The sequence below is a fragment of the Rattus rattus genome, chromosome 14 (assembly GCF_011064425.1).
Source record: "Rattus rattus isolate New Zealand chromosome 14, Rrattus_CSIRO_v1, whole genome shotgun sequence".
Classification (NCBI taxonomy): Eukaryota; Metazoa; Chordata; class Mammalia; order Rodentia; family Muridae; genus Rattus; species Rattus rattus.
In genome coordinates, this window is record NC_046167.1 from 52,566,617 (window position 1) to 52,710,154 (window position 143,538).

The 143,538-nt window shown below is 44.6% G+C and overlaps 5 protein-coding genes and 2 long non-coding RNA genes across 7 annotated transcripts; 3 read left to right on the forward strand and 4 right to left on the reverse strand.

The window, feature by feature from the left end:
- Positions 1-575: 575 nt before the first annotated feature.
- Positions 576-10,345, reverse strand: LOC116883310. The gene is made up of 3 exons (XR_004385744.1): positions 10,046-10,345; positions 3,577-3,579; positions 576-586 (listed from the first exon to the last, which is right to left on the reverse strand). It is a non-coding gene; the product is annotated as an uncharacterized LOC116883310 (long non-coding RNA).
- Positions 10,346-15,220: 4,875 nt separating this feature from the next.
- On the forward strand, positions 15,221-41,881 carry Ripk1 (receptor interacting serine/threonine kinase 1). The gene is made up of 10 exons (XM_032884363.1): positions 15,221-15,440; positions 16,131-16,287; positions 18,969-19,106; positions 20,858-21,086; positions 22,529-22,678; positions 26,960-27,036; positions 33,426-33,516; positions 34,457-34,999; positions 36,874-37,014; positions 39,378-41,881. The coding sequence occupies exons 1-10, from the start codon at positions 15,277-15,279 to the stop codon at positions 39,662-39,664; spliced, it is 1,977 nt and encodes a 658-aa protein (XP_032740254.1). The 5' UTR covers positions 15,221-15,276; the 3' UTR covers positions 39,665-41,881.
- Positions 41,882-44,163: 2,282 nt separating this feature from the next.
- Positions 44,164-79,435, forward strand: Bphl (biphenyl hydrolase like). Its single transcript, XM_032885307.1, has 7 exons — positions 44,164-44,327; positions 51,301-51,404; positions 53,692-53,858; positions 57,110-57,263; positions 67,589-67,720; positions 70,700-70,823; positions 78,887-79,435. The coding sequence occupies exons 1-7, from the start codon at positions 44,221-44,223 to the stop codon at positions 78,972-78,974; spliced, it is 876 nt and encodes a 291-aa protein (XP_032741198.1). The 5' UTR covers positions 44,164-44,220; the 3' UTR covers positions 78,975-79,435.
- Positions 79,436-79,497: 62 nt separating this feature from the next.
- Tubb2a (tubulin beta 2A class IIa) lies at positions 79,498-83,170 on the reverse strand. The gene is made up of 4 exons (XM_032885306.1): positions 83,011-83,170; positions 81,651-81,759; positions 81,292-81,402; positions 79,498-80,749 (listed from the first exon to the last, which is right to left on the reverse strand). The coding sequence occupies exons 1-4, from the start codon at positions 83,065-83,067 to the stop codon at positions 79,689-79,691; spliced, it is 1,338 nt and encodes a 445-aa protein (XP_032741197.1). The 5' UTR covers positions 83,068-83,170; the 3' UTR covers positions 79,498-79,688.
- A 10,003-nt stretch (positions 83,171-93,173) lies between these two features.
- LOC116883226 (tubulin beta-4B chain-like) lies at positions 93,174-93,794 on the reverse strand (the record flags this gene model as incomplete). The annotated part of the gene is made up of 2 exons (XM_032884240.1): positions 93,174-93,424; positions 93,671-93,794. Coding segments are annotated over 2 exons (375 nt in total), but the record flags the coding sequence as incomplete, so codon positions are not given.
- A 34,549-nt stretch (positions 93,795-128,343) lies between these two features.
- On the reverse strand, positions 128,344-131,497 carry LOC116883169 (tubulin beta-2B chain). Its single transcript, XM_032884206.1, has 4 exons — positions 131,226-131,497; positions 130,319-130,427; positions 129,974-130,084; positions 128,344-129,653 (listed from the first exon to the last, which is right to left on the reverse strand). The coding sequence occupies exons 1-4, from the start codon at positions 131,280-131,282 to the stop codon at positions 128,593-128,595; spliced, it is 1,338 nt and encodes a 445-aa protein (XP_032740097.1). The 5' UTR covers positions 131,283-131,497; the 3' UTR covers positions 128,344-128,592.
- Positions 131,498-131,591: 94 nt separating this feature from the next.
- LOC116883170 lies at positions 131,592-133,570 on the forward strand. The gene is made up of 2 exons (XR_004385731.1): positions 131,592-131,766; positions 132,463-133,570. It is a non-coding gene; the product is annotated as an uncharacterized LOC116883170 (long non-coding RNA).
- Positions 133,571-143,538: the final 9,968 nt, after the last annotated feature.

Genomic DNA, 143,538 nt, shown 5'->3' on the forward strand with positions numbered 1-143,538 from the left:
GCATATACCTCCAAGGGGAAGGCAGTTTGATTATTGGCCCATTGCCCTTGTCCAGTTAACATGTCAAATGTCCAGGCAGGTTGTCCTGTTGCTGCATTTGCAGCGTTTGTGCTTGGCAAGCATCTGCACACAATGCCTTCCACTCAATATACTGTCCCATGCTAAGGAGACAGGCCTTTGTCACAGATTGCCAGTCTGCTGGAGTCATGGCAATGTTTGCTAGTCTTTCACCTGTGACATGGTAAAATTAGCAGTAACCCCATAGGCACGAACAGACTCTGCCAGTTCCTTAACTTGCTTTGTGCTCTATGGGCTGATGAGAACTAAGCCATCAGTCCTCAAACACAGGAAACATTTGCCTAAGTGTCGCTGTGTTTCAGGTGGACAGAAAGAGTACTCACACTTCCCCTATATAGAGCCGGGGGTGGAGGCCACTGAGGCATTAATAACTTTGGTTTCTTCACAGTGGCTTCCACCCAGGCCCATATCTTTCTTCCTCATATCTGGCTGCCTCTTCCTCTAATTCCTCCTCCCTCTGACTCTGACAACTCTTGCTCAGAGTCACTACCAGTCAGTTCTAAGGCTTCTAATTCTTTTAATGGATACAAGTATCCTCTCCGGATGACTTGTACTCGTCCTCCGGGCATACCTATTTTTTTCCTCCAATGCATTTCTTCCGCCTTTTGTATCTCTTTTTCACTTTTTTGTTTTAGTAACCTTTTTTTTGCGCTCCTAATTTCTCACTCTGCTCCGCTTTCTGACATGCTCTTTGAATGTTCTGTCCTGCCTTGACTGTGTCCTCACATTTTTTAACACAACTAGTAAGAAGACAACAGTCACTATAAAAACGAGCAACAATCCCTCCATGGCAAAGACTAATCCAAAGGGGCATGCCTCTCAGAGCTTGTCTTTAATTTACCTTCTAGTTCTGAATCCTCTTCAGCACACTGAAGGGTCCCCCTCGCACCCATGCGATGTTGGTCTGCTCGGTTTGCACCACTTGTCGCCCAATGTCCCGCTACCAGCAAGAACGATGGCACGGCATGGGTAACAGGATTCTTCAAGTAACAAGCCCTTTTACTGCTTACGTGCCTTCTTAGTGTTACAGCTCTTCTTACAGCTCTTCTTAGTGTTACAGCTCTTCTTAGTGTTACAGCTCTTCTGAACAGGGACCCCGAGCAGCAAAATCGCTCGGCTTATAGACAACAGTATGCTAATTATCTCTCAGGGATTGGTGGGGCTTGGATCACCCCACTACTTGTCCTCCAATGAAAGGCGGAGAATGAATCACCTCATTAGCATATTAACGGTCAACTGACACCTGGTGCATAAACCGCACATGTGCAGTACCGCTGTTCACCACTAGAGGGAGCCCTAGCAGTGGAACAAGCCTGCACATGCGCAGTAAGTCATTTATATCCAGGCAAAGCTGGATGTCGGCGCCATCTTTGTTTTGCCGCGCCGCTCCGCTCTCTACAAGACGATGTTTTGATTCTTAACATCTATGCCTCAAATACAAGGGCACCTACATTTGAAAAAAAGAAACGTTACCAAAACTTAAATCACATATTGACCCTCACACACTGATAGCAGAGTACTTTAATAACCCACTCTCAACACCAGAGAGTTCATCCAGATAAAAATCTAAACAGAGACATAGTGAACTAAATAGATATTATAAGCCATATGGACCTAACAGATATCTATAGAACATTGCATCCAAACATAAAGAATATACATTCTTAGCACCTCACAGAACTTTCTCCAAAATCAATCATGTATTCAGTCACAAAACAAGCTTCAGCAGATACAAGAAAACTGAAATATCCCCCTGCATCCTATCAAACCATCACTGGATTAAAACACACAAGAGAAAGGCCAAAAGTCATGGAAACTGAACAACTCTCTACTCAATGACTATCGGACCAAGACAGAAATAAGAAAGAAATTAAAGACTTCCTAGAATTCAATGAAAATGAATGTGCAACAAACTTATGGGAAACAATGAAAATAGTGCTAAGAGGAAAATTCATAGCACTAAGTACCCACACAAAGAAATTGGAGAGATCTCATACTAGCAACTTAAAAGAACACCTGAAAGCTCTAGAACAAAAAGAAGCAAGTGCACCCAAGAGGAGTAGATGGCAGAAAATAATCAAACTGAGTGCTGAAATCAATAAAATAGAAACAAAGAGAATACGTTCTTTGAGAAAATCAACCAGTTAGACAAACCATTATCCAAACTATTAAAAGACAGAGAAAGACTATCCAAACTAACAAAATCAGAAATAAAAGGGAGGACAGAAGAGATACTGAAAAAATCCAAAGAACCAGTTAAGTCATGCTTTAAAAACCTATAGTCCACAAAATTAGAAAACCTAAAAGAAATAGTTTTCTCAATAGACATCACAAACAACTTAAATATATAACCCATAAGGAAATAGAAGCAGTCATTAAAAGTCTTCCAACCAAAAAAAGCACAGGGCCAGACAGTTTTTGTGGAAAATTCTACCAGACTTTCAAAGAAGAGTTAACACAAATACTCCTCAAATTATTCCACAAAATAAAAACAGAAATAACATTGACAAATTCATTTTATGATGTCACAGTCACCCTGATACACAAACCAAAGATTCAATATATAAAGAGAATTACAGATCAATTTCCCTCATGAACATTAATATGAAAATACTCAAAATACTTGCAGACTGAATCTAAGAACACATCAAAGGACCATCCCCCATGATCAAGTAGGCTTGGTAATGTACGGATGTACAAAAAAATATCAGTCAGTTTGTAATCCAATATATAACAAAACTGAAAGAAAAAATCACACGATCATCTCATTTGATGCTGAAAAAGCCTTTGACAAAATACAACACCCCTTCATGATAAAAGTCTTGGAGAGATTTTAGACAGATGGGGCATACTTCAACATAATAAAAGCAATTTACAGAAAGCCTATAGCCAATGTCAAATTAAATGGAAACTCAAAAGCAAATTCCACTACAATCAGGAACAAGACAATGCTATCTACTCTCTCCATATCTATTCAATATACTACTTGAAGTTCTAGCTAAACAACTGAAGGGGATTAAGGGGATACAAGTAGAAAAAGAAGTTAAATTATTTGCAAATGATATAATAAGTGATACCTAAAATTTTACCAGGGGACTCCTACAACTGATAAGCACTGTGGTGGTTTGAATAGGTATGGGCCCCATATACTCATGTGTTTGAATATCTAATAATGCCATAGGGAGTGGCACTATTAAGAGTGAGGTAACCCAGACTCCCAAAACATGGTTTGTACTCTCTTATAAGTGACTATTAGGGGGCTAGGGAGATGACTCAGAGGTTAGGAGCAGGGGTTGGGGATTTAGCTCAGTGGTAGAGCGCTTGCCTAGGAAGCACAAGTGGTAGAGCGCTTGCCTAGGAAGCGCAAGGCCCTGGGTTTGGTCCCCAGCTCCGGGGGGGAAAAAAAAAAAAAAAAAAAAGAACCAGAGGTTAGGAGCACTGACTGCTCTTTCAGAGGTCTTGAGTTCAATTCCCAGCAACCACATGGTGGCTCACAACCATCTGTAATGGGATCTGATGCCTTCTTCTGGTATGTCTGATGACAGCTATAGTGTACTCATATAATAAGTAAATAAATATTTTTTAAAGAAATAAGTGAATATTAGCTGTTAAGTAAAAAATAATCATGATACAACCCACAGACCCAGTGAGGATAAGTAACAAGGAATGGGGGAGGGGCATGGATCTCCCTGGGAAAGGGAAATAGAATAATTTTGTGGTGGACTGTAGCAGGTCGGTATAGGAACAGAAGAGATCAAATAGAAGAGAGAGGGGCAGAGGGAGAGAGTACAGGGAGAGATGACTGGAACTGGAGACATTTCCATTTGTGCAATGAACACTTTCTAGAACCTATGAGGATGATTCTATTAAGAACTCCTAGTAATGGAGGATGTGGAGCCTGAACTAGCAAACTTCAGTAACCAGGCAAGGCATCTAGTGGTGGGCCTGGGACATCAACCCACCCAGAAAACCTTCAACCCACAACCTACCTATCTGGCCTGCAAGAACTGTCAGAGCTTGTGAGAGTGACCAGCAATTACTGGTCTACCTTGAGGCCCATGCCATAAGAGGAAGCCCATACCCATACTGCTAGATCATCAGGAAGCTGCTCAGAGACCTAGTGTAGAACCAAACATGACTGGGAAAAAAAGTCAATGAAATGATTCCTAATGATGTTCTGCTAAATTCATAGACTGATACCTAGCCAAGTTGTCATTAGAGAAGCTTTCCCAGTTAGCTAATGGGAGCAGTTGTAGAGACCCAGGAAGCCCACAGAAATGTGTGTGTGTGTGTGTGTGTGTGTGTGTGTGTGTGTGTGTGTGTGTGTGTGTGTCGAGGACACCAGGAAAACATGGTCCACAGAATCAACTAAGCATGATTCATAGGGGCTCACAGAGATTGAAGTGGCAATCACAGAGCCAGCATGGGTCTGCATTAGGTCTTATGCAACCTATTATGGTTGTTTAGCTTAGGGTTTTTATGGTACTCCTAACAATGGAGAGTAAGGGAGTGTCCCTGGCTTTTTTGCCTGCTCTGGGGACCCTTGCTGAGTTAACTCATCCAGTCTCAATATGAGTTTGTACCTAGTCTTGTTGCATCTTGTTATGCAGTGTTTTGCTGATATCCCTTGGAGGCCTGTTCTTTTCTGAAGGGAAATGAAGGAGCAGTACATCTAGGGGAGAGGGGAGATGTGTATGTTTGTACAGGTGTGGAGGGATGGGAAGCTATGATCGTGATATATAATGAAAGCAATAAAAAATGTTTGTTTTGATGAGAAAAAATTATATTGATGTTCCTGAGTTGACTGTAGTTTTGCTTTGCATCCTTGTCTAATTTTCATATGAAGAGCATTCTAAAAGAGTAGGTTGGAGAGTCTAGTCTGTTGTTTTTCTACAAATAAACCTGAATTAGAAATAAACCTTGATTAAGAATTAATCATTTGTTCCTTGAATTTTTTTCAATCATCAGTTATGGTTTTGAATAAAAATGGCCCCCACAGGCCCATTGGGGGTGGTACTATTAGGAGGTATGGACTTGTCTAAGAAAATGTGGCATTGTTGGAGGAAGTATGTCTCTGGAGGTAAGCTTCGATGTTTTAGAAGCTCAAGCCAGGCCCGGTCTCTCTTTCTGCTACCTGCTAATCCAGATAAAGAATTCTCAGCTACCTCTCCAGCACCACATCTGCATGTGTACTGCTATACCTCCCACCATGACGATAATGAACTAAACCTCTGATCTGTAAGTCAGCCCCAGTTAAACACTTCCTTAGATGAGTTGCCATCATTATGATATCTCTTCATAGCAATACCCCTAATACATCAATAAAAGTAACAAATGCAGCCAACAAAAACTGAAACCTTGAAGACATAAAACTTTTTAATTAATAAAAGTCTGAACCAAATCTTCCTCCTTTTCTCTGTGTTCTTTCTTCCAATCTTGGCTCCAGGCAGGGTACACTTGTGGAAGCAAGTGGCAGTAGGCAACACAAGCCTCAGCTTTCTGCAGAAGACTGGAAATACAAGTCCCCTAGAAGCAAAAATTACTGGATAGACCACCAGGAGGAGGAAAAATTAACAGAGGAAGGCAGTACTATAAGGTTTATAAGGTTGAAATCATTTCAGAGTCTCATTTCTGACCCTAACCAGCATGCCAAAGATACTGAGAACTAAAAAAATAGTCTTTGGGCTACTTAATATACACATGGAACTAAGATCAGACTGCCTATCTGCATAATGTAACTTGTGGTCTGACCCTCTCTGTGTTGGTATCTGGATAAAATAAAACTGGGGATTGCTGTCTATATGCAAATGAGGGTAGGCACAAGATAAGGTGAGAGCTTGTGATTGGGCAGTAGAAAAGGAAGGCAGGCTGAGAATTTTAGAGTAAAGAAAGACAGAGGAAGGGAAGAAAAGTAGGAGACAAGATGGAACCTATAGGAGAGGAAGGGGAGCCAGAACCACACAGTCCTGGGAGCCATAAGTCTTGGGGATTTCTTAGATGATTAAATAGTAAGTAGGGTGTGTTTGCCCCATCTAGGTGTGTAGCTTGTGTTTATATCAATGGAGTTTGTGTGGGCATTTTGTGGGTTGAAAATTTACTAATATAAATCTGACTGATAAATCACAAGCCTCTAGAGTTTTGATTTTACTGAGTTACAGAGATTTGTGACAGCTAACCACAGGAGGTGGGTGACTGGGAATGTGAGCAGCATCCACAGCAAGAAAACCTCGAGATGGGCTGTCACTACATGGGGTTAGCCATGGAGGCAGCGAGACCACTAAGGCCAGAGAGTAGCCGGCGATAATGTGGGATGGTGCCTTTTTATATTTCATGCAACATAAAACTAACAGCATTCTTCATAGATATTGACTGGCACACAGCCTTGCATAACATGATTGTCAAAAATCCTTAACACAATACAAAATTATTTGGCATTCAAGGCACCAGTAAGTCTCAACTTGCATGGGAAGAAAAAAATGCTAACCCAGATATTAGGTAGGCATTACTCATCTCTGAACAATAGTTTTGGGTCTTCTTTCCTAATATTTATACAGAAGAGCATACTCACATGGCAGACTTTAAAACAAAAATTTCACATTCATTGTAGCAGTTATAAAAGTAATATAGAATATCCTTGTCCTTACAAGATGTGATTTAGGCAGTGACTTAAAAAAAATGATGATCATGAAGCATAAGAGAAAGAATATAACAAGTACGGCAAAATGGTCACAATTCTGAGCTGCAGAGCAGGGTATTCGCTGTACTGTTTCTGCAACTTATGTTTAAGTTCAACCGTTTTCAGACCCACTGATTTTACCTTGACATTTAACAAAGGATGGCACGTGTTATGTATATTTGCATTTCATGTGTTGGACATTATGGAAAATGCTAATTACACTAGCAGAAAGATCTATGGTAACCAGAGACTGGGAGGAGACACCATAAAATTGTGGAGAACTTCCTAAGGCTGCTAGAGGGTTTCTGAATCATGTTTATCGTGGCAGGTACACTACCACATCTATTTGTCAAAACAGCAAGCAAAACACTTTAAATTGGTGAGTTCTAGATATGTAATGCATGCTTTGTAGTGGGTTGAACTGTGTCCTACCAAAAAGATATCTATACATTCTAACCTCCGATACCTGAGAAACTGACTATCTTTGCAAAGAGGATCTTTACAGGGGTCATTAAGAGACTATCCTGGACTTATGGTGACTCTAAATTCAATGACTGATATCATTCTACCAGGATATAGAAGATTTGAGGAGGAGGGGAGATCCAGAAGAAAATGGCCATCCGGGGAAGAACCAAATGAAATGCTTGAAACCTTAGATAGTACAGATCTAACACTCTCTGTCTCTGTCTCTCTCTCTCTCTGTCTCTCTCTCTGTGTGTGTGTGTGTCTGTCTGTCTCTGTCTCTCTGTGTGTGTGTGTGTGTGTGTGTGTGTGTGTGTGTGTGTGTGTGTGTGTGTGTGTGTGTGCCTATCTGTCTATCTGTCTCTGTCTCCCTGTCTCTGTCCCGTTAACTTGGTTAACTTGTAATTTAAGTTAGGCCTAGTAAGATGTTAACAGCAATAAAAACTAGCAATGCACTGTAAAGGCACACTATTAGTTTCCCTATCCTGAGGTATCAAGTCTAAGAATGAGCCATTACCAGCAATATAGGTTCCCCTAAAAAAATATCTACTCCTATCTTTCTATCTTCCTTTCTAACTTTTTGGCTCTGCCTCTCTGGAGTACCCAGACGGGACATGCCATGACAGGTAAACATGGGACTATAGTCAGATCAAATAGTTTCAGGGTGCAAAAAAAGAAAAGTCTCCTATGCTTTACTGATATATCCCCCTTCCTTGCAAACCCATGGCAACCACTGGCCGATGTAGAATCTTCATAACTTTCCCTCATTGAAGATGTCATCTTTGAAATCATACATTGTAACATAGTTTTTTTAAGATTGATTTTTATTACTTAGAAATACATAAAAACACACCAAATTCTTTTTTTTTAATTCTGTAATTCATTTTAGTGCCAAGTAGTAGTCCATTGTGGTAGATTTACTAGAGCTTTTGAAAGGTAACTCATTTGCTTTCAAGTTTTGGCAATTATGAAAAGCTGCTGCAAAAATTCAAACACAGTAATGGGAGAGATGGCTTAGTGGTTGTTCTTGCAGAGGACCAGGGTCTCAGCACTCACGTGGTGACTCACAACTATCCATACCTCCAATTCCAGGAGATCTGATGCCCTCCTCTGACCTCCATAAGCACCAAGCATGCAAGTGGTACACAAACATGCACCCAAAACACTCATACATAGAAAATAAACACTTAAATGTTTCAAATACAGGAGCCAGAAATATGAGTCAGCTGTTAAAAGCACATACTGATCTTACAAAGGACCTAAGTTTGGTTCCTAGACTCACGCCAGACAGCTCACCTGTAACTCTAACTTCTGGGGACCTGATGCCTTTTTGTGGCCTCTGGGAGAATCTACACTCAAAAATAAAACAAAAAATTAAAGAAAAACAATGCTCAGGGTTTCAGAAAAGTGCTTGCCATGGCAACATATGAATCTGAGTTCAATCCCCAGCACCCTTGCAAAAACAAAAACAAACAAACAAAAAACTGGCTATGGCGACATTCCTGGAGCTGAAGACAGGCACGCTCTTGCAGTTTACTGGGCAGATTGCTTAGTCCACTCCACAAGCTAAAGTCAAAAGTAAGACAATGTATGGAAAAGAAAAAGGTGCATTGTAAGGAGCTTCTGGAGGTGGGCTTCTGGTCTCCACATTATGTGCAGTTTTACACACACACACACACACACACACACACACACACACACACACGCACTTCACCCCCAAAATAACTCAAAACAAACAAAAAACCCAACTTAAGTACATGTGTTTATACAGTAGATGTATGTTTATTTGGGTACATACCTGTATGTGAAACTACTAAATCATATAGTAACCATAAAGGTTTTGCATTATTTGCAAGAATATAAGCGATTTTCAGTTATTGTATGCCTTCATTAACATCTGTGAATGTTTGGAATTTGAAGGCATGTTATGTGTATTTGACATCAAAGTTGAGTTCCCCTAGTGTCCTAGGACCTTGAGCATCTCTTTTTTTTTTTTTTTTTTCAGAGCTGGGGACCGAACCCAGGGCCTTGCGCTTGCTAGACAAGTGCTCTACCACTGAGCTAAATGCCCAACCCCCTTGAGCATCTTCTTAATGCTTATTTTCATGGTGAGGTATCTGGTAAAATGGCTGTTAAGTTTCTTAAAGTGGTGGTCATGTGTAGGGTTTAGGAAGTCTCCTTAATCGTATCTTTTGTGATCCTCTCCCTCTCTTGACCTTTTTTTTTTTTTTTTTTTTTTTTTGACAATAAGTGATCGTTGTATTACCGTGCAACTTTCTTAGTGACACCTGTAGTAACACTTATTTTTTTTGCTTGGGATTTCAATTACCATTTTAGAGAGCTACAAATTAATCACGTTTCTTCCGAGAGCTACAAATTAATCACGTTTCTTCCTCGACAGCCTGCCGTGACAAATAAATGATAATTTGCCAGGGGTTCTGTCACCGCTGAACCCACAAAGCTCGCAAACGCCACTGTCGCACGCAGTGCTTGAGCGGCCAAGCGGTCTCTGCCCTGACATACAGCGGTTATGACCGCCTCTTTTTTTTTTTTTTTTAAGGGATCTCTCATAACTAGTTGTGGCGGCAAAGCAAAACTACCATTCATTTTCCTAGCTGATTTCCGGGATCATCGTGCTGCAAACCTGGCTTTCTCGGTAGAGCTCAATGCCCAGCTGGGAGGCTGGCGCTCGCCGGGGCACACCGCCCCGGGGCGTGAGCAGAGGCGGAGACAAGGGCGGTCGCAGCCTAGCACCTCCCCAGTAGACCTTAGACGAGTAGGAGCGGCCCCCAGAGCGGCCTCCGGAGCGCGGGTGTCGGTGCCGCTCACCTCCCGTGAGTCCAGCCGCTGTGCGAACCGGCTGAGGAGCGAGGTGGACGCGGTGGGAGGCGGTAAGGAGCCTGGGCGTGGCTGGACGCCACTTCAGCACCAAGCTCCGTCCGGTCCTAGTCAGGGCCCAGGTTCGTCTCCGCCCGGCAGCCACAGCGAGGAGCAGCTCCTGACGTCCACCGCCGGTCCTTCCTCACCTGGGCCGGAGTACTTGACCGCGGAAAAGCCTCTGAGGTAAGTCAGAGCCGGGCCCCGGGCCGCCGCTAGTTTCCTCAACAGCTGGATTCCCGGAAGGGGCGGGGGCCGCGCGATTTCTGCGCGTGGACCGGGGGGCGGGGCTCGTTGTTTCCGGAAGCCGGGTGATGGGCGGGACTTCAAGCGTACCCGGAAATCGGAAAGCGCGGGACTTGCTGTCATCTAGCGGGAGGATGGACTCTTGAGGTAGTTTTAGCTCAAGTCGCGACAGAGAAGGTGGACATCTGCGCCGCGACCACGGTTACAGATCTCTCTTATTATTTATTATTATTATTTTGGTAGGGATGACGGCTTATTGAAGCGTTAGTGCCCAAACTAGGTTACCTAAATGTAATCTATCAACCCTGGACCTACCAACTCTTTAAAAGGGTCTATTACTGTTGTACTTGGGGCAGCAGAAGGTTGCAAAGCAGTCAGTAGCTTTCATCTTTATCTTTGAAGCGAGCTGAAAAAGGAGTGATCCACAACCTCGACGAGAGACTAGTATCAAACATCCAAGGCTTCTCTGGTCCTCAGTAGCATTTGCTTTTGTATTGCTGCAGACACTCTCTGACTTGTGAAAAAGATAGGCCGCATTCTCCTCACCTAAACATTGGACAGAGCCTTCTGAGATTGGATGGTGCAGTCCAGGGTGACTCATTCATTGTCTCTTGCAGATCGTTTGATTTCCTTGCTCTTTTATTTTGTGCAAGGAGTTGAAGCTGTTTTAAGAAATGCCACAAAAGACCTTTGGAAAGGTATTCTTAACACATGAAGACTCAGTGTCAGAGTGAACGTTGGGATGGAATAACTTAGTCGTGTAATTTTGTAACCACTGGAAAGGCCTGTTAGAAAGGTGAACCATCACAGCTGCATTGTATACAGAAATATACTAGCCTTATTTTAAGTAAAATTTGGGATGTTTTGTTTGTGTTACTGACAAAACAGTAGTAACAATTCTTAACTTTAATTTTCATTTTTCTCTTTCTTTGCTATTTTGCACATAATGTTAAGCTTTCAGGATTGTATTAAGAAATATGCCCAAGGTAACAACTTACAAATTGGGCACTGTAGAAGTAATATTACTTCTTAGTGTGTGACTCCTTAATATCTTCAGTAGGATCTGGAGATTGAATCAAAAATAGCTTCCCACACTTTGGTTGGATATTATTCTGGCAGATGTATCTTACTATATAGACATGGATGTAATACTTACTTTTTAAAAACATAGTTTTCCTTAGTTTTTAAAATTTAGTCAGTACACCCCCATATTTTTTAATGTAGAATATTAATTTAATCTGGGTAAGTCTGTATGATTTTGTTAGTTTGTTTATTGTTTTCGAGACAGAGTGCCTTTGTGTAGCCCTTACTATCCTGAAGCTAGTTACATAGAAGACCAGGCTGGCCTTGAATTCCCAGAGATCCACCTGCCTCAGCCTTCCTCGTGTTTGGCTTGAAGGCCTGTGTCACTAAGCATAGCTTTGTCTCAGACTCGAATCCTCAGAATACACAGCCATTGAGTTAAGGTGTAATTCTTTCAAAACGTAATTTTGTTATGAATGTAATTTGTGTTTATTATAGGAAATGTAATAAAAAATGTAAAGAACCAGGAATGGTAATTGCAGCTGTAATTCCAACACTGAAGCAAGAGGATCACAAATCTCAAGCCAGCCTAGGCACACACAAGACCCTGACTTAACAAAAGTATACAGAAGAAAGGAACAATTTGCCCTACAATGTAAAATCAATGTTAGTGAATTTTTGGTGTCTTTCTCTATCTTGTTTTTTTATTGCCATATAATCTATTTTATAGTTTATAATCTGTTTTATTATATCCTTTATTATTTAACAACTAAATAGTTCTTCTTTTAGAATTTTTTTTACCACTTAACAATTGTTTACCATGTGTTTGGTTCTGCCAGGCACTGAGGACAGTGGCTAAACAGGTTTTTTGGTTTTGATTGGTTATGTTGGTGATGGTGGTTTTGTTGTTTGTTGTTGTTTTGTTTTTGTTTTTTGCCTCTGTACAGTTCATTAGAAACAATTTTAAAATATCTATTTGAGGAGAGACGTGCAAGCTCTGTAAACATCTCATAATAGGAAGACTTAAGATGGAACCCAGGAAATGAAAGTACTCAAACCAGAAACTTCTAGTCTTCCTGATTGGGGGTTTAAAAGAATGTGGCTGGAGAGGGAGGGGTATATCTGAGATGAGGAAGACTGGGCAGGACTTCTTGCCCCAGAACATGTATAGGAAAGGAGGAATCGGGCCTGGAACACCTAGTAATGTTAACACCTTCTGTCTCCACACTTGTCCATTCTCAGTCTCATAGATTGTCTGTAGGGACCTGCTGGGTAGTCTCAATTCAGTCTTTAAGTGCTAATTTAACATGTAAGCAAGTAGGACTCTGGAGCTGTTTTCCACTTCATTTCCTTGGGGATGGCAGAGCCCCCAGGGACAGCCTCTACTTCAATGGGAGATGATCATTGTAGGTATACCCCTTGTCATTATCCCTCCTTTTGGAAGTGTTTTGTACACTTAGAAATGCACCTGTGTACACAGACCCACTGTAGATTCTCAGAGTCCTGGTGTTATAAACCTAACAACAGGACTTACCGTAGCTATAACTATGAAGCAGGCAAATGTATTTTCACGTTACTTTCTCATAAAATTCCTTGCCAGTCCCAAGATGGGCTGTTATTTCCTTTCACAGATGAGGAAATAGAGGCTTAAGTAAGTTCCTTAAAGTCACGAGGCAAATGAATTAAGAGTTCATACTCTCCAGAGGAAGATCCTTGCTCTGCACTCCCTTAATGGTTCCTGCTAGCACACTTCTAGTGCCTTCCTTACTCCTCAGCCTTCACTCCTTCATCTGGGCCACCTCCTCTCTTTGCCCCTGCCCCACTCCTAGTCATCTTCCTTAGCAATGCCTGAAAATGGAGAAGATCATTTGATGTGCCCCTCTGATATCAGCTGTGCTGTTATGCTGGTGTCCTCTAGGAAGCCTCTATAGAGTGTAGAAGATTCACATACCCAAGCATTCTGCCACAAGCCACTAGACAAGATTATAGGCACCCTACCTTTGCTTGTGAGTTATTGTCTATTCCTTGAATAACTCTAAGATAAAGTGTCTGCAACTTGTAGACCTAGATGTTTCTAATTAAAGAAAACTTGTCACCTAAATTATCCAAAACCTTTGACACAGTGTTAGGAGGATTCCCAAAACCAGGCCTGATAAATAGTGCTGCCTCTGTACTTCTTAATACTATTAAATGTCTTAGGTTTTCAGCCAGAGCGAAGCACACTGGGGCCATGTCTTCCACTGTGAACAGAGAGTTTCCTTTGGGGATGACAGAGCTCTCAGGAAGAGCCTTTACTTCATGGGAGATGACTATCATAGTTTCACCCCTTTTAAAGCTATCACCTCAGACATGTTCTTCATATACTTCTTAGGTCTTCTGGATTTTCTCTTTGGTCATTTCTTCACCTTTTAGGTACTCATTAAAATGTATTGAAACCCGTAAGCTACTGTTTCCTTGTGTTTTACCTTCCTTCCTTTGAAGTTTTCTGTCTTCTTTTCACAGCATTCAGAGTGGGAATAAACTTGGCTTGCGTTGAATGGACACTGTTTATAGTGAGTAACCTCCTATGTATGGGTGACCAAGATGTTGAATTCAGCTGTGACATTCATCCTAGCACTGTGGCTGCCCTCTACCTTCCCACCAGGGCACTCTCCTTCAAGTTCTCCTCCTGAAGAACACTGAATGTCACTCCACAGAGATAGGCAGATCTCATGAGTCATCACATCTTTTTCATGTCTTTTTCACGTCTTACTGTTCAGCATTATTCTTTTTATATTCTTCTAGTCCCTAACTTCACTCATAATTACTTGTGTCATATATATTTCCTAATATTATTCAATATTCTAATTACCTGATGTTCTTACCCTGTGCTTACTACTGCTGTCTATTATATACATATAGTCTAGCTCATAAGGAATGTTTTATTTTGTTATTTATACTTTTGGAAGGGGAACTTATGTCTAACATGCCTCCAAGTTGTTTTGTTGGTTTTAACATTATAATCTAAGAATATCATCAGACTATGACCTCTTTCTACATAAGCATTCTTAGTTTGGGGAAATCACTCCTGCCCTAGAGAGAATGTCCAGGATCCTCTAAAGACAAAGCCCAAATTTATTTGAAGATGGCTCAGGTTATGAATTCACAGAGAATCTTTTTTAACCTCATTCCTAGTCCTAGACACATGTATTTATTGGTAGCGATGGCTTTTCTTTTTCCCAGTCCATCTTTCTACTGAGAAGCTGAGGAGGTCCAAACTATGAGGAGGGCCTCACTCCAACCCTCTTGTATTGCAGACCACCTCCACTCCTAACCTAGAGCTACAATAGTAAAATTGCCACCATATGAGTCATTACCCCTATCCAGTGCTCAGTCTACTTTTTGTCTGTAGAATTTTTCCTTTCCACTGTACCAAACTATGAATTTCGGTGGATGCTCAAGCCATGTTAGCTAATATACGTAGCTTCCTGACAAAATGTTATCATTTTTTTCTAGTGTTCCATGATGCCAGAAATGAAGCATCCACTGGAATAAAAAAATCAGTCTTCTATATCTCTTGGCTGAACAACTCATGTCACAGATTATACTTTTCCTCAAGAAAAACAAAGGCACTCCACATATGTGGTCCTTTGGGAGTTGAGGAGTTCTGAAACAGGACTCACTGTATTGTTCTAACTGGTCTGGGACTCACTGTGGAGTACAAGCTAGCCTCAGACCTTCAATCCTCCTGACTCAGCCTCCTGGGCAATAGGATTCCAGGCATGTACCACTATCCCTGACAACATGCAGTATTTTTGGTTTTGGTTTTCTAAATCGTGGTCTTTTTGCCCTGAAATATCCTCTCTGATTGCTTTATAGGACACAGCCCTAAGCAAGAACCAAAGGTGGTGGGTTGGAGATTCTGAGCATTCAAGATGCAGCCAGACATGTCCTTGGACAATATTAAAATGGCATCCGATGACCTGCTGGAGAGGAAAGACCTAGACAGCGGAGGCTTCGGGAAGGTGTCCTTGTGTTTCCACAGAACCCATGGATTTGTCATCCTGAAAAAAGTATACACGGGACCCAACCGTGCTGAGTGAGTCAGGAGCAGAAATGGGTTTCTGACTGCAGAAGGTAGTGGCTAAACACATAAAGTTTTAAATGAGGCTGACCCGCGGGGAGACTTGGCTCACTGACTGGATGAAGGGTGCCCATAACTCTTATTATTATGTTGGATGAGGACTTTGGAGTTAATTAAAAAGATACTAGTGCTTGATGGGAATGTATGGGAAAGGCATCCCTGAAGACAGGAAGCTGGATAATAAGGGAGGCCATGAGAAGAAAGCAGAGCCGTGGATACAGACACTGAAGCCTGAAGTACAAAAAGAGGCCAGTCCCATCATGGGAAATCCCAGCCACCCTGTGAGAGGCTGTAAAGGTGGAGGGCTTCTCTCCTCCTCAGGCTGGTTTGAGAGGGATGCCTGTCTTATTGTGTTTCCCAGTTCAGTCTCCATCAGGCCAGACCAGCGCTGAATTTTTCATTAATTGATTTGCTGCCATGAGTGCCTGGCTTCCAGTTCCTAAGACAAGGCAGGAGGGAGGGGTTTAGATGAAGAGAAGCCTCTCTGCCCCCCTAGGACCTGTCTGCCTGGAGGAGACCGGAACAGACCTGATTGTGACAAATGTTTGCAACATGGTCGCACTGCAGGGACACTGGAGCTTCTTCAGCACCTGGGTAGAAGGGTTTGCCCTGCCCTGCTCAGCCTAGCTGCTCTCCTGCCCACAGGTACAATGAAGCTCTCTTGGAAGAGGGGAAGATGATGCACAGACTGAGACACGAACGAGTGGTGAAGCTACTAGGCATCATCATAGAGGAGGGGAATTACTCGCTGGTGATGGAGTACATGGAGCAGGGCAACCTGATGCACGTGCTGAAGACCAAGGTAGGTGGCACCTAAGGCAGTCAGTGCTGAAGTGTCAAGTGCTAGCTGCTCTTGGGGTTTCGTTTGTAGCTTTCCGGTTGGAAATTTGGGTTTATGGTTTGGATATCTTTGCTCGCTCGCTTGCTCGCTTGCTTTCTGGCATGCTTTCTTTCCTTACTTTCGTTTGTTTTTGTTTTTTGTTGGAGTTTTTGTTATTGTTGATTTCTGCAACTCGATATATAGACCACAGGCTGGCCTTGAACTCACAGAAATCCGCCTACCTCTGCCTCCTCAATGCTAGGATTAAAGGTGTTTGCCACCACGGTTGGCTTCATTTGGATTTCTGTGCCTCTTCCAGCCTTGGGGATCGTCTCCCCGACTCAGGCCCCATTTATGTCTGTATGACCACTTGAGGTTCCCTCTTTGCTGACCCACCTAGTCTTTCTCCAGTCCACAGTTGGCAGACGGACCTTCTTCCAGTAACACCCGGTCTGACAGAGATGTGTGTAAATGATAACAAATTTGAGTTCCTTGATGAAAATGTCTGTGTTGCAGATGACAGGTAGTAATTTACAAAAGCACGTGCACTGTCACTGACTATAAGAGAAAGAGGGGTATTCGCAATTGTAATCTTAGACCATTTAAGAAGTTGCTCTAGATTAAATCTAGAATATAAACCTCAGCAATATAAAATTTAAAATCAGGGAGAAGAGGAATTACGAAAACTGGGTAATTGTTTGAAGTTCCTGTATGGATTAGGATCTGAGTCTTGTGCTAGTTCTTCAGGAGCCCATAGCTGATACAACACCAGCAAGTACAAGACGCAGAAGAAGCAATGGAGCATCTGATGTTATGGTGTCTGATAGGCACACAGTTGCCTGCTGCAGAACACGGGCGAGGTGCCCCGCCCAATCTGAGCTAGGTGGGACAGGATTCCCGAAGGACAAGTTGAAGCACATAACTAAGGAGCAAACGTTCCAGGCACAGAGATGACATGTGGGAAGGAATTAGGGGATGACAGTTTGTAGAACTGCCAGTCACCAACTTTCGCCAGAGCACAGATTGCATGTAAGGGACAGAAACATTTAGCTGCCTTTGTACCAAATATTTCCCCTCCCTCCATCTCCCCACACCTGACAAATGTCAAATCAGCAGATCTCTCAGAAACGCGAACATGGTGGGAAGGATAAAAGATGATACACATGACATTGTAAGCATGTGTATCATTGTAAGGTAAGATTAGCCATGGGACAGAAGTAGGCATTTAGATCCAGAGATGAGTCATCTGTGAGGAAAGGCTTCAGTGGGTCAGCCAATAATAACCTTCAAAAGATAAGGACAAGAAGAGTCAAGGACCCAAGAGAACCAGGAAGAGGTTAGGTAGGGAACAATCATACCTCCTAATAAGACTTTCCTGAACATATATAGATGAAGACAGGAACAGTCTCTGCTGCTATTTTTAATTAATCAATTAATTTTTGCAAGCAAGGGCAATGAGAATGCTGCTCTCAAACGTTTAGATCCTTTTGCCTCAGCCTCCTTAGTATCTGGGACGACAGGTGTGTACCACCAGATCCAGCCTTCTGCTCTCTTTTATACTGTGGAAGTCAAGCGCTGATGCTGTGGTTCAGTTTCAGCGTGGATAAATATGGTGTGAAGGCTGTGGTTTGGTATGACTTGGGAATCTAAGCTCCACCCCCTTAACCTTTTCACCTGTAAACCATTAACAGACACTTAAAAGTTTTTAAGAGTCATTCATTCTGTAAGCTGGTCTTAGTATTGAGAAAAACTGAAATGATACTACTAAAACAGAAACATGCATTTCTTAAATAATATATTGAGGTTGATATAATTAGAGTATAATTTTAAGAGTGACCTAAGATTCTACAAAGATCTGCCAGGTCACCACATAAATACTACATGGTATTATGCACGTGGCCGAGATGCTTATGTGGTAGTTGGCACTGTTAACATGCTTCCCCGAATTCCATTTCTCTCTGTGCCATTTCACATTCCCATTTCCCTGATGTTGTTATTCCTATGTAAATGCCAGTGTCATTTCACAACAGTATGCCGTGGAAATGTTTGTAGGTTTACTGTTTATTCAGATATTCTAAACATTACCTTAGCTATACGGAGGCAATCTTTGGAATAGCAGGAGAATTGGAAGTAATAGTAACAAAAATAATAAATGTCATTGTTTAAAGGGATTTGGCTTCATGGTTTTTTAAACATGAGTTTTTATTACATAATGTACTAAATTATGTCATAGAATACCAAGTAGTCCCAGGTTATTCTATTATAAAGTATTTACTTATTTTTTTAAATATATTTCATCATTTTCTCCTTCCCTTTCCTCCCTCCAACACCTCCCATGTACCCCTCTCCACCCTCTCAATTGCTTTCTCTCAAATTCATGGCTTCTTCTTATGGTATTTTTATATGCATGTAGATTGGCACAGAATTTATTTCTATTTTTTCACTAAACAAAATATAGCAGTAGCTATCCTGTAGGCCCTGGGGTAGGGTCTTTCTTGAAGGAGCTTGTTTCCCAGGGACAGCAGTGCTATGGACCACATGGTGGGAGGAACCTGCTAACACTAACCTTGGGCCCTCATCCCATCGGCATGGATGGAGAAGTTGTTCTTGCCTGTTAGATTACCTCTCCATTACTTCATAGACCTAATGTGTCATTTCATTAGGAAAGTGTCCCACTTTCTGTGAAAGGAAGGATAATCGTGGAGATCATAGAAGGCATGCACTACTTACATGACGAAGGTGTGATACACAAGGACCTGAAGCCTGAAAATATCCTCGTTGACCGTGACTTTCACATTAAGGTAATCCACAGTCTGTACACGTTGAGAAGGCTGAGTGATTGTAGTCTGATTTTCCACTAGAAACCCATTGCTATAGTTGATCATGATAAAAGAGGACCTAGCTCAGCACGGAGCACGGTGCTGCTTGCAAGGCTAGCATGGTACAAGGTGTGGGCTTGACTGGATCGAAGGATACTGTGATGGAAAAGATCTCATCCCTGGTTCCTGGGTTTTGTTTCCCTCTGATTAGATTTGGAAACACTCAAGGGTTGCTGCCTTCCCTGTGGAATGGGCTATCTGCTCATCATCTTTCCCAGGAAATCTTGTGACTGAGACTTCTCCACCCTGGAGAGAAAGGGAGTATAGAAGTGTGTGGAGAGTATTCTTAAAATTCAGAAAAGGCTTAAAAGCAGTAGTAAATCAACCATTTTGGCCTCAGAATCCTCCACTTTGTGGAGCAAGGGGCATAGTTCAGTGGAGAAAACTAGTCTCGCACATCTTTGGTCCTAGACTCAGTCCTGGCTCTCCAAGACAAAGACTTCTGCTTTGACATCCCGTTTATGTCTATTTTCATTTAAGGAGTCAATTTACTTTTGAAAATTCTTTTTATCATAGCAGAGGTAATAAGGAAAATGCAGCCTATTCAGGAGCTACATGTAACTGAGGGAGCAACAGCACACATAATTCGTCTTGGTAGCTAGAATCCAAGCTGGAGACCTAAAGGGGGGCCAGGTAGCTCAGGGCCAGAGTTCTGGGTTTCATCCCCACACCTACACCAACAAGAAACAAAAAGATCCTGAAAACATTTAGCACTGGGGAAGAACCAGGACCTGCCTACAAGATCCGCATCAGACGCCATTCGAGTCTCAGACGTCTTTCATTCTTTCAATTAAGAACTTACCCTTTGTGTTCTGGGTTAAAATCTGTGCATTTCAGGTAGGCACATGCTCTATCTAGCTCCTCCCTAAATGCTTCTTAGAGGCAGAAGAGGACCACCTCCTTGGATTGCCCCGTAACTGTCCTCCTCTGCCATTTCCCCTTGCCACTTTATTCTTTGCTGCGTCTGACTTGGTTATCTTTTTCTCTGCCTTTATGTGTTTCGATTTCCTTCTCTCCATCCTGTCTTCTCTTAGGTGCAAACTGCCAACACAAAACAAGTAGCAGCAACAGTCCCACCCTCAGGGTGGCTTTGGGATGCTCAGAGAAACAACCACGGTCCTCTGGATGTTATTGGGCAAATGAAAGGTGTGGTAACCAGTCTCTGTCTTCCCCAGAAAAGACCAAAACAAAAACAAATATGCAAAGTAAATGAGAAATTAGCACAAACACAGTTTTGTTGTCTTGCCCCAGTGTTATTGGTTAAGAATTGAGATGCCAAGGCCCCAGCACGATAGCTCAGCTAGTAAAGATGCTTTGCTGCTGGGCGTGAAGACCCAAGTTCAATCCCAGTATGGAGCGAAAGGACTTCTGCAAGTTGTCTTCTGACTCACACACACATCTTGAAATATGTGCCCCCTCAAAATAAATAAAAATAAATAAACAAATAAATGTTTAAAAGAAACTTTAAAAAATAATTGATATGCTAGCATTTTACATGAACATTCTGAGAGTCTATTGAGAGGTAACTATTCTAGATAGGCCCATGCAGCAACTGAAAAATTGATTGTGCCACACATGTACTGGATAAGCCCCAGACTTGAATTCATGAAAATCCAGTTTGATTTACTCATAAGCCTTCATGATAAGTTCCGTTGGCCCCTCTTCTCTTCCAGATAGCCGATCTTGGTGTGGCTTCCTTTAAGACATGGAGCAAACTGACTAAGGAGGAACACAACAAGCAGAGGGAAGCCAGCAGCATCACCAAGAAGAACGGAGGCACCCTCTACTACATGGCACCGGAACACCTGACTGACATCAACGCAAAGCCCACAGAGAAGTCAGATGTGTACAGCTTCGGCATTGTGCTTTGGGCAATATTTGCTAATAAGGAGCCCTATGAGAGTAAGACATGTATAGTCATGGGATTTTGATAGTAGTGAAAACCGTTAGATGAGGGTTGGTGAGAAGGCTCAGTGAGTAAAGGCATTTACCACTGACCCTGACAACCTAAGTTCAGTCCAAATTCCAGGACTTATGTGGAGAAGGAGGGAACTGACTTCTGAAAATTGATCTCTGACTTCTCTGTACATGCACTGTAGCATGCAGATATATCTCCTCTCTCTCTCTCTCTCTCTCTCTCTCTCTCTATCTCTCTCTCTCTCTCTCTCCCCTCTATTCTCTTTTCTTTCTGTCTCTTGATGTACACAAACACTCCCACACTAAACTTTTTAAATATCATTTTTAAACATAAACTGATGCCCTTTAGTTAATTCTGTTAAAATCTATAATTGTTCATTTAATTGCTTTCTGTAGTGTCATAAAAGCCAATCCCATATCTAATTTATTCACTGCTATTTATTTAGCAGATACACACACATACCCACCACAGGGTGGGAAGCGCCAGCCTGAAATATTAGGTACTGAGGAGACCTTTGTTGGATTAGTCATCCCAGTTTAGGATGGGGTGAGTAGACTCCTTTATAATATAGCTCAGCTTGGGAGTTGCTATAAAACTCCAGTATTCTTCCTGGAGTGGGGACGGCCATACTTTGATTTATTTGTGAACGAGCCTTTTTCATTGCTTACTGTGGGCAGTTCAGTCAGCTGGGATGTAAAGGAAACTAAGTCGTTGTTTGTACAGGGAAAAAGTCATCCTTCCATGTGTGTAAAGGAATGACTGCCTTCTATGACTTCTTCATGATTACCAGCACCAGTAGATCAGGGATCGTCATCTCTTTGCTGGTGACTCTTAAACCTTAGTGTCTGACCATGGCCAAGACATCCACAGACCTGTCAGACCCAGCAAGTATACCACAGGAACCTCCAAAGTAGCATCCCCCGAAAAAGTTGCCAAGTTTATCAGCACAGTACAGGTTGCTTACCACCCACACTGAATGGCACAGTAAGCAACTTTAACTGTTCTCATCATGATTGTTTTTACCAAAACCCCTCAGTCTTGATTCTAGAGTATCGGTTATCATGTATATTTTTAAGTCACTCTCATTAATCTGAGCTTCTTAAAGCCCTGGCCATCCTGTATTTGCCTCTGTATTGAACTATGAAGAATGCTATGACTTTACCCATTTATTCTGTTTGTTCTGTGAAAAGGTAGCTTTGTTCTGATTTTTTGTCTTTCTTCTGCAAAGTCAAAACATCATCCTATCATTCTGTAGTAGACTACATCAGCTCCTTGCTACAAGGTTGCTACTTTATGGAATGAGACAGCCATGGAAAAAGCATACCCTAGGTAGAGACAAAATATCAGTATTATCCAGGTCCTGTCATCTTCCTGCTTGAGAGCAGAGTGGGACTGAGCCCTAACTGAAGTTCACCCCTCTTTGCAGATGTCATCTGTACTGAGCAGTTCTTGGTCTGCATAAACTCTGGGAACAGGCCAAATGTGGAGGACATCCTTGAGTTCTGTCCAAGGGAGATCATCAGCCTCATGGAGCGGTGTTGGCAGACCAACCCAGAAGACAGGCCAACATTTTTTGGTAAGAATGGGTTGTATGCCTATTTCGGCTGCATCTGACAGGATGGCACTCTTCAGCAAGGTGACACTGGTAATTTAGTTTCTTTTCCTGTTGCTGAGACAAAGAGGACAAAGCAACTCGAGGAAAAGGTTTATTTTGGCTCAGTTCAAGGGTACAGTCTACCATGGCATGGTGGGAGGTCACAGTAGCTGGAGCCCGAGGCGGCTGGCCACATTGCATCTACGGTCACAAAGGAGGCAGACATAGATGCTGGAGTCATTTGCTCTCTCCTTTTATCCAGTGCAAGGTCCCAGCCCATGGGATGCTGCTGCCCACATTCAGGGTGGGCTTTCCCTGCTTCACACCCCCACAGACACATCTAGAAGTTGGTAAGAGAGTCAGCCATCACTTAGGAACATACTTTGAGTACCACTTCACCTGTGGCTTCAAACTGACTGGAAAGATTTCAAACATCTTGTCAATGAAAAGGTCTACCCTTCCACAAAGCATGGGCTTCTTCATTTCCTTCTTTAGTTTGGGGAATTAGCGTTGTTATTGTAGCACATATGCTTGCCATTTTAGCTCTTGTAAGGATACTGTCTAGTGGTATGAAGTCCGTTCCATTTTCAACAATACCTACCACTATCCATCTCCAAGATCCCTCAGCCTGGAGCACAACCCTGTACTCAGGAAGTGTTAACTCCACTTCCCCTTTCCTCTCTCCCCTCTCCAGCCTTAACAGTCACTATTCTATTGACTCTGGCTGCACCAAGTATCTCATGTAAGCAAAAATTGCACAATACTTCTATTTTGTATCTGTTGTATTTTACCAGCTGTCTTTAAGGTCCATCCATGTGACAGAATGTGTCAAAATGTACTTTTTATTGCAGAAAAATACTCTACTCTGTAGATAGACAGTTTGTGTGTGTGTGTGTTCGTCTGTTGGTAAGCACTTGGCCTAACTATTTCTAGCTTCTTTCCCTTATGCCTCCTTAGTTGGCATCCTACTGGCAGCCTTAGAAATGAACTCTGGCATATAGGCTGGCCCTACAGTTGAGGAAAAGGAAGGAGACACGAGCATTTGGCCCATCCCCTAGACTACCTAGGAGTGTGCAGTAGGCCAAAGGAGAAAAGCGGAGATACAGTAGGAGCTACTCGGGAGTGTACATAGCACCATATTGTTGTATTTCTGTGAGAAAACAGAACTGGAGTTCCAGCCATTCCACCTTGTAAGCCAAGCTGACCTCACATTTACAGAAATACCATGCCTCTGCCTTCTGGTTGCTGTGATTACAGGAATGCGCTGCCATGCATGACTAGACACACCTCTTACAGGTCCCACATCTCCTGACAGTGTTGTCAACTGAGAACCAAGCCATACATTGAAGGTTGTTCAAGATTCAAACTGCAGCATTTTCTTGTAGGTTCTTAAACTTGTTCTAGAGTTCTATCTTGAGTCATCTGTAGTGGTTTTTTCCATGGTTTTCAAGCACATTCAAGGCATTATCCATATGTCATTTTATCGCATGGCTTATTTTTCCAGTTTGCCATTTTATCACCCTGACTGAAGTATGTAAGCCTTTCCTTTCTCCTCACACATTTCTCCTTACACATGGAGGGTGCATCAGACCATGCTGCAGCTTTGCTTCTATCTTCATAATCTTCATAAAATCTCTAAAAGAAAGCCCTTGGCTTTTATTTACCCATTGTTTTGATTGTCATGTGTCATTTTTCTGATACTACATATATTTACACTTCTGACACCATGCAGGCTATCATGAGATTCCACATTTAAGAACTTATCACCCACATTGTACACATAGCATACCTAGGTGTCTTACTCAGGGTTTCTATTCCTGCACAAACATCATGACCAAGAAACAAGTTGGAGAGGAAAGGGTTTATTCATCTCACACTTCTACCTGTTCAAGACCAAAGGAAGTCAGGACTGGAACTCCCACAGGGCAGGAAGCAGGAGCTGATGCAGAGGCCATGGAGAGATTTTACTTACTGTCTCTCTTCCCCTGGCTTGCTCACTTGCTTTCCTATAGAACCCAGGACCACCAGCCCAGGGATGGTACCACCCACAAGGGGCCCTCCCCCACTGATCACTAATTGAGAAAATGCCTCACAGCTGGGTCTCATGGAGGCGTTTTCTCTGCGATAACTCCAGCTTGTGTTAAGTTGACACACAAAACCAGCCAGTACGCCAGGCTTCTGCCCAGCATATCCCATCTCAGGTTTGGTAATAGGCAGGCTATTCTGGCTCAGGAAATAGTACACTTAAGTATAACTCCATGTTGTAGGATATTAAACTCAGAAACAGCCAGATGAAAGAGGTGTTCGGGTAGGGATTGCTGTGCCTCCAGACCCTTTGCAGGCAATGCCTGCCTCTCAGCACTTTTTTCTTCACTAACCTAGAATGTCTTTGGACCCCACCATTTATGAGTTTATGTAGGAGTTTTTCTGTGTGGGCACAGTTAAGCAAATCACTGGTCATTAGTGACTGAACTTAATCTCCAGTTTCTCTCCCGAGGCATCACACTGTGGTAACCAGCATTCCAGCTCCAATCAGTGGCATGGCTTTTCTAATGATCGTCCTTTGTGCTAAGGCTGTTACTCCCCTTGCTTCTGCCCCAACGACACCTTTATTTCATTAGGAGACTCAGGGATTTTTAAGAGCTACCTGTAGTATTGTAAGAGCTTGTTACCAGCTTCAGGCAGGAAAGTTCTGGCTTCCTCTTTGATGATCTCTTATATCATCCTGGCAGGGATTGACAAGCCTCTCACCAGTTTGGAGGTTGTCTTAATTACTATTCTGTTGCTGTGATAAGACACCAGAACCAAGACAATTTATAGAAGAGTTTATTGGGGTTTACAGCTGCAGAGGGCTGGGACTACCATGACAAGGAGCACGACTGCAAGCAGGCAGGCATGGTGCTCACATCTTGAGACACAACCATAAAGCAGAGATAGTTAACTGAGGATGTCTTGGGCTTTTGAAACCTCAGAAGCCTTCACCGAATGACACACCTCCTCCAACAAGGCCACACCTACTAATCCTTCCCAAACAGTCCCACCGACTGAGGACCAAGCATTCAAATATATCAACCTATGGGGACCATTCTCATTCAAACTATCACAGAAGTCTAGGCTGTCCATTGAGTTTGTGGGAATAGGGTAAAATCATGGTTGTTTTCTGTGGCATTAGCTGGTTAGTAGATTGATCATTGATCAAACGTTTTGTGTGCTAGTAGGCTGCTGTTGCATGCTTAGTTCTTTGGTAGAAAAGAAAGCTCTTGTTGTTGTTTTGTTACTGCTATTGTGAGTGCCTGGTGATATTTCTGGATTGATAGCTTTTCAGCTTTAACCGTGGGATGTATGAGTGAGGCACAGTGAACTTAGTGCCATGTGTTTTTACAGACCCTGAGGTTCAAGCCACTTTGTCTACCTTTCTTTCTCCCAAATTATACATGTTTGTTTTATATATACTATCTAGGATGTTTTATTAAACTTAGATGGAAGAATAAGGGAAAATATTGCTAACCTATCCTCCTAGAACTGAAGATTTCCTGTTTTGTTTTGTTTTGTTTTGTTAAGATCAGGCCTCACTCAGTAAAGGGCAGGCTACCTTGGAACTCATCCCCGAACTTGTGTCAGACTCTCTTTCTCAGCCTGGGGTTACATGCATAATTTACCATATCTAGCACCACCCCCACCTCCATTCTAGTAGCTCTAGCTTCTTAGTGCCAGAGATAGAAAATGTGCAGTTCAGTCATCTTTATTAACTTGGAAATTACCTCACACTATCAGGACTATGCTGTGGCCAGAGTAAGGCATACTGTTCTGCTGAAGTCAGGGACTGAAAGTGTCTACCTGGCATTGAGCTCTGGTCTCTTCATCAAACTTAATGTCATTGCTTTGTCTACATACTATGATAAGTGACTTAAAAATAATAGATTATTAATATTTGATACTTTAATTAAGAAATTTGGGGAGCTGGTGAGTTGGCCTTGTTGGTAAACTGTCTGGCAAGCAGGAGGACCTGAATTTAATCAGGTTCCCATTGAGAAGCCAGTTGTGGTGATAAGTTCTTGTAATTCCAGTGCTGGGGAGGCAGACACTCATTTCCTGGCAGACTAGCCTTGGCAGGGTCTAGACCAGCAAGAGACCCTGTCTCAAAAAGCAGGGTGGATGGCAGCTAAGGGACAGCTAATGCTGTCTTTGGGCCTACATACACACTCACACACATGAAAACATGCACAAAAGATAAAAAAGTTAAAGGACTGTTTTTTCATACAGGCATTGAAGAAGAATTTAAGCCTTTTTACTTAAGTCAATTTGAAGAATATGTAGAAGAGGATGTGGCAAGTTTAAAGGTGAGTGATCGGACAAGTGCCCAGAACAGCAGCATACCAAAATGCACTGTCAGTCATCAAAGCTAGCAGATTTGAAATGAGCTAGCTTGGTGAGCACGAAACAAAGTTAGCAAGTATATGAAGTATCATGTTGTCTCATTTCTCCATGCACAAAAGGAGAGGGAAATATATAAAACAATACAAACAAGAAAAAGAAAAACAAAAGACACCCAGCATCACTTGAAGAGACTGAATTGTACAAGTGGGTCAGTCATTCTGAGGAATTTATAAAATACTTCGTGGGGATACGACTCAGTGATAGATTATGCACGAGGCTTTGAGTTCTGTTTCCAGCACCACAAAACAAGCAAATAACTACACATACTCTGTGTGTGTGTGTGTGTGTGTGTGTGTGTGTATACGCATGAGCCCAAATAGAAAGAGAAGAAATATGTCTATTAAGATAGTCAAAGGACTATACATGGACTGACCCTGGACTCTGACCTCATAGGTAGCAATGAATAGCTAACAAAAGAACCAGTGGAAGGGGAAGCCCTTGGTCCTGCCAAGACTGAACCCCCAGTGAACGTGATTGTTGGGGAGCGGACAGTAATGGGGGGAGGATGGGAAGAGGAACACCCATATAGAGGGGGAGGGGGAGGGGTTAGGGGGATGTTGGCCCAGAAACCGGAAAAGGAAATGACAATCAAAATGTAAATAAGAAATACTCAAGTTAATAAAGATAAAAAAAAAGATAGTCAAAGGAATATGAAAATAAAAACACTAATCCACAAGTTAATGCTGAGAGGGAAGTCATAGAGAAGCAAGCAGATACTGCTAGAGAACAGTCATTTGAGAACCAAACACATGCTTTCAAGCAAAGCTGGTTTCTCAATGTACTTTGTGTTGTGGTAAAAATAAAAAAGGGACGGAACTGGTTCCTGTGTGTAGTTCCGGCTCCAGCAGGCCATTGGAACTAGTGCTAATTTATCTCAGCGGCTCCACGCTGCCCCCAAGTACTCTTTGACCCAGGCAGGTCGCTGCCATGCCAGTTTCATACAGAGACCTACTATCTCTCGGTTCTCTTCCTGTGGACTCTTCACATTTCTAGCATCCACCCCCTGGTCCCAGTGGCAGCTACCCTCTCATAACTCTCTGCCGCTGCTCTGTTCACATTCCCAACATCTGCTGCCTAATAGTTATGGTCTAAACTCCCAACAAACCATTAAAATTAAGACTCAACACACTCAACCCAACAATCAGATTTATATGTTAAATTCTCAATCCACAATTCATCCGTACAATAAACTCACAACCAATTGATGAGGATATAAACCACCCACCTTGATAAGATAAATTTGCCTACAGAAATCCATCATCCTTCGCTGTCTCCATCTTGATTCTCCTTCTCTCCCACCTTACAAGAACTTTGTCCCTGCCTTATTTTTTTTACTGTCCAATCATGGCCTTGACCTAACTTATGCCAGCCCTCACCTGTATATAGACATCAACCTACACTTCATACTAAGCTCTGAGTCAAGTCAACAGCATTTAAGACTGAAGTGGAGAATTTGCTTTTGGAGTCTGAGAGGTATATCAAAGTGCAGTTTCCACCCACCAGCTCTCCCTCTCCCTCTCCCTCTCCCTCTCCCTCTCCTTCCCCCTCCCCCTCCCCCTCTCCCTCTCCCTCCCCCTTCCTCCCCCTCTCCCTCTCCTTCCTTCCTTCCCTCCTTAGTTGTCACTATGCCACCATAACTGTCTCAGGATTACACACACATAGATGTGAAAGGTAAACTCCAATAAATAAGCAATGGGAGCAAACTGATTTCCAAGTAAGTAGGCAGGTAGATAGAGAAACTAGTTAGAGTTTCCAGACTTCAGAGGGATACTTACACTATAAAAGAGACATACAATAATCGAGGTAGACATCAAGTGGAGAAAAGCATTGCCATAAGCAGGAATAATAATAATAATAATAATAATAATAATAATAATAATAATAATAACAATAAGCTTGATAATGAAAAAAAGGTTCAGTTCACAGAAAGATACAGTAGCTTTCAATGTGGACATACCCATGGTAATATTTTCTTAAACATACACATCAAAAAATGATAGAACTCAGAGAAAAATAGACAAATCCTAACCTTGCTAAGTAATACATCCATCTTTAATTGATACAGCAAACAGATCCAAACAATCAGTAAGGAGTTTGACTGTTTGAAACACATTTTTAATACAAGACCTAATACAAACATATAAATCTTTTTATCAAATAACCTCTAAACAACTGCTGTCTTAGCAGTTACAACTGCTGTCTTATTTTCTTTCTATGATAAAATACTCTGACAAAGGCAACTGAAAGGGAAAAGGGTTTATTTGGCCCACAATTCCAGGTTCAGTCAATTATTACAAGGTCAAGGTAGCAGGAACTTAAAGCAGCTAGTCACATTATAATCCACAGTCAAGAGCAAAAAACAATTAATTCATGTACCCATGTTAACACTCTGCTTGTTTTTCTCCACTCTATAATTCTCTCTGCCAAAGGAGTGGTGCCACCACACACAGTGGGCTTGTCATCAGAGTAATCAAAATAATCCCCCACAGACTTGTCCACAGGCCAATCTAATGTAGACAGTGCCCTACTGAGACTCTCTTCCTAGCTGACTCTAGAGTAGACAGTTAAAATTAACCATCACATTTTCCTTCGAATAGTAACCATCACACCTACTGTCAATAGTTTTAAAAAGCACAGAATGTTTTTAAGATGAACATATATAAACATTTGAAAAGTAACTGAAGAGGTGGATCAGTGATTTAGAACCCTTACTGTTTCTCCCCAAAGACTGAGGAGCACAGAACCCAGAGGAATCTTACAAGTCAGAAAGACAAGCTACTGCCTCAAATCATGGACAGAAGCAAGACATAGAAACACACACTCAGCAGGCTCAAATACATCTCTATGAGTTTGGGGCTAGCCAAATCTATACAGTGGACTCTGTTTCAAAAACAACAACAGAAAAGAAAAAACAAAAACAAAAACAAAAATGCACAGACAAAGTACTGAAGTCAACAGATCACCAAAGAGAATGCTCAAGCAGCCAGCAGCTACATCAGAAAAGTATATAACCCTACCAGTAATCTGGGAAATGCAAAATAAAACCAGAGCAGGTGATACAGCGTGTCCATAGATGGGCAAACATGTAGAAACTTTTTACAAAGACCTGAAAGAACACTAAATAAATGCTGGGGTGCTTGTGGGATGAGGGAAGCAGATAGTCCACTAGAGATGTAGCTTTCCTAGTGCCACTGCTGTAGAGACACAATCCTAATGACAAATCCCTCCATGTCCTTTAGACAATGCAACAAACTTAAGTTGGCATGGGGGAAAGAGAAAGGAACAAACAAGCATACCACTCTAGGCAGCAGATGATGTAGCTAAAACAATGTTTTTAAACAAGAATCATCATCATAATAGGAAGAAATACCATATCACTGACCAGCAAATCTCTGAACTGTATCTGTCCTCACAGAAAAACAAATTGAATCACTTACAGTTTTTCACCTCTAAGATTACCATTTTCGAATGTCTGATAATAGTGTTGGTAAAATTGCAGAACAGTAGACATCCCAATTGGTGAAGTTTCTTGGAAGGTAAATTACCAGTAAGGCATTGTAGAAGCCTATCCTCACATATGTGTTCAAAGCATTATGAAACTGCCCGTGCAGGGACACTTAGAGCCTTAGGAGCCCATCCTAGCATACACATGCAAACTTGAACTATCAAAAGTTGCTTATACCTTAGTTAACAAGTAAAAAAATGGCAACAATGTGAACGTCTTAAATAGACCCCAAATCATGATGTGATGACTCAGCAGGGTCTTCAAGACTTGATAATAAGAAGGAAAAGTCACACAACAGCACTGTTGCTATTCCCTTCTTATTAAAAATGGTGTGTGTGTGTGTGTGTGTGTGTGTGTGTGTGTGTGTGTGTGTGAGAGAGAGAGAGAGAGAGAGAGGCGCCAGTGCCTAGAGGGAGGAAAGGGCTGTGCCTCCCACTCTGAATGAAATTCTCCGCAAAGAACAGGGTAGAGGTTCGGAGGGAACAGCACACAGAGGTGGTTCTGCATGTTCTGCATTGTGGGAATTTTCAAGACTCTTACTTAAATACGTTGTGTATTGAAAAATAACTATAAAAATCACTTTCACAAAATGTTTAAAAAATGCACGAAAATTCTAGGCATGGTAACACATGGTGACATTCTTTAATCCCAGCACTTGGGGCAAGTAGATATCTGTAAGTTCAAGGTCAGCCTGATCTATATAACTGAGTTCCAAAACAACATAGGGCTACAGAGTGAGACCCTGACTTATACAAAACAATACTTAAACCTAAATTTCATGATAATTAAAAACAATATATAAAATTCTACAAGATGTAGACATACAATATGCTGTGGCATTCCTTTCCAAATAATGCATTTATTCAGGAAATGATTTTGAACCACTTACTAATATTAATATTCTGCTAAGAAGAAAATACAAATGTGAATAGAAAAAAAACTTGGAGGAAAGTTATAAAAATGTTATATCTTTGGTAGGCTTTAAAAATATAATTTTCTACATTTCATATTTTCTTCAACAAAAAATATTATTTATATGAAGAGGAAAATTATCTCTCTCATCACCTTCCCCTAATCCTGAGGATTGATCTTAGGACCTTGTGCACCCTAGGCAAGGACAAATACATGTAAAATGGACTTTCTAGCCATGTGAAGTATATCACCACTTTCCATTTTTAGAGTTTTATCGTCACGAACTTACTAAATAGTAAGTCCCTACTTCTCCCTCTCCTAGTCTCTGGTGGTCTTTATTTTCTGTCTCTGAATTTCCCTGTTCTAGGTAGCCCACAGGAAATAAAGCCATACAGTGTTTTTCCATTGTGGAAGCGTTTTGTTTACCATGTCATTTATTTTGTTGCTGAATAATATTCCACTGGGTGGATAGTTCCACACTTGTCTGTGACCCTTCTCTTGGTGGATGTCAGGGCTATTTCTCCCTTTGAGCTACTGTTGAACGGTGCCGTGGAAACACTGGTGTACAGGTTTTGGGGCCTAGTGTGTGCTTCCACTTCTTTGTGCTATTTACTTAGGAATGGAATGGGCAGACCGTGCAGACATCCTGTTTTAGTTTTAGGAGCCTTTAAACTATTTTCCAGGGCATCAGAACCACTCACATTCTTTACCAGCATCTACAGGAGTTCAGTTTATCCCCACCATCGTGTTGTTTTGATGTTATGGTCGTCCTCTTTGTGTTCTGTTTGAGCCATTCTGTTCAACGTGAAGCGGCATTTCCTGGCGGATGAGCGTCTCTCCTGGGCTGCTGCTAGTTCCCATTATATATATATATATCTTCTTTGGAGAAACACTACTTCAATTTTTCCACTTTGGGGGTATTTGTATGTTTTCGTTTTGACAGTGTCAAACCAATAGCTAAAGCCTATCTCCAATTCATGGTTCACCTGACTCTGCCCCATGTGCTGGGCTTACAGATGTGTCCCACCCCTGGGCCTGGCTACCAGGACCTTGTATGTGCTGGGCAGTCTTCTACCATCAGGTTATATCTGCAGCCCTCCCTTTGCGAGTGTCTAAATTGGTTATTGGTAGGGTATGGATGGTGGTGGTAGTTGTTGTTGCTATCGTTGTTGAGCTGGAGAAGTTTTTTGTATATTCTGAATATTCTTCTCTTATCAAATATATATAATTTACAAATATTTTCCTACCCTGTGGATTGCCTTTTCACTCTTTTGATAGTTCCTTCTGATGCACACGCTTTAATTTTGATGTGACACATATTTGACTTGATTGCATGAGATCTGAAAGCATTAGCTGTGCTTTCGGTGTCATTGTCAGGAAATTGTTGCCAGGACCAGCGCCATGACTAATTTCTCCTGTACTTTCTTCTTAGAGTATTATACTTGGAGCCCTTAAATTTGAGTTATTGATATATTTTGAGTTAATTTTTACATATGATAAGGGCCATCTTAATTTTTTACATGTGGATGTCCAGTTTTCCCCTCACTGAATGTTCCAAGCTACCCTGGTCAAACATCAGTTAGCCATGTAATGGGGGTGGAGAGTAATTCTAAGCTACCTTTCCTGCACCTTTTATCTGTGTTTCTGTTTTATGTAAGTATCTGATTTTGCTAGCTTTGTGGTAACTTTTGAAATCAGGAAATATAAGTCCTCCAACTATGTGAATTTTTGGTTTATCTCTTGGGAAAATGTTTAGTTTACGGGAAAATGTTACTGATTATTAAATTTGTATGAAATGTCTTGATGGTGTGAAGAGATGGATTCTTTTCAGAATAATTTTCTACTGGTTACTAAAGTGTGTCTTCTCATTTATAGAAAGAATATCCAAGTCAAAGCCCAGTTTTGAAGAGAATGTTTTCTCTGCAGCATGACTGTGTGCCCTTACCTCCAAGCAGGTCAAATTCAGGTAACGAACCTATTCATTCATTTGCATACTCACTCATTCACTTTACCCTTAAAATACTTCTGAAAACCAGAAGAAAAATAAGATCAAACAACTGACTTAATAGAATGTATGTGTCCTCTAGAATCTAGTCACGTATCTTAGAAATACTTTTTAACTATATGCTCACCAAAATCATAGTGTCCTGACACAAGTGATCTGATGTATTTCACAGAAAGACAATGACAATTCAGGAGGAAGTCAGGGACACATGTGGATGCATCGTCCTTGAGACCAGAGTACTGCAGAAAAGTTGGTCTCAGATTCACACAGGGGTGCTTTTTTATTAGGTCAAAAGGGAAGACAATATGAGATACCAAGGTCACTGCCATCTCATCTCATCTGGAGCAAATTACCAAACCCCATCCAGTCCTGCACACTCCACAAGCCGTGTGTGTGTGTGTGTGTGTGTGTGTGTGTGTGTGTGTGTGTGTGTGTGTGTGTGTGTCTGAGTCTGTGTACCATATATGTACAGTGCCCATGGCAGCCAAAAGAGGGCATCAGATCTGGAACTTTAGTTACAGGTTGTTGTGAACCGCCCTAAGTCCTCAGCAAGAATAAGAGTGCCCTGAATTGTTGAGCCATTTCTCCAGGATGTGCACAGGACACAGCTACTGCTGTTTTAGACTCCACAGGGTTTCAAGGTGATAGTCACCATCTCATTCCAATGAAAGTCCCCTTCTGCCTCAGCCGTCCCTGCAACACTCTCTCTTTTGTTGCTTGTGATAATTTTCCTGTGTACTTCCTTGACAGCCAGGGTTCCTGCTGCTCACATACTAAACTTAAAGGAACGGAACTATGATATGCTTTTCCTGATTCTTTTTCAGTATGTCACTCAAGGACAGGTTCACAAGTACTCAAGTGTTATTTACTTTTTACACTGATCATTTCTTCTCTGCTACAGAACAACCCGGTTCGCTGCACAGTTCCCAGGGACTCCCGGTGGGACCTGTGGAGGAGTCCTGGTTTTCTTCCTCCCCAGAGTACCCACAGGAAGAGAATGAGCGCAGTGTGCAGGCTAAACTGCAAGAAGAAGCCAGCTATCATGCTTTTGGAATATTTGCAGAAAAACAGACAAAATCACAGCCAAGGCCGAATGAGGCTTACAACAGAGAGGAGGAAAGGAAGCGAAGGGTCTCCCATGACCCCTTTGCACAGCAGAGAGTTCATGAGAATGTTAAGAGTGCAGGAGCAAAAGGTCTTCCTTATCCCAGCACAACCAGTCATGGAAATGCAGCGCACCAGCTGTCAGGGCCAGCCAGCCAAACCAAAGTGCCACTTTGGAACAACGGAGTATATAATCATCATGGGTTTGGAGCTACAGGTACAGGAGTTTGGTATGGGCCAAGTATAAGCCAACCATATAATGCTTATAAAACTCCAGTGCCTGAGACCAACCTACCAGGAAGCATACCCACCATGCCATACATCTCCTTGGCACCACCAGGTAAATGAATTTTTTAATAATCCCCATCTTGTCCTTTTTTTTACCCTTAAGAATGAAGCACCACTAGCACTGATTCTAAGTTATTGATGGGAACAAAGGGTATGTTACTTAGAGCCTGTAGCTGGCTGCTACAGCCTTACACGTTGAAACGGTCTCCATCAAACCAGTCTGTGTGTAATTGTGTTTATGTGTTTACCTGTGACTCATCATGGACGTCTCCAAGTGGATTATAGATCCTTATACCTGATAGGCATCTTTCTTTAGCCTGCATGAGATACTAATCTCAAGAGACCCAGCCACTCCAATAAATGGGAAATATTTTCTTAAATTCTTTTATTTTGCTTCTTGTCTTCTGAGGCTAAGAAAGAAGTCTTAGGTATTTTTGTTTCATATTTAGATATAAACTACAATTTGTGGTAAGAAAGGTGTTTTTCAGCTTCCATAGCTCTCTCTGGTAAGATCCAAGCTAGTTGATGTAGTTTCTAATATTTTAGCATTGAAAAGACTTAGTATTTGTCATTATTACCAAATAATCGTTCCCATGCTGCCTTCACTTAACCAGATGTCATCAGTAGCCCTTCACTTATCCAGATGTTAGCAGTAACTGTACTGTGTCCTAGGCATCCTGGAACTAGAATAGGTAGAAAAAGCTTTGAGAACCACAGAACTTTCTGAATTGGCTGTGTAGCTCAATGGTACAGAGCTGGCCTAGCATGCATGAGGCCCTGTGGTCCTTGATACAAAACAAGCACACAAAAGACCAGTTTCTGTCAAAATGGCCAATTCCCCAAAGTCCCCTGCCTTTTCTGTAGGTTTTCCTGTAAGTTCTGTGGAAAGCACATTGGTGGACTAGGTATTGAGTAGGATCTATAACCATACATATCAGACACACTTTTGTTCCCTTTGCATTTTCACCTAAAATGTTCTGTGTCGCCATTATGTTTTATTCACTCACAATTAATTCAATAAAAATCCCTAGAGTGCTTCCTGCTTTGTACCATGATGCTGGAGAGCTGTAACATGAGCAAACAGTCTGAGCTTCTTTCCTCGTGGAGCTCGAATCTGAGTAGGTGGAAAGCATTCATAACCAACATCTAACATGCCGTTTTCTGGTCCTGTCTCCATATGAGTAGCCCTGTCTTACTAGTTTGCTGCAGGAGTCCTTTCTCTCCCTTTAGGCCCCAGTCCTGCCAAGAAGAGATCCCCTTAATGATGCTGAGTCTTTGCCAGCAGTAGGGGATCTCAGTTCACAGTCAGTCATGGAATTACCAAGGCGTAAGGAGGATCTCATAGACCACCCACTTAGTAGATGAACAGATTGTATTTCTCACTGCAGCATGATTCTTTTCCTTGCTTCTGTGACCCAGTATAAGTAACAAATGTGAGCTTTCTAACACCACTGCCATCGAAGGAGGATGGGTTACCAGTAAGTGGGAAAGGAGAATAAAGTAGCACTTGAGTTGCTATCTGTTGTTTTGAGTGATACTACTGTAAACACAGATGTAGAAAGATCTTTAGGCAGTCTGTCTGTCTGTCTCTGTGTCTCTCTACATGTGTATATGTGTACAGACATACCTAGAATGGGATTACCAAACTATGGTCGTTCTATCTTTAATTTCTAAGAAACCCAATACTGTCATCCATGTTGGTTATATCATTTTCATTCCCAACAACGTATAGACCCTTCACATTCCCACATTCTTGCCAACACTGATGTCTTTTGTTAATGGTTGTGAAGTCAAGAAGCCACATTATAAAGAAGTGACTGTTAAGGGTATCAGGATAAGCAGTTGAGCATCTGTAATAAAGCCCCATACCTTTACACGCCATGCTTTCAATCCCATGCACTTACCTATGTCTCTTTTTCCATTCAGATGACTCCATAAGATGTACTATATACAATAGTTCTCGTGTTCAGATTGGAAACTACAACTATATGGATCTTGGACTGAGTTCACAACCACCAACCAACACTTGCAAAGTAGAGTCAACTTCCAGGCACCAAGCCATCTTTGGTAAAATTCTTAAGGACCAATACTGGGCTAAGGTGTAGCTATGGTACACTGCCTGCCTAGCATGCATGAAGCCTTGAATTCAGTCCTTAGCACTGAAGGGAATATTTTTTTAAAGGGTGTAGTATCTTATGACTTGGACATCTCTTGACCATTTTTAAATTCTTGAGAGGAACATGATAGAATCTTAGGGTTTCTTTTAACATTCTCTCTGAGTTATCCTGTTTTCTCCTTAATGTTATTTTAGATTTATATGTTATTTGTATGACTGTTTTGTCTTCACATACTACATGCATGCCTGGTGCCTACAGAGGTCAGAAGAGGGTGTCAGATCCTTTGGAACTGGAGTTATGAACAGTTGTGAGCTCTGTGAATGCCAGGAACTGACCCAAGCAAGAACAAGGGCTCTTAACTGCTGAGCCATCTACTCCAGCCCCTACCCAGTAGTTTCTAACTCCTTTGTAATCTAATTGGTAGTAGTGCTATAAAGCTTAAACTAGTCAAAGAGTTAAAAACATAGGCCACTGCCTGTGAATGTTAAATTTATCATCCATGATCCTGTTCAGACTTAGGGAAATCGCTCCCTTGACCCTACAGCAAAGGGATTCTATAAAGTCTGTACAGGAGACCATGCCCTCCATAGCACTCTGTAATCAAAACGAGTGCTCAGAAGTGTCCACAGCTCTCTCCATGTGTGGTAATGTATGCCTATAGTCCATCACTAGGGCGGTTAAAGTGGGAAGATGGTGAGTCCCAGGCCACCCTGGCCATAGCAAGACCCTGTCTCAGAAAGAAACCAGAACTCAACTTTTTGATTTCCTTAGGGGTTGCTATTTTTTTCTATGAAGGGGTGCTTAATAGGCAAGGCACTGATGGCCCTGAGGTCTGTCTGTCATTGGAGTGCAGAAGCAGTCACAGGTAGTTTGCACAAGGATGAAGACAGATACGGTTCCTGAAACTATTTACAAAAAAACAGAAGCCAGACTGGGCCCACAGGCCACATGAATCCCTGTACTACTCTATTGAGGAGTGACCTTTAAAATGCCTGAGAGAGGGGTTCTCAGCTTTTGAGGAACCGAAGTTTCCTTTGTGACTCTACTGACACCAGGGCTCTACAGAGACAGTTACCTTAGGCGGTTCTTAGTCTGCTGCCATAGTTGTCAGACTCTGCACTGTGGTACTCAAGAAACAATGGGAGCTGAGGGAGGAACAAGGTGGGGCTTCCCTTAGGTTCAGCCGCCTGAGGTGCATGAGGTCCAAAGACTTATGGTGACTTTTTTTTTCTTTTTTTGTGAGATGCTCTTGCTCTCTTTCTCTCTTTCCCCTCTTCCCTCCCTCTTTCCCTCTCTCTCTGTCTCATCTATCTATCTATCATCTATCTATCTATCTATCTATCTATCTATCTATCTATCTTCTTCTCTACCACCACGTGTGTGTGTGTGTGTGTGTGTGTGTGTGTGTGTGTGTGTGTATCTATGTATCTGTGTATCTCTGTTTCTATGTATCTACACACAGAGAGACACATATAGCTCTGGTTGCCCTGGGTCTTGTTCTGTAGATCAGACTGGCCTTGAACTCACATAAATCCACCTGCTTCTGTCTCCCAAGTGCTAGGATTAAAGGCATGTGCCACCACACTGGGCTATTTCTTATCTTCATGTGTTCCCTTTATGTGTTATTTTTTTGTGACCATCTAAGGTGATGGAGCTAATGGCAAGAGAAAGGTCATATATATAAAAAATGAAAGGTCTTTGATTTGATAGACAAAGAAAACCTTGAAAAGTTCATATTCCTCATTGACTGAGAGATAAGGGAAGACATAATAATTAAATGAAGGTTACACTTGGTCTCATCAGTGTCCTTGTTAAGAGAAAAGTGAACTGTCTAAAAATGGGTGGTCCTGGACTACACCACATATAAGTTGACAGTTTCCCTGCCCCCACCACTGCCCATTATGCCCAGTTAGTCTAACTAGAAGAGTCTAACTCCCAAGTGGAGTTGAATAGAGCATCTAGCCATGTAGAGCATGTGCTCATGAGCCTGAGTTATGGCTCAGGAAGGTGCACATCTGCCGAGAAGGAAGCAGCACCTTATTTTAACTCATGTAAAGACTCGTATTGGCTGATGGTAGGTCAAGTATTGTCCAACAAATCAATGACAGTTGTTATCACCAGGCATAGTGGTGCACACTATAATCCTAGTCCCAGGGAGACAAAGGGGCTACAGAGCAAGATTATCTTTTAAAAAGTTTCCTTTCTATGTCTTCATATTTTCTTTTTACTTTTCTGGACCCTTTCATCAACACAGGACACTAGACTGGTTGAATGGGCTGCAGCCTGATGCTTCTTCTCTTTTCTATTTAATAGCTAACACCACTAGCCTGACTGATAAACACCTGAACCCCATCAGGGAAAACATGGGAAAGCAGTGGAAAAACTGTGCCCGAAAGCTGGGCTTCACTGAGTCTCAGATCGACGAAATCGACCATGACTATGAAAGAGATGGACTGAAAGAGAAAGTTTACCAAATGCTTCAGAAGTGGCTGATGCGGGAAGGCACCAAGGGAGCCACGGTGGGAAAGCTGGCCCAGGCTCTTCACCAGTGTTGCAGGACAGACCTGCTGAACCAGCTGATTCAGGCCAGCCAGAGTTAGGCCTGGGCAGGCTCTGGCAGTGGAAACCTAACTGTTCATCTGGTGCACAAACCCCTCTTGCCCCCTAGCCTTCAGTACAAGCTCTGCATCTGAGCGCACAGTGTGAATGGGAAGAGAGATCTGAAGCCCACAGCGATTCTTCTGAAAGTACAAGCATGCAGACTGCTGAGCGGTCCAGGACCAGTAAGAGATAAAAATAAAAAGAATGGTCTATTGGGTTTTGAAAGGGAGAGGAGATGTTGGGGGAGAAAGACGGTCTTCGTTGCGCTTGTGTCATAGTCTCCACTTAGGTGTTTTTCTCAGTTTCCCGTGCTTTCAGTGGGTAAGGGGGAGACAAACAAGCAAAAAACATTTAAAGGATGTAAAATCAGCTAGCTTCCCACTTCATGTACTGCGAGTACAGTAAAGTTCTGCTCCAATGTCTTATATGAGGCACAACTCTTCTAAAAATCATAAAAATCATGCTGTTAATTTTAGCATCCAATGCTGTACTGTCACCTTAAGCTTTAAGAATCATGTCCAATTCTAGTCTATGAAATTGTCAATTAATGAGGAATTTTTAAGGAGTGCTAAAGAGAAAAAAGTCCAGGGCAGCGAGAGATCTTCAGGTACCGGCGGTCATCACAGAACTGCCGCCGTTTGTGACTACTGTAAAAAAGCGACTTTACGTTTCTAAAGTTCTCCTACCGTTCTCGTGCTTCATGCAGTTTCCCAGCCTGTGCACCCCACAGAGGGAACAGATGTGCAGGAAACACTGATCAGGAAATACCATCTCTTCCTTCCTGGATATGACTGGCACCGTAGCACTGCTCACTGCTCAATAAACTCTCTCGGCAGTTTACTCCAGTGTACTGTAGAAATACGTTTCTTCCGTGAGCCACGAATTAAAACGGACAGCTTCACGGTCTGCTTCCTGTGCCTTTGGGAAGCCCATATGCAACCTAAAAGTGAGTGAAGAAGCTGGGGTAGAAGACCGAAGCCACTTAAGCCCAAGTGCAGTCACTGCTGGCACCTGCTGGTCACAGCCCGTGCAGTGAATCCCCTCCAACTTCAGCAGATAGAGCACTGCCAGGATGAGCTGCAAAGCCGCTTTGGCCTTGTTGGCCATTCTGGCACTAGTTGGCACTTCATCCTCCTTGTTGGGCTATCCTGTACTTGGTACAGGACACTTGGGAGCATTCCTGGCCTCTGTCCACAAGATGCCAAAAGTACAAGTCAACCACACCCTACAGGTGTGACAAAAATAACTAGACATTGCTACATGTTCTTGGGAGGGACTCCCCTGAAACGTTATACCCCATCCCACCAGACAAGGTTTCTCGGTTCTAGCTGTCCTGGAACTCACTCTGTAGACCAGGTTGGTTTCCAACTCAGAGATCCACCTGCCTCTGCCTCTTGAGTTCTGGGATTAAAGGCCTGTGCTGCCGCCACCCACCCAGCTTTCCGCTGTAAGTTTGTATGACTTAGTTCTCCTGTCACACGGGCCAGGGTCATTTTTAACTGCATAGAACATACACAGTGGAAGAGAATTGGAATAGGGAAAGTTCCAGGCTTTCCTGAAGGAGCCTGAGTAGTCTTTAAATGTTTTCCTCTTAACCTCTGTTCTAATGCTGTTTTAAGAAGATGGAACTAAGAATACTTTCTGTGAAGTTTTAAGGGGAAAAAAGTAGCCATGGAGGCCAGAGCTGGTTTTGGAATTGCAGTAGCAATCGGGGTCCTAACAATAAAATCACGTCTGTGGTGTTCAGACAGGGAAGTGTGTTGGTGTCTCCTGTGCATTCCCCCTTTGCTGAAGATAGGTGCTTCAGGTCCAGGCCCAGACTGAGCACAGACTTTCAGATCTTTTCCATACTCATCACTGACAGCCTGTGTGAGTTGAAGGATGGCCAGCAGATGAAGCCATGTACTCTCACGGTGTGCTGGCCAGCCCCTTGTACAAGATCTGGACCCATGTCACAAAGCCAGTCATTGACAGGGACCTTTAAGTACTCCCATTTGCATCCACTACCATGATAACTGGTGACTTTGTACTCAGTGGTACCTGCCCCAAACAAGTCCCCCTGGGAGCCCAGCATGGAGTCAGAACACCTCTTTAAAGCCACTTCCTAAGCTGTGTCTGAGGTACAATATATATGTATGTATGTATATATGTATATGTATATACATATATATTTGTACTTTAAATACAGGCTATTGAATAAAGTTTGTAAGAATATACTGCCTGTGTTGGTGTCTCCTGTGCATTCCCCCTTTGCTTGTCTGTTGCTAACAGAAGAGTGCTGATGGGGAAAAGGTGTCCCATGTAGCACATTCTGTCCCCAAGAGGCCAGCACCACCGCAGTCCTTCCACGTGGCTCAGAGGCCTTTCAGCTCTGCTCTCAGTGCCACCCTGAAAAGAGCCACGTTTACCTCTGAGGGTTTCAGGCCAAGCCACACTCCACTACTATACCTGCTCAGAAACCAGACAAGCAAGGGAGCCAGAGCAGAAAACTGGGGGAGACTCCACAGTTGCTCCCGAGCACGGGTTTTCTGCTCTCTGTGCTTGTGATCCTGCCTTTCTTCAGTTGTGCGGTTACTGTGTAAGAATGAGAAAAGGAACTCTACCTCAAAAACGTCTAGACCATTTATCACAATGTATTTTTTTTTCTTTGCTTTTTAAAGAGTTGTTTGCAAAGAGATGCAACCTCTTCTAACAGGAAAAAATATTTTCAACCATTTCACTTGGAGTTAACGAAGGTTCACACATGAACAACATACCCACTCAGCGGCCCTTTTATTTTTATTTGTGTGCACATGTGCTTTTTTGAACTTTAATGTAGAGGTCAGAGGTCAACTGATGGGAGTCAGTTCTCTCTACAAGTGGGGCTTAATGACCTTAATAATGAGACCAACGGCATAGATTTTATTCCTTTAGATCACTTCTTAGGAGAATCTTCCACCTTGTTCCTTACCACATTTTCCAAAATGTCATATTTACATTCAGTGACAATTCCAGTAGTGTGTCAACTCTTGTCCACACGTCCGGATGCTCCCTTGTCAGTACTTCCTCTGCTGTATTTTGCTGTATTCCCAGCACTTGGGAGGCTGACACAGGAGGATCAAGCATCCAAGGCTAGCTTCACCTTAAGCTTGTCTATGGTATAAGCAATACATAAAGATGTCTAAAGGGTTAACATCCAGTTTGTGGCTAGAAGTGAGCAACTTAATCTGATAATGTTTCATAACTGCTGACATAATATTACCAAAAAGGGGCCACTGAAGGTGAGGAAGGGGAAGTGGGGAAGAAATCAAGGTTCCCTTCATGGTTTTATCACTTCAAACGGGGGTTAAAATGGAGAAGGAGAGGCTCAATGACATTTACAAACAGGTAAACAGGTGGTTATAAAGAACTAAGAGCTAGTGTTAGTGCAGTGAAAGGTATGGTGTGTTCATACAGCATTAGGAAACTAAGCCGACTGGCATGCCCCTCCGCAGCTGGGTGAGCCAAGTCTTTCCAACTTCCCTTCCCACTGTTTCCTCATCTACAGTTTGGGGTTAAGGGGGATGGATGGAGAAAGGGCATTTACTAACTAAAAATAAAGTGAAGCACTTTAAGGTGCCTGGCACAAAAATGATGGTAGTTTTTGGTACGAAGCATTGAAAGCTCTTCCCCCTATTACTGGAATCGGTCATTGGTGGGTGATTGGATCACGAGGGCTCCAGTCTAATCAATGAAATAATCCATTGATGGATTCATAGTTTGATGGAAGATTATAGATAGGGGCCTGACTACAAGAAGCAGATCATTGGGTGCATATCTTTGAACAATTTCTTCCTTTGAACAGTTCCTTCATCTCTCTCAGCCTCTGTTAAGCAAGCGCTCTGGCCTCTGTTCCCACCAAGTGCTGCCTTGTCCCAGACCCAAAGCAATGGATCCAGATGACCTTGGACTGAAAACTCTGAAACCATGAATCTTTCCTCCTTTTAAATTGTTCTCAAATGTCTGTCACAGTGATGCATAGAGCTAACACATCAAGATGTATGAATGATGAGTTCTTAAGACTTATATAATAAATGTTGACATAGGTGACCTAAAGGCTTGCTACTGTTATGCTTAGCACCAGGGAATAGGGTTAGATATGTGGGAAGTGGGATGTAGTCAAGTGTGGTGACACAGGCCAGAAGTCTGGAGATCAGGAGCTCACGGTCAACATCAGCTAGTTATAGGCCAGCTTGAGCTTTCCTTTCTCAGCAGAGGCAGGAAACAATGATGGTCTGTTGTGCACCTGTGTGTTTCTCAGAGGCTCTGTCTAGATACCCAGCAGATGACAGGAGCAGGTGGCCTCGTCTCCCCATAGCCTTGGACTCCATAGCAATTGCAAGCTACTGGACTGTCCACTCTGAGAGAGCTAAGACTAGAAGGACACGCTCTGTTTCTGTCCTGACAGGGCAGGCCTGACAGGGGGCAGAACGGGCAGGGCAAGGCGGGCCAGGGGCGGGGCTTCCAGCTTAGCACTTCAAGGGTGGCATCCAGCTGGGCGCACGCGCATTCTGCTAAGGCTGTGCGACTTGGAGCTATGGCGACCGCAGCAGTCCACCCAGCAGCCCTGCGGTTACGGTTGCTCCTCTCACCCCTGAAATCTCGGATCTGCGTACCCCAGGCCGAGCATGCAGCCACCTTCGGGTAATGGCGCGAAAGGGCCAGCGCGGTCCACTGTCCGGGGAGGGATACCGACGCCTGGCGTTGTCGGCCCTTCCTTGCTCAGACCCACGTCCAGATCCCGCAGAACTGGTGCGCGAGCACTTTGGTGCCTGGGGTTAGGTTCAAAGGTGCTGGGTTGTGGTCCAGCTTCCTCAGTGCAGAGGGAAGAACTGGGGCAGGGGTGGGGGGGTGGGGGGACGGCACATGTTTGCTGGTGTTAGCCAGTTACTGGGAACAGTAAATATTCCTGCCTCATCAGAAATCTGCCTAACCTGCTTCAGTGGCAGGTAGGGCCCAAGTTTCCTGAGTCCTTTTTCTTGATAAACTCAAACTTCAGTGTGTAAGACAATCTGCTTGGAAACCTGTGTAAATTCAAAGTCCCAGGTCCCCCTGCCAGAGGGTCTATTGTGTGTGTGTGCATGGTAATGACCAGGACACTGAATCTTCCTTTCCATTTCCCACCACGCTCCACTCCAGCGCTTTGCTAAAATAATAAGATTCATGGAGACCTACTGTCTTGAAAATGGTTGCTCAGCCTCAAGAGAATGTGAGCAGAAAATGTGGATAGGGCAGCCCGAAGTTGTGCACATCCCCACCATATACACATGAAGACACAAGCACTGGCCGTGTGCAGTTTACTATTGGTGGGCCATTGACAATAGTAACTGGCATTTAGAACTCTACTACATGTGAGGTGGGAACCAGTCGTTGGAGCATATAATCTGGAAGTAGAAAGAAAAGGGAAGCCACCCAATTTGTTAAACGTTAGTAGCAAGATTGTGTAGCTTTTGGTCTTTGTATCCAATTCAGATTTCTTCTCTCATGTGACTTTAAAAGCTTTGTAAATATACAGGTGGAAAAACATGTCAATAACTATGGTTGTATAAATTGCCAGCGAATAGTAGGCATTTTATCCAGTTTCCTGATTGCAAGAAGGGCTTGAATGAGGGCACTAGGGTTGTGTTAATGTCATACTGGGTGACTTAATGGTTGTTGAGAGTCCCACTCACTTCCCTGCACTGTAGACCACTCTTCCTGGAAGATCTCCGAACGTTTGTTTCTCTGAGTCTTGCCCTGCTGTTTTAGAAACACACACGGCCTGTAATCTGAGAAACCACTCTGGCTGGTTAAGCCTGAAGCCAGGCCGCAGCCCCACGCAGCCACTCTGAACAGTCCCTGGAAAACCTCTTCACAGCCAGTGTCCAGCCTGAAGCTAGCTGAGTTAGTTGTGTGCCACAGAGTGTCTTGTAAATCTGATGCTTGGAACTTTGACCTTTTTCTTACTTCATGATCTCTGTGATCTGTCGAAAAGTTGTCTTTTCTCTGGGGAGTTTTATGTCAGTTCTGATATTAATAATTTACTAAATCTGACAGTCTAAAGACAGAACTTTCTGAGTTAACCCAAGGAGGCCCCGCCAGAGAATCAGGTCCATTCCTTTCCCTTACCCCTGCCTCCACCCCCTACTTGGCAATGAGACTGAATGCCTCCCCAGCACGTTTGCTCTGTTGAGGACTCAGTTCTGACAGGAGATTAAAGAGAAATCATGGCCTTTTGAATTCGCATAGTTTAAGTAACTGGATTATTGACCCTTCCTGGCTGTGTGACTGTAGACTAGTTACTCAACCTCTCTGGGTTTCTGGTTTGCAATGTTTGTATTTGAAACAATGATTGTGAAAGACCTGAAACAGAATAAAAATAAATAATTAACAAGGACAATTAATGATATCGTTAGCACTTTGAATGAAAAAAATAAGAAAGAAAGGAAAGAACATGACCACCCCTAGGTATGGTGGAGGAGAAAGTTTATTATAGATAAAAGGTAGAGCATAGCCAGAAGTAGACACAATTGGGAGAATCCAGAGTCTGAGGTGAGGTAGAGAGCGGGGAGGGGAGGGGAAGGAAGAGAGGAGAACCAACTACAGCAGCCAGAAGGCCAAAGGTACAAAAAAGGGGCGGGTACCCAAAAATGTCTGGATTATATAAGAAAGAGCCTCTGGGGGAAAGAGCAGTTTAGCTCCTAGGCTGGAGCATTCAGGATAGAGGGCAGGGGATGACAGCCACACCCTGTAACGGATAGGGATGAGTAATGCTGGGAGAACCTGGAGGCTAGGTCCACTTTGATATGTTAAATAAACACCTTAGCCATTTGCCCAGGTTTGAAACTTAACATACATAAATAATAGGTCAGTATATAAAACGTCATCAAACTTTGTGTAATCGAGTAGTGGCAGCATCGGATACTGTGACTCTCGGTTATTTATAAGAAAGAAGAGTGTAAGCAGTAAGGACTTTCAAAGTGCAGCTGTATCTTACTAAGCAATTCCTACTTTCACCTGTAAGCGAGGTGCTCACTTAGGCTTTCTATTGCTTCAACGACCAAAATACAAATAGGGGAGGAAAGGGTTTATTCAGCTTATGCTTCCACGTCATAGTAAGTCATCAAAGACAGTCAGGACAGGAACTCAAGCAGGGCAGGAACCTGGAAGCAGGAGCTGATACAGAGGCCATGGAGGGATACTGCTTACTTGTTTGCTCCCCATGGCTTGCTCAGCCTGTATTATTACAGAATCCAGGTCACCAGCCCAGAGATGGCACCTACCTTGGGCTGTGCCCTCCTCCATCAATCACTAATTAAGAAAATGCCTTACAGCTGGATCTGATGGAGACAGTTTCTCAATTAAGGTCCCCTCCTTTCTGAGAACTCTAGCTTGTGTGTCAAGGTAACATGAGACTGGCCAGCACAGTGCTGAAGCCAAGACTCCAGGTCAGACCCTCGGATGCTCATCTTGGGCTGGGGTATCCAATCCTGTGATGATCAAATTAGCTTTCCCACCAACTTGGGGCCTCTCTGTGGTAATGTTAGGTTAACTACTCAGAAATGAAAGGTAGGTAAAGTACTTACGAGAGTGCAGACACATGGTAGTAAGTACTTGACTTGGTTTACCTATGTGCTCAATCCCTTATGTTCTAGCCTTCCTTCACAATCACCTCTCTTTGTTTGAGGGGAGTAGGACCCCCCCCCACCCCATACCATATAAAACATCACAGGTCTCGCCGCCCAGGGAAAGGAGTCAGGGACAACAGGAGACAGGAAGGTACACTTTGAAGGCCTCTTAAGAGCGATTCTCCTGTTGTTCTCTAAGAAATTAGCTCAATCTTGCTGGCCTGCCGGACTCTCCTGAGGAAATTTAAAAGATACAGTTGCCTACTTCCTGTTCAGATTGTGGTGTAGTGTGCAGCCTGGGCTCATGGATTTTGAAGGCTGGCCAGTGATTTGAATTCAAATTTTGAGCCCTGCTGCAGTAACAGGAGAAAAGAGATGTTGGTGCTGGTAGGCTGAACTCGCTGTGTTGTACCCACGACCCAGGGTCTACATCATCTCCATCTTTACGGGAAAGGCCCCACACATGCACACAAAGAACTGGTGGTGGGTGCTATCTGCCCATCTCCTGCTAGCCTTCAGGCTTCAGGAGGACATGCCTTTAGTGTCCTGTAAAGTGTGACTTTTGGAGCAGCTACAGGGCTGTGCCCAGAGTTTCTGAGTATCTCTCCAGATTGTCCTAGTCATGGGTGTTTCTAAAACACAACACAATCTCATAAACATACCCGTTTCAGACCTTATAATTAGAAGACAGGTTGTTGGGGGGATGGGAGAGAAGGGGTGAAAAAGAATATTTGACTCCCAAGTAAACAGGGGGGAGTACATTATTCTTTAAGTTTTCTGAGGGTTTCCACCCTTATTCATCCTACCTGAGAGTTTGAGAAATCCATTACTGAGTGTGGTTCCAAAAGTAAGCAAGCGTTAGGGCCCTTGAAGGCCGGGGCTGCATGCCTGACCCTTCCCACGTACTTAGCTGTTTATAAAAGGTCTGACCACAATCAAGGAGACCTCCTAACAAACCAGAGTCAGTACTTTGGGCTTGACATTACCCCAAATGATTTACTGTATATTTCTAGAGAAATAAGCCAGTTTTCAGCCACTCTGTGATTAAACACAAACCTTTCTTCATGTTGGAAATGAATAATTTATTAATATCTAATAATTTTGTTTGTAAATAATTCTCTGCCTCCTCCCCAGCCTTGGAGAGTAGAAGCGGTGCTTGACTGGATGGGCTGGGGTAGTGCTCATTCCCCTAGTATGGCAGCCTAGGACAATGAAGCACCAGGGACCAATTCCACTTACGGCAGAACCCCACGTCATCCAGTCCCTACCCCTGTCCCTCTGTCCTCTCACTTTGCTTGTGAGCATGAGGTGTGGTCTCCCAGCAATGCTCTCCTGTGGTGCTCTTAGGTAGACTTTTTAATCTTCTTTGGTGTTTCGTCACAAAAGACACTTTTCTCTCCTCTCAGTCACTGTTACCCAACCTGACATGACCTTTCTTGTCCTCTCCACCAAAGCCAGTTCCAAGCCTTTGCATATCCTTGCTTGTCACAGAGTTTCTAGTAAGCTTAACTCTGGCTACCTGATGTCCCTAGAGTCCTGTTAGGTGGTGATAATTTAGAAAGAAATCTGGAATGGGAAACCAAACCTTAGATCCAGCCAGATGCAGGGAGAAGTTAGATTTTGTTGTTGTTGTTGTTGTTGCTGCTGCTACTGCTGCTGCTGTTTTTAACCAAAGAGGCTTGGATGTGATCAAAGGAGCTGCAGGAAAGATGCCTTTGTGAACCAGTGCTCCAGGGAGACACAGTGGCGCTCAGGGCTCTGGCAGCAACACCAGTCCCCAAAAGCCACTGACTGTGTGCACTGAGGACAGTGGGGTGGGGGGTTGCCTTTGTACAGACACCCATAGCGCAATATGGCTTTGACAAGCATGTTCTTGGTACTGCAGGCAAGGGAGCCCCTAAAAGAGCTCCTGTGCATGGGGAACAATAAAAGGGGGGGATGGTACTTTGTGCTTCACTGCTAACATGAGCCCAATAAACATTAGTCGGCTGCTTCATTTAATATCAGAAACAAGAAACAGAGAAAGGAAATTTTATCTGGCCCAGGTGCCTGCAGCGTAAGTCAGCCCTCCCTGAGCAAATCCTCCCTGTCTTTGTCTTCTCTCCTGCTGGGCCAGGAGTGAACTGTGCTGAATGAAGTGAGTCTGTTGGTAGACTGCATGTTTTCCACTTCTGTCTTGATTCTAAGATGCTTAAAGCCGTCCTAACAATAAAACTCAATTCTCCAGACGAGTGGGGTGTTAACAGAAACAAATTGGCATCATTGGCTTTGTTATTGCCCCTCTGATGTTTGTGTAGATGAGCTTATTTTAGGCCTTCTTATTTCCCAATTTTGTCATTTAGTTTTCAGAAGAACATTTATATGCTCATATTAGATGTGCCAATGTTCAACACACATTCCCACTTGCTCACATTCTTTTTTTTTTCTGACACAGGGTATCTCAGTGTAACCCTGGCTATCATATAGCTTACTCAGTAGACCAGGCTGACCTTACACTCCGAGATTTGCCTGTCTTTGCCTCTCTAATGCTGGGATCAAAAGCATTCTTCACCATACATTCTGTCTTAGGGTTTCATTGTTGTGAGGAGACCTAGGCAACTCTAGGACATTTAATTGGGGCTGGCTTACAGTTTCAGAGTTCCAAGCCATTATTGTCATGGTGGGAAGCATGGCAGTATCCGGGCCTCCAAGCCCACCCCCACACTGAGACACATCCTCCAACAAGGCCACACCTCCCAATAGTGCCACTCCCTGGGCCAAGCATATTCAAACCACCATACATCCTTTACTGATTTTGTTGATATTGCTTAAGACCATCTCCCTACATATCCTAGACTGACTTTGAACTTGTGTAATCCTCCTCCCTCTACCTTCCAAGTGCTGGAATTTCATGTGTGCCACTGTTAGGGTTTGTCTATGCTCAGCCCAGGGAGTGGCACTATTAGGAGCCGTGGCCATGTTGGAGTGGGTGCATCACTGTGGGAGTGGGCTTTAAGAGCCTCATCCTAGCTGCCTGTAAGTCAGTATTCTGCTAGCAGCCTTCAGATGAAGATGTAGAACTCTCAGCTCCTCCTGCACCATGCCTGCCTGGATGCTGCCATGCTCCCGCCTCGATGATAATGGACTGAACCTCTGAACCTGTAAGACAGCCTCAATTAAATGTTGTCCTTATAACGGTTGCCTTGGTCATGGTGCCTGTTCACAGCAGTAAAACCCTAACTAAGATAGCCACTATGTTCCGCTTGTGTTGTTTATTGCTTGAACTTAGTGAGTCATATAAAACCAGCACAGGGAACACAAAAACCTTGTTTTTTCAAAAATGCCACATTTTGACCAAGGACAGAGATGGGGTGAGGTATATAGAAGGAAAAACAAGTCAGTGGTTGGCTTAAATTTACTGCCAATCCACAAGAAGAGCAATTCCTCTGTCCTGGCATGCCCCCTCCCCATATCCTTTTTGTCAACTCCCTCCATCAGGGGAATGGCCAGGAAGGTCGTAAGGTCAAGAAGTGAAGCAAAGGCCTTGGACAAATGTGGCTCTCCCAGCCTGCCTTCTAGTACAACCCAGGTCCACCTGATTAAGAGTGGCACCACCTGCAGTGGGCTGGGCCCTCCCACATCAGTCATGATTGTGTAAAATTGCCCCATAGACTAGCCTCTGGGCCAATCTAATGGAGTTGTTTTCTCAATTGAAGTTCCTTTTTCTAAGATGACCCAGGCTTGTGTCAAGTTGATCAGGAAAAAATAAAAAAAATCTAACTAGGTCAGAGGGCGAGCTTCTGGGTGCCGCAGTGAGTCAAGACAGGAAGACACTGTCCAGATTTTCAGATTTGCAGTCTCTTATGAAGACACAACCTGGGTCAGAAAACTGAGGTACACACCAAAGCAGAGATGTGTGCCCGAGTGGGTACTGGTGCTAACTCATGCACAAAACCTGATATCTGTCATATTAAATACACCAGTTTGGCATGATAAATAAGTCTTCCTCTGGGAATTCCTTTCTCTTCCAGCATTGCAGTAACTTCTGCCAAGGCGGCTGTGAATGGCATCCACCTGCATTACCAGCGAGTAGGAGAAGGGGAGCATGCAGTCCTCCTACTTCCTGGGATGTTGGGTATGTATGCACTTTGATGGAACACTTCTGCAGGCTGTAGATTCCCGCGATGGACCTCAATGCTCAATGCCAAGCATTGATCATTCATGTTAGCGCTTGCTAAAAACTCTCAAGGAATATTTGCCTCCTCAAAGTGGAGTGATCTAGAAAAGTAAATAGGTTTCTCTTGTATTAATTTGGTTTTGTTTTTACCCATTTCTTCCCCTATTTAAAATGAAAATGGTTTCCTTTTATTTGGGATGGCTGCAGGGGTCAAGGAAACAGGGGTCCAAAGAAGGAGCAAATGATACAGATAGTAAGGTGGTGACTAGCTATTCTAGTTGTTTTCCCTGGTATCCAGGGCTTTCTGGAATGTGAGACCTACATTACTAAACACAGTCAGGAGGCATCTGGACTAGGTGCATTGGATTTGTTTAATAAAATAGTGGGTGGGGGCAGGGTGTTAAAAGATTCTCTTTTCCTAACAGGGTCTTACTTTATAGCTCACACTTGCCTTAGCCCCATAAATACTAAGATGGCAGGTTTGTTCCACCATTCCGAGCCAATTTCAAGTCTTTTTCAAACCCAAACTCGGATGAGCACATCACTGTCTGCAGTGTGTAGAGCATAGGGGAGCCCCCTGAATCTCAGTCTTACTTCATGAGCAGTCCGGGTTTAGAGGTTCCAGAGGGAGTGAGCAGTGATTTGGGGTTTTTTGTTGTTGTTGTTGTTGTCGTTTTTTGTTTGTTGTTGTTTTTGTTTTCTTTTAGGGTTGCTCCTTTCTTTCTTCCTTCATTCTTTCCTTCCTTTCTTTTTTTCTTTCTTTTTTGGTATTTCTGTAATCCCATTATAGACTTATTGTGACTTGCCTCTTTCTCCTAAAGGTCACATACTGAAAAATTTCAGCTACTTTTGGTCCCGCTCTCCAGGACCCTGATCCAATACCACTGTAGCACGTGAGAGTCTTGGGACACTTAACACCCTTTTCTTAAGCTTCAGTAATCAAGGAGATATTTACTCCAAAAGCTGATGTCCAGTAAATCATCAGCAAAAAACAATTTAGCATGTTATGGGTGTTTTTTAAATTATTTTAACACTGGAGTCATTAACTATACAAAGCATTCACCACTATAAATTTTTTTCATTTCTGTAAAGTATTATCATGATTCTAAAGCTTTTTAAAATGGAACAGGGGAGTCTTTCTCCTACCTTGTCCCCTAGTTTCCCATGGGTCCCCCAGAAGCATGCACTGATAATGATGTCTATTCTCTATACTTGTTTAAGGTTGTAGTACTCTTGGCCCTAGTTTCCGTGTGCATGCCCAGTGTCAGAAAGCAAACGTTTCCTCATTTGTGAAACTGTTATTTCAGCTAGACCTCAACACCCCTCCAATCCCTTACTTCTTGCCCCTCCTTTAGGATGGTTCTAGTTAAGGGGCCTACAAGAAGCTCCTGTGAGAGCTAAGGGACATACAAGAAGCTCCTATGCTGTAGACAAGGGCTGGAAATCATTGGTCTGCTTTTCTTTTGCCATGGGTTTTTGAATGATTTGTGTGATGGACCTAGTAAGTGAGCTTGGCTGTCTGTGACCCTTGTGTATTTGTGGCCCAAGTTCTGAGTGCTCTTAGTACGTGACCTTACACACACACACACACACACACACACACACACACACACACTAAATGTGAGCATACCACACCTCCTGTGGCTGACATAGTGGGGATTAACGGGGCCATCACAGGCTCCTTTGTGCCAGTTTGATAAAATACAATTTGATTTCTTAAATACACATGTTTCCGGGCTTTGATTTTACTTCTACTTAACTCTTAAGAGGCATTCATATTAGCTTAATGAAAAACTTCTGGAATATGAGACTTCTATCTGGGTGCCATTGGGATCTCCATCATTTTAAGTTATCTTTCTTAGAGAGATACTACCAGAAACTATCAGGTTTGAAAGTTTATTTCAATAAGATTTAGTTAATTCTTCCTAAGGACGGGTAGGAAAACTAAACTGTCAAAAGCTCTACAAAAATACTGGTCCCAAGCCTCGTTCTGGGCCTATCTATAGCTTCCTCAAAAATCACCACTAGGGGGAGACCGGCGGCAGGTCCTAACTCCATCAGCAGTGGAAATGCGCCTCTGGGCGGAGCCATTGCTAGACAACTCCCTGCCCCCAGCAGGAGTTTTTCTGGTTAACTTTGAAGAGCACCAGGAACTGTATTTTGAGATTGTTACTGCTTCTGTTTTGCTCTGGTGTTGGCTACGCTGAGAACATTCAGTGGAACGTAACCCAGTGGGTGTTTTCAGGAAGCGGAAAGACCGATTTTGCACCTCAGCTTCAGAGCCTAAATAAGAAGCGCTTCACATTGGTGGCCTGGGATCCTCGAGGATACGGAGAGTCCAGACCCCCAGATCGAGATTTCCCACGGGACTTTTTTGAGAGGGATGCAAAGGATGCTGTTGACTTGATGAAGGTGAGACCCAGAGAAATGCCGGAGTGGGAGTTAAGACAACTGGGCCCATCTTTATTTGTCCTAATTCTCTGTGTTCTTTCTTTTTACAAAGGCAATACCATGTGAGTCTTAGATAAGGAAGAACTAAAGGACCAAGTAGAAACAGAGCCCAGCTATCTAACGATGCTACTACCAAGACACCATGGTTCTGCCTTTCCCACCAGTCTCCTGGCATACGAGACAGGTTTTCATTGTATAGTCTTAGCAGGCCTTGAGATCTCAACCCTTCTGCTTCAGCCTCTTGACATACTGGGACTGCAGGCCTATAACACCACACACAGCAGAATACACAGCTTTATGCAGATGAAACTGGAGTCCTAAGCCAGAGGCTCAACTCCCTGGCTTCCACCCAAAACAGCGACAAGAAGGGCTGGTGAAGAGACAGGAAAGCATTTTGAACACAATTGAGATTTGGAGAAGGTGGAAAGTAAGCCCTTTGGTCCGTCTCTCTGGGTACCGACATGAGCTTTAGGTTTAGGGAGAGCAGGAATTGGAGCGGTGGCAAGAAGTCTGCATAGGTAAGCAGTCCTGGTCAAGGTGTGGTCTGGTGTTATCTCAGTTCTGGTTCTGCAAGGTAGCCTGAGGAAGTCATGACTCCCCATGCTCAGGAGTCATCTCTCGGGGTGATTTGTCTGTAAGGCTCTGCCGTTCCTGCAATCCAAGCTGACTTCAGGCTTAGAACAGTATGCACAAGTCTGGAGCAGGACATCAATGACGGCAACAGTAAGATGCCACCGATGCTCTTATGCTTGTGCCTTCAGCCTTGAGGGGGTTGTCCTAGTAGGGTTACCATTGTTATGATGAAACACCATGACCAAAGCAACAGGGGAAGGAAAGAGTTTATTTGGCTTACACTTCTACATCACTGGAAGTCAGGACAGGAACTCAAGCAGCACAGAAATCTAGAAGCAGAAGCTGATTGCAGAGGCCATGGAGGGGTGCTGCTTACTGGCTTGCTCCTCGAGGCTTGCTTAGCCTGTCTTCTTTTAAAACCTCCAGCCTAGGAATAGCACCACCCACAATGGACTAGGCCCTCCTTACCAATCACTGATTAGAAACGGCCTTATAGGTTGCCTACAGCTCTATATTATGGAGGCATTTTCTCCACTGAAGATGCCCCCTCTCTGTTGACTTTAGCTTGTACCAAGGTGACATAAAACTAGCAAGTACAGCAGTCAAGATTGCTAGGTACCACCAGTCTTTAGGCAGACGTCCCTTGAATGCTTAACCTGGCTACATGCAGAGTTGAGCAGGAATCCAACCCAAAGTAAAAAAGAAGATACAAAAGCTACAAAGTGGAGATGGAGAGATCCAGCATTTATCCTGCCTTTCACTATCGTTTAGGCCCAGGTAAGGAGTCAGCGCTCTCCAGCAAACACAGTATTTTATTTGGTAATTTTGGGTTTTCTGAGGCAGGATCTTGCTGTGTAGCCCCGGCTAGCCTCAAACTCACCGCACAGCAGGGTAGCCTCTGTATCCTAAGTGCTGGGCTTACAGGCGTGTAGTGCTGAAGGTCTCACACCGTACCTCACATCCGTCCAGTTTGCTGTTTCCTTCCAGATGAACATGCTCACTGCTACTGGCCCTTCTCCATGCTCTGGCTCTCTGTGGCTTCTCTTATCCATGGCCAACTGTGGCCTGAAAAATTCCAGAAATAGTTCATTCGTAATTTGTAATGTTTTATAATTTAAATTACGTTTACTTTTAGCTTATACATTAAAATATTACCAAAAAAATCGTACATGCCACAACGATTAAGTAAGGTTCCAGTATATATCTACAGTGCATGATGTTCAAACCAGGTTAAACACGTCTGTCTCATCAGCCATTGTTGCTCAGTTGCTTTGCACCTTGTCTTTTGAAACAAAGCCACTCATTGGCCTGAGGGTCCCCAAGTAGGCTAGGCTGGATGGCCAGCAAGCCCCAGAGATCCTCCTGTCTTCATGGCCTCAAAGCTGGGATTGCAAGCATGTGCCACTGTGTCTAGCTTTTTACATGCGTCTTGGGAGAGAACTCAGATCCTCATGCATGTACCACAAGCACTTTGCCAACACCACTATCTCCCCACCCCGCCCCCAACATTTATCATTTCCTTATGAGAAACGCTTTCAAAATAGTTCCTTCTGTCTTTCTGAAATGCAAGTTCATTAATGTTATGTGTAACACTCCATTGTGAGTTTCAAATCCCATGATATTCTGAGTGGTCCAGTGAAGTGTGATGCTGCCCACCTAAATTTTTAGGTATCCCCTGCCCAAGGTATCCGCTCTATACTGATGTATACTATCTTGGTACCGTCTGTGTTACAAGGCATCCCTGGTGAGGTATGGCTATATGTAGATCATATAACCCAGCAGGGTCAAGAGATCCGCTGTGCCTCACTGGATATATCCACTGGTCTATTCCACTCATCATCTACAAGTAAATGATTAACTTAATCTTGCGCTACATTTCACTATAATTCGCTCACAGACATTTGTCACTTTGGTGATTATGGGCAATGTTGTATATATCCCGGGTCTGTCTCCCGGTCAGTGAATCCAGGGGGCAGTGTGCTAGGCTATAGAAAACACAGACCCTCATTCTGCATATTAATATCACATGATTATCCAGAGAACGTATGTACCTGTGGGATGCCACCAGCAAGTATCCCGACTAACGTTGGTTAGTTCCTTAACTTTAATCTTTCCAGACACTCTCTTTTACTTTGAGAAGCCTCTTCTCTATGCTTTGTCATCTTTCTCTGCTGAGCACATTTTTGGAGTCCTGGCTGATTCATCCAAGGACAGACCCGTCTTTGCTATGACACCATGGCCCCTCTTGTCTCCAGCCAGCTCTTCCCATCACTGCAGCTGTGACTTCACCAGATGCCCTGATGTGTTTTCTCTTAAGATCCTCTCCAATCTACATAATCGCCCCCCCCCCGAGCCCTGCTCAGGTGCACGCACACACACAGTGCTTGCCTTACCCGAATAACATAGATGATGGCTCCTGATTGAGTACCTGGACATTTTATCCGAGTGAAAGATATGATTCCTGCATAAGTCAAACTAATACCATGTATTCAAGGTCCTGGGACACTTGCAGTGTAGCAAGGCTAATTGATGCCTGGTCTCCAAGTGGCAGACTTACAGAGCGCTGATCACCACCACCCAGGCTCTTTGAGCAGAGTGGAGTGGTAACCGTGCCATGCATTCTGCTCTGTCACCCACAGGTGCTGCAGTTCAAGCAGGTCTCCCTCCTAGGCTGGAGTGATGGCGGCATAACCGCGCTCATTGCTGCTGCAAAGTACCCATCTTATATCCGCAAGATGGTGATCTGGGGAGCCAACGCCTACGTCACTGAGGAAGACAGCAGGATTTACCAGGGTAAGTGCTGCCAGCCATGGGCACAGCCATGATGATCCCCCTTGCTCCCTCCTTGTCTCTTGTTTTGATGCGTACTGACTGGCAAGTCACATCTCATCCACTTGCAATTCTCAGCTGTAGGGTCAAAAGAAGAGTGAGTTTTCAGAAAAGCCACCTATTTGAACCAACCTAGAAATGGACAGTTTTCTAGTTCCAGAAGTGAAACTTGGATGACTCGAGCCAAAGCTCTGAAACAGCAGTGTTTACACTCACTACCCCAGGGAGAGAGCTTGATAGAAGGCGGGGGTGTTGTGAAGTGTTACTCATAACCTCATTTTAAGTGATATGAGAGCCAGTTACAGTAGCACATGCCTGTGGTCTCAGCTACTCGGGAGGTTAAAGCTGGAGAATTCTGAGTTTGAAGCCAGCATGGGCAATGTAGCATGGCCAGGTCTCAAAAGAAAAACCATGAATGAATAAATGAATGAATGAATGAATGAATACATTGATATAATGAAGGAATATTATTAAAGGAAGCACTAGGCTGAAAAATGAACCTGTGTTTTGCTTACAACGATGTGTAGTTTTCTTGGCTAAGGCTTCCTTTAAGCTTCTCCTTGAGATCTTTAGGGGCACAAGAGTGGGGCCAGTGACCTCCAGCCTATGGTTCAACGCCAACCTACCACTTGCTTTTGCAAATCTGAGGCACCGGTGAAAGTTAGCTCATGAGCTGGAGACCAAGCGGGGGCATCTACACCCTAACTCTTTCTCAGTTTTCTTCTTCTCCCTGCACTACTGCCTGGCTTGTACCAATAGCCAGGACATGCGGGAGTGTTTGACGTTACTAGGCACCCAGCCTTGGCATTGTCTAGCCTCTGCAAAGCCTTCTGAGTTGGGAGAATTGGGCTCTCAGAAGGAGAGAAGGGTTCTCCGGGACTTGGGAGTCACTTGGGCAAGAGAGGCTACCCAGACTTCCAACACTTCTACCTGCCAGTCTGCCCCATCATGACTCTTCCTGTCTCACTGGAAGCTTTCTGTCTCTACTAAACTATAGATGGCCTAACAGAAGAGGTTTGCTCCCAGGGGATCCAGAATCTTCTCTCCTCAGATGTGCCTATATTATGTCTTTGATGAGTGTCTTGGCCTTCGGAGCCTGAAATATTACTCCCTGGCCCTGACAGACAAGTTTGCAGAGCCCTGCAGATGCGAAGTCTCTGCCAGGTATCCTGCTATTCTCATTGTAAGCTTCTTGGAGGCTACATCCTGTTCTTAGAATCTTAGTTCTCTATGCTCTTCCTGTTTTTAAAGCAATCTGAAACTCTTAAGTAACAGATGATTTAGAAAGCAATCCTAATCCGGCCTCCATGTGCCCTCATCAGAGTAGCCTGTTCCACTGTTGCCATCCATGAGCCCCTGCTCCTCTGGCACCTGATACCTTTGCTTCTTCCAAATCCTCCACCTGTCTCACTGGGCCCTTGCTCTCTGCCTCAATGGATAAACATTACTACTACTCCTCCAAAATACTGTCCCCTTTCCCTGCAGCTCCTCTTTACCACACTGTATCCCGCCCCACAGCTGGATAAAATAGGCATCTGTGTCCTCTCTCCTTTGGTGGCCTTGTGGTCATTCTGGTTTTCTGCTGAATGGTTCTCAACAATAGCAAGTTTAATATCATCAAAGACAGTGGGTACTTTAAACTTATCAATATCACTTCTTCACTACCCCCTAGACATTTGGGTCATGCATTAAATTGTAAGGTCTGTAGAAATACCTCCCGTGTCCACATTGGTCATCTGCATCACCTCTTCTTTGCCTGGCCAGTCACTGGTCTTTTCAAAGCAGCTGCTTCTAATGTTGACTTGGTTTTGTTTTCTGTCTTCCGTTATTTCTGTCCTCCTTCTGCTTGCTTTGGGTTCTGATTTGCTTTATTCCCTCCAATCTCAAAGGAAAAATCTGAGATTATCGATTTGAGATGTTTACTCTTTTCTAATATAATAATTTAATGCTGTAAAAAAGTTCCTCTAGAGCTGCTGAATCTAAGCACCTGTTCATATAAAGGGATTTATTAGATTGATCAGATTTATTAGCTATAGATTAGGGGGCAGTCTGGGTAGCCCAACAAGGGCTGTCTCACATTGGAGCAACTGAGAATCCAGGAGTGTTTCCATTGGCAAGACTGGATGTCTTAGCAGTCCCATTCCAAAGGCCTGGAGATTTCTTGAACAGTGTTTCGGTCAACATTGGAATCCTGAAGAAAATGGTTTGATTATTGATGAAGGAATGCTGCAGTATCCTAGTTAGGATTCGTATTGCTATAATAAAACCATGACCAAAAGCAGCTGCAGGGGAAAGGGGGTCTATTTCACCTTATAGCTCTCAGGTCGCACTCTACCACTGAGGGAAATCAAGGCAAGAACTTAAAGCAGAAACCTGAGGGACAGGAGTGGAAGCAGAAGCCTTGGAGAAATGCTGCTTACTGGCTTCCTCCTTGTCAAGTCTGTTTACTTACAGCACTCAGGACCCATGGGGTTCCACCCAGTGAGCCAGGCTCTCCCATATCAATCATCACTCCATAAAATACACCTCACACTTGTCCACAGGCAATCTGGTGAGAGCATTTTCTCAGTTGAGGTTCCCTCTTCCCAAATGACTCTAGTTTGTATGACGTTGACATAAAACTAGCCAGCACAATCAGCAGCAGGATAGATGGACTTGCCAGCAAGAGTGAAGGCAAGCAGGCAAAAAGAATTTTCTTCTTCCTTGTCCTTCTTATCTGGGCTACCATCAGAAGGTGCTATCCACATGTAGAGTGGGTCTTCCTGTTTCAAATGATCTAATTAAGGAAACCCCTCACAGGAGTGTCCAGCAACTTGCATTTGAGTTGGTTCCAGGTGCTGTCAAGTTGACAACCAAAATTAGCTATCACAGCACCTACAGATTTTACTGCGTTACATTTTCACTCATCAAAAGATAGTTCAAAATAAAATTTCTAATATCTCTTCAGACTTTGCCTTCATTCGTAGGTATTTAGAAACATAATGTTTAATTTCTAAATTCCTAGGTTTTCCTAGATATCTTTCTGCTATTAGCATTTAATTCTTCTAGATTTGGGGGACAAATTTGCACGGTTTCAATTCTTTTTAACTTCTTAAGGTTTATTTTATACCCTTGGACTTGGACTACCTTATTCTAAAGTTAAATGCCACCCCCATCTCTACTCAGCTTTTCTCATCATTCAGCTAACAGGCCATGCCCTTTGAATTTATGTAATTCACCTCTTGAGAGCTCAAGTCTTCCTCTGCCCTCTGCGTCCCATGGTGATATTGTTCTGTTGATGCCACACAATGACTCCTGAGTTACATCCTCCTCCCCACACCCTTCACTGTCCTAGTTAAGAACCTTGGCCTCTTGGGATATTCCATCCTCCACAGCAAAAAATCCTTTACAGGACAGAAACCAAGTGACTCCATCTCCCTCTTAAAAAGGCCTCTAGTAACTTCAGAGAGGTCCACTCAGCTTCATCAGCCCCCCAAGCCCCCAGTCTGGCTTCATTCCAGTTTTAACTCTTCTGGTTCTATCTTCCAGTGGGCTTCATGTATTGATAAGCTGCCCTTCCTTGATACACCTTCCCCTCTCCCAGCCCACATCCTCAGTAGTCACCCCAATACCCAGCTCTCAGGGTACCACCTCTGAGGCACCCCGCAGCCCTAAGCCTGGTGGACCTTGTAATGCTTTGCACATGCCCACACTATGACACTTTGTCCTGGGCACTCTTCGCCCTTTTATTCCTTTGTCATAGTCACTGAAGAATAAGTTTCCCATCACAGTGGCTCTGACTTTCCCTACTTCCTGAAACAAAAGCTCTTTCAATCCCACAATACTCTTCACTGTCCAGGGTATCTCTGAGTCCCTCCCTCACCACCATTGCCCCTTCCTCATCCTGGAAGAAGGCCTCTGACCCAGCAGACAAGCAAAGACAGTGCCTTCCATGTAATCAAACCCTCTGGGCTCTTGACTGCTCTGCGTTCCCCCTCTCCCAACCCTCCCTGTGGCCATTGAAAGCAGTCTCCTACTGTGTATGTTACAGTGTACATCTTCTTCATGAGCTCCCTCTGGGTTGGCTTTCTAGCTACTGTGCTGTCATGGCCCTGGTGTCCCTCTCTGTTTGCTCTGTAACTTTGATATGTGGGGCAGTGTCATTGAGGCCCTTGAAAGCTGACCTTGCTTTCTGTTCTGATCCTCTCCTCTTTTACTCTGTGTGTGTGTGTGTGTGTGTGTGTGTGTGTGTGTGTGTGTGTGTGTGTGACTATGCATGTGGAGGATAGGGGTCCTCTTCAGGTGCTGTTTTTTTTCTGAGATGAGATCTCTCACTGAACCTAGGGTTCACGGCTTAGCAGAGGTTGGTTAGCCTGGGAGCCCCAGGGGTCTGCCGGTCTCTGCTTTCTCAGCATCTGGATTACAAGTGTACACCACTACATTCAGTCTTTTTATGTGGATTCTACAAGTCAGACTCGGGTCCTCGTGCTTGTATGATAAGCACTGTGCTGACTGAACTATCCCACTGCCTTATCTTCATTGCTTTTAAAGGCAGGCTCTCAGGGTGTTGTCCATGCTGGCCTCAACCCCTTGGGTTCCAGCAGTCCTCCTGCCTCAGCTTAGATTGCAGGTGTGCTCCACCATGCCAAACTCTGTACTCACCCTGTGCCCTTCTCTGTCTTCTCCTGAGCCCCACACATTGGACTCTTCATGATTCTTATCTGCTTACCACATAGATACCTCGCTATGTCTACAACCTGAACTCAGTCTCTCCTCGACATGTTCCTCTTGCTAAATGGCTTACCCTCGTAAATGATTCACCAGGGAGCACAGCACACACTGGGTTCAGACTGGAACACAGCCTCCCATTACCTTGGCTTTACTCTCTGTAGCCTCACTCAGCTGTGCTCTGAAATTGTTCATGGAAAAATTCCAGAGTAATCAATACTCAAGTTCTAAATCGTGTTGCCACTGTGAGAAAAATGCTCATGTGTTCCACCACACCTGATGCTGCTACATGCTACCCAGAGCACAAACCATCCCTTTGTCCAGCATGTCCGCTACGCTCTGTATGCTACCTGCCTGTCCGTCTTCAGAAACCACCTTGGGCAACAGATCCACTGTCAGCTGCCGCCATTCCTGCATGCCATGTGTGTTTGTTTTACTTGAAACTCTTCGCACAGTGAAGACTGATGCCGGCAGCCCCACTACAGTGCATTCTAATTGTTCTGGTTTACATTAGTTATTGCCAATCTCTTTTACTGGGCCTACTTAGCAATAAATGCCTCATGGGAGAACACAGCATTTGTAGGGTTCAGTGCCCTGTGGTTTCAAGAAAACAGGAGTCCTGATGGTTCTTATGGGTAGGCAGCCTCCGTGCCTTGGATGCTATCTGCAAGCCCTTGTCTGTAAGACTCTTAAGATGTAAGCTGTATCTTTCATCTTTGTTGCTTAGTAACTTTTCTGACACCATGACTGAGCAACTTATAAAAGAAATTGTTTAATTTGGGGCTCATGGATCCAGAGGGTTAGAGTTCATAACCACCATGGCGGAGAGCTTGGGAGCAGGCAAGCAGACATGATGCTGGAGCAGCCTCTGAGAGCTCACATCAGGTCCAGAAGCAAGAGACAGAGAGAGAGTGCACTGGGAATGGTATAGGCTTTTGAAGCCTCAAAGCCCACCCCACCCCACCCCCCCAGTACACACCACCTCCAACAAAGCCACACCTCCTAACCCTTCCTAAACAGTTCCACTTGCTAGGGACCAACTATTCAAGTATATGAGCTTTCAGGGGCTATTCTAGTTCAAACCACCATATTATCCAAGTTTATATTGGTGGAAACAGGCACTCAGCAGACTCCCTTGGTGCTTATGAACTAAATTAATGTTTTCATTATAGTTCTAGTGTTTGGCATAGGTTATTGCTGTAAAAGGGAGAGGGGGGTATATCAGTTTCTTTTGGGATCCAAATTCTGTTTTGAATCAACAAACAGTTTGATTCAATTGGTTATTCTGGGTACTTGCCTATGAAGCATAATTATTAATTTTGGGTAGTGATTATGCTTTGGTACAGAAATGGCTTTCTCTTAAATTAACAGAAGTAAATACATAAATGCAAAAGCATCTTTTTCAGCATGTGTTACATGCCAGGCACCATTGTCAGCAAATTCCATGTAATTTCTTACTGTTTATTCTAGAAGCTTAATAGAACTCATATTTTCTGATTAGGAAGTTAGCACAGAGAGATTAAGTAACTTGCCCAGTTTCACACACAATTAGTCTAGGAGATAGGCCTCCTATTTAATCAGTCTGACTTCCAAGTCTGTGCTCCAACCCCTGTAAGACCTCTGGCTCCCCCAGCAGCAGCTGGATTCCCCTGCCCTGAGATCTTTTGCTATTTCCTCTGGGGTCCTGAAGATTCTCCACAGATCTGATATTCCCATAGACACCCTTCATTTAAAAAAATCTACATAAATTACTCTACTAAAAGGACCTTATGCTGTTCCCAGCTGAAGTGCCTGTGCTTTAACAGGGGACACCGCACTAAGCACTAAGCCATTGGGTTCTCAGAAGAGTCTCGGTTCTCAGCCTCACATCATAAGGAATTTGTTTTTCCTAATTGATTTTTAAATTTTTTACTACTTACTTTTTATTTTACATGTATTGGCATTTTGCCTGAATGAGTATCTGTATGAATGTGTCGGAACTCCTGGAGCTGGAGTTACAGACATTGGTGAGCTGCCATGCGGGTGCTGGGAATTGAACCTGGGTCTTCTGAAAGAGCAGCCAGTGCTCTTAAGTGATGAGCCATCTCTTCAGCCCCTAAAGGTTTTTTAAATATAATATTTAGTCATTATAATTTAGCCCTTTTGGCATAAATGAACTATGCTGTGGAGCCCCGGTTTCCACCTTTAAATTGTATTCAGATCTGTTGGGCAAATCTGCCAAGTAGTTTGTACACGCTTTTCCCCGTGGACAACTGGTTTACCTCATGTTGTAAACTACCTCATGTTGGACTCCTACCGTGTACAGTGGATAAGGCCCTGTGAAATCGATGACTGCTGGCTGCACATGCCACATGACAATTGACACGTCACTCTTGTCTGGATAAAATGAGCATGAATTCAGATTGGCCTTGGCTCCTCCTTGCTAAGAGCTGTCTGACCCCTGGAGCAGCCCCACTGTGAGTCACCCTTCTTCACTGGCCTTGTTTCAGGGTTTGCTATCTCTCTTGTAAACTCACTCATACATGTTCACTAGTATCTATGACTGTTAAATCATGAAAATTGCATTTCATAGATCTGGGGAGAAAGCTTAGTTGGTAAAGTACTTGTTGTGCAACCATGAGGACCTGAGTTCTAGTCCCAGTGCCCATATGAAAGGCTGAGTGCAGTACATGCTCCGTGCTGAAAAAGCAGACAGACCCCATAACCAGCCAGCCTAGCCTCACCCCTCAGCCCTGTCTCATAAAACAAGGTAGTGCATGAGGAGGAGTGGCACTCGATGCTGTCCTCTAGTCTCCACATACACGTCCTCAAACATACAAAAGAAAAGTTTTTTTAATTTTATATTTGTAAGTGTTTTGCATCCATGCATGCCTCCATGTTGTGCATGCCTGGTACCCACAGAGGATGGAAGAGGCACCGTATTCCTCAGAACTGGAATTACAGACAGTTGTGAGCTGCCGTGTGGGTGCTGGGAATAGAACCTGGGTCCTCTGGAAGAGCAGCTAGTGCTTTTAACCACTAGGCCATCACACCAGCCCCTAGGAAAGATTTGTTTTAATAATTATAGTTTTTTTGAAAGATGGGGTTGTTCTACTGCAAGATGGTCCCTCACAGGGTGTGGCCTGCCAGACAGCTCAGAGTGTAGGTATCCACAAGCAATTTTAAAAAAATGTTTATTTACTTATTATGTATGCAACATATAGCTTTCTGCCTGCCTGCAGGTATGCTACAGGCCAGAAGAGGGCACTAGATCTGATTATAGATGGTTGTCATCCACCAGGTGGTTGCTGGGAATTGAACGCAGGACCTCTGGAAGAGCAGTCGGGTGCTCTTAACCACTGAGCCATCTCTCCAGGTCTCCACAAGCAACTTTTAAATTGCTATAATTATATTTTGGAGTATAGGCGTGGTACTAGGAATTAAACATAGAGCCTCATATATGCAAATATTTTACCATTGAACTTCCCTCCCTCCAGGCTTCCATCACATCTTGCTAGCCTCTTTCCCACTCTCCCAAGTCTCCATTACTTACTTGTTTTAACCAACTTTAATACACCCCTTTCTGAAGTCTTTCCCATTTTACCAAGCAGTTCAACCCTCCTAGTCTCTGCTGTCAACTCACCCTGGCTTCTCTCTGAGCATCTAAAGGCAGGGCTAGGCACCTTCTTCAGAAGGCAGTTTAGCTGTAAAACGATTTCCTGCATTTGAGTATTTGAATATTTCCATTCAGCGCGTACACCTTGAGAGCATAGCAGGTGCTGGCGCTGTCAGTACTCTGCAGAAAATACCATCTGCCGTCAGTGTGTATTACTGGTGTCACCTGACCTTTGTGATGTATCCTTAACAATACACGGGTTAAATGCTTTCATATACAGCATTTAATATGTTCCAGAGCACCAGGATCTTGACCCTAGTGCTTAAGGAACTATATAAAAGATCAGGTGGAATAAATCACATTTGCTGCTTTATTTTAAAGGTAGAGGTTAGTTATATTTTTTCCTATGAATTAATCACTTATAATATAGTTTAGATTTAATAGTCTAAACTCTACACACTATGTCTTAAACAGAACTTACATGTATCATTTATTTGTTTCTCAGTGTGCCAGAAAATTTTCTTTAAATAGCTATCCCTTTACTGCATCTAGGGGTCAATCAACCATGGCCAAAAAATTTGAAAAATAAATCACCTTTGAACATACACAGACGATATTTTTTGTCATGATATCCTAAACAATATAGAATACTACTTGTATAGCATTTAAATTACATGAATCAAGATTAAATATTGTAGAAATGGTTTAATATATGGGAGAGCCTGTGTCAATTTTGCATATATTCTCTTCAATTTTGTGTGATGGGCTGGAACATCCACAGAGTTTGGAGTCTACAGTCCTAGAATCAGTCCCCTCTCTATGTTGCATGACAAAACATTTTCTGGGGAAATGCAACACACACGTCTACTCACCTGAAATAAGGATCCTATGACAAACCAACATATGGACGTCACTAAAGTCCAACTTGATGAACCATGAGTTTATCTGGGTTACTTCCAAGGAGCAAAAATGATTCAAAGACAACTGCATCATCAAAGTCCTCCCTAGTATGGGTGACAGCTCACAGCCTAGGAACCAAGAGTATACTGCACTGCTGCAGGTGATTCAACAGGTTAGAGAGTGTCCTTTCCAGGTGCCTCAGTGGGTCCAAATCTCTTCCAGGCAATCCAGCTGGTTTCTGCTTCTTGTAGCAGCTGATCACTCTCAGAGTCTTCTTTGCAGCTTTTCTCTGAGAATCTTCTTTGCAGTTCAGCTTTCTTTAATCTGAAGGGGAATCTCAGCTTTCATTGCTTCCTTTGGCAAGGAGGAGCCTAGAAAATCTGGTCAGTTTCAGGGACTTCCGGTGCTGTTTTGAGTAGTTTACCATCCTGCTTAAAGAGCTTTCTCCAGGTTGAAATGTTTCAATCTTGGAAGAAGTAATGTTTCAATCTTGGAGGAAGAAATGTTTCAATCTTGGAGGAAACTGTTACACCATTCCATAATTGAATATCTCCGGGATTAAATCTTATATACTTTATTTTTGCAGCAGTTACAAAGATAAAAAGAAGAAATGTGGAAATAGAACCAAACTAGGAACTAAAAGATAACTATAATGTCATTCTTACTCTGCCAACATGAGTTAGAGAAATGTTTCTGTTTATCTTACTACCTTAGCAGAAAGCATTCAACTCGGTTCTATTTCAGTCACTCACTAATGATTAATCATGTCATTCTAGTGGGAGATCCAGCCCAGTGTCTGATGTGTAGCAAGGCATAAAACAAAATCTTTTGCTCTGGAACCCCATCTCAAAGGGGGTGGGTATGGACAATCAGGCCTGAGGCAGAACGCCCTGCCAAGCAGTGACAAATGCCAAGCAGATGGAAGGGCAAAGTCACAGAGGGCATGTGAGTGGGAGTGGGGTACTCTCACATCTGAACAAAGACCTAGAGGATGTGAGTGAGCCAGGCCCCTGCTGAGGGGAAGTCCCCATGCTAGGGATAGGGAGGAGGGAGACTCATCCTTATCTATCACACTTTGGTTTCTCAGGTATCCGAGATGTTTCTAAATGGAGTGAGAAGGCAAGGAAACCCCTGGAAGCCCTATATGGATATGACTACTTTGCCAAAACCTGTGAGAAGTGGGTGGACGGCATAAACCAGTTTAAACATCTGCCAGATGGTACGTTGCATGGACTAATGGCTCTTTTGCTAATTGCAGGGCAGGCTCGAGTTCTTCCCTTGGCTTCCCAGTATTCCTCCATGATAAATAAACCCAGCCATTATCCCCACACTGTTATCATGCACAATATGAATCCTTGTGTAATTAGTGTAAATGCCAGACGGGACAGTGTGAGTTTGTGTTGAGGCTTTAACCGCAATCTCTTCACTTCCCTTCAGTCCTTTGCATAAGCGTCTGCATGAATTTGTTCTCCGGAAACCTGTTTCTACTTTCTATTTGAAGAAGAGGTCATTAGAAAGAGAGCCAGAATATAAGGCAATTTCCCCTCTGTCTGAATGGGTCCACCCACTACTCATTTTACTTCTAGGACAAAGCAGGAGGAAATGTCTGCCACTTCAGCCCCAGCAGAGCTGGCTAGGGGAAGAGACTGTTCAGCTCTCTTTCCGTGTTCAGAACCACGTGACATAACCTAGCTGTGGACAAATACCTCCTTCTGTTTAATCTGAAAATTTAAGATTCCCGGCAAGAATTAACATCCTTAAGTTTAATTTTACCTAGCTATGTGTTTAGTCAGTTTTCTGTCACGGGGACAAATGCCAGAGACAATCAGCTCACTGAGAGGAAAGGTGGATTGTGACTTAGTTCTGGGGGTTTTCCGCCCATGACTCGGGAGACCGACTGCCTTTCAGGCTGAATGGTGCGTTGAATCATGACAGGAGAGTCTGGCAAGGCAAAGCCTCATTGGCAAAAATGAAAAAAGAAGGATAAACTCGAGTCTACCTCTCTTCCAAAGGCACACCCCCAATGACCTATAACCTTTCACTAAGCCCCGCCTCTTAAAGGTTCCACCACCTCCCTTCCACTCCACACACAAGAGCAAGCTCTAACACCGGAGGTTTTGGGAAACGCTAAGATCCAAACTGCAGCAAGCTGCTCAGAATCCCTCTTTTGAGCCCTTTCTTCTTTTTATCTCTGTAATTGCTGCAAGAGTGGAGTAGATAAGATTCAATCCCAGGCACATTCAGTTATACAATGCTTGTGTCTGAAGGGATAGTTTAATCTGTTAGGTAATCCTTTCCAGCATGAATCATCTGTAACGGCGAAGCTTTTGCAATGAAAGGGACTTTGGAAATGTCACATGTCCGGTTTAAGTTCGAAATAACAAACCCATGCCTGACAGTGATCCTGTTGAAATGCAGTCTCCATGCATAGTAACAAATCTTTGTGTTTTCTTGCACCTTAAAAACAACAGAAAAAATAATGCCACCAAATCATGTGAGACAGCTGCCCATGACAGTGTACAACTTACTAAATCGACCGTTCAGAAACACATCCTGTCTAGAAAATCCAATATGGAAATCATCCTACAGCAGGACTTAGTTCATCTCCCTTCTGTATGTACTGATCTAACAGGAGTCTTTTGTCCACAGCCGTGTGTCAGTACAGACACTTGGTCTGGCATGGATGATTGCACAGCTGTGGAGTTTGAGGTCAGCATGACTTTGTGCAGTGACTTGGTTCCTGAAGAACATACTAATACTTACTTACCCCGTAAAGTTTTTGTAGGGATTAAGTGAGATAATATGCATTCAGCTATGGCAGAGTACTAACCAATGTGAAAGTGCTGTTACTGTTATGTTTTTAAGAAGCATCAGTTTACAAACGTTTGGCGGTGCGGAATGAGTTAAAATGTAAGTACTAGCCTAGCACAGTAGCAAGTACCTTTAATCACCGCACTTTGGAGGCAGAGACAAGTGAATCTGTGACATTGAGGCCAGCCTGGTCTACATAGTAAGGACCAGTCCAGCAAAAACGTGCCTTTCCCCACACCCCCAAAGTGTGTAAGTGTTGGAAGCATTAACAGATCCTGCTGCCGCAAGTGGTGGCAGAGCTGGCTTTCATCAGCTTCACCTCATACAGTGGCAGGCATGTGCTGCCCAGTGACTGGAGAGAGGTGCTTCAGAGACCCAGTGAACTGGTGACTCTCCCTTGGAGGACAGCAGTCCCCAGCCAAAGAGAAGGGCAAGGGCCTGTTGCCTGGTGGGCAGTCCTGGATCCCAGCCAGCTCAGTGCTGTGGCCCCTTCCTTTCGGTACAGGCAGAGATGGGAGGGTAGTGAAGGAAGGAGCTGCTGTCTCCAGAACCTTCCGTACCACTGACCATATGTGCAGCCTCGTAACAGTCACGGGCAACTGTGATCATTGATGTTTGAGACTGAAGGAGCCGCCAAGGTGTGGTCGTCAGGAGTGTCATGAAGGCACAAGCCCTGAGGAGTTGCTTGTGTTCTCCCTACAGGCTAACTTCACTTGAAGTCCGCCCCACCCTGAGGACTATCTAGTCTTCAGGCGCTGAAGCACAGACTCAAGGGAAAAGGCTTCCACTGCTAGATATCATCCACATGACTGACGGGCTGTCTCCGTAATATGAGACTTGTACAGGTTTCGCTTGCTTATTTGATTTTTCCATCATTTTACGTGAGTGATGGACTTAACTCAAGAAAGGCTGACTGTTTACTAGTGGAGCAGAGCACAGGAAAAGAAGAACAAAACCTAATAATGTTAATACTAGAAGAAACCGCAGATCAAATTGCAGAGGGACGTGTGTGTGTGTGTAGATTTCAAAACACCTGAGATAACAGAAAAAGCCTTACCTCAGCGTGTCGTGGAGGTTCTAGCCAGTGAACAAGTAGTCACATTGCTTTACAATGTGCTGTGCTGAGGCAACCAGTCACTTCCCAAGTCAGAGAGCAGAAGGGAAGAAAGAATAGGCTAGGATTCCACAATCCTCTTCAGGTGAATGTCCCCAGTGACCAAGGATGTCCCACAAGGCTTCTGAGGCTTTCACCGCTTCCTATTGGCACCCCTCTGGGGACCAAGCCTTTGATGCCTTCAGCAGCATTGATGTCCAATGTTTAGCAGCAGCGCATCTCTGCAGAGTGACTGTGCTAAGGTGACTGACTCCCTGTGCTCTTGTCTGTCAGGTAACATCTGCCGGCACTTGCTGCCCCTGATCCAGTGCCCCACCCTCATTGTGCACGGGGAGAAGGACCCATTGGTCCCACGCTCTCACGCTGACTTCCTTCTAGAGCATGTGAAAGGGTCACGGTGAGTCTCGTTACAGCTTCACAACTTCTGGGCACCACAAAGCCTCTGAGGAAATAAGAGAAGCCATAGGAAGGAAAAGAAGAGGGAGAAGGGTAATTTAGGATGCATGTTCCTCATTTGGTCAGAGAGTACCACGGGCACGGAGAACCTGAGCTCTGAGCTCTGGGGATCCTCAGCAGAAGGATTCTGGCAAATGTCTTTGAGCACAGTGAGGACAGTGTGTTCCAGGCACCGAGTTCTGAAACAAAAATATCACTTTAGATTTGAGGCAAGCACTGATAACAACTTGGTATGCCTTGGAATTTTTAGTTCATTAAAAACAATGACAATAAAAACATTCATAAAACCAAACCAAGAAAAAAAATTATTCTTTGGTAGCCACCCACATAGATAGTCAGATTCTTTATTCAACTCTGAAAGTTTTTTTTTCTCACTAACATTACACTGTAAGCTTTACAAGTCATAGCCACCTTAAATATGGACTCAGTCCCTCCGTGTGCCTGACTTCGGCGGTGCTGCTCAGCTCACTGGGCACTTAGCTTAGGTTTCTCAAAGTCCCCAAAGCCCCAAGGGAAAGCTGCACTCTAACAGCTCCACTGCCTGTGAGTGAGTCTCCTCTGGTATCTTAACAGTGGAATTCTCCAGATTTAGAAATAAGGGGAGGAGGTTTTCTTATTCCATAACAAAATGCAATTGCATGGCAATTCGTGTGTGTGTGTGTGTGTGTGTGTGTGTGTGTGTGTGTGTGTGTGTGTACTATATGTATATATTTATAATTTTTTACATTGAAAGACCTCTCTTCATTCTTTACATTCTACTACATTCTTCTATGTCAGTTCAACCTTGAGTTAGGCAAACGCAAGAATATGTACAGAAATAGCAACCGCTTTGGGAAGAATGTAGAGTAAGTGAAAAATAAAGGTAGAAAGAAGTTACATTGAAGTTACAGTGCGAATAAACATGGAGGACTTTTAAAAAAATTTAGAAGTCCATAATAAATACAACATTTTCAAACTTGACTTTTATAATATTATAAAAATATAAGCCGTGTTTATGGCACAAAATTCAAACAGCTCATTATCCTATTAATCTCCCAGATGTTCTTTGTGTACCTATGCAGTGAGAATTTTGCTTTCTTTAAAAGCACATAAGTATTATAAGAATGTGTTTTCATTTTAATCCCAAATGTGGGATATGGGGCGCTTCAGACTGTCCACATCAGCTGACTGTAATTTGTCCCATGCTCTAACAAGAGCATGATTTTGCCAGCTGAAGATAGTTTCTGAGAGTGTGACATTTGGAATTCTGGGACTTCTCAGAGGATATATAAATGCTAGGGCTCAAGAGATGGGGCTGTTTGGCCAGCTGGTAGTTGGATGTGCTTTGTCAAGCAGTTATGTGCAAAGAGATGAAAAGAGGAAATTAAATAACCTGATGGCAAGATCAACTTGCCCTAAGGACCTTGATACCCCTAATCATCAGGCAGTAGTCAAATGATTTTTTTGCCCCCCTTTCCCTATACTTTTTTTTCTCTACTACCTAGTGTTAGAGGGTTGAAAGGTCAGAAGAAGAGGGGTGGGGAAGGGTGGAAGAAAGAAAGAACCCACAAATAGCCACAACTCCAGTTACATACCTCATTTTCTGTATTTTATATTAATTTTATACATTTAGAGTGAGCAATGTGATGTTTCCACATAACATTTTGTATTTTAACGATATTTTACTTATACTTCACTACAAATGTAGGGAAAATAGTTCCATTTTGTAGATGAGAATTCAAGGCAGGTTGACATTAAACAGTGCTTCAAGCCATGTAGTTGGTTAATGACAAGTCCTGAATTTTCCTAAAACAGAGCTTTTTTTTCACCATAGCACAACTGCCTCTTATGAACATTCCATTAGAGAGAGGCTAGGTGGCCTAGTTACTTGTTTTCTGCTTCAGAAATGACCAGTTTCCCTATCCTGACCCTCATTATAAATGCATAGACTTCCCTTAAAAAGCGAAGTTCATTAAACATCTGTCTCTAAAATAGTTTGGCCTAGGAATTCTGTTCCAAACCTATCTCCTAGCAACAGAATACATCAATATTGAAGAAAAATGTGCCCTTCCTGTACATTTGCTGGAAAATCATTTTCTTACATCACTATCCTTTGGAACTGACGGGTTGGAGGAAAAATGTTATTAGCAACGGTTCTCTAAAAACAGTCTGTCTTTTCCACTCCTTTTGCTGAAAGAGCCTTTTATGTTGGGTGGGAACCTATAAGACCACTACAGGCTTCTCTGGGATCCCAAAGAAAGATAGCAGCTCAGAGAGCAGCTAACCCCTGCTGTGCATCTGCTGTGAGGCAGGACAGTAGCACACCTTGCCAGACGTGCCTTTAGCTACGGTTAAAAGCATAACCTGTGCTCACCAGGTTTTTACCAAGAAACACTTGCTGTGTATGAGTCACACCATTGGCGCTTTTGCTGCCTTGGAAGGAGACCAGCCTCCAGCTTTGCCAATCTGTCTCCTTCCCTTCTCTTTTCTCTCTTCACAGGAGAGGAATCATAGTCTCTCAAAAGCAAAAGAGGCCTTTGTTTTAAGGTTTTGGTTTTAAACAGCTGCATTTCTCCCCCAGAAGCTCTTGTGTAAAACCAGTGGTGAGAGCTGTTCTGACTGCAGCAGTGAGGTGAACAGACCCTGTCTTTGGAGTCCTCCTGCCTAGCCAGGCCTCCCTCTTGGCTTACAGACTTCTCGCCAGTCTTGTCTGCCAGCTCTGGGTGGACACTTCCCATTACAGCCAGCCCTCGTAGCTATCAGGAAATCTTCTCAAGTGTTAATTGGCACCCATCATACTCTAGAGCTGGTGCGAAGAGGCTCTTGGAGGCAGCCGAGCTGGACTGACTGGAGGGAATGTGAGTGCACAGCAAGGTCAAGGCTCTGTGCTGTGAACCAGCTAGCTTGGCTGCCTCAGGGAAGTTAGAGTGTCTGCCTCAGCTGTCCTCTAAGAAAGACTTTCAACTCTGCAGTAATATCAGAGCATCCCATGCAACCATAGGCTTTCCATGTTCAGTTCAGAGTTCACTAACCTACATGTAGTTCTCAATGCTTTATTAAGAATCAGGGTCTGGGGCTGGAGAGATGGCTCAGTGGTTAAGAGCACTGAATGCTCTTCCAGAGGTCCTGAGTTCAATTCCCAGCAACCACATGGTGGCTCACAACCATCTGTAATGGGATATGATGCCCTTCTCTGGTGTGTCTGAAGACAGCTACAGTATATATATATAATAAACCTATATTTTAAAAAAAAAGAATCAGGGTCTGTAGCATAGGAGATGATTTCGCTCAGCTGTTGGCTGATGTAAGCATTCTAAGCATGTTTAAGGTAGGCTAGGCTAAGCTGTGATGTTTGGCAATATAGATATACTAGGTGCACTTCTTGTTGGTTTGGGTTTTTTTGCTTTGTTTTTGTTTTTGTTTTTGTTTTTGTTTTTTGTCTTTTGTTTTTCCACACAAGGTTTCTCTGTGAAGCCTTAGCCATCTTGAAGCTTTCTCTGTAGACCAGACTTGTCTTGAACCCAGAAATCCACCTGCCTCTGCCTCCCCGAGGGCTGTGATGAAAGGTATGCACCCCCACTGCCCAGTAGCTGCATTTTTTCATTTACGGTACTTCATTTTCATTCTTGTCTACATTGCTGGGGATAAGGTCAGGGCATTCTGCCCCTAAGCATCACCCCCAGCCTCAATATTGTCAACATACAGCGGCTTTATGAAGACAAGACTCCATTACAACACAAACATCAATCTCCTCCAGTTCTAGAGTCCAGGATGGGGCTGTTGACGGAGTCCTTGCTCCCCAGCTCACAGACAGTCTTTCCTCTGATCCTGTGACCCACTTTCCCTTTCTTTATAGGGTCACTAGTCACAGCAGATCAGGACATGACCATATTTTGAACTCAGTCACTCTTAGAGACACTGAGATTTCAGCATGTGAAGAAGATGGCGATCATTCCATAAGTGGTTTTGAGGAGGCTTCAGATCTCAGGCATTAACAGAAGCCAGAATCTGCATTTCAGCTCCAGTGGCAAACCTCCATGCCCCTTCCTCCCTTCCTGCCCGTCCAGTATACTTATCCTTCACATCACAGCTCAGCATCTCCCCCTCAGGGAAGCTTCCTTACCCCCATGATCACATGGTTCCTTATTCATACCTTTTAAACAGCTCTTGGCATGTGATTTGATCTTTATCCCGTTGAATAGCTCTCTCAGATCTAATCTAGCGTATTTTAAAGGTTGGGGGAGGGAGAATGTGGAAAGGGAAGAAGGCAGAAAGCATGTGCAAAGCAGGAGCAGTAGGCACTCAGAGGTCAGACTCTGCAGGGGCCCAGCTGCATGGTCAGGCAGGCCTTGGAGCCCAGCAAGCAGGAGAGAAGAGGGGTAAAATCGATGTTTACAGAATGACATTGCAGGGTTGTTTCAGCCAGGGGGAAAAACTAATGGAGAAATCTCTGGAAATGAAAGGGTACTGAATAGCATTTGTGAGCTTGGGATTAAGGGCAACGGAGCGCCATTTGACTGTGCCCTTGAGCATTGCACATGACATCTCTAGTTTTTTGTTTTTTTTTTTTCTTCTGGTGTGTGAAACGTAGGTGCCAGGTAGCTTTTCAACCTGACCTTCAACAGATTGAACCAGCTCCACTCACACTCGGGAGGGCAATAATAACCCTACTCAGCCCGTGGATTCAGGTTTTAATGTCATCCCCGAACACACTCAGGTACAACTGCAATAACATCTAGTTAAATACCTGAGTATCCCGAGACCCAGTCAAATTGATGTGTGATATTAATTCTATGGGGAAGGGTTGACGGGCACATTCCCTCCAGAGTTCTTGATCTTGAGATGGGTTTCCTGGAGGTTATGTTAGTGGAGTGATGTGACAGGAGTGGCCATCTAGGTAGGTGCAATCTTTCTTTTGGTCTCCAGCATAGTCTCAGGAGTACCATTACTACCGCCATTTTTCAGGTGAAGAATGGTGGCTGAGTGGTGGGGGAGGGGAGCTGTAGCTGTCAGTGCAGAGGTCATGCTACTTCCATAAAGCCCCTCCCCCACTGATGGCCTCCATGGTGTATGTCCATCTTGCACTGCAGTTGGTAGCCCCAGCCACATCCCTGGCATCTCGGAAGGTTTGTCCTCCACACACCACAGTAGCTAATTAACCCTGCAGACCTAGTGGAAGTGCTCCATCCAGAGTGGGTAGGGGTCACTGCAGTGATTTAACTTATCTTTTCATGCATGAGCTGTGATTATTAGACTTAGGAAAAGAAACTTCCCTTTGAGTTGTCTGCCCCACCCACCCCATGTCTAGTAGGGGAAAGTCTGGGGGCAGTGCCTTCTCGCTTCACCAGTTGGAAGAAAGGTGTAGTTCTCACACCTTACTATTTTCTTAGGGCTTTCTCAAAAGCATAATCAAAAAGGAAAACATTCCTTTTCTGAATAGGGAATCTGTTGTGGGCAGCCAGGTTTGCATAGCTTTGAAGCTGTGCCTTTGAGGGAGGGTGTATGTAGCCTGGTGCCGTTCACCTTCGTGATGGACAAGAGCCCCTCACAGAGAACCAGCCGCTCGTTTCCAGAGAAAGCAGAAGCTCGCATGCTCTTCCTGGCCATAGGTTCATAAGATACTGAGAATATTGTCATGTTCATTCACAGCAAAGGTGCTAGAGCGTGTTCATTAGGTCCCACCACTACCGGACAGCACTCACAGCTTCATTTGAAAGCCGAGAACAGCAAGAATGAGGACAAAATGGTAATATGGCAAGGTTGGCAGCACCTCATGCGCCATGACCAAGAGGGGCTAAGTCAGCAGAGCTCAGATGACCACTGGGTGTATCCCAACTTCACAGGCTCCCCAAGAGCTCTAGAATCTTTTTCTAAAGACTCCACATGCTACAGGACCCCTGTCTTACAAATAGGAACCTTGTAGAGCCCCTTCACTGGCATCTGAGCCATGTGTTTAGGCTTTCCTACTGGTTTTCCTGGAGAATGTGACCGAAAGCCACTCAGGGAGGCATGTGTATCCTTTTATTGTCTGGGTAAGAACCGGGTCAGCAGCAGAGTAGCTTCCTGGCCGAGTGTTTATGCCTGGCTGTTCTGGTCCTGTTCCCAAGAGGATTCACAGCAGGCTCCACACAGTGTAAAGGGAGGATTTGTGCTAAGAAACAGCATCAAGGAGAATAATTTTCTTTATATTTCCATCTGTCCATCCACCCATCCACCTATTCATTTATCCATCTATCCATCACTGTTTGTCCTCTGTCCGCCCATGCATCCCCATCTGACATCCAAGGTAGTTCTCTCACAGTTTTAATACTTTCCCAAGATCTAGAGATGTAGAAACACTGTAGGCTTCATCAGGCTTCACTGCATAGCTTTTAAAAAGGGGTTTGCAGCTGTTTTTATTGGGAACACACAAGTTGTAGAAACAGGGCAGAACTGGTGGCAGCTGAGTTGGATGTACTTCAGGATGGTCAGGTCAGGGTTTCCTGGCTTCTGAACCCAGCTTAATTAAGATACATGGTCATAGTTTGTCCTATACTTGTCCTTCTGTTACCTCAGCATCCTGGGAAGCTGAGTCTTTTCTGTGTCCTAAAACCTGCAGCTCTGAGTATCCCTGCAGCCCCATGCCTAGGTGCTACAGCTGGATTATCTTTGGGGCTGGAATAACTTATCCCTTTATTTTCTTAAAGGTTTGTCTATTTTTATTCATAGGAGCACACTGCAGCTGTCTTCAGACATACACTAGAAGAGGGCATCGGGCCCCATTACAGATGGTTGTGAGCCACCATGTGGTTGCTGGGAATTGAACTCAGGACCTCTGGAAAAGCAGTCAGTGGTCTTAACCACTGAGCCATCTCTCCAGCCCTTATAAGAATCACATTTTAAACCTAAATGTTCTGGGTTATCATTACTAGGCATTATTAATGTTACAGCAGCCCCATAAAAGGGACCAACAGTGTGTATTCCCTTTACATTTGAGTCTTAGTTGTCCCATCCCTGTTATTGGCACAGCAGAGTTGCAAAACACGAAGCCTCTCCTGAGGAGGGCTGCCTTCCCCCAGAGTCCTCCCACTGAACTGCTGAGAGCATCAGCCTTCCTGCTAAGCGGTCAGAGAACTACAGAATGTAGTCATTGGAATTTCGCTCCAGTCTAATGCCTTTGACACCCAGTTGTCACTGTAGATAGCACGACTTGAACTGGGGCTTGGCCACCTAAAAGCTTTGTTTAAACTTTATTTCTACACTTTAGAAGCTACTAAATAGATTTTTAAATTGTATTTATTGTATGAAAGATTGCAAATCAATCCTCTTTGACTAAGATCACATTAAATAGAAAAAAAAGCCTTTTCGGGACAGAGGGGACCACCAAAGACATCATGTGACAGCTGCAAAAGTAGTTCTGCCCACACAGCTGCTGAGGCCCAACACCCACCCAAAATTCCTAAGGCGTTTTCCCTTCTGTCTGCTGGCTGCAGTCAGGCTTCTTTGTCCTGTACTCTGAGCATGACAAGATGCCTTGGAACCTTGCATGGAGGCTGCTGCTGCCTTACAACTCCTATTTAGCCTGCCCACTATCACCATACCGATACCACCCCTTCCCACCCCAATAAGAACTCACCTGTGCAACTCAGTGAATTCTGACCATCTCTTATTTTTCCATCTTTTCTTTTGAAGAATTAGGGTGACAGTCCATCACTGTCACCCCTATTACTTTTCAGTCATTTTCTCATTAGTCTTTTAAAATACAAATTGGCTAAAAATATATTTCTCAAGTAATTACTAGATCGCAGTCTTCACTGTCTTCTATTCAAACCATTTATGTAACTGATGTGATTCCAAACATATTGCCCATGTTCAGTGAAGACCTTATGGTTTACCTCCGGGGTGGTCAGAACCTCCAAGGGGGTTTACCCTGACATTCACGTTCTTGGAAACTTTATTTGGTTCTGAGAGATCCTCATCAAAGGCTGAGGAGGGGAAAGCATTTTTAATTTACACCACTGACGAAAAGCTTGCTTTGTTTCATAGGTTGCACCTGATGCCAGAGGGCAAGCACAACCTACACTTGCGCTTTGCGGATGAATTCAACAGGTTGGTAGAAGAGTTTCTACAGTGAGAGCAGGAAACCTCTGGTGTCTAGGAGATTCTGTATTGAAGGACCATGTCATTGCCTGTTACCTGGATGCTCACAAACGCCTTCCCTTGCTTTTCACCTCAATTCACAGACAGGCCTACCAGGCTTACTGCCTTCCCTGCAATGGGACTCTACGCAAGCCGGGAAAATAGCAAACCCAAATCAGGTTGTAGCTTCAATAGCTGCAAAAAACATGAACATTAGCATTTTCAACACTAACTTTCTATCATTGTCTTCAAAGTAAATTCTTACCATGATTTGTTTTCAAATAAATTTTATGGGAAACATTTGCAGTGTTTCTGTTTGCTATTTTAGGACTTCTTAAATATAGAACATACTTTTATTGCCTGAGAGTTAAAAGCTTTAGTCTTAGTCCTTGATTTGACAGGTTCACTGGAATGCTAACCATTAAAACATTAAGCAGAAGTCCCACAATGCTATTATACCCTGAAGATTTGTATTTCAGAACCAAAAAAAAAGATGTCGAGGAGAAAAGGGCCACAGATCTTATACACATGCTTTTTTATTCGTATAGATTTCTGAGACAATACTGTAATCTTGAAAGGAGGTTCACACTATTACATCAACAGTGAATTTCAGACAGAGGCAAACTGAGCACCATAATTTACAAATAGAAAGACCATGCTGGAGGACAACAGAAGTTCACTAAGGGTGCACAATGTATCGGAGAAGTTCTTAAGCCTCATCCTCGCCCTCCTCCTCCTCGAACTCGCCCTGCTCATCAGCCGTGGCATCCTGGTACTGCTGGTACTCAGACACCAGGTCATTCATGTTGCTCTCCGCTTCGGTGAACTCCATCTCGTCCATTCCCTCGCCCGTGTACCAGTGCAGGAAAGCCTTGCGCCTGAACATGGCAGTGAACTGCTCCGAGATGCGCTTGAACAGCTCCTGGATGGCGGTGCTGTTGCCAATGAAGGTGGCTGACATCTTGAGGCCACGAGGAGGGATGTCACACACGGCCGTCTTCACATTGTTGGGGATCCACTCCACGAAGTAGCTGCTGTTCTTGTTCTGCACGTTGAGCATCTGCTCATCCACCTCCTTCATGGACATGCGGCCCCGGAAAATGGCGGCCACGGTCAGGTAGCGGCCATGGCGTGGGTCGCAGGCAGCCATCATGTTCTTGGAGTCGAACATCTGCTGGGTGAGCTCGGGCACTGTCAGGGCTCGGTACTGCTGGCTGCCTCTGCTGGTCAGAGGTGCGAAGCCTGGCATGAAGAAGTGCAGGCGTGGGAAGGGCACCATGTTCACAGCCAGCTTGCGCAGGTCTGCGTTCAGCTGGCCAGGGAAGCGCAGGCAGGTGGTCACTCCACTCATGGTGGCTGACACCAGGTGGTTGAGATCGCCATAGGTGGGCGTGGTCAGCTTCAGGGTGCGGAAGCAGATGTCATACAGAGCCTCATTGTCAATGGAATAGGTTTCATCTGTGTTCTCTACCAGCTGGTGCACAGAGAGGGTGGCATTATAGGGCTCCACCACAGTGTCAGAGACCTTGGGTGAGGGCATGACGCTGAAGGTGTTCATGATGCGGTCTGGGTACTCTTCTCTGATCTTGCTGATGAGCAGGGTCCCCATGCCTGAGCCAGTGCCTCCCCCCAGTGAGTGGGTCAGCTGGAAGCCCTGGAGACAGTCACAGCTTTCTGACTCCTTCCTCACCACGTCCAGGACAGAGTCCACCAGCTCGGCACCCTCTGTATAGTGGCCCTTTGCCCAGTTATTTCCTGCACCACTCTGACCTGAAAAAGAGAATATTAGACACTTAGGAATCCAGGGTGGTGTCCTTGGACTATAAAAGAAAGTGGAAAACATGGGGGGTAAGAGGACACATTTTAACAATTTTCAGTAACTTCTAAAGTTAAGCACAGAGCACATTCTGTAAATACCCTTAATTAGCTATAATTAAAGAGGCAGGGACGACAGCTCTAAACATTTGGGCTACACCTTGGTCACTGAAGTGGTTACCTGGCATCAGTGATCCTTTGAAATCCCCTGCAGCCTATGATGCCCTTGGAAGGCTTTCATCCTTTCCAATGCTCCCCACCCCCACCCCCAGGCTGCTCCTCCCAGAGGCCTTTCACAGCCTCCACAGACCCACACTCCCCTCTGAGCTGTCAAGAGTGACCACAGACATGATCTTGTCAGCTGCATAGGTTAGGCCAGGACTTGTGGTCCCTGGGACACAGGCTCAGCTGGATGCTGCACACAGAACTGTAAAGCCCACGGCTGCTAGGAAGGGAATGAGTCAGCTGGGCAGCTCTCCTGGAGCATGACGACATACCGAACACAAAGTTGTCTGGCCTGAAGATCTGGCCGAATGGTCCCGACCTCACTGAGTCCATGGTGCCTGGCTCCAGGTCCACTAGGATGGCCCGAGGTACATATTTGTTGCCTGTGGGGACAAGAGCTGACTTACAACTGGGCTTGGGAAAGGAGATGGATGGAGCAGAAGAATTCATTGCAGAAATCCCAGCATTGAGACAAAGAAGGAAAAAAAATGGAGACACAAAGCATGCAGAGGTCCTCAGGAACTGCAACGTGATCTTTTTTTTAAATGAGTGTGCAAAAAAGCATTTCCTTGTCTGCATGCTGCTTCCTCTGCCACAGTGTGGAAAGCAAGACTGACTTCCAAACCCTTACCAGCAGCTTCATTGTAGTACACATTGATTCTCTCCAGCTGCAAGTCACTGTCGCCATGGTAACTGCCAGTGGGGTCGATGCCATGCTCATCGCTTATCACCTCCCAAAACTGAAACGAAGGCAATCACATCACACTTAGACTGTCACCCAGAAAGGTCTTGGTCAGACAGCAGGCAAGAGCCTAGTGTGCTGCTGGCCTCCATGTAGCCTCCATGTATTTGGGCAGCAGCAGCTGCTGCAGAGGGTCTTGGGAATGCGCAGTGCATCGCCATATTATGACCACAGATGCAGGGTGCGGGGGGAGCCTGGAGAAGGAAGTGGGCACAGCAGATCTCCCAGAACTGCAGAGGCAGCTGCTTTCTATCACTCCAGGCAAGGCTGAATGTTACACATACAGCCTGATGGATGGGAATGGCAGAAGGGAAAATCAGGTGCCCCACCCCCTGTGCCTCCAGGGATCAATGGCTGCTGGCACAGACTCCATGACAGCTTTCAACAGCCCGGTTTTATACCACTGACCTACATATTGGCTTCGGGTATTGACCCTGACTAGGAATGTTCGGGGATGGGCAGTACAATCCTGAGAGGGCGTCTGGCAGCCCCGGAAAAAGCTGGCCTCCCTCAGGATGCAGCCTCCATTGTGACTTGGCAGCAGGAAAAGGGAGTGGGGAGGTTGGGTGGGCAATATGGCGGTGTTGAAAGAGACCACGTCCTTGTACAGGAACCTGCCCACACCCATGTTTAATGCTCATTGCTGTCTCCCCGCTGCCATCAGGTCTCTCAGCCCCCATTCCGAGTCTCACAGAGAGAAAGACGACCATTGCGTTTTAAGTTACATCTAGACGAGCCCTTGTAAGAGAATTTGTCTAACACCCTCGTCTGTTGGCCCAAAGACAAGCCTCTGTAACATCTGTCAACCCAATGACACTGCATTTTTTTGATTCAAATGATAGACAAAATATACGTATACAAATTACATTTGACATGAGATTTTTCAATACATGGAGTGACACCCCAACCCAAATTTCAGAGACGAAAACACCCAGAGTAATGTCATCTGCACCCTGCAGAAGGGCTGTGTCCCAAAGCAATGTAATGGACCTTAATTTAAGACACCCTGTCGCACCCATCGTGGCAGGTTAGTCGGCTTTCAGGACCCGCTTTTAGGACCCGGTCCGCCCAGTAGCCAGCGAAGGAATGCGACACCAGCACCAGCACAGGCTCCTCTGGAACCCCTAGGTCCGGCTTGCCTCCACCCCCCCCCCCCTACTCCTCACCCCCCCACCCCACCCCCACACAACCTTGGGACCCCGACCCGAGGGGGCGACCTCATCCATTTTCTCCCTAGGGGTGCTCCCACCTTAGCGCCGATCTGGTTGCCGCATTGGCCCGCCTGGATGTGCACGATCTCGCGCATGGTGTTGGCTGTAGAAGAGGTGAAGGCTCTTGCCCTAGGAGCAGTGCGTGGACCGAGGGCTAAGGAGCGCAAAAGACCAGTCGCCCTCCCCCAGCTCCACCTTTTATACCCGGGGACCGCCCAGCCCCGCTGACGTCACGGGGGCAGAGCCGAGGGGCGGTGCGGCCGGGACTGCGGCACCGCGAGAGGGAGCCGGGGCGCGGTGCGAGGTGCAGGGCACCCGGCTGTATGCAGCGTCCCAGGGTTACTACGCCCCTCGGCCCGTCCTGCTGGCTTCCCCTCAACGTCCACCTGAGCTGTTTGTCTACTGTCGATACCTTTAGGTTACACTCTGGTTCCGCTCCCACCCTGCTCACTTCCCACCACTCCGGGGACTCGAGATTGGGCTCCTGCCTCCCCAGATAGCAGGACAGGTGTGGCCTCGCTCTTGGATATGGAGCCCAAAACTGAAAACCTATCTCTATTAGATGTCCTTTCTGAAAAGGAATGCCAGCATCCTGGGCAGGGGCTTGAACTGCAGCCCGGTTCTCTTTGAAGTCTGGGTGATAATCGAGGGCGAGTTGAAAGCCAGGCGCGGTGCGGCTTGGGAGGAGGAGGGGAGGGTTGAGAAAGGGTCTGGACTGTTTCAAGGACAAGGATGCGCTCTACAGGTAGATTGCAGGGTATGGGGAGGAAGAGTGTCCTTTGCTCTGGACTCTTGGATCCTAAAAGCCCGTTAAAAGTCGAAATTTCTGCTCTCGGCACAGGCACGTGTTGGAGCGAGAGAGCCAGGGAGGGAAGAGATGTTGCTGTGAGAGAGAAACAATGGTTTTCATGGGCTGGATAAGTTAGCCAAAGAACCCCACTGACAAAAGGTCACAAGGATCATGTTTTGGACAGTGTTTAAAATATTTTTTTAATGACTCACCTTTTTCACTTTTAAAAACGTGATTACCAGGAAAACATAAAAACACTGTTGCAGCCCACATTCGGGGTTCACATTACATCCTGTTGGCTAGTACTGTCCTACAATAGGCATCATCACTACCCTGATTCCTCCCCTTGAAAAAGCAAGGTTTAAAATCTGGTCAGCTACAAAGGGAGGAAGCCAAAGAACTTGCAATGTTTCTATTAGCAGAAACCCTGGGTGAGTCTCAAAGGCTTGGCACGAGGACTGGACCACCAGGAGTCACTCTTGGTTGGTCCAGCACAGTGGAGAGGTAAACAGGAGCTTCCTCCACCTTTTCCTGTTGGGAGGCAGTTTCTTCAAACATTACATAATTATAGGTGCCTTGGAGCTGGCTTTGTGAACAGGAAATGAGAAGGTGTATATGAAAGCCGGTTGAGTTTATGGAGTGAAAATGCCTCCATAAAGTGCAAGGCGATGCTGTTGTAAATGTGGGATCTTGTTTGCCATGTTAATATTGGGTCATTTGCTGAGGCAGGAGCCACAAGCCAGTCACTCGTGATTAAGCCCCAGTGAAGTTACATCATCATGGGCTCTGCTTCAGGGAACCAGACCTCCAGGCAGGCTGTGCCGGTACCTCCTCAGATGGGGATGGATGTCCTAAATGTTCTTCTTTCTCCTACCCATCCCCAAGCTGTTGGGTCCCCACTGATAGCTTGTGCAACTGATGCTCTTCCCAGGAACAAGGCTGGGCCTCCAGCTTCTCCCCCACTTTGCCTCCAGCTCCACATCTTGGCTCTTCATGATTAGTTAGAACCTTTCAGAACCTATGCAGAAATGACCCTTCTTTGGAGAATGTCACTGATTATGGCATTGCACAAAAGTTCCCTGAAACAGTTGCCTACTGGCCTTTGTTGCTTCATTCATAATGGAAGTTTAAGACCAAGAGGAAGAGAGGATATGATCCTGGGGGTGTGAGGGTCCCTAGCAGGCAGAGAGTAGTGACATTTTTCTACTGTTTCCTCGCTGGCTCCTCCAGCAACCACGCTCACCTTTGAGCCTATCTCACCAGATGAAAATACTGTGCTGAAGGACAAGCAGCACCCATGTGCTCTGACACCGAGTGACCCTAAAGAAAGTGAACAGTGACTGTTGCTCAGGGCAGACAATGGCTCCTGAAGGCCATCTGCTTTGGGCCTTGTCCCGAGTGAGCCTGCATCCACCATCGGGCGTCCAGCCTTGATGTCTATTAGTATATAGCCAGAGTCACAGATTTCAAACAATGCCTGCCCTGCCCAAAGTGACTCATCTGAGGGCCGAGTCTGCTTTCTTCTCTCTCCAGTATGAATATTCAAACTTCATCATACTATCACAAAGTAAGGCTGCTTTGTGGAGCTCCGGTGCATGACAGGAGAGGATGAGCCAAGTTAACATTCCCTATCTCCGCTCTAGAACATGTCTCTGAAATGTTTTGTGGGGGGAAAAAGAATAGCCCCTCTCTCCTTTTATCTGTCTTTCTTGTCTAAAAGGAGCAGTTCTGCTGGCTATTGGACAGGATGGATGGCAAAGGACAACAATGTCCTCCAACCATAGGCCATTTCCTGCTTTAGAACCGCTGTTACTAACAGTGTCTGTCCCCTAAGGCATTGCAGAATAGCAATGACAAAATTAGAACTAGAAGGTGGACGATGACATGGACTCCGGTCTCTCACTCTGCCCGGTGTCTCACTTTGCCTTTATCAGGCTCCCCCAGGAAGGGTCTTCATGAGAAAGCTTTGGGGAACTATGTTCTGTGGGCGCATCACATGTTAGATGCAACCATGATGGATGTTCCTTCTATAGGTGACAGACATTCTTGAAACAGATTGATCAGTCCCCTTACAAGGGTCCTAAAATTCTGAAAACATTAGATTCAGCATTAACCCCATCAAATGTATTCACTTTGTACCTGATAACAATAGAGTAAATTGTGTAGTGACAGTTTTCAAGTACCTTCAAGGATGTGTCAGGCCATTGGAGATGGGAGAGGCACCTCCAGGTCTCTTGAGCTCATGTCGAGCTCTAACCCCATAAATACATGCACATTATGTACATGTCTTGGTTATAAATTTAAAAATTTGATGGCTCAGCAAATAAAGATGTTTGCCATACAAACTGAGTTCATTCCCTGGATCCCCGATAAACGTGGGCAGAGGGAACTGACTTCACAAAATGTTCTCCTTTGATTTCCACATATGTGTGAGTGCACTTGGGCACATGTGCAAATACGCACACAAAATACTTGTATTTTAAAATTTAGAAAGTAAGAAGAGGTCTAATGTATCCACTCATCTCTAGTTGTGTGTGTTTCACTATTGATATTTGATGGTAATATCGTCCTTTTCCTCTACTTGTGGGATGAGATGTTTTCCTTTTGAACATAATTTTAGCATCTTTGCCTTTTTTTTTTTTTTTTTCTTTTTTTGGTTCTTTTTTTTGATGGGGACCCGAACCCAGGACCTAGAACTTCCAAATACTGAACTAAATCCCAACCCCGCATCTTTGCCTTTGTAATTAAGAACAAATACTAGGGGCTGGAGGAATGGCTCAGAGGTTAAGAACACTGACTACTCTTCCAGAGGTCCTGAGTTTAATTCCCAGCAACCACATGGTGGCTCACAACCATCTGTAATGGGATCGGATGCCCTCTTCTGGAGTGTCTGAAGACAGCAGGAGTGTGTGTATGTATGTATGTATGTATATATATATATATATATATATGTATATATATACGTATATATATATATATCTTAAAAAGAAAAAAACAAAAACAAATACCATCTTCTTACTCCTTGACTTAAATGCAACGTGACAAAGTCTCAGACACATGCAATCCCACCCCACACTGCCGTCATTCTCTCCATCACCTGGGCCATACCGCATCCTCTGAATGGATTGTTTCATATAGCCAAGGCTGTTTTGTGTGAGGGGAAGAATCCCCCCAACCCCATTCCCTGACTGGTAAGAGCACAGGCCATAGAGGCTGAGTGAATGCAAATCTCAAACACCTAACCTCTTCTTACCCACTTCCTCATCTGTGAAATGGGAATAATATTACCAGCCCTCTGCATATGGTCATTCACCTAACTATATTTAAGGAGTTAAAAATATTTGCAATAAATGCTTCTGACTGTTGTCATTGTCTGAACAGTACAATATGACACGCATAGTAAATACAGCATGATGGGCATAATGTCAGGCATTGTTAGCAATCTAGAAATAATGTTCAGTCCATAGGAGGCTGTGCATAGGTTATGCAGATTCAATATTGTCTTATAGAAGAGACTTGAAGCATCTATGGATCTGGGCTATCTCCATGAACACTGAGGAAAATCGTACCTCCCTGGGGCTGTTATGAAGACTGAAACAGACTAATGTGTGACAACACTTACAATACTACCTGCCACATGATAATATTAGTTACATAAATCTAAGCTATTACAGCTGGTATGATCATATCCTACATCCCCTTCTCCCTCTCTCTGCCCTCTTCTCTCCTTCTCCCACTCAAGGAGCTTACATTTCTTATTATTCTTGCCACAGTGCCAAAATATCGGATAAAATAAGATGGGAAGGGTTTATTTGGGCTTCTTTCTGGCTGCCGAAGGTCCCATGTGTGTTCACTCTGTCTCATATACTCCCTTATAAATCACAATCAACTTATGTTCAGTGCCATAGTTTGCATTTTCCATTTCCCCCAAATGCTCTTGTGTTAAAGGCTTGTTCCCTAAAGTCTAATCCTATAAGAGGTGGTGGAACCTTTAAGAAGTGGGGTTTAGTAGAAGGAAGTTAAGTCGCTGAGAGAGTGCCCTAGAGGGGGATACTGGGACTCGAGTCCCACCTCCTCTTTCTCTTTCCATTCTTAGCCTCCATTCACACACTTTTTGTCACCATCAGTTTCCACGATAGTGTACACGTCTAGCACTGGCCCACAGAGCCAATCAGCCAGTCAGGAACCAAATTGCTGAAACTCTGAGCCAAGTGGAACTTCCCTTCTTATACCCTTTTTTTAATCTAGGGTATTTTGTCACAGTGACAGAAAGCTGATTGAAACTTTCTATGTGATTCTCTAACTCAATACTTCTCAACCTACGGGTCACGACCCTTTGGGGGTTGAATAACCCTTTCACAGGATTAAATATCAGATATCCTGCATATAAGATATTTATTTTACGCTTCATAACAGTAGCAATATTATAGTTATGAAGGGACAACAAAACAGATCTTATGGTTGGGGGTTACTGTAACCTAAGGAACTGTATTGAAGGGTTGCACCATTAGGCAGGCTAAGAAGCACTGCTCTTAACTGAACCCTTTTGATCCTCTGCTCCCCATGCTGATGTGTGCACATCCTCCTCTTACCATCTGTGATGTTTTGCATATGCTTGGCCCAGGGAGTGGCTCTATTAGAAGGTGTGGCCCTGTTGGAGTAGGCGTGTCCTACTGTGGGGGTGGGCTTTAAGACCCTCATCCTAACTGCCTGGAAGTCATTCTTCCACTAGCAGCCTTCAGATGAAGATGTAGAACTTTCAGCTCTGTCTGCACCATGCCTGCCTGGATACTGCCATGTTGCTGCCTTAATGATAATGGACTGAACCTCTGAACCTGTAAGCCAGCCCCAATTAAATGTTGTCCTCATAAGAGTTGCCTTCGCCATGGTGTCTGTTCATAGCAGTAAAACCCTAAGACAACATCCGTACTCCTGGTCCATGAGAACCAATGGTCTGTAGTTTCAGCTGAGGCATCTTTTGAACGTTCCTCCCTACACAAGTCCCTTGGGTCTGTAGGTCCCCAGGAACCCTCTGCACCATGCAGTAGGGCAGTAGAGTGACCAGCTCTGTGAGGTGCCCAGAACCAGGAGACCTTGTTCCCATAAGCTTTGCAACTTTGTTTCCTTCGTTACCTATTCACAAAACATTGGCTTTCACATCTCACCAAATCTGTTTGCTAAGGGATTTGGGTGGGGCTGAACAGGGCACTCTCCACCCAGCCAAGCTCCTGTAGAAAGAACACTATTCAGTTTTTCCAGAGCGTTCCTGAGCCCAAGATCTGTTCGTTTTCACTTTCAAGGCAAATAACAACTTGCGGAGGTTGACATCAATGTTTTCTTCTCTTCTGAAGAGAAGGAAGCCAGTTACTTGAACAGAGCCTAATTTTACCTTTGCAGAAAGCATGCAGGGGAGAGTTTTGCAGCAAATATTTGCAAGCGTGAGGGAGACCGCCTGGCTCAGAAATGGCAGCTCTGTGTGCTCCTCCATGTGGGCCTTTCCCAGTCACACTGCTGTATTTCAGAAACAGTCTCTCCTGCCCGGTTCCTACCGTGGTCTATGCTGCTTCTGTAAGACTATTCTGCATAGGAAGCTGTATCCAAGGAACATCCAGGGAAAGTGCTTTCAAAACACCAAGGGATCTCCTTTAGCTAAAAAGGGATGTTGAAACGAAATTGTCAACAGTGTTTATTGGGCCAAGAGCACTTCAGATGTTAAAAAGAAAAAAAAAAATCCCCTGACTCTGAAACTGGGATCTTCAGAGAAACCCAAATCATTCCTGGTTCTTATGGTCCTCCTTTATCGAAGATAAATCCCAAAAATGCTTGACTAGTTGGATGGAGTGATCCTTCGCATCTGTCACTATAGATGCCTCATTCCCACGTGGGCAAAACAGTTCTAAGCACTATCTTCATATGTCAGATGTAAGGTGAATTTTAAAGTTTATTTTTTCTATAGTTAGCTCCTATGTCCGCATAGGACACATTCATGAAATCAGCCAATCATGGATGAAATATATCCAAAATTAAGGGAAAGGTACTGAGCATGTACAAACAGCTTTCTTGTCATGCTAAACAACTATTTGCATAGCTTTGACACTGTATCAGGGTTTATCAGTAATCTAAAGACAATACACATTAAATGGGAGGAAGTGTGTAGGTTGTATGCAAATATTTGGCCATAATTTTGGCATCCACAGGGATCAATCCCCTTAGATACCAAGAAATAATACTGTTTCTTAGCCCTAAATGTTGCTTCTAATATAATGCTACCAATATTAAGATGCAGCACATATATATGCATATATATATATTGAACCTATGTGAACTCTCTAAAGTTCATTAGCCAGGTCAGCTTTGCCATTTAGCAAAACAACCATAGTGCTTACTAATGAGTGAGCTAATTTATTTACCCTGTGATAAGCTTTATCTGGTTTATTTGGGTCCAAAGACCATGCTGTTTCCAATCTATTGCAGTCCATGTGCATTGGGCAGATTCTAAGATGTCCCCTCTCCAACTGTTCAAATGCTAATCTAGGTACTGCTGAGAGGGGTTTTTTAAGCAGTTAGGATTCACATCAGTTGACCTTAAGGATTCCTGGGTAGGCTATCTCTAACGGCCCCTAAAACAAGACTGTTTGTAGATGGTGACAGAAGAGCAGCTCAGTTTGGGCCATCAGGCTCTAGATGCTCTCCTGTTGGCTTGAAAGGAGGAAGTACTATGTCATGGGGAATGGCCAGGCAGCTTCCAGATAGAGAGAGCAGCTTTTGGTCAATAGTCAAGGAGACAAGAAGCCCCTCAGATGAATTGTGTAAAATGAGCTGAGCTTGAGATGACAGTGTAGAACAGGAGGTTCACTTTGGGCGTTCCTCACGGACGGACTCGTTTTCACCGCTGAGTTTCTGCTCCCAGGAGACTGTAAGCCGACCGTGTGGCTTTCAGCCACTCACTTTGCAATGGCTTATTACCAGGAATAGAGAACTACCATGGCTTTCCTTCAGTACCTATGGGAAAGTGTTACATAAACTTGTAGATATGTGCGATGTGTCTCCTTTCTGTAAAGCCGTTCATATATGCCTTCCACACTCCATTGTGTACTTTAAATCATCTCTTAGATGAGCCACAGTACCTAAGCAGTGTAAATGTCATGTGAATAGCTGTTTATGCTGTAGGGCTTACAGAGGGTAACAAGAAAAATGTCTGCGCATGCTCCCTACAGATGCAACTTTTCATTCCAAATAGTTTCTACTTGAGGTTGGGTCACTCTACAGACAGAGGACCTATGGACACTGAGGGATGTTCAGCTTGACTTCACCCATGATGTGGAATGGGAGAGTTGACAGGAGATGTTGAGAATGGTCTAGAGCCTAGGATGCCCACGATGGGTCATGGAGATAGAACCAACGAAGATAAAAGCCAGTACTAGAGAGCAGATGACGGCTTTGGACAGCAAAGGGCTCAACCCAGGGAGTGTGAAAGAGAGACCAGAGAGGATCACGTGAGTCCCCCATGAGAACATGAGAAGTAGACAAGAAAGCATCATATGAATCCCACATGAGAAGTAGACGAGCCGGGTATTTTTTTTTCCTGGTTCTAACCTGTCACTTCATGGGAATTCTTCCAAAGCAACTCAGCTAGCTGGATAAATGAGCTTTGTGGCCATTGCAATTGTTAAGGTTGCCGCCTTGTTCTAGAATGATAAGGGCCAATGGAGGCAGTCGGTAGGTCTAACTGTACTGCTATAAAAATGTTAGGAAGTCCTTTTGATCTGAGGACAGGTGTAATGCTATGTAGGTCATACCTAGTCTCTATGTGTACTTCCAGACCCTGGTGCTCCTAGACTAAATATTTCAACCCCTCCTCATGAAGCAGAGCTTTGAATCCCTTCTTCTCCAGGGAGGCCCTAAACTTGGAACATCCCAAAGCTGTTATCACTCCTTTTATGGCCCCATTTGAAGGGCTGTCATTGGACAGTTCTGACCACATCGGTTACAAGACGGCTTCATCATGCCAGTGCCTCAGCAAAAGCTGTACTGGTGTCTTAATTCCCTCCCCCACTTATTTTACTGTTTGTGTCAGCATCACAGGCAGAGCATGACCTCTGCTGGGGACCATCAGCTTTTCCAGACAAAGAATGGCTGACTGCACTGCTGGACAAAGATGCAGGAAGGGCACCATGTTCACAGCTGATTTGCTGAGGTCTGCATTCAGCTGACCTGAGGAGTACGGGAAGGTGTTCACCCCACTTATGGTGACTGACACCAGGTAGGTGAGGTCATCACAGACAGGTGTGGTCAGCTTCAGTGTACAGACGCAGACGGATGTCACACAGGGCCTTATTGATGGTAAGTTATACCTGTGTTCTCCACCAGCTGGTGCCCAGAAAGAGTGGCATTATATGGTCTTATGTTGATGGCTGACACTGTAGGAGAGTATATGATGCCTAAGCTAATGCCACTTCAGTGCCCTCTGTGTAGTGGTCTTTTGCCCAGGAATTTCCTGTGCTGATCTAGCCTGTGAGAAGAAAGAGAATATGAGAGACAACACATAGGAATCCCAGCTTGTGTCATTCAGATTATGAAGGGCAAGGTGGGACTATTCCTGAGATACCTTGGAAAATCTTTAAGGCATACTTTTGTTTCCAAAGGTAAAATTTCCACAGCTTAATGACCCTCAAAAATGCTGAGATCCAGAGTGTTGGGGAAATGTTGATGGCCGTTACTAAGCTACAGTCGAAGGGAGTGAAAGCCCTGCTGTGCTGTTGCTATAGAAACAACAATGTTCTGTACATGTCGGGAAGCTGAGAGAATTGTGATATTTTACCACATGGAAATATCGGAGGTGAAAATGCTTAGGCCAGTTTTAAGCATCACACAACGTGTACCTATGTCGGGTATGGTATGGTACCTCATTATGTCCTCAACTGTTCCAGGTTTATAGATTGGTTTAAAAACTAAAATCACCTTTGCAAGACTGGTGGGGGGAGGGGAGCCTAGAATCAAGGCGAGGAGCTGAATGTGGTGGCACATGCCCCATAAGGCCAGTACTTACAGGCAAGAGGGTCATCCTGGGGTATATGAGACTGTCTCAAACAAAGGATGAACTTGAGAGAAAGGAGCTGCTTAGGGAAATAAGCACAGAGAGCATTCTGTAAATACCCTTAATTAGCTATAATTAAAGAGGCAAGGACGACAGCTCTAAACATTTGGGCTACACCTTGGTCACTGAAGTGGTTACCTGGCATCAGTGATCCTTTGAAATCCCCTGCAGCCTATGATGCCCTTGGAAGGCTTTCATCCTTTCCAATGCTCCCCACCCCCACCCCCAGGCTGCTCCTCCCAGAGGCCTTTCACAGCCTCCACAGACCCACACTCCCCTCTGAGCTGTCAAGAGTGACCACAGACATGATCTTGTCAGCTGCATAGGTTAGGCCAGGACTTGTGGTCCCTGGGACACAGGCTCAGCTGGATGCTGCACACAGAACTGTAAAGCCCACAGCTGCTAGGAAGGGAATGAGTCAGCTGGGCAGCTCTCCTGGAGCATGACGACATACCGAACACAAAGTTGTCTGGCCTGAAGATCTGGCCGAATGGTCCCGACCTCACTGAGTCCATGGTGCCTGGCTCCAGGTCCACTAGGATGGCCCGAGGTACATATTTGTTGCCTGTGGGGACAAGAGCTGACTTACAACTGGGCTTGGGAAAGGAGATGGATGGAGCAGAAGAATTCATTGCAGAAATCCCAGCATTGAGACAAAGAAGGAAAAAAAATGGAGACACAAAGCATGCAGAGGTCCTCAGGAACTGCAACGTGATCTTTTTTTTAAATGAGTGTGCAAAAAAGCATTTCCTTGTCTGCATGCTGCTTCCTCTGCCAGTGTGGAAAGCAAGACTGAGTTCCAAACCCTTACCAGCAGCTTCATTGTAGTACACATTGATTCTCTCCAGCTGCAAGTCACTGTCGCCATGGTAACTGCCAGTGGGGTCGATGCCATGCTCATCGCTTATCACCTCCCAAAACTGAAACGAAGGCAATCACATCACACTTAGACTGTCACCCAGAAAGGTCTTGGTCAGACAGCAAGCAAGAGCCTAGTGTGCTGCCGGCCTCCATGTATTTGGGCAGCAGCAGCTGCTGCAGAGGGTCTTGGGAATGCGCAGTGCATCGCCATATTATGACCACAGATGCAGGGTGCGGGGGGAGCCTGGAGAAGGAAGTGGGCACAGCAGATCTCCCAGAACTGCAGAGGCAGCTGCTTTCTATCACTCCAGGCAAAGGTAGATTTCTTTGGGGATTAAAGGCTCCTAACACAGATCCAATCCCTCACTGAGCTACCTACACGGGTTTATATCTGTCATACATTCTGGCCTCTGGTCCTAATCATGGAAGAATGGGCGAATTTGGAGAGAAGCCTCAGAAGGAACAGTGCAGCCGAGGAGGAAGCTGGCTATTATCTGGATGCAGCTTCTATTGTGAACCTCAAACAGGAAAAGAGTGGGGGGGGCATTTTTGTATCATGCCCACCCACATCCATACTATGCCTGACACAAACTCCCACAGTGCCTGGAGTCATAGAGCTACCTAGTGCCACTTGCTGTCTCATAAGCAGAAGTGAGACTATCATGTTACATATTATGTCATCACGCTTCGACAGGGCCCATGTGAACAGAATTTATTTAAGGCCCTCATTGGCATGATGTTACCACCAAAACCCAGATCCAGACGTACATTTAAAGTCAACTGCAATCAAGAAATTCTCTAGGCTCAGTAATCTGTAAGCATCCAGAATCAAACAGTTGTGAAGTTTGTTTACTGGAAATGATTTACAGAAAGTGTGTGTATCGGGGAGCTGGGTGGCAAACTGGTGGGGATAATCGTGTAGCAAAATCGGGTCACCTACACGGGAACCAAGTTCTTTCCAGCCAGCACATTCTGTGGGAGCTGTTCAGGCAGACAGAATGCACCTGAGTGCCTGGATGCACAGCAAAATTCAAAAGCTGAGAAGCCTGGTGAAGTGTGGTGGATCTAAAGCCATGGGTAGGAAGCAGGTAACGCAAGCAGTAGCTTCTCTTCCTTGTTTCAGCCCCTCCCCCAATCTAATATTAAATGAGATTAGCAATGGAATGAAACTCGTTGTCAAGGTGAGGTTTGACCATTTCCAGTTCTGTCTGCTTTATGGTTTAAGCTGTGAACTCTCCGCTCTCTGCTCATTTTGACATGCCTGTCTGCGGTTGCCATACCTTCCCACCAATGATGGTGACAAAGTCTTATTCCTCTGGAACCACAAACCCAAAGAAACCCTTCTTTCTATAAGTTGCCTCAGTCATGGTGCTTTATCACGGCAACAGAAAAGTAATTAAAGTAGCTGAGTTAGGTCTTGCCATTCAGATAAGCTCTCAGCTTATGAAAGGGGAATCTAAGGTATTTTCACATCCTATCAAGTAGGTTAAAAACCTGCTTCCAATGTTATTCAAGGGGCCAAAGGCCCAGCTCAAGCAGGCAACAGAACTTGGCAATGCGACATTCGCATGGTTTTAGCTTTAGAATCATGAAGGATGAACGCTAGGGATTGTGGAATCTTCCTCTGTGGTTCCAGAGAGCGACAGGGGCCTGGCAACATGTGGCGGGGAGTCTCTGTATAAAGACCCTGCGAGGATAGGACGACTCTGGAAAGCTGTTTCGTGAAGCTGTGGACATGTAGCCTGGGCTATGTCAGAGACCCCCAAGCTGTTGTTGATGCTTGAGCCTGAGATATCTGCCAAAGAGAGCTGTGTACAAGGAGTGGAACAAGACCAAGAGAAAGATGCATATTACAAAGCAGAAAGGCTAGAGGGTAGAGCCATATCCCAAATGGTGTTTTGCTGGGGCACACAGGTGAAAGGATGTTTGGCTATAGCAGACACGTGAAAGGACTCTTGATAAAGGAGTATAAATATAACCCCACAGACAGTGCTGAGCTTTGGTTTGCTCTGCCTCACAATTCCCTAAAGACACACATGTATTGGTTTGACTAACAAAAGTGTCATTGAGCTCAACTTGCGGTAATGCTGCCACTGAAAGAAACTCGCTCATGAGGTTCCTGCGGCAACTTGCCACTTCAGTGGCCTCACCTCAAGCCAGTCGGTGAGCCTGGTAGTTTCTTCAGGACTGAACTACAGCTGCCCGATGTCTACTTGCTGAAAGGACTGGACTGTAACTGCTGGTTCGTGCCTGGTGTCTGCCTGCCTACAGGACTAGTGTGCAGCTGCTGGATTGTATTTAGCGTTTGCCACGGGACTGAACTGCTGCCAAAGAAGATCAAGAACTTCCAAGAACTGTGGCTGAACAGGTCCTCTTCCCCCCTACCCTAATAGCATTTCTCTCCCACTACCTCTGCTCCATGGTGGGCTAGAGGAGAGTTTGAACCCTTTAATACCCTTTAGCTACTTTAAAAAGAATAGGTTGCAAAAAATTTATGCCTACAATATATGTTTTGCTTTTTTTTTTCCACAAAAGGCTATAAGTAGCTGTCTTTCAGAAGAGACTGAACTTTTAAACAATGTTGAAACTACAAAAGATTATCTGGACTTTGAAGACAGACAATGTATTTTGCATTACAATATGGCCATGAACCTATGAGGATCAGGTGATGAAATGTTGTGGTTTGAACAGAATGTCCCCTTTGGCTTATGTATTTGAAAACTTGATGGTCAGTTGGTGACACTATATAGGGGGGCTTAAGAAAGTGTGACCTTGTTGATGTATGTCACTGAAGGAAGGGATTGGAAGTTTAAAGCGATGGTTCTCAACCTTTCTTATGCTGTGTCCTTTCAATACCATTCCTCATGTTGTGATAATCACCAACCATACAATTATTTTTGTTGTTATACTTGATAAAATGACTTCATAACTATAGTGTGTTACTATAAGAATCATAATATAGGGCTGGAGAGATGGCTCAGTGGTTAAGAGCATTGACTGCTCTTCCAGGGGTTCTAAGTTTAAATCCCAACAACCACATGGTGGCTCACAACCATATGTAGTGAGATCTGATGCCTTCTTCTGGTGTGTCTGATGACAGCTACAATGAATTATATATATAAATAAATAAATCTTTTTTAAAAAAAATAAAGAATCATAATATAAAATTCTTTATTTTCCAATGGTCTTTGGTGACCCCTTCTAAAGGGTCATTCAACCTCCAGCCCACAGGTTGGGAACATCTAGTCTGAAAGACTTCTGCCAATTCTAGTTCTCCCCCTGCTTTGTATTTTCTGTTCAAGATTTAAACTCTCAGTTTTCTGCTCAAGCCACCATGTCTACCTGTTGCCGTGGCTCCCTGCACTGATAGTGAAGGACTCTTACCATTCTGTAACTATAAGTTCAAACAAGTCCTTCTTCCTTTTATGTGTTGCCTCAGTTCATGGTATTTTGTCACAGGAAAAGAAAGGTAGCATACATAATAGGATAGAGTCAACGAAAATTCCAGAAAAGAAGCTGTGTCTGCAAGACTGGTGGACCAATTGGAATTTCAGTGCTGTGATGAAATTGGATTTTTGTATGTTCAGAGGCTAATTACTTTATCTTGGACTAGTTCTAGCCTTCTGGAGCAGTCATTCTTTGCTTGGCTCTGTATCTGAGCTAACACCTCCTGATAATAAACAAAAGCCTCATTGAATCTATTAACTATAAAGAACACTAGTTTCCAGCAATCCAAGAGTTAAGAATGTCATCAGATAGCTGTTTGGGTTTACAGAGCTCCCCAACCCCCACCTTGATGTATCTAGCTGTCTGGTGTACCCACCAATGTAATTCAAACTTGCCTAGACTCATGACTTTTCTTTATTTTGTAAAACTATGGTAACTTCATGAAATTGCTTCCACATTGGAACATGGAATTAAGGGAAACCTAAATCTTTTTTCTTGGGCCATGGTCACTCAGAATGGCTCCAGAATGAGCTCCTATTCCCTTCAAGATAGAGGCTGGTTTTTTTGTTTTGTTTTGTTTTTAAATGTCAAAACTAAAAAACCAAATACTAAAGCTCAGTGAGAACATACAATCCAGACCTGAGGTTTTCGAGGAGTGAACGCCTCTAAAGGGAGGGTTTAAGAGACAGGTGGCAATTCAGCGGAGTCCCCTGTTTGTAGTCAGAACACTTGATGCACAGGTCCATGAACAATAGGTCTATGGGAGCACAAGGCAGTCATCTCTGGTAGCATAGTCACATGTATTCTTCAGAAAGTCAGGATCCTGGCAATTGCTAAGAACTAGCTATAGGAGTTCATTACTTCTCTGGTAATGCTGTCTATCATTGTCCAAAGCAGAGCATGGGAAGAGCAGAAATCGTGGTGAACTTACACGGTGACCCGTGCAGTGGTCCTAGACACTAGCAATCCACCCACAGGCTGCTATAACTTATACTTTTCAGGTGCTTCCAAACCCAGAACTCCCTATGCTGTGCCCTCTTGAAGGCTTTGGTGGAAAGAGTTGCAACCTTTTCCTATGCTTTGCTTTTTGTGGACTTTTTGAATTGTCTAGGGCCTGGGGAAAACTCAAATTACTCAAAAGTAAAAGAATCATTACAATAAGGAAAGAAGACCGCAAATTTAAATAACTGGTAGTAGTTATGGTGATTATCGAAATTAAGGGACCTAGAGCCATTGTAAAGCACTGTTTGATGGAACATCTGAGCAGTAGGAATCCCCTCAAGTAGACACAAAGGATTTGACTGTGACATGACAGGCTCAGAGATTTCAGTTATCTTCTTATTGTGTCTCTTGTAATAAATATGAACGGGCGTGGGTCAGTAAGATGGCTCACCAAGGACAGGCACCTTTTCTACCAAACCTGAATTCAATCCCTCAGATCCCACATGATAAGAGAAGAGAACTAACTTCTGTAGTTTGTTTTCTGACCTCAACACGGCCATGGCCCACACAACTCTCTCCATAAATAAAGATAATTTTAAAAGCTTTTCTAAGAACTGGAGAAATGGTGCAGCAGTTAACACTTATTGCTCTCCAAGAGGAAGGACCAGAGCTCAATTGGCAGCTACACCTTGGCTTTGAAGTAGAACTCTACTTCCAAAGGACTTGACGTCCTCTTCTGGCCTCTGTGGGTACCAGGCACTCATGTGGTACACATATGTGCATGCAGACAAAAACCATACACATAAAAATGTATTTAAAAATATTTTTTTAATGAGCATGCATAGGACTGGAGAGATGGCTCATAGGTTAAAAGCACTGATTGCTCCTACACTGGAACCTAGTTCCCAGGACTCAGCTCATAACTTCCTGTAACTCTAGATTCAGGGAATCTGAAACCTCCGGCTCCTTGGGGACCTTCACTTGTACGCATGTACTGACACACAAACACACACATATGTGTAATCAAAAATAAAAGTGTATCTCAAAAAATGGAGAGCCACCAAACCTTACTTACTATACCAGGAGACCCAAGTAAACACAGAGAAAGGGGATAAACAGATATCATGTAGGGAAAAGAAAAAGAGTTAAAAATCTCATGAGTATCTTTAGACAAAACAGTGAGTCCATGACATAAGAGTAGAAAATGGGCTATGTGTGGTGACACATGCTTGTAATCTTAACTGAGGGAGCTGAGGCAGAAGAATTAACATGAATTCAAGGTAAGTCTGAGCTACATAATGAATTCTAAGACAGCCTAAGCTACAGAGGGAGACTCTGTCTCAGAGGAATAGAGTAAAACTAAAATCTAAAGAATTTTAAAAAAAAAAAGGGGGTTCTTGGGAACCGTAAAATGTATTAGCATAAACCAAACTCAATGGAGAAACTGCAGGAAAAGTCGGACAACTCTTGTAGAAAGTGGAGTAAGAAAAAAGAGGCCGAGAAGCCGGAGAGAAGCAGTGAGAATAGTCTGAAAGGTCCAACACCAGATGGATAGGAACTCTGCAGAGACGAGCTGGGGGAAAAAACGAGGGCAACATAATCATGTAAATACATGAAGAAAATGACTGGAAACACGTTTTCGGATACAGTTCTCCATGAAAGGGGGAGGGTGGCTGTCATAGGGGCGTCCATCACATCCTACAGTATACTTGCAGAGTGTAGTTTCTTTGAAATTAATTTTCTCAAGCCAGATCCTTCTGGGGGAGACAAAGATTTACACACAAAGCATGGTGCAAAGTAGAAGAAACAGGACGGGGGATGGGGGGGGCAAGAGCTGAATTGTGCAGTCCCTGTTATGGTTTCAGCTATCCTAGGGAACTCTTCATAGATTCCCCCAATTGAGGCCTATATTCCCTATACTTCCCTCTGATCAGTCTTGACCATCAAGGCCATTAATCTGGGGAGGCCATAAAGGCCAGTCGTCTTCTCTTTATCTGAAGCCAACACTTCAAGAATACCCAGATAGCCCCAGCCACCCACAGCTGGGGAAATGGAAGCCTCATAGACGAGAAGCGGAAGACTTGTAGTTTTTTTTTTGGTTTTTTTTTTTTTTTTTTTTTTGTTTTTGTTTTTTTTTTTTTGGTTCTTTTTTCGGAGCTGGGGACCGAACCCAGGGCCTTGCGCTTCCTAGGTAAGCGCTCTACCACTGAGCTAAATCCCCAGCCCCGAGACTTGTAGTTTTTGAAGTCTTTTGTGGTGCATGTTGACTAAGAGCTCCTCTTTGTGAGACCTGGCTGGGAGCTAAACTTGGGAGTGGCAGAGGTAGTCCAGCACTGTTTGTCCCTGGAGTGTGGACTCTCCAGTTTGCCCAGTGATAATTAAAAGGCTCAGTGCTGTTCTACAAACAGGTGGCTCCTGCTGTGTATTGACTCCATAGCCATTTCACTTGGGTCTGAACACAAGAAGGAAAACTGAGGGATCTAATGAGAAACCTCAGCACACACACCCCACCATGCAGTTACGCTTATTCAAACAGGAAACAATACCCGTATTTTTCAGAAGTGGTGAATTAGAAGCATTTGCATCTCTAATGATGTCAATTTACAAAAGATTGATATTCTAGCAGCGCATCATGAAACTTAAGTTTTTACTATCGTGAAAGCTACAAAAATGGAGTTAAGTTCTTACTACCAAACCTATTTTCTCATCACATCTCTACCCTGATTATTCAGTCAGTACCCGTTAAGTGCAACAAGCTGGTGGTGTGGGTGAGAGACGAGAGAAAAGCCATGCCAAGTGTCTGCTAGGTTCAGTACCAGCTATGATGCTACACACACACACACACACACACACACACACACACACACACACACACAGAGGGAGACAGAGAGACAGACAGAGAGACAGACAGACAGACAGAGACAGACAGAGAGAGAGTAGAGGGAGGGGAAGAGGGTGGGAGAGGGGGAGGTGGACGGAGAATATGACCTGGCTCCTTATGTGTGAAAAAAAGAAATGGCTCAGAAGCATTAAAAGAATGTTCCTCCCCACCCCAGCATCACACAATACCAGAAAGAAAGAAAAAAATCAAAACAAACCAAAACAAAAACCAGTAATTGCATCTCTTGATGCGGATAGAGCTTTTTCTAGTTTCACATCCAAGCCGTTTCCTAGGCAACCAGCATTCAGCCTCCAGGACTGTCTGAACTCAGAGGAAGGGGGAATGCAGCCAATGTCTACTCACCCCCTCATTTCCTGCCATAGCGGTGATGCCACAGCCCTTTGTTGGGGTGTTAATGTGGCGAAAACAGAAAGCCCAGAAGCCTGTCCGTGGGATTCCTTTGCCAATGAGCTCTTTCCACTCACGAAAGGTCCAGATCCATTGAGAACCTCACTTGTGAGAGCGCTGAGCTCATTCCTATTTTTATTCACACCGTTTTTCCTTTTCTCTCACTTATTTTGTGGGGGAGTAAGAAAGAGTCCTCTTTATTCACATGAGGAGGGACCCTTTGATACCCATGAGAAAAGAAAGACTCCCTCCCAACCCGGTCCATGGGAAAAAGGCTCTGAAATATTCTCTGTAGTTCCCTGACCAGGATGGGAACAGGGCTAACATGTCTCTGTATCACATAGCCTGTTTGGCCTTGAACCAGGTCTTTGCTTACTGTGCACTCCCCTAGTAGATCTGAAGATGGCCTCTGCAACGTGAGGAATTTGCCCTCCAGGTGAGCTGGAAGAAGAGGTAGCTGCTGTCTATGCCATGACCACCTTCACCTTTCTGGCTTCATCCATCCAAAGCATTTCCCTAACTCATTACTGAGAACCAGAGATACACTTGCCCTTCTGATAGCTATGTGAATGAAATCCAGACTTCTGAACGTTGCTAAAATCCTTCACCCCTGGTAACATTGGTGAGGACACATGTGGGGACCAACGTTACATCTTCGTTTACCATTTCAGATACCAACCACCAGCTGCAGAGCAGTCCCACATCATGGTTGAGAGGCAGCAGCCTCACTGTGGTCCTGGCCCATTGGGATGGGGAACAGTGGGCTTGGCTCTGAGGTATAGAAAGCCATCCCTCTGCCATGATCTGGAGCTGGTGGGTGAAAGTGATTGGCAAAGTCTCCAGACTTGACAGGGTATACAGACAGACTTTGTGCTCTGGAAAGGACAGTGCGTGCAGGAGGCAGGCAGATGGGGAAAGAGGCCATGCATAAACAAGATGGCATTCTAATGGCCCCTTTGTCACCCAGAGTGACAGAGTTAGCAGTCTTCCTCCTTTCTTTGGTGGACTCCCTCTGGCTGACTTGTTCTGACACATCCTAGCCAGACCCTGACCCTAGATGCTGTAAGCCAGTCGGCCAACTCTTCTTTCTAAGTTGACTAGTTCAAGATGAAGATACTGAGACCTGCTTTCACCACCAAAAACATTAAAAGAGCAGAGCCCTCCTGGGAGGAGTGGGGTACAGATTTCAGTTTCTGATTCTTCCCACTTGTAAGGAGTTTGGTGTGTGTGTGTGTGTGTGTGTGTGTGTGTGTGTGTGTGTGTGTGTGTGTGTGTGTGTGTGTGTTGTAGGTGGTATATGTGCACACACTTTCACTTTTAATAAAACTTCCTACGAGTTATCTCTTGTGTTTTAATTCTTTGGTCAATGGAGAAGACAAACCACCCAAGACCCCTAATCAGTAACACTTGGGTTGTGTGTGATGAGCAATTTGAAGACTATTGACTCATTAAGGTCAGTGTAAACCAAATCAGACTGAGAAAGAATAGAAGGGAGTGGTGGTGTAAGTGAGAAGGGCTCCCTTAGTCTCGTGTGTTTCAATGCTTGGTCCCCAGTTAATGGAACTTTTTGGGGAAGGATTAGGAGGTGTGGCCTTGTTACATGAAGAGAGCTTTGAGGTTTCAAAAGCCCATACCAGGCCCAGTTTCTCCCCCTTCTTCTTAGTCGTCGTTGTCTTCTTCTTCTTCTTCTTCTTCTTCTTCTTCTTCTTCTTCTTCTTCTTCTTCTTCTTCTTCTTCTTCTTCTTCTTCTTCTTCTTCTTCTTCCTTTCTTCTTCCTCTTCCTCCTCCTCCTCTTCTCTTCTTCTGTCTTCTTCTTCCTCCTCCTCCTTCTTCCTCCTCTCTCTCCTCTCTCTCTCTCTCTCTCTCTCTCTCTCTCTCTTTCTCTCCTTTCCCTCCCACCTTCCCTCCCATACTCACCTACAGATCAGAGTATAGCTCTCAGGTACTACTCTAGGACCATGCCTGGAGTATGCATATTTCCTGTTATGATGGTCGTAGACTTACTCTCTGAAACTGTGAGCAAGCCACCAATTGAATGCTCTTTTTAAACATTGCCTTGGCTATGGCGTCTCTTCACAATAGTGTACTAAGACAAAGGATATGACAGTTGGGCTCTTCTGACTCTTTCCAATCCTTGAATGGGGGACCTCCAAGTCTCATAAATGGAATTTCTAGGCTGGTACTTTTTCTCCTTTTTCTCTGCTAGTGAGATTCCTATTTAGAAGTTAGTTTTAATGCCTGTCAGAGAACAAGAGGGTTTTGTAGTTGTTTGTTTGTTTTGTCTGTTTTGGACAAACTTTCATGATGACAGCCACCCCTGGAGCTGAAAAGGAGGATCTCTTAGAGTTAATTATTGCTTGGCTGCTCCTGGGAACTTCTTAACCTTTACTCCCAGTGAGAGTGAATCTTTCACCTTTTACCCAGTTAATTATGTCTTCTCAAACTTGCAGGAGGAATTCGTCTTATCTTCCCTCTTGCTGCTTATCTCACCTAAATCAGAATGAATGGGACCATTAACAAGTAGTCAAGAATGTGCAGAAGGCTCTTTCAGAAGAAGAAAGCTTGTTTTCTTAGGAAAATGGGAGGAGAGACCGGAGCTAAAGCTCAACCATTACTAACTCTGACTGCTCTTGCAGAGGACCCTAGTTCATTTCCCAGCACCCACAGGGCAGTTCATAATCCCCTGCAGCTCCAGTTACAGGGGGTCAGATACCTTCCTTCACAGTCTTGTATATGTATACAATGTACACACACACACACACACACACACACACACACACACACACACACACAAACCAAGAGCTATATTTATGCTAACCTAACTAGGATGAACGATTTTTTTAAAAAAAAAATGTTAATAATGTCTTTTTATTTTAAACATTATTATACAAAAAAGTTTCAATTAAAAAAATTACACACCAAAGTTAACCAGCCCCAATGGATGCTTAGATTAAAAATAAAGGGGGTGACTGTCCACATTTAGCCTGTGAAGTCCCACAGGGACTCAGGCCCTGATGGTGTGTGGACTTACTTTATCATGGAGGTAAGCATAGCACTAGCAGGAAGTAACAAACTTTTAGCACTTTTGCCATCTTCTCTGGTGACCTCATCAAAATGGGGTGACTGTGTGACTTGGCCACCATCTTGGTTAGTGACATCAAAATACTGACACCCATAAAGCCTACCATTGAGCCCTCAGAAGATCACGTGCCATAGGCATTTGGTCATGCACCCCAATTCTCTCCTCCTGGATTCATAATAGCATCGTGGAATTGGGAAGCCTGAAGAAAGTGTCAGCCCTGGCTCGATGATAAGGTCACATGGTAAGGTCACATGATAAGGTCAATGCAGTTCCTATGTCAGAGTAAGAAAGTAATATCAGCGTTTTAGATTCTGACATGTTGATTTGCATGACACTGTTTAGTGGTTTCTAAGAGGGGTTTCATTTTCTTCCCTGATTAAAGAGAACTATCTAGTTTGGGAGAGCATCTCTCTGCAATTTACCACTTGTGAATTGGATTTAAGTACCTATAAGTCAATCTGGAAGGAACAGACAGATAGACGGATGGATAGGCGGACAGACAATGGACACACACACACACACACACACACACACACACACACACAGAGCTAGCACAGGGAACTGGCACTTTGAGGTAGCTACACCTAACAAGCAGTGTCTGAAACCATGGAAACACAGATCCCAACAAGGAATCCATGGCCAGTGCTGGATGAGCTACTTCCGTTAGACAGATGTGGCAGCTAGAAGCAGGATAAGACTGCTTGGGCAGGCAGCTGGAGCTGCAGGGAACCCTGGCTCTTACTCGACGCCTGCTATTTCTCCTGATATCTCCAGGCCTGTTCTTCCCTAAGATAGAATATTCTTCCCTTCTCCCCAGAAGATTCCTTTGCTCCACACTTGATGGCTGTTGGTTCTGCCCCATTGCACCCCGAGCACTCTTGCTTTTGCTTTGACTGAACATTCACTCACAGTAACATAGAGAGACTAAGAAAATAACAATCTCCCCACCCAAAAAGAACAAAACAAAACCAGACTGATACCGACACTTTCTTGTTCTTTTAGAAGTTTAGGCTTTTGGGGTGTGTGTGTGTGTGTGTGTGTGTGTGTGTGTGTGTGTGTGTGTGTGTATTACAGAACTTAAATTCACAAGACCCCTAGACAGTTACAGTCAGAGACAGGGACTCAGTGCCCAGGAAGCAGGGCAGTACCAACATTCACATATTACCAGAGGTGGCAGCTAAGTATAAAGCGATCTGGTTGAATACCTGTGGTAATGGTATTATGTTTATGTAAGACGATGCCTTAGGAGGAGTCAGCTGGAATATTTGGAGTCAAGTGCTAAGATATCTGTAATCTGCTTTCAAATAGTTCAACCACACACACACATGCAGACATGCACACTTGTATGTATGCACACACACACATGCACACTTGTATTCATGCACGCACACACACACACACACACACACACACACATTCGTGTGCCAGTGGGAATAGCAAACATGGAAAGTTATAACTGTTGATGTTATAGCAAGGTGTACAGTGACTATTTTGCTCTTTTGTTTTGTGGGTCTCCTTTTTAGATGCTTTTGATCCAAGAAAAGTTAGTGATTGGTTTTAGGCCTGAAGTATAAGTCATATTTCCTCATAATTAGCATGGTGTTTTAGCTAGAATTCATGGTATGGCTACTGACCATCATACCTGCTTCCTTATACGTTTGTAATGCAGAAAGGGTCAAATAGAGTAAAAACTCTACCTCCAAATCCACTCATTAAAAATACTTTCTATAAAGCAGGCTGGTAAGGACTATTCTTACCTTGTATTTTCTTATTCTCCCATTTTTCCATGCTTAATTGTTTTTCTCATTCAAAAGAACATTTTTATCTGGTGAACCCTCTCATGGCCGGAAGTAGAAGCATGTGCTGTGTGGAGATAACAACACAACACGGACACAGTCTTCCAGATCTTGGCACGATTCTGCTTTTAAGGTTGTTTCCACATGCATCTGGGGTGTGTGTGTGTGTGTGTGTGTGTGTGTCTGTCTGTCTGTCTGTCTGTCTGTCTGCACACTCATGCTGCTGGGGGGTGGGAACTCAAGAAGACAACTTTTAGATGTTAGTCGTCTCCTCTTACCATGTAGATCTCAGAGATGGGGCTCGGGCTACAAACCCTGGCGGTTAGTTCCTTTTACCCATGAGTCATCTTGATCACCCATGGTTCTGCTTTTAATGCTTTAAGGAAGTAACTCAGTCAACCAAAGCATACATCTCTGGCCACATCTGTATAATTAGCATTAAAAACACAGCTTATACTATGATGGACAAAGGCATGGGAAGTTCATGATGTTCTTGATAGCCTGGACTTTCGGAGTACAGGGGCAGGAACAGAACCTTGTAAATGGTTGTTAAATGTGACTTAACAACTCTATTAGTTATTAATGACCCAGCTAGCCTCCCCCCAGTAATCCAGGTAGAGTCCTATGGATTTTTAAAATCAGTTTTAGCACAATTGTTGGGGAAACTACCCATAATCTATTTTTTCTATATGCTCGATGTTTATTAATTCCCCAGCTGCTCTCCCCAAGTACTTGCTGTTTAAGTCTTGCTGGGATTATTTCTGCTCAAGAAGTCTGTCGAATAGCTTTAAAAGGGTGAGCAAGATTTACGTAACATCATTTGGTATACGTGAGAATCTGCTCTTTGGGGCAATCAGATCTTGGGGGCCAGTATTTGAATACATAGCAGCACCAGACCAACTCCCAGCAGAGCCTTATTTATAGTGTACCCCAGTGCCTAGCATCACAAATACTTGCTGAGTAAGTGAGTGAGTGAATAAATGATAAAAGTACAAGGCAAGAATGTGACACTTAAAGTCTGGAACAGCCAAGTCATTGCTTCCATGGCCTGGGATGCTTGTTAACTGAATATAGCAAATTGATAGCTAATGCTGGGGGAGCTGAGTCATGATCCAGAATTATGAGTCTGTAAAATATGTAATTAATCAAGGACTAGGCAGACTTACACAAACAAGACTAACAGCTGTTCTAGAGTGGTGGTTCAGGGTAACAGCCTTTAAAAAAATTGTAATCTGTCTGTCTCTGTATCTGTCTCTCTCTGTCTCTCTCTCTGTCTCTCTCTGTCTCTCTCTGTGTATCTGTGTGTGTGTATGAGTGTGTGTGTGTGTGTGTGTGTGTGTGTGTGTGTGTGTGTGTGTGTATACCCATATGCCAAAGCAAGAGCATGAGGTCAAAGGACCTTTCCAGAGTCAGTTCTCTCCTCCCACCATGTAGGCGCTGAGGAATGAACACAGGTCATCACACTTGGTGGGAGAGGCCTTATGTGGTGGATCATCCTGCCAGCCCCTAGGTACCATTCTTTTTCTTGTATACATTTTGCCTCGTTTTGTTTTTAGGTAGACAGGGTCTTGCTATGTACCCCTGGCTGGCTTTGAACTTGCAATCTTCCTGCCTGTGGTTCCTGAATGTAGGCTTACAGACACATGCCACATCTGGCTACAAATTTTGAATTATATTTATGCATTTGTTATGGGGGGAGGTGTTGTATGCATGCACGGGACTTGTGGAGGTTGGAGAACAATTTGTGAGAGTTAGTTGTCTCCTTCTAGCATATGGGTCCTGGAAATCATACTCAGGTGGTCAAACTTGTGGCAAGTACCTTTACCACTGAGCCGCCTTACTGGCCCCCAATTTGTATTTTAATGAAAGTTATTTTCAGATGGGTGTTACCTCTGAGTGAAATGGACAATTGTACTTACCTCTAAGCAAATGGGGAAAGTTTTAATATTGAAAAGAAATATCACAGCATGGAGAATTACTTGCCTCTGTTCATACGGAGTCTAGTTCAAAGACTTAGACACTGGTTTTATTAGATTACTTGGAAAGAGAGGCAAGATGTTGGGATCCCACTTGGCCTTGTTTCTAGCACTCAGTAAATAGTATGGGCAGAAGGTTTGGCAAGGACCCCCATCTGACAGGATTTCATGTATCCAAAGTTGGCCTTGAACTCACTATGTAAGTAGCTTAGGGTGGCATTGTACTTCTGATCCTCCTGCCTCTACCTCCCAAGTGTTGGGATTATAGGCATGCGCTGGTAAGTTCTGTTTATTCATTGTTATGGGCCAGACCTTCCTGTTCACTAGACAAGTACTGTCTTCTGAGCTTCATCTTCAGTCCCCAGAGAATATGCCTTTTAAGCAACCAATGTGGCACTTGACAACTCTGCCCGTGTGAGCTCCTCAGCAGATTCAAGGCTGCAAATGTCAATTGCGTTGCCTTCGCGTCCACTCATTCCACTGTCGTGGGTTTCAAATGAATGCTCCCTCTTTGATGTGTGAGTGGTGCCGGTCCTCAGTGAAAATTAAAGAATAAGGATTATATTTAATGCATAATTCATTAAGTTGCCAGTGTTTTGAAATTGATAATGCCCATAGCCAGAGAAAGTGAGATTTTAGTATATAAACATGTATAAATAAAAATACCTAAATCTTCCCTAAAATTCACTTACTTACTTCATTACTTAATTTCTATCTCATGAACTCCTATTTTCTTTAGCAATAACAGCTTTAGTGCAGGTTAGGCCTGCAGTGGACATCTCTCCCTGAGGTGGGGTCTGAGTCACAGATGAGTGCAACGCTAGGCTGCTGTGGAGAGCGGTGGCATGTAGTCCCTTTCCTGACGTCTGTCACACTGGCTGGTGCCTGATGAGCTGTCACTCTGCCCTCCAGGTTCCCGTTATAAAGTTCTCTCTGTCAATAATCTACTGCATCCCACCTCCTGGATCATGACCTCATTAGTTCTCCTGGGTGGCAACTCCTTCCATGCCCTTCCAAGTCAAAGCACGGAAAGCTTTTCAAAGCTTGCCCACGAGGTTCTGGCATCCAGTGCGTCTCTCCGGTGGACACGTGTCACAGTTAATTTGGGGTGTTAAGCACACTGCATGGAGCTCTGGTAAGGTACTGCTTCTAAGCGTATCTGGGAGGTGTTTCCAGAGAAAGTTAGCACACGGATGAGCGAAATGAGTGGCGAAGACCATCTAGAATGTGGGCAGTGCCATCCAGTGGGCTGGAGGTCCAAATGACATAGAACAGCACGAAAGAGAGGGAAAACTCTTCTGCCTCTGCGCCTTCCACTCTGAGCACAGTGGTCTTTCCCTGCAGCTGCTCTTGAACATCAGACCCCACATTCTTTGGCCTTTGGAATTAAGAGACTGGCAAGTGGCTTCTCCGAGGGTTGAGGGTGGGGGTGGGGGTGGTGTGCGTCAGGCTTTTGACCATGAGCTTGATTCTGTACCCGTGGTCCTTCTGGTTTGAAGGCTTCTGGCCTCTTGGACTGATTGAGTCATCACTAATGGTTTCTACTGTGCACTGTAACAGTCACTCAGCAGCACAGTAGAACCAGGTTACTTCATCCTCTGCTCACTTTCGCCGACTGGCCTCTAGCCTCTGGTAAGAGCTGTTCTACTTGTCGGTTGTATCAGATCAGCTCCTTTTAGGTTTCCATGCATGAGTAAGAACGTATGTGCTTGGCTCCTTTCACTCAGTTTCCACCAGATCTATCCATGTTGTTGCAGAGGACAGGATTTCAAACCCTTTCCAGAACCAGTGCACTGCTTATTTCTTACCATATGATGGTGGGGTGCAGGATAACATGCTTCATTAAGAAGATTATATAAAAAGCCATTGATGACAAAGCACTGTTCTGTCATAAACAATGACAAACTGGATATAACATCTTAAACAATTGCTTTTTTAGTCCTGGGAAAATAAATAAATGACTACAGTCTCCAGGGCAGGGGGAGAGACAGTAAGATGGGCCCACAATCACTCCTACTTCCTGCCTGGGACCTTCCCTTATTGTGGTACAGGGAATAGCCATCCAATCAGAACGTAGCAGGATTGAGGAACTGCAAAGAGAAACCATGCCTGAGGGGAAGCTACGAAGGTTCAAGAATGAGCAAATGCTCCATAAATATGCACGGTATTTTGAAAATATTGGCTGAATGCTAGGCTGTTATGTGCAGATGAGATTCTACAAGGCTGTGCAAAGAACAGCTATCAAGAAAGAGAGCCACTGTAGGGTAATCAAAGCCTGCAAAATCCTGAGAAGTCTGCATTCTGAGCTACTGCATCGGGCTATCTTGAGTGAACCTCAGGGCATTCTGTAGAGACCTTGGGAAGTAAAGAATTTCAGTGTACAATGGTTACTCCGTATCTGCACCAAGATCTCCCTGTGCGTCCCCGAAACCCAGGCTAGTAACAAGCCCTATATTACACTACCTATATAAACATAGCCATGATAAAGTTTAATTTATAACTGAATAAGGAAGATATTAATAATCATAACTGCATAACTAATAAAAATAGAATAATTATGTACGTACCATTTTAAATACATATTCGATACTTTTTATTCGATACTTTCAGAGGACTTCTGGCTGCAGATAACCAAATGCTGTGTAGCACTGTGGAAAGGGGCGCTGCTGTAAGTAAGGCAGCACAGGCAGAAGGCAGCACAGAGCCACCATAACAGTGCTTAGCAACAAGCCAGAGAAGGATAGAGCTGACCTCAAGGTAGATATACAGCCTGGAAGAACAAAGCCCCGAAGAGCCAACAATGAAAGCTTCAATTCAATCTGGAGATGCCAGACATACAAAGAAGTAGGGAAGGCCAGGAAGGGCAACTTGATCAGTAATAAACATTCAGAAATAATAGAGGGAGAAATATTCTTAAAATACAAGAATGTTATCGCTGGAAAGATAGTCCAGTGGTTAAGATGGTGCACTGCTCTTTCAGGGGACCTGTGTGAACTCCAGCACCCACACTGGGTGGCTCCCATCACCCACTGCACACAACCTCAATGGTGTACACATAGCCATGCACTGCCCCACACACACCCATGCACAGACCCACACACACACACATAACTAAAGATAATGAAATAGATCTTTTTTAAAAAGACAAGAATTTTAAGATATCTAATGTAAACATCACAGGATTTAAAGTAAAACATAAGTGCAGTGAGTAGAGAAATGACAGGTATAAAATAATGGATAATGTGGCATGCAAGTCAAATCTCAATTGAAAGTCAAATGAAATAAAAGCTGTGTCTGAAATGGAGTTTTACTGGGGCATCTTAACAGAGGGCTCGACATAGAAGAAGAAAAACAGTTGATTTGAGGACACAGCAACAGAGACCGTGAAACTGAGCCACGGGAAGAAGAAAAGAGACATTAATTGATAAATAAACAAATCTTCAGTTCACTGTGAGACACCAGCCAACATACACACACTTAAAACCCCAGGAGGAAGGAAAATAAAGAAGGATAGACATTTTTTATATGGCCCTTATTTATTTCTAGTTGGGTGAAACCATCAATTCAGAATTAAACAAACTCATCAAACACTGGAAGGATGAACAGAGAGAAATTGAACAAGACACAACCTAATCATAGTAATGAGTGTCACTCCTATGGGGAGTCACAGAAGAAGATACGCTAAGCATGGAGAGTGAGGGCTCCCTGACATCTCCTAGACCATGGAGGTGACATCTGAAGAACCTTCCATCCAGGCAGAAGAGGCTTCAGAGTGAAAGTAGCCCGGAGCTTTCCAGGGAAGTGAAATGGACTTTTTAGCAGTAGACCTGAGCTTGGGAAACCTAAGAAAATTCCTCAAGCTAAACAATGAAACCAGACCAAAAGTCAAGTCTCCACCAATGAGTGATTAGTGCGGGAAGCAGCAGTTGTGCAGTCAGTGTGGCGAGAAAGAGAGGTCACATACACATCACTCCATTCCTAAATTGTGCCACGTTGTGAGAGCCTAGCTTGCTGGTGACATTAGTACCTTGTCCACCACCACCAAGACCTAAGCTGCTACTGAAAACTGGGGCCCTGGACACACCTAACTTCTGGACCCCAAGGCAAGCAGGCTAACAACTCCAGCCCTGACCTTGACTTTTATTCTGATCAGACGGGAGAGTTACAAACCCATTCTTGTCCTGTCCTGTAATTTAGGCTCTAGCCTGGAGGCCTTATTTGGTCACACGTGGAGAAAGGACAGAAGGACTAAGCCAGTCTACACACTGTCAGCCTGCAGGCTCATGGGGATTGTGACATTGAGTCTGATTCCCTCTTTGGGTCGCTTTTCTTCTCCATTGCACAACACCCAGTGCCTCGTGAGCTCCACTCTGCTGGGCTCACCTTTCCTTTATTTGGCCACCCTGCGAGTTAGCAAAGACATTATGCAAATGAAATACTTGCTGGAATGAGCTGGCTTCATGCTGCCACCCAAGATGATTCAGTATGACCTAGAAAATGGCATTAAACCAGTTAGTCTCCGGTTCCAGTTTCCGGCCTCTATTGTTTGTCCTTTCTGTCTCACCAGGAGATCCTCGGCAAGGCATTTATCCCTTGTTACAGATTGCTGTGACCCTGAGAAATCTATTCCTTCAAACCCTACTCCCTAAAGTGATGGCTGGGTCTTTGGGAGGTGGTCAGGTCATGAGGCTGGAAAGTCCCAGGGATGGGGTTCCGTTGTTATAAAAGGCGCCCTTTATCCAAATGCAGGGGAGATAAGACAAGTCTTGGGTTTCAGATGTCTCCTAATTTGGGGATGCTTGTCTATATGTTAACGAAATATCCTAAGCAGGGGACTTGGGTCTACTCATGAAATTCATATATACCTTATACACAAGGGCCAAAGGTAAGTTTTAAGGTTTACAGCCATCTTGGGCATGAAACAAACTTTTCTGATATTGAAATTTCCTCTTAGGGACACTCAGGAAGACTCAGATTTTGGAATTGGATGGTGAGCTTAGGAAGCTTGGCTTTTATCAGGTTATCTCCCTGGACAAAATCAGAACTGTGTTCCAATGTGCTATCACTCTGCTCAGACAGGGACAGCCACAGAGTTGAGGGACTAAAGAATCTAGGACCCAAGTGGATGGTGGGCTTGTGTATGTGAAGAGATTAAAATATTAAAAAAGTCACTCTTTCAGGCATCAGAATTATAAAACCATCGAAAAGCAAAAATACTCAGAGTTGATGGCTCAATGATTAAAAACTTGTACTGCTCTTACCAAGAATCTACATTCCCAACAACCTGTAACTCAGAGAGAGAGTGCTGGGTACTCTGGAAGCAGTACACACACACACACACACACACACACACACACACACACACACACACAGAGAGAGAGAGAGAGAGAGAGAGAGAGAGAGAGAGAGAGAGAGAATGGGTTTTGACATAAAAGTGAAATGGCTTCAACAGTCACCAGATTTGGAAAGTTGGCCACCTCAAACCATCCTGAAGCAAGCTAGAACCGGTTTCAAAAGCAGCAAAGAGTTTGACTTGGCGGTCTAGCTCATTATACCCAAAAGTGAGAGATTTCCATGGTGGAAGGGAACCTAAAATCCATGACAACTCAGTTTCTCAGAGGAGCCTGGCCCTGATAGACACCGTTGGCATGTCCCCTGAGCCTCCGTTTGCCTTCCTGAAGTTCTCCTCAGCCCTCTCTGCTACAGTTCTCATCCACTCTGGCCGACAGCTGGCCTGTAATGTTACATGCCACAGCTGACGCAAATCCACCCCAAACATTTCTCATTCCTCAGCAGTCTCTAGCCCAGCCCTTCACCAGCTGCTGAGGAGCCAGAGCTAACGATTTGGAAGCAGGTCAAGTCCACGGTCCGCTCAGATGGGAACACCGGCAGGCAGGCGTTCCAATCAGGTGATACAATGTCAGAGCCAGATGCAATAGCAAAGATGGGCTGGTGAGGGAATGACGGAGACAAAAAGGTTTTATACATGGGAAACAAGGCTACACAGAGGAAGAAGCATGGAGAACTTCCTCATAAAACTATCAGAACCAGGGGGAGGCTGGGAAACCCACCAGAGTTCTCAAAAACCTCTGGGAGGGGTGGGAGAATGTCAAGGTTGTGATGGTAAAGGGGAAATGGAGGCGTTAAGTCTGAGGGGGAGGTGAGGGCCATGGCTTGGAGACAGGTCAGCTGGCAATTAAGGAAGGAGAGTCAGAAAGGATGGGGTGAGTTATATCCACGGCTAACATCAACTTTTAGGGAGCATTAAACATCACATTAAGGTCTAAGGGTATGGCCTACTAGTAGAATCATGCAAAAGGACCTCGGTTCAAAGGCCAGCACCAGAAAATACCGAAGCAAAACAAAGCCACCACATTAAGGACTGATACTATGCACCCTGGAAGACTTCTCAAACTGACAACATCAGACAGCATGTAGACTGAGTTTTCCTTATTGTCATGTGGCAGATATCAATAAATATGGCTGAACAGATACTCAGCGAGGAAGGACAGGAAAAGAAAGGAAAGAATTTGTGGACTTAATGGGGGAATGAAAACCGTGTAGCATCTGAAAACCGTGGAGATGGGAAGGCTGGGAGCTTGAAAGGTGCTGCTCCCTGCAGCCACTTTCTTACTTCTGCCCTGACATGCTAATGTTGCAAGAGGAAGGATTCACTGGGCTCTCTGGAGACGCAATGAGTCACAGCTGCCATGATATCCTGGAGTCTCCTCTTCAGGGGACAGTGGAAACCCCTGCCCCAAAGTGCTTGCTATAAGTGTAGGATTCCTGGCTACCTCTCAGGACCACTGAGTCAGAACCCTCGTCTTATGGAGATCCCAGTTGCCAAATCTGAGAAACCAGAGTAGACTCAGAAGCTCTAACCTGGGTCGTGGATCATCGTAAGAAACAAGGACAAGAAAAAAGAGAGTTCAGGATGCAGGGGGTTGGGGTGCTGAAAACCCTGTACCCTCCATTTCCTGTGCTCAAGACTGACCATGGGGTTGCCTGAAAGGAGCCCATGGTTTTCTCTGCAGATTGCATAATTTCATACGATTCAACCTAATACTCTGGAGAGTGTCCAACAAAGTGACTCATGCCGCCCACTCGCTCAGTTACAGCATGGCGTGTCTGTGTTCCTGCTCTTTGACCTGTGCGATGGCCATGGCTCCAGAGGAGAGACTGGCAGAGGTGTGCCTTCTGCTTAGGGAGTGGGGACTCCTTCTGCAATCCCTTTCACGTCATCAACAATGACAAGCCAGGATAGTATCATACACCGCTCATTTGGGTTCAACCTTGTGATTGTACAACGATCATTTGCAACTTATAGGTGAAGAAAGGAAACCCCAGAGAGGTTGAGTAAGTTGTTCTAAGTCACACAACTTGAAAGCAAGAAGGAGAACAACTTGATGCCTTGAGTATTTCACAAAACACTTAGCAAAAGAGTCCCCCTTTTTGGTTGGTGCCTGAGGGAGCCAGACATGGGGTAGAGACAGACGAGAAATGCCAGGCTAGGGCCATGGAGACTTCTAGGATAGTGTGTTACAGTTTGGATCTGGGATGTACTACACAGGCCTTTCTGTTAAGACATGGCCCCCAGCTTGATGAGGTAGAACCTGGAGGAGGAAGGACCTAGATCATTGGGGCTACAATGACTCTTGTTTTTAATGACTCTGGGCATGTCTCTGAGGGAGTGTCCAGCATTGTGTTTAGGAGAGGTACTCCCCCTCACTGTGGGTGACACCTTGTAGTAGGCAGCCTAGATGCAAGGTCTGAGGGAAAATCAGTGCTGCCTGCCTTTGCCTCTTGCTGAGGACTCCGGGCCTGTGGCTTCTGGACCTCCACTGTCATTGCCATCAGACTCGGACTTCCTTGGCCTTCCATCCTGGAATGAATACCAATGACTCACCAGGATCTGGAGCCTTTGGCTCCAGAATAGAATTGCTGTGGTATCCGAAAGTTCCAGAATCCACACAAGACACCCCAAGACCAAGTTCTTAACACAAAGGAGATTTATTTGCCTCAGAGGGGAAAAGGGCAGGGAATAAGAGACAAAGACAGAAGATGAAGGATGAAGGAGAAGGGGAAGGACAGGAGACAGGGGGAAGGGATGTTTGTCCCAGACCAACAAACTAAAGGACTGTTTCTGGATAGGGAGGAGATGTGGCCCACAGGAAAATGGAAGTTTATAAGGGAAAATGGGGAAAACCTGGTGTTAGGTGAGGTGTTTAGTTTTAATTGGGCATATTATTTAGGTGAATCAAAGGGGGCTCTCGATTTCTGGACTTGAATATTTTGATAGCTGGGTCTTGGTAGACAGCCTCAGGAAAGAGGAGTGAGGGACCTTGGGGGCAGCTTCAAGAATGTAATCTAACTGTTTAGCAAGGTAGAGGAAATGGGAAAAGGGCAAGGCCTGACAGAGCCATGTTTGCAACTCTCTGGTCTGTGTTTGCTGTGTTGGGCCTGCTAGAGCCCTTCATTATCCAGTGCTCTGAGTAGACTCTCCTGCATGCAGACAGCCTTTGTCAGGTCACCAAAACCTTATTATGTAAGCCACATGCATCTATATAAACACTCACATTCACATTCACATTCTATCTCTTCTAATCCTTTAAAGAACCTTCAGCCGATACAAGGCATATCCTTGAAGTAGGCCCTGGGCCCCTGGCTTCCCCCTCTTTTTCCTACTTCCCAGCCAACATGAGGTGAACTTATTTATTTCCATATTTTTTACCATAGTCTCTGGTCACGATGTGCTTGCTCTGTTGCCCAAGGTAACAGGACATAACCCAAAACCATGAGCCCAAATAGTATTTCCTCTGTTCAGTCAGTCTCCTCAGGAATGTTCTCTCAGTTGTAGAAAGCTGACTGGTACTGGAAGGATCTGTTAGGATGACCCAGGAATGTGGAAATTGCTCAATGGATAAAGCGCTTGATGTGTGTGGTGGTTTTGCCGAGACCACACAATGTGGAAGGGAGGCCTGGTGAAAAATTGTCTAGATTGTCAGTGACCTCGTTAGCATTAGCTGTGGATTTGACACAACCTGGAATCACTTGAGTCTCAGTTAAGTAATATAGCAGGTTGGTCTGTGGCATGTCTGTGTGAGAGGCCCTTCTGACTGTGGATGGTGCCATTCTCTCTGAACAAGGGGCCCTGGGATCTAAAAGGAAGCTGACCAAGTGTGGGTTTAGGGGCGAGTGGGCTTCTGTATGGCTTCTGCTTCAGGTTCCTGCCTGAGTTCCTGTCCTGGTTTCCCTCAGTCATGGATTGTCACCCAGAAGCCCCAATAAAGCCTCTCCTCCTCTGCAGTGCTTTTGAGCATAGAGTTTGCCACAGCATTTGAGTGACACTAGAACAGTTGCACCTGTCTATGGGGGGTTGTGTTGATGGCTGTGACTGAACTGAGACAACGTAGCCTAAAAATGTCTGGCATCATTTCCTGGTTTGGGGCCTGGACTGTAAAGATGAGGCAAGGGGATTGGAGCAAGCCTGAGTAACTTCTTCCTCTCGGTTTTCTCACTACGGATGTGATGCTTCCCAGAGTCTTGGGCTCTAACCATGGTGGCTTCACCACAGTAATGGACTATAATGTAGTGTGTGCTAAAATAAACCCTTTCTCTCTTTAGTTGTTTCTGTCAGGGCATCTTTCACAGCAACAGGAATAAATTAGGACAGAGTATAAACATGAAGACGTGCGTTCAGATGCCCAGAACCCACACACAAGTCAGGAAAGCCTAACTCCTGCTAGAGGACACAGACAGATGGCTCCTTGGAATCTGCTAGCCACTTCTAACTGAAACAGTGAGCTACAGGTTCACTGAGAGATCCTGTCTCAAAAACTAAGGTGGAGAAGAGATTGAGGGCGACATTCTAATTATCAGTCTCTGACCTCTACATGAGCTTGCATAAGCAAGTACACCTGCACACACATGTACACACAGACAAACCATACACACACACACACACACACACACAGGACTTAACTTTCCAAAGCCAAAGTTGACCATCCAAATCTGAAAGTGACATCATATCCAGCTTGAGAAGAACTGAGGTAGGAAAACAGAGAGGTCCTTCCAGCATGGCCAGAATTCTAACCTTGGACTGTGCCTAGGGGGAACAGAAAGCAAGGACCTAGAACCTAGTGGTCATCCTAGGCTCACTGCAGTCTGATCGCCTAGTTTCAACTACTATCCTCCCTCAGAAATCATTAGAGGGTGGTAGGAAGAAGTAGTAGGGAACTGTAGGAACTGGGCATAGTGTGCTGACATCTGGGAGAGTTGGATGGGCAGGAGAACCTTGTGAATGGGCTGCCACTGAGACTAGCTTTATCGTGTCCAGCTTCTTTGAGAAAGTTTCTAGCCTTGCCTTCTGGGACTGGCTTGCAAAAGGGCTCACCCCACCTAGGTGAGGAGTCGGGGCCAGGAGCAGTATGGTCTCATGGCAATTTCCAAGGCCTGGGCTTAAGTCATAGAAGCTGGGCCAGGACTGCAGTAAGTCCAGAAGGGTGAGTGAGCATGGGCACTGGGAACCTGGCAACCCTTTCTCCATCCACCTCTTCCTCAGTTAGTCACTACTTCCAGGTTGTGTTTACCTTAGCCTGGCTCCCTCTGCAACTGATTTAGGGAAAGGCTTTTAACTCCCATCTTTCTTCTACCTGCTGATCTTAGGCTTGCTTCCGAGCCCTGGCAAGTGGTGTGGTATATATTGAGAAAAGCCTGCGAGTCCTAAAGACAATCATGTCTTGTGTGTTTTTGAACTTTCCAACAGAACCCTTGAATGATGGAGTAGATTGAATACAGTATTTGACAGTCAAAATAAAATAGCATTCTGATAAACACAAACACCATATGTTGGTGCTCTGTTGTAAAGTTCTGCCAGAAAGCCTGCTTGGAGAAGGCTGGGCAGGTCACAGCCTGCCTCGATCCATGCAGTACACACATCAGCCCCTTGGCCTTTATCCAGACAAGGAGCATGGTTATGTGAGTACCATCCAAAGAGTGGCATGGGGAACAGTTGGGGGTCAATGACACAGATCAAGAATGTAATAAGTTCTTTGCAGGCTCCCTCTCTCAGCAGAAGAATCCAAAGCTATAATCTGAGGTGATGTGTCAGGCTCAAGGAGGATCTGCACCTGGCGAGAGCCACTATCTTCCTCTCAGGGGCCCACCAATGTTTCTAGGAGGAAGCAAAACCAACAAAAGATAAAGGAGACACAACTTAATGGTGGGTCACATGCATGAGGCCCTGTGTGCACCCATAGCAGCAGAAAGGAAGAAAACAGAAAAACTGAGGTCAGCATGGCCGGCTCTCAGTGCAGACAGCTCATGTCCCCTCGTTGTATTGGCTGTAACAGCACACCCAGTGTGTTTCATGAGCCATGTTTGACTCATCCCGTATAAGAAACTATCTCTGGCTAACATGCAACCCCCCAGCCTTCTAGCCTTGGAAACAGATGTGGCTTCCTCTATGACAGCTGTACTGAGGAAATCCTGTGGAGCAGCCCATGCCTTCTCTGGATTTCCACTCGTACTCTCCTTACGGCACTTTTGTGGGCTTGTATCTGCTTCTCTGGCCGGCTTGCACACTCCTCGAAGGTCGGGGTGTACTTATGCACATTCATGTCATTATCACTATGTCCTAGTAAAATTGAAAGTAAATGGCTAGTGTGACAGACGCATGACAGTTGAGACTGCAAGAGACAAGATGTTCTGGCTAGGGTTAGAATTAGGGTGAGCCAATCTGGAAGATGCAGAGGTAAAGGCTGTGGGTCACAAGTTTGAGTTCTTCTTTAACCTATCTCCCTCACCTTCCCCATCTACCAAACAAATGGAGAAGCAAATTCTATTTTTATAATTAATTAATTAATTTGGTGATAGGGTCTCACTGTGTAGCCCAGGCTGGCCTGAAACTCACAGAGCCCTCTCTTCCTCTGCCTCTCCCTCTGAAGAGCTGGCATGAAAGACACGTGCCACTATGCTCAGCAAGAAGCAAAATCTAAATTATCAAAAATAAGCAATCAAAATGCCCCTTCACAACAGGGAAATGGGGAAGAAAAAACACCCACAGCAGTTTCCATGACCACTGCAGACGAGCAGCATCGAAGGAAAGAGGAGATGCCTGTAGGAGTCTTGGTGGGAACGCAGATGCTCATCGCCCAAGCAGGCGATTAAAAATAAACAAACGGCTAATAAGATGACTCAGTGGGCAGAGGCCACCAAACCTAAGTACCTGAGCTGGAGGCCAGGAACCCACACAGCAGAAGGCGAGAGCAGCCTCCTGATAGCTGTCCCTTAACCTCCAGGTGTCATAACACACTAAAAAGTAAACAATCATAAAGAGTGTTTTAAAACTGTTTTATGAAAACAACAGAAGGGGGCTATAAAGCCCTGCTGTCTTTAAATTGCGGTACAGGGGTTAGGGAGGGTGACCTCTTTTTCTTCCCAGAGAGTAGGAAATTTCATGTCATTTAAAGCTGAGCCACAGAGCCGGGTATGTGGCTTAACGGCAGAGGATTTGCCTAACTTGTGAGAGGCCCAGGGTTCTATCTCCAGTTCCAATAAATAAGATAAGGGTTGTGATCAAATTCCACACATCTGTAATTTGTCTTGTTTTTAAGACTGTGGTATGGAGCCCACGATGGCTGAATTCATGACTCTGATAGCAATTGAGGATGAGCACCGTGCTACCATAAGAGTGCTAAGAAAAACAAGAGCAGAATACTGCCTACACGGATTTACCATCTGCGAAAATATGCTTGTACTTTTGAAAAGATAACAGATAGGAAAGAAAATATTAAAATTAGGCAAACTCCGAAATGAGATTCTGTCAAAAAAATAAATAAATAAAGACCTGTAAAAGTGATAAACAAATCAGCCATAAGCAAAGTTTAAACCAAAAGGCACATAAGAATGGATAAACAGGACAAATGCTGCAATGAAGGAATTAGTATACAGAAAGGCAGACAGACTGACAGGCCAGGAGTGGAGCTGAGTGGGAGTGTGGGAAGGACAGTGACGAGGCATCATCTGGAATGTTCTCCAGACCCCTGGCTGAATCCCCAGGATAAATAAACAAACAGACAGACAGACAGACAGTCTCCTCCAACTGAAAGTATCTAACTGGGCAAAATGGGATTTTGGGTATGAGACAATGGTGACAGCCATCCTTGAGAAAGGGGAAACAAAGGAGGTTGCTCTGTGATTTCCCCAACACACACTATCTGGGAGCTGCTTCCATGTGTCCCTGTGTATGTGTGTGTGGTGGTGGTGGTGGTGGAGTTAAACAGGGTTGGAGTCAGAGATCAGCATTTAGAGCCACAGAAATAGCACTTGCTAGAAGGAACCTTACATGTGCACAAACATAATAACAAAAGCACATGGGCATATCCTTGAACATGTACACGTGTTCACACACACACACAGACACACACAGACACACAGAAACAGACACACACACACACACACACACACACACACACACACAAAGGGCTGAAGAAATGACTCCACTGTTAGAACACTAGATACTCTTCCAGAGGACCCAGGGTCCACTGCCAGTGCCCATATTGTGTGTGGTTCACAACCATCTGTAACTCCAGTTACAGGGAATCCAATCAATGCCCTCTCTTGGTCTCCTTGGGCAGTAGGAATGCATGCAATACATAAACATGTAGGCTAAATACCTATACACATAAGATAGTTTTTTTAAAAAGGAGGGTAGAATTCTGGGACCCTGTTCTTTCTCTTTATTCCTAGCCACAAGGAGATTGGTATCACTCTACAGTGTGCCCTTGCTATGATAAGCTGCTTTACCACTGTGACAAAATTAAGGGGGACAAGCAACTGTGGGCCAAACCCTCCAAGTCTATGAGCCCAAGTGAACCCCTCTCCTTCACTCCTTTTGAGACAGGATCTCACTATGTAATAATCTGAGCTAGCCCCCAAACTCTGGTCCTCCTGCCTTCACTCCTGACGTCCCAGGGATGTACCAGCACGCATCTTCCTTCATTGTGAGCGTATTATCCTATGTATTTGCAGTCATGGAAAGCTGGTGTGGGAAGACATCTCAGTTCCCCTTGATATACTTCATTCTCTCTTCCCAGAATACACTACATATCTTCTTCCCAGGTACTCCTCAGCTGTGCACGCTGACCAGAAGGCTTCCCAGTAGGCTCTACTTTGAATAGCCCCATGCTCTAGGGAGTTTGGGGGATATTCAGATCTAAAGCAGCATAATGGGGAAGGGCAGCATTTTCTGTTGGAGATAAAATTCATAATAGGAAAACTGTTTCTCGGGGTTTTTTCTCCCCAGCTAATATCTAGTGTTGGACTCATACAGAGAACAAGAAAAGATAAGCAAGGCAAGGATCGTGCCAGACGGTCTCAAGCCCTTGAATGTAGGCTTAAGCCTGCTGACCAGCTGGAATCTTGGAGATTTGTTTGTTTCTGGATCAGGGTCCCCAACCCCCGCTCCCACTCCGGCTTCTGCTCCCTGCCTTCCGGTGCTGAGCATAGCATCTGCCTTCGAGGTCCTTTGTCACTGGCTGCGATTCCTTTTTGATCTTACACATGACAAATCTCAAGCACTTCCGAGTAAGAGTGTGCCCTTTACTCACAACTGAATGATTTGGGGGCTTAAATTCATTCCCTGAAAGCCAAGATTTACCAATCCTCTGGCCCTTCATCTGCCTAAGAAGTGAGCACGTGATCTGGACTGACCAATCATTGCCCTTTTCCCCCTGCCGGCAGGGACTGATTCAGAAATGGACATCTGATTTAGGTCCACCGCCAGTCTGACTCTTTCTTTGTAGCAATGGGGTGATATGAGTCGTCACCACTAGCGAGATCCTGGCAAAGAGTGAAGATCAAATAAGGGATGCAGAGCCCCGAGGTGATCGGCAGGGTCCAGTTCGGGCACATCCAACTTTTGACCCTGGACCATGACTTGTCGTCTACCAAGTTCACACCTAAGAACTGCACCAAGTTACAAAAACAGTACTCTCATAATGTCTCAAGTAAGTTTATGGTTTTGTATCTCTCTGCACTCATCGCTTACATGGGGTATGTACATCTAGACTCTAGATATTGCCAGGGGAGATGTTCATCTGGGCTTGTCAACGATGTGAGCCAATAATTTCCCTTACTCCTTTTGGAAGCAAGTTTAAAACTGATTTGGAACATAATCAATAGCACCCAGACTGTATATTACTCCTGGAAAAGTGAAGTGACATTAAAGTATAGCAGGGAGCACATGCTCACCAATACCAGGCTTGATCGCTTTCTTGTTCCTGCGTACATTCATGTCAATTGAACCTCTGGACAGATACTATAAATCGTTTTATACAGGATGTATAAAGCTGAAACGATAAAAGTCTCCCAAATTCATCAATGACATCTGAGGTCTCTCCACTGTAGACTAAATGGTAATAAGCCTAGCACATAGTAGGTGCTTGTTACGTGTGGATTCTCTTTTCTTTTCCTATCAACTGACATACCCAAACCATGTTGTGCTATTCTGTTTTGTGTGGTTATAATAAAATTTCTAAATCTTATTGTTTATAAAGGATAGAGGTTCATTTTACCCATACTTCTAAGTTTGTAACATCAGCATTTTCTGGGCTCCAGTGAGAGTCATGGCTATGCCATGACATCTGTGTTAGGAACATATGTGTATGTGAGAGAAAGAAGAAAAAGGAGCCACTAATGGGAGAGAGAGGGCCATGTTCAGTCTCACAATCACGCAATTGAAAGGAGCTAATCTGGCCTTAGAGACCACATTAATCCTCTCCCAGGATGGCCCATGACCTATGATCATCCTTAAAAATCACCACACTTCACCATTACATCTGAGAATGAAGTCCCCATGTGATTATTGTTGGAAATGAACCATATTCAAACGGTGTCACGTGCCTATTCAGTGAGAGAACTGAAAGAAAGAAGTTGTGAAGATGAATGACAGCTTGCTAGATTCTATTTCCTTTAGGGAATGTTTGTGCTTCAGAGTTGTGTCTGTGAATAATGTAGCTGCCGAAAGCGTCTCCCTGTCTTCACTTCCAAAGGCTCACATGACTCAACAAGTCCTTTGAAATACCAGTCACTGATGCTGGCCATGGACATCCCATATGCACCCCCACACACAACAAACCCTTTGTTCCTGTCCCCAGATAAGTTCCTAGAGACGCCCTCCTCATGGCCATAGAAGTTCACTTTCCATGTGTACCCTGTGTCTTCTCTTATCTCCCAATCCACTAAAATAGATCCCTTTTCCTCGGTGACCAGACACACAAGGGACAGCAAACACATTTATGGTGGAGAGAGAAAGCAAAACACCACAACGACCCTACCATTTTAGCAGTTCAATGTCTGTGACCAGCATAGCCTGACATGAACATGTCATTGCAGGTCATTGAAACATGTCATCTGTAAGTCATGGATATGTTGTATGCATTAGCTTAAAATTAGGAAGACCTCAAAATAAGATGAAATATTTGGATCCAGACATGGACAATGTCTGTAGCCAGACAACCTCGAATGATCTCCATCCGAACACTCCCAGATCTCATCAGAAGTGTGGGCCAGGAAGTTTTGAGTGTTGTTTTCAGTTGCTTTAGAAAATCCATCTTCTCCTCCATAGAAAACACTTCACAAGATTATCTCCTTTCCTAGTGCTATCTTTGAACCTAAGAGACCCTTGTTTATATTACTCTATGGAAAAATGGGTTTTCCCTCCATGCTCATACTACATTCAATACTTCCATAACCCCAAATGTGACATTTCTCCTCACCAAAGCAAGCCATTCTACAGTGGGCACTGCCTGGATGTCCACTAGTTCAGTCCAGATATACTAACTTTCTGGAAGCAGCAGTATTGTGTCATAGTTTGAGGGCTCTGACCCACACAACTGCCCCATACTGCAGATGCCAGTGGCAACCAGTTGGTCACTCCCTATATTTCTGACCAACTACTGTAAATTGTGGCTTCCATTAACCTCTCCTCAGATTTGCCTAATTTCCCAGAGCAGCTTAAGTGCTCAGGGAAGCACTTAAGTTTGCTGGTTTAATATAAATAGAATCATAAACTATTGGGCATCAGACAAAGTGATGCATAGTGCAGGACATATGGTAAAAGGTACAGGTATGATGTCCTTGCTGGACATACAACCTCCACACATTCACTTCTCTGAAACCTCTCTGATGTGTGATATTTCCTGGGAAAATGTGAACAAACCACTTCCCATTGGAGATAGGTCACCACCAACAGACTAAAGGAAGGATGTCTTCTAAGTCTAGCTTGGTAAACCAGTGAATGTAAGAATACATACAGCCAGAAGGACACAGGAAAGAGTGGGTAGGATCTAGGTGAGGATGTAAAGGTCCTCCCCCTTTTATAAGAACCTTAGCAATCCCCATCCTGATGGCCTCGTTAGTCACAGCTGCTCTAAGATGGTAATGGCTGTAATACCCAGAAAGTAGGTCATCTTCCACAGCACCTGCACTCTTGTAAGTGGTCAATTTTTATGGTTTGTCAATTAGATCTTATCTTAGTTTTTTAAGAAAAAATGTTGTGAAATAAGCTGCACCAAAATAAATGTTTGTGGGTATGTGATGGTCACAAGAAACTGAAAGGGAGATAATGATGGTTAAGAAATGAAGAGAGGAATGAATGTTTCCAAGTTGTGCACATGGTTTGACTTTGAAGCAAGCCTAGAAAACCAGGACACGGCTGACACGCTCAGGAAATCAACATTCTATATATGAGTTGTTAGGCGGATTTCCCTAGTGGACAAGTCATATGCAAGCTGGGGTGTGTGAAAGGTCATCTGTGGGAGGGAAGTCTTTGCTGTGACAGTTGTTTGAAGGTCATTCATGTCCCCCCAACTTCCCTTAACTCCCGTTAATTCTCAGTTGACTATTGATAAAATATTACTACTTTTGCAAATACAATTGCATCCGCACATCGCACATGTGACTTTAAAACTAAGAGTTTTAGTCCAAACTGCTAGTAGTTTAACACAATGTCAGTATCCCTTAGGCTGACGCGGCTAGGTAGGCTGCTGTGGAGGCTACAGGAAGTTTGGTTTCTTGCCTCAAGGTAACTTGAACTCTCCTCCTTCATACCAACCTCTAGACCTTATAGCAGATATAATTTGGGAACCTTACTTGCTCAAAATGAATACCCCACTCAAAGCGCATTAGGGAGGCATGGAACACTATAGAAGTTAAAACAACCACTGCTGTGGCCATCAATACTAATCTTACCAGTCCTGCCTCACACACACTCACACTGACTCCCATCACACACTCACACACATCCTAATCCCATTATACAATGGCCACCCCCCAAAGGAAACCACTGTTTAAAATAGTGTCTCTTAATCCAAGTGTCTAAACACCTTTCTCATCTTTGAGTGCTTTTCCTTAATAATGTATTTAAAGTTGACATAAGATCCAGAGCATCTGCTTAAATGGTCAGTTGGGCAAGCACCCTTCTCATTGTGCCAAAATAAACTTGATCTATGTGCAGCGGGGCTGTGCAGAAAGGCTGGCTGGCTGGCACCTGCCGGTCCTTTTCTTCCAAGGTACGAAAGAGATGCACACTTCCAGTATACCACGAGGTACTTGGCAGCGATCCCCCCTTTTTCAAAATTACTGTCATGGGTCTGACAGGTTGTTGGAAATAGGAAACCAAAGGACAGGTCCAGCGGGCCTTGGCAGCTGCCCCAAGTGTTCGGGGCATTTAAAACCAATGTCACACTTCAATGAGATGGTTGAAGCTTTACACCAGCTCAGCCAGGACTGACACCTGCCAGTTTGCCATTAAATATAGCATTTGGAACTAAAGATCCCGGGTCACTTAACCCGACTTGCTCTGTCAGGTTTCTGTGATCTATACTTACACAGTGAACTGTCGCTCTTTGCCATTTATGGAGCCTAGAGGTGGGATGCGTCTTTTCTTTAACATTATTTAGAATGACACTGCTCCTTCTGCCCTTGGAACTGCATCCAAGTGTGTTAAACTCTTTTAAAATAAAATTCTTTATGCCCTCCTTTTAAAGTAGCAGACCTATACTAAATAAATACTCCCATGGAAGTATCTTAAATGAGAACCTATAGGTGACTGGACTCCTACAGTCCCTTTAATTGTTGAATTCAAGTCCATATCTGATTTGAGTGCAAATCTCAGATCCCAGCTCTTCATGGTAAGAATGTAATAAACTATGAGAACTCGTGTAAAGAAAAACTCCCCAGACGCTCAGAATTTACATTTCCAAGTAAACTGAAATAAAGGTTGGCACAAAGTTTATAAAACTGTGGACACTATGGCTGGGAGGAAACCTGAGAATGTGCATATTAAATACCTAACTCTGTTATGTTCCTAAGTGCTCATAACTTTATTAATTTAACAAGAATGAAAGCCCTTTGACAGAAAAAAATAGCTTTCCTTGTGTGCACAATAATACATGCACAAAATTATTCATTGTAGTATTATATATTTAGAAAAGGCTAAATGACCTGCAGGTCCACTGCCCAGGAGCAGGCCAGACAAAGCACTGCATAGGTACACAACGAATGCCCTGCCCCCTGAACACAGTGTTGGGCTGGAGGGGTAGATCAGTGGGATAATGTTTGCTGAGTATGTGCAAGAAGACCCTGGGTTTGATTCCCAGCATCATAAAAATAATATAACTTGGTGGGTACCATCAATAATCAACATTATTGATAATGCTATTCTTCAAGGAGGAAGGCTGGATCAAAGCACACAGAAGAGGAAACTAATTTTTCACTCTCCTTTAAATGCTAAGCAGTGTGTCTTAAGTAACTGCTCAAATAAAACTTGAAAGAAATAAAGGCCTGGTAACATCTACATAAAAACATACTTTCTATAAACAAATGTCATGTACCAAAGGACATCTGAAAATTCAGGATGCTTTCTCCTGTTGAATTGAGTAAAATCATTTTTGGTTCAACTTATATTAATAGCATATCCGAAGAGGAAATACCTGGGCTTCTAGTCTTTTCTAAAGGAAGAAAATATTATGTGTTCAGATAATAAAGAGCTTAATAAGGAGAAAGGAAGAAAAAGAAAAGAGGACACCGTTAGGACACAAAGGTTTATGTGATTTTAGCCATTACAACAGGAGTTCAGAAAGATCTCAAGTGTTACATTGATGTTATCGATATTACAAAAAGAGAAAAAAGTGACAGGCAACAGTGAAGAGCACCAGAGACCCAGCACAAACCTAAGACCATTCTCCTTCTTCCAACTGCCAAGGTATTTTCACAGATTAAGACCCCCCACCCCCTTCTTTCATCTCAGCTTTCCCTAACCTGCTTGGCCTGGGGAACTCAAGCCTCATCCTCGCCCTCCTCCTCCTCGAACTCGCCCTGCTCATCAGCCGTGGCATCCTGGTACTGCTGGTACTCAGACACCAGGTCATTCATGTTGCTCTCCGCCTCGGTGAACTCCATCTCGTCCATGCCCTCGCCCGTGTACCAGTGCAGGAAAGCCTTGCGCCTGAACATGGCAGTGAACTGCTCCGAGATGCGCTTGAACAGCTCCTGGATGGCGGTGCTGTTGCCAATGAAGGTGGCTGACATCTTGAGGCCACGAGGAGGGATGTCACACACGGCCGTCTTCACATTGTTGGGGATCCACTCCACGAAGTAGCTGCTGTTCTTGTTCTGCACGTTGAGCATCTGCTCATCCACCTCCTTCATGGACATGCGGCCCCGGAAAATGGCGGCCACGGTCAGGTAGCGGCCATGGCGTGGGTCGCAGGCAGCCATCATGTTCTTGGAGTCGAACATCTGCTGGGTGAGCTCGGGCACTGTCAGGGCTCGGTACTGCTGGCTGCCCCTGCTGGTCAGAGGTGCGAAGCCTGGCATGAAGAAGTGCAGGCGCGGGAAGGGCACCATGTTCACAGCCAGCTTGCGCAGGTCTGCGTTCAGCTGGCCAGGGAAGCGCAGGCAGGTGGTCACTCCACTCATGGTGGCTGACACCAGGTGGTTGAGATCGCCATAGGTGGGTGTGGTCAGCTTCAGGGTGCGGAAGCAGATGTCATACAGAGCCTCATTGTCGATGCAGTAGGTTTCATCTGTGTTCTCTACCAGCTGGTGCACGGAGAGGGTGGCATTATAGGGCTCCACCACAGTGTCAGAGACCTTGGGTGAGGGCATGACGCTGAAGGTGTTCATGATGCGGTCTGGGTACTCTTCTCTGATCTTGCTGATGAGCAGGGTCCCCATGCCTGAGCCAGTGCCTCCCCCCAGTGAGTGGGTCAGCTGGAAGCCCTGGAGACAGTCACAGCTTTCTGACTCCTTCCTCACCACGTCCAGGACAGAGTCCACCAGCTCGGCACCCTCTGTATAGTGGCCCTTTGCCCAGTTATTTCCTGCACCACTCTGGCCTGCCAGAGCAAAGAAGGATTAAGTCAGCCATGATTGGGAAAATTCTTTCTTAAATAAAGACTCATCTCTCAGATAAGGCTAGTTCAAATTATCACCAAATGGCCAATAAATATTAAAGCAATAAACTATTTGGTCATCAATACAATTAAAAATGAGTTAACAGAGCTAAGATGCATTTGTCTCATAGCCTGAACTAAGGCTTAGATGTCACACTTCTTGACACTATTTATGATCCCAGTCTATCACGCTCCTCCACCCATTACGCTAGTAGTAATTGGCACTTTGTGCCTTTCTGTCTTCAGCTATGCCGCTCACTCACCGAACACGAAGTTGTCTGGCCTGAAGATCTGCCCAAATGGTCCGGATCTGACAGAGTCCATGGTGCCAGGCTCCAGGTCCACCAGGATGGCCCGAGGCACATATTTATTACCTGCAAGGGATTAAGAGCTGGCTTAGCCCTTCAGGCAGTGTGCTCTATAGAGAAGGGCTTGGTCCCAACTCCTTCCTGATTGGTGGTACCCCCAGACAAAGAAAGGTCTATTATAACCAAGCTTTCAAAGGGTTTGGCTACCCCACCCAAAAAAATGGTCATCCTAAAGTATCTAGGCCACCTTATCCTGGGCCCACAGGAGAGCGGAGCTTTTAGGGTGTTAAAAGTAATTACCAGTTGCTTCATTGTAGTATACATTGATTCTTTCCAGTTGCAAATCACTGTCTCCATGGTAACTTCCAGTGGGATCGATACCATGCTCATCACTGATGACCTCCCAAAACTGTGACATAAAAAGCCTCTATTTAGCTATGCACAACCCCACCCCCAATCAATGAGAACTCCCCCCCTCCCCGCCCCCGCCCCACCCCACAGTTTTAACAACAGGACACTGCGGAAGCTTTAATGAGTGGCATGACCGGGGCACAGCCTTAGGGCTTGCATTGTATAGGATCCGAAAGTTGAGACTGGGCGGTTTCTCACACGAACAGCTGTTCTCAGTAGGAGCTAGGGATGGGTGTGTGTGTGTGTGTGTGTGTGTGTGTGTGTGTGTGTGTGTGTGTGGAAAAACAGCCCAAGCTGAGTTTGCAAGTCACAGCCACCGCTGATGGCTGGAGACAAACGCGCTGGGACTATAGGCACAGAGAAAAGGGAGCTGTAGGGTGATGTTTTAAATTCAAAGCACGTTCAGCGACCGCCAGCAATGGTTCACCTCCCCTCCCCCGCAGCTCGCCGGCTGTTCAAGCGAGTAAAATCAATTCTTCTTGTGTAGGGGCCCCTCCCTAAGACCGGCGTGCATTGCCTAGCAGACACACCCGCGTCTTCTTCAGACACGCGTGGCTATTAGGGAGGAAAGAAAAAGGTTATAGCCCAAATTCCGAACAGTTCCAGGAAAAATGAATGAGACCCCATTTTCTTTAAAGTCTCCTCCGAGACCACGCCCATCCGACTGCACAAAACAGCAAGCCAATCCCCCGTTGGCCCTGGTGTCTACCAAGGACCGCGCCGCATTTTGGAGCCCAAATATCTCGAGGGGAGCTTCCCTAGCGTTCCTCCCCTAACCCCTAAGCAGTGAGCCCACCTTGGCACCGATCTGGTTGCCGCACTGGCCCGCCTGAATGTGCACGATCTCTCGCATGGTGCCTCGTTAGCTTCTTGCTGCCTTGGGTCTGGGTCAGTGGGTCTGATGATCCTCCCCTTCCACACCCACTGCTGGGCCACCTGGAACTTACTCCGGAACCGACGGGCTGAGGGCGACGGCCGGGTGGGTTCGGGTTTTTATGTAGGGAGGGTGGGGCGAACGGAACAGACCGCGCCCCCCAGTCAAAGCCCCCAGTCCCGTTCTAGCAAGCGCTCTCCAGGCCGGGTTGACGTAATGCTCTGAGCCCCAGGGACGGTCCGGGGGGCTGGACTATGGGCTTGTGGCCAATCAGCGCGGGCATGAAGACCTTGCGAAGAGTGGGGGTTCTTGGGAGAAGCTGGGGCCTGAGCATTGTCTCGGACTTGAGAAGGGCAAGCTGAGTATGGGAAACTGGGAACTGGTAGCGTGAAGACTGCGGTAGTGTGACAAGGCGGGGTGATTTAATACCAGAGGCTGAGGATTGAGAAGGAGCTGCTAATGGGTGGGTGCGACAGGTGCAGTCCGGTGTTGCGAGTGCGCACTGGTAGGGAGGTTTAGAGTAATTTGCGTTACCCGAGCAGTTCCTCTTCTAACTCTAAGCAGGCTTTGCCAAGCCAATGCACTTGGCGAGAGTACTGCCCCTCTCTTCATCCTTGGAGGTCAATGACTGTCCAGGTGCACACGCCCATTACATAGAAAAGACTAGTGGTCCCATGGAGCCGAGTGTAATTAGAAAAATAGAGATCCAAACGGTCATAACTTTGGACACTTTGGAGCATCTTGGTCTTGCCTTTGTCTTTGTTAACTCTGCTGGTTCCTCTGCTGTAGTAGCAGCGTTTAGGGATAGATGGACCTCTGAGCCTAGCCCTGCCTCACCCACTCCAAGAATACACAGGGCTCTCAGCCTGATACCAGTGATTTCCTTCACCCGGTGATTGGCTTTTGTTCCTCCAGAGTGATGGAGTGGGTGTGGCAGGCCGCGCTGTGTGAACAGTGTAGCCGGCAGAGTGAGGGTGGAGTCCTGGGGGCGGGCCTGGGAAACAAAGGAGTTCACAAAAGCTTGGGATGTATCCCACAACTGAGTGTTTAAAAGCCAGCCAGTCACTGTCCTTCCCAGCGTTTAGTTCATCCATTGTTGGGAAAGAAGGTGGGTTCCAAAAACCGTCCAAGCCTAGAGCATTCTAATTTTCATTTGCAGTGACTACGAGGTCCCAGCCTTGATGCTGCGGATGGAGAGTGGGGGGACACGCCTAAAAACTGCAGCGCGTTGAGCTAACCAGAGACCACCGCAGATCCGGGCACACCCACAACAGCGCGTGCGCAGACCCGGTGCATCTACTCTCCCTTCAAACCTGAATTTTCTAGGCATTAGAGGAAGAAACCGATCCCTTTGTTACTATCTGTGCGCGTGTGTGAGATAAATCTATGCGCTTCTGAAGGAGAGAGGAAAAGGTGTGTCAGAACCTGTTCCCTGCTCTCCCAGGTTGAAGGTCACCGCTTTCCTACGCCGGGCTAGTGGTTTAGGAGGTGATGTGACCCCTTTTATTCTCTAAGGAGAGAGGCCCGGTGACTCAGGGTCACACTATAGGGTAGAGCTCGCAGCTGTTGAGCGAGGGAGGGCTTGCTAGAACCATCCGCAAGCTGTCATCGCCTTTCTTTTCCGCAAGGAGAGTGGGGGTAGGACGGGCTTTAAACTGAATTCTAATGTACCAAGAAAAGCAGCCCAGAACAAAAGCCTTGTCTCCTGTGATTGCCAGGGTGTCCAGCCTGGAACTCTATGGCCAGAGTTCACCAGATACGGGTGTTCAGTTCCGGGTGGGTTAAGAAGAGAGAGGCAAGAACAGTGAAGGTGTGTCCACATGTCCAGTATCAGGGTTCCAAGAACCCAGGCCCTGGTTTGGGATTTTCTCACCCAAGTCTTCCTACAGATGTTGAAGCGTGAAGAGCAAAGACTTCCCAAGGTCACACAGCGAGTTAATGACAGGGTTCGGACTGTCTCCGAACTTTCAGGGAAGGTGACTACATTCACAGCCAAAAGAGCTATTTGAAGGGTGGCTGCTGCGGTGCTCCGTTGACCTGGAAGTAACACCGAGAGGGCGTCACCGGCACTTCGATTATAGATGCCGCTGTGCAGCGGTCCTGCCTGGCTGCGCCAGCCAAGGAGCAATCCCGGAGCCCCAGGGGCTCAACTCTAAACCCGGTAATCTGAGCCTGCCTCTCTCACCTAGTGGGTTCCTTGTTCAGCTTCTGTTTCAGAACCAGATCTTTGCAAGACAGCTGATTAAAAACTCGTGTTTATGATTCTATACATGAAAAAGGCCTTTCTTCTTGGATTTCTTTTAGCGGAAGAGGTTTGGAACAGCGTGACTAGAAATCAGCCTGAAACCTGACCTCCTGGGGATCCAGCCTGTTGGTCCAGGGTCAGCTTTCCTTTCGCGCATTTTGCCTCATTGTCCCCACAGGTCTTGTCTTTGAGTTTACGGTGCTTTGCATTTTTAAATTTTTGCAAAGAGCTGGAGTGTGTGTGTGTGTGTGTGTGTGTGTGTGTGTGTGTGTGTGTGTAATATTGACAACAGCTCCGTCTTTCCCTAAAGGCTTTACTTTCATCTTTGAACTTAAAATAAGAAAGGCCTTATTTCATATTAACTCGAAAGAAGAGCTAATAGGAAGCAAAATCAGACGGGTGCCCAGCGTTTGTTTTTGCCTCTTTATAGTACATTCCTCTCCCTCTATGTCACACACCAGACCCGGAAAATTTAGGACAATGTATTTCATGATCTTTACATACCAATTAATCGTAATGATGCATTAATCTTTAAAAGACAGCGTCTCTGTGCAAAATCAAAACCAACGTTTGATTCGTATAGAGAGGCACCTAAACAGACCCCTTGGATATGTGCTTTTACAAATGTCAGATTTTTTTTCAAGGGCAAGCCCCCAACTGTGCATTTATTGTACACAAAGGGTCATTGTTTTAAGCAACTGAAGTAGTTGGATAGAAAGAAGATTTTTCATAAATACGTAGTAAAATTTTTAAAAATGTATTAATGAAAAATGCATTTTGACCCATTTTTTTAAATCGAGGGACATTAATTCAGGATTTTTGTCCATAGCTAGCCTATATCCACCACTTAAAGTTCAGTTCACCACCCCCACAGCTGAGACGTACCAGGTTTCCTAGGCAACACACGTTTTGCCAATGAATGAAAAGGAATTGAAAGAAAGACTGCAAAGGCTGCAGATCCCTGGTTATTTCTTCCCTTACCCTATCTGCCCTCCTTTTTGCTAGAAATTGTTAGAAATATTGGGAAGTTATCATTCCTAACATTTACGCGAAGGAGCCAAATGCCCAGAGAACTGGAACTAGAAAGGGGTCGCAGCCACATATAGTAGCCGTGGGTGGGCACCGCTAAAGGGTTCCTGTGCTCTGTTGTCTCGGCTCAGCCTGCCCAGCGCTCACCCTCCAATTCTCTCCTTTCTCGCCTTCCGTCTTAGAAATGAGTAACGATTGTGTGGCACAGCGCTCTCCAGAGCTGTAGAATGAAGGCACTACTTGGGTGGGGGCCTCAGAGCCCCTCCCCCGTCCTCCTGCTGCGATGGGGTTCTGTAGGGATCAGACACTTAGGCAACAAAAGACTGGGATCTGCAGAGAAAATTCCGCATCTTGAATGCAGCAAAAGCATGCGGGCACCCGGCACCTTGGTCTTTGTTTCTCACTGGGGCTGGGTGTTTTCCCATGGCCAGTGCTCATGAATTTGAATTTTAAAAGCCTACATCCAGTCATCAAACCTTTCACAAAAGAGGTTTGTCTTCCTTGTCACACAAATCAGCAGGAGGAGGGGAACCCCTGGTTTTCCAGGGCATCAGTTCCCTTTCATGGTCTGCTTCCCCTCCTCCAATCCCTAGCAAAGATTTTTTTTTTTTTTTAAAGATTCTTCAACCTGGAGCACAGGGAAGCACAGGAATGTTCACAGTTCAGCCTGGTAAACTGCATTTCCATAGTACAGAGTCACCCTGGGAAGAATTCAGAACCAGAAGTATTCAAACGGAGGCATGCTAGAACACTGACAGCCTGCCTGTGTAAGGTGCTCTCTGTGAAAGCCATCAGTGTGAAAATGGATCCCTTTTTAAATGGTAGAGTACACAGCAGAAGACAGAATGGATGGGGGAGCCATTTTAAGGGAAGGAGGCAGATTGCTGTAGTAGCAGTGTGACCATAGGCTGCCACCCACATTGTTCCACAAGCAACTGCTGCTTGGCAGTGTCTCCAGAGCTCACGGTCTCTCCAAAATCTACCACAGACCTTTGCTTGTCATTTAAATAAAATGAGACTATGCGGACATGCTAAGCCCTCTGCCCTTTGTCTTGGTGAGCAGGCACTGGCACCTCTCAGCAAATCAGCCTCTGCTTCAATTCCCAATTGATGGCTACTAGTCACAGCAGGTTTTTATTTTTATTTTTTCATGACGAGGATATCTGAGAGAATTTGATGCTCCTTTTAAAGTAGCTTTTTGAAAAGGAAACTTACCAGAAGGTTTAGTCTGGTATGCACATTCTGTCAAGGTTTGGTCTGTTGCTATGTATTGCAATGCGGAATTCTGTACCGGAAGGTCTAGACCTACAAATTCTCATATTTATCAGTCTTTGCGTGCACACCTCACTCCTTAATTTAAGTACATGTTGTAATGCTAAACACTGGCTCTGGTTACCTCAGGGATGAGAGATCCTCACATAGGCCAAGTGATGCTTCTTCGTAACCTTGTCCCCCAAGTCTACTCTGATTGGCCAATAATGATGCCTACAGCCTATAGCTGGGCAGAAGAGAGGTAGGTGGAGTTTGAGTTCCCTGGATTTGGGGTCTGAGAAAGGACCAGGAAAAGAAAGTAGAGAGAGGAGAAGTTGGCATGGGAAAAGTGTGTCATGAATACATGGCCATGAGGGCTGGCCAACTGGAGTTAAGAGCAGCCCAGATGGAACATGGCAAGTCATAACTCAGGTTTTTGATGGGAAGTAGATTCTGATAGCTTAGAGGGTAGGTGTCTGCCCAGCTCTGGTGCTTTAAAGGCTTATCCTACATAGAAAGGTTTTGTGTCTTTTACCTGGGAACTGAATGACTTAAGGCCTGGTAGATACCCTCATCTGAGATTAAATATTCTCTGCAACATATTCAAAAGAATTAGGTATTAATTAAAAGTGTGCTAAAAAGTTAAAAAAAAAATAGAGGAGGAGAATTGAGAACAGAATCCCAAAGAGTTGTCTGTCCACTCGTGTTCTCAGCAACGTAGTCAACAAGAACCAAGAGACATAAGCACCTTGAGTGGTCACGGATAGATGGCTAGATAAACAAAATGGCCCAGTTTATATCATATATCATATATATATATATATAACCCAGGCTTTTAAAAGAAGGAGTTCTTATTCAAGGACTACTCCTCAGGCCGTAATGTTAAGGGGAAACAGCTTGTGATGGTAAGGCACAGCTGCTTGGTTCCATTCATAGGTGTTACACAGAGGAGTCAAAGACAAAGGGGCATGGTAGAATGGGGGTTGCTGGGGTTGGCATGAAGGGAAATCAGGGTTATTTAATAGGCCAAGAGTTTCAGTTTTGCAAGATAATCACACCACTGTGAACATATAGTCACTTCCTTGAAACTGGTTCCAAGATGCCCCCACACAGGACACTGAAATCCTCAGGCACATAAGACTTTTTATATAGAGTAAGATTTGCAAAAAGCCCATAGTCATCCTCCCGTGTCTTTAAGCCATCTTATATTATTTAATAAAAATAAATGCTCCCAGTAAGTTGTTGTTGGGGGGGGGCATTGGTGTGTGTTCAGCAGACCCAATTTCTTAAAAAACAGGGAGGAAAGGTGCTCATGGATCAGTGTTTGGCATGTGCCTCGCTTTTGATGAAAAATCACTGGGGCATGGCTGTGGCTAAATTCTGCTGGGGAAACTAAAGGAAAAACTGAAGAGAGACACTGTGCTGCTCAACGACCTCTGTGGAGAGAAATGGGTGGTTTTGTAAAAGAAACAAATTCACAGCCAGCAGAATAGGAAAAGTCTTGTCAGAAAAGAGCCAGCTGCAGAGCTGTGCAGCCTTACAAGCAGAGAAGTGAAGAAACGGGATTTGTTATGGCCAACAAGAGAGACACTGCAAGCCCCAGATTGTGCCTCATGGCAAGAAAATTCACGACAGCTGCTCTGTTCTCGCTGTAGCAGACAGTGAAACCTGCCAGCCTGTGTGGGGGAGTGGAGGAAGTCCTGAGCGTGTGAAGTCCCGAATGGATGTAATGTAGACATGCGCTGGCCATGCCAAGGACCCTATTGACTCAGTCTCAAGGGAGTGGCAACGTCTAACCTGGGTGAGGCTCAGGGAAATGTCGTACATTTCCCTCTGGTCTGTGTGTGGATGTTGGCAGTGTGTGCAGAAAATATCTCCCGGAGCTTTGCCAATCCACAGTGTTAACTGCCTGAAAACTCTCCTACAGAGACAACACCTACAGAGATTAGCAAAACCTGCCTTCTTGATTCAGCTGTATACCGTAAATCCTGCCTCTATATTCAGCTAATAAACCATTCCTCCGCCTCTGTGTTCAACTGTATATAACAAGCACTGAGTTTCTGGTCTTGCAGATATTCCATCAAGGAATCCAGCCCACCTGGTCCCTGCTCTTCTGTCTACATGTCTGTCATTTCATCAGTCTGTTTTTCTTTATTCCCTCAATGCCCCAATCAGATCAAATTCTGGGAGATACGCAATGATGCACAAGCCTGGGAATGAAACAAATACAATTTTACCAGAGACTTCCAGAGAGAGCCTTCCTGCCTTCTCTGCTCCACTGGTGGGAAGGACACTTAAACTCTGTCCATCATCCACAGAAGTGATGTGTCACAGTTCTAAGTTGCTCTTTTGTTATGAAATTAGTGGTAGCATAAAGGGTTAATGGATGGGCCCCAGTGTGGCTCTCAGTTGTCTGGATCAAAATATGCCTAGGAGATGGGCTCAGGAAACTTGAGTAATAAACTCAAGAAAGCTCTTCTCTCTTACAAAGATGAATGTTAAAGATAACTTGTGTTGGAGACCCTAGCCTTTTGCCAGTGTCCAACAGAGAAGGATATTTACGGAGTCCTCAACATAGTGGGTTCCCAGGCCTCTTGAGTGTTTGGGTACCCTGAATTCTTACTGGGCTCCTCTACTTAGAAGGCTTTGCATGAGCGACTTGGGCCTTCATGGGGTCGCTGTACATGGCTTCTATTCCAGGGAAAGTTGTGATAAAGTCAGGTGTTGTGCTTCTAACGGGAGAGTCCCTTTCTGCCTTCTTCCCATCCAGCACTGGAGAACTCTTTGAATCACATTTTGAAAGACTCACGTTGAATGTCTCCAGCCTCCAGAGATGCTGCTCTTCTCATAGCTGCTCTCGGGGGTGTTTAGAGGCCCTCCCAGGCCTTCAGTGTGACAGGGGTGTCCTAGCAGAGCATTTCTGTTTGCTGCTGTTTGAACGCAGAGTGTGTGCTCCATAGGTTCATGTGCCAGATGCCTGGTCCTCGGTGTGATGGCGTTCAGGTGAGGAGCCTTTCAGGGATGAAGCCCAGTGTAAAGTGAGCGGTCACTGGGAGCCCTGCACCCAGAAGAGGTTAATGCATTTCTCCAGGGACCCCAGTTAGTTTCCCTGAGCCCAAGTTGTAATATATGAGCCTAGCCCTTGAAGGTCTCTGCTTTCCTGTCTTATGAGCTGGTCATACTCCCATCAAGGCACCACTGGCTATCCTATTTACTCAGAATCCTCACTGAGCTGTGCAGTTACAGATAGCATATTCTCAGACCTCCAGACTATGAGCTAAATAAACCTCTTTTCTGAATTAAAATACCCAGCCCGAACCCAGGGCCTTGCGCTTGCTAGGCAATTGTTTTTGTTTTTTAAAGAAAATCATAACTTTATTCTTTCTCATACCTTCCTCATTTATCCGCTAAATAGTGTATCAGACCTGTCTTAGGGTTTTATTGCTGTGAACAGATGCCATGACCAAGGCAACTCTTATAAGGACAACATTTAACTGGGGCTGGCTTACAGGTTCAGAGGTTCAGTTCATTATCATCAAGGCAAGAACATGGCAGCATCCAAGCAGGCATGGTGCAGGAGGAGCTGAGAGTTCTACAGCTTCTTCTGAAGGCTGCTAGCAGAATACTGGCTCCCAGTCAGCTAGAATGAGGGTCTTAAAGCCCACACCCACAGTGACACACCTACTCCAACAAGGCCACACCTAATAGTGCCACTCCCTGGGCTGAGCACATACAAACCATCACAGGGCCTAAGTAATTAAAGGGTACAGATGATTTTGATGGTACCATAACAAAAAGTGTCTACGATGACTTGTTAGAGAAGGTGCCATCAATGTTATCTGAGTCACACTGACACTCAGTATTGACACTATTCCACCCCCAATCCCCACCGCATTTTCCTTCCTTTTCCCACCTTAGTTTTCTGTTCTCTTTATTCTTTTTGTCTCCAAATGACCCCAGACCACCTGAACCAGGGAAAAGAACTGACTGATTAAAACTCAGCGACTTTAATCTTTATAGGAGCCTCATTATAGAGGCTGCATCAGAAGACACATTGGAAAAAATAAACACTGCTTGCCATCCTCCTTTAGCCAAGCATTGTGTTACATGCCTGTAATCTCAGCACTCAGAAGGCTAAGGCAGGAAGATCTTAAGTTTGACTCCAGTCTGGACTGTATACCAAGATATATGTATGCCTCAAAATAAAAAAAAAAATTACTCTTCAGTGCTATACAATCTTCCCTATGGACTTCTTCTCTCTGTTTTCCATAGCACAGAAATACCACACAGAAGGTTAAAGGTGTGTCCACTTCCCAACATACAAACCCATTGTCAAGAACACCACCCATGACTAGGAACGGAGGCCCCTTAGCTGGCTACTACTTTTACCATGACAGTTTGATTTTAGAATATAGCAAGAAGCTGCATAATTCACTCCAAGGAATAGCCCACCCAACTGGCTTTCTCAGCCTCTCACAGGTTTTCTGCCCTGGGCAAGCCACCCACCCACATAGGGCTCCCTGAGAATGGGAATAGTAATGTGGCCACCTTAGAAGTTTCAATAATGCCACTGTGACCTCTTCCAAGGCTGACCCTGCATGAGACCAGGCTGCCATTCTAGGACTGTGACGACACACTAAAGGTGGGCTGGCATAGTGTGTGGGGTGAAACTCTCACGTCCTTGAACATTTGCAGATCCTGTATTCTTTCATGCCCCTCACCTTCATGAGTGATGCTTACAATGGGATCGAACCGTTGTTCCCTGAGTATGAGTGAGCTCTGCCTGCCCCTTCTCTCCTCATAGTTACTCACCGTTTGCTTTTGGAAACTGATCACAGGAAGGCCAGCATGCTGTCTCATTGTACTTCATGTTCTATTGCTGACACTTTGCTCTCCAGCCAGAAGGGATGCCATGATATTTCTGGGTTGCTTTTGGTTGGTTGTTTGGTTGTTCTGCTTTGTTTTATTATTCATTTTTTTTGGAAGTGGGCTTTTACTATGTACCCCAAGCTAGCCTGAAAGACCTATCTTCCTGCCTCAGCCCTGACTACTGGGATTACAGGTTTACACTACCTGTCTTAGTTTACTTTTTATTGTTGTCATAAAAACACTTACCAAAAGCTACTCAGGGAGTGTCCTAGCTGTGGTTTTTATTGCTAATGATAAACACCATGACCAAAAGCAAAGCTAGAGAGGAAAGGGTTTATTTGGCTTACATTTCCACATTGTGGTCCATCAGTGAAGAAAATCGGGCAGGGCAGGAACCTGGAGGCAAGAGCTGATGCAGAGGCCATGGAGGAGTACTTCTTACTGTCTTCCTTGTACAGCCTTCCTTGCACTGGCTTCCTTGCTCAGCTTGCTTTCTCACAGAACTGGAGACCACCCACCATGGGCTGGGTCCTTCCCCACCAATCACTAATTAGGAAAATGCCTTGTAGCTGGTCCATATAGAGGCATTTTCTCAATTGAATTTCTCTCCTTTCAAGATAATTATAGATTGTCTCAGGTTGACATAAAACTAAACAGGATGGGGGCGGGGATTTCATACCTCAGTCATAGTTATGAGAGAAGTCAAGGGAGAAACTCAACGCAGGAGAGTAGAGGCAGGAACTGAAGTAGAGGCTATGGAGGAACACTGCTTACAGGCTTGTTCCTCATGATTTGCCCAGCCTGTTTCCTCTCCTCTCATTTATTTATTTAGTTAGTTTATGTGTATGTGTCTGCATGTATGCCTGTGTGTCAAATGGGTACTGAGACTTGAACCCAGGCTCTTTGAGAGAGCAGCCAAAACTCCAGAAAGGCCTCTCAGTTTAATCACACAACCCAGGATGACCTGTTCAGTAATGACACTGCCACAGCGCTCTGGGCCTTCGTACACCAATCATTGATCAAGGAAAGGACCCCACTGACCAGGCTGACAGAGGCACTTCTTCGGTTGAGATTCCCTCTTCCAGGGTATGTCTAGGTTTGTGTCAAGTTAGAAAGAATCAATCTGCCCACATCTGGCTATAGATGTTAAATTGGTTTAAAGTAGAAATGAACATTGGTGCTGCTATAAACTATGGCATTCAATATCTGGGTTTTTATTTTGTTTGTGTTTTGTTTTGTTTCGGTTTGGTTTGGTTTGGTTTGGTTTGCCTGTTTTGACTAGACAGCCATTCGGCTTCTTCTGAGTTTAAAATTCCTATAACCCATGCTTCCCATGCGTGGGCCCACTTGTACCAGGACTCGCTAGTTACATTCACAGCAAAGCCTGCCTTTATTTTGTTCTGCCCTCACCTTTTGCCATGGGGCTGGGGAATTGACCACATGAAGATGTTTATACTTCTGGATGAGGGCACCCGGGACCAAGTGCTCAGCAAAAGTGCTGACTTTGAAAGCTCATGAGGCCGGCCCTGTTTCTGTCTGTCGCATCACACACATCCCCTCCCACACACTCACCTTAGTCTCATTGGCATTGCTGTAATGGCGACATTCTAGGTTTCCTTTTTTTGAGACAAGGTCTTGCTATGTAGCACTGGCTTACCTAGAACACAATATGTACAGCAGGCTAGCTCAAACTCGTAGAGATCCACCTGCCTCTGTCTCCTGAGAAAGGCGTGTGCCACCGCATCTCACTTCACTCCAGATTATATGTGCCTGCTGTTCATCACCACCACTGCCCTGCATTGGTTTTAAATAGCTACTCTTTTATCTTTATGCATCCTTTTGGGAGAATACTTAAGTAGTCAATATCAAATACTGAGTTATTTCAAGTCTTAATTGTTAGTAAATTTGGTTGTAATTAGCAATAAGCAAACAGAGAGCTTACTGCCACTAGATTTGTGTATGTCTAGCTTTGAACTTGGACACCAGAAAAAAAACCTAACCAGCTCTCAGAATGCACCCCCAACCCAACAGGGTTCTCCAGGGGACTCTCCAGTCTTGTTTGTACCAGGGGTGAGCAAAGCAGGGTGTCTGCTGCAGCCACTGTGGGGCCTGTCTTTGTGCTCACTGGAAGCATTCACTGTGGGCTTCCCACTGGAAATCTTAAGAATATAGTTACCTCTGTCAGGAAGTGTTACACAAGATGGAAAGGTAAACCAAACCTCACAGGGGCGTGCCTGGGTCTGAGGGATCCTTTCGTAGCCCTCTGGAGTGAGCCTAGGGCGAGCCTTCCACCGCTGAGCTGTGTTCCCACTCACTGAAGCTTACTTTCAAATGGCATTATCTTATTCCACTGTACGCTGTTGTAATGGAATACCGTCCTGGATGATCGTAATGAACAGTAATTGATTTGGCTCATGATTCCGGAGGCTGGGAAGTCTAAGATGGAGTGGCCACATCTAGCAAGGGCTTTTTTCTTACATCATTCTCTGCCGAGAAGTGGGAGATAGAAAGCAAGACAGGAAAGGCAAGGGTGTGTGTGTGTGTGTGTGTGTGTGTGTGTGTGTGTGTGTGTGTGTGTTCCAGCGGGGGAGGGTAGTTCTGAAATTTTTTTGTAAAGAAACCACTCAGCTGAAAACAATTGAGCTGGATGGCCTAAGCACCCCATTAAGATTCCACCTCTCAGCACTGTTGGAGTTATGTTTCCAACACATGGGTCTGGGGAAATAGCTCAGTGGATAAGGGCACTTGCACCTAAGTCTGATGGTTTGAGTTCCATCTCTAGGACTCACATAGTGGAAGGGGGAACAGACACAAAGTTGTCCTCTGACACTGACATCTGTG

Bases quoted from the DNA above. Each gene is read 5' to 3' on its own strand.
- LOC116883169 (XM_032884206.1), bottom strand. From the start codon at position 131,282: ATGCGAGAGATCGTGCACATTCAGGCGGGCCAGTGCGGCAACCAGATC. The intron at 130,428-131,225 runs GTGGGCTCACTG...TTTATGTCACAG, and splicing joins GCAACCAGATCGGTGCCAAG to TTTTGGGAGGTCATCAGTGA. The intron at 130,085-130,318 runs GTAATTACTTTT...AATCCCTTGCAG, and splicing joins ATACTACAATGAAGCAACTG to GTAATAAATATGTGCCTCGG.
- Tubb2a (XM_032885306.1), bottom strand. From the start codon at position 83,067: ATGCGCGAGATCGTGCACATCCAGGCGGGCCAATGCGGCAACCAGATC. The intron at 81,760-83,010 runs GTGGGAGCACCC...CCTTCGTTTCAG, and splicing joins GCAACCAGATCGGCGCTAAG to TTTTGGGAGGTGATAAGCGA. The intron at 80,750-81,291 runs GTATGTCGTCAT...TCTCTTTTTCAG, and splicing joins GCCAGACAACTTTGTGTTCG to GTCAGAGTGGTGCAGGAAAT.
- Bphl (XM_032885307.1), top strand. From the start codon at position 44,221: ATGGCGACCGCAGCAGTCCACCCAGCAGCCCTGCGGTTACGGTTGCTC. The intron at 44,328-51,300 runs GTAATGGCGCGA...TTTCTCTTCCAG, and splicing joins GAGCATGCAGCCACCTTCGG to CATTGCAGTAACTTCTGCCA. The intron at 53,859-57,109 runs GTGAGACCCAGA...TGTCACCCACAG, and splicing joins ATGCTGTTGACTTGATGAAG to GTGCTGCAGTTCAAGCAGGT.
- Ripk1 (XM_032884363.1), top strand. From the start codon at position 15,277: ATGCAGCCAGACATGTCCTTGGACAATATTAAAATGGCATCCGATGAC. The intron at 19,107-20,857 runs GTAATCCACAGT...CTTCTCTTCCAG, and splicing joins ACCGTGACTTTCACATTAAG to ATAGCCGATCTTGGTGTGGC. The intron at 27,037-33,425 runs GTGAGTGATCGG...TCTCATTTATAG, and splicing joins AGGATGTGGCAAGTTTAAAG to AAAGAATATCCAAGTCAAAG.